General features: G+C 40.2%; 7 protein-coding genes across 8 annotated transcripts; 4 read left to right on the forward strand and 3 right to left on the reverse strand.

Annotated features, from left to right (window-relative positions):
- The first annotated feature begins 7,201 nt into the window (after window positions 1-7,201).
- Window positions 7,202-29,555, forward strand: LOC120630608 (unconventional myosin-Ia). The gene is given in 13 exon segments (XM_039899872.1): window positions 7,202-7,307; window positions 24,335-24,484; window positions 24,487-24,597; window positions 25,003-25,142; window positions 25,209-25,547; window positions 25,617-25,816; window positions 25,881-26,070; window positions 26,124-26,579; window positions 26,643-26,827; window positions 27,160-27,361; window positions 28,406-28,876; window positions 28,992-29,225; window positions 29,286-29,555. Coding segments are annotated over 13 exon segments (3,039 nt in total). The 5' UTR covers window positions 7,202-7,216.
- Window positions 29,556-38,213: 8,658 nt separating this feature from the next.
- On the reverse strand, window positions 38,214-68,958 carry LOC120630242. The gene is made up of 4 exons (XM_039899392.1): window positions 68,639-68,958; window positions 67,383-67,627; window positions 38,767-38,863; window positions 38,214-38,359 (listed from the first exon to the last, which is right to left on the reverse strand). Exons 1-4 carry the CDS (start codon window positions 68,790-68,792, stop codon window positions 38,214-38,216), a joined length of 642 nt encoding a protein of 213 aa, XP_039755326.1. The 5' UTR covers window positions 68,793-68,958.
- Window positions 68,959-69,629: 671 nt separating this feature from the next.
- LOC120630706 (proteasome subunit alpha type-6-like) lies at window positions 69,630-72,671 on the forward strand. Its single transcript, XM_039899993.1, has 5 exons — window positions 69,630-69,819; window positions 69,906-70,082; window positions 70,910-71,065; window positions 71,942-72,215; window positions 72,561-72,671. The coding sequence occupies exons 1-5, from the start codon at window positions 69,744-69,746 to the stop codon at window positions 72,616-72,618; spliced, it is 741 nt and encodes a 246-aa protein (XP_039755927.1). The 5' UTR covers window positions 69,630-69,743; the 3' UTR covers window positions 72,619-72,671.
- A 4,899-nt stretch (window positions 72,672-77,570) lies between these two features.
- LOC120630408 (ras-related protein Rab-10) lies at window positions 77,571-81,328 on the reverse strand. Its single transcript, XM_039899634.1, has 4 exons — window positions 81,202-81,328; window positions 80,640-80,839; window positions 79,850-79,939; window positions 77,571-78,209 (listed from the first exon to the last, which is right to left on the reverse strand). Exons 1-4 carry the CDS (start codon window positions 81,326-81,328, stop codon window positions 78,015-78,017), a joined length of 612 nt encoding a protein of 203 aa, XP_039755568.1. The 3' UTR covers window positions 77,571-78,014.
- Window positions 81,329-82,446: 1,118 nt separating this feature from the next.
- LOC120630407 (cohesin subunit SA-1) lies at window positions 82,447-103,963 on the forward strand. 2 transcript variants are annotated; one of them, XM_039899632.1, is made up of 19 exons: window positions 82,447-83,196; window positions 84,253-84,423; window positions 85,271-85,475; window positions 85,992-86,217; window positions 86,673-86,796; window positions 86,865-87,043; window positions 88,807-89,023; window positions 89,600-89,731; window positions 90,363-90,482; window positions 93,960-94,118; window positions 95,903-96,115; window positions 96,340-96,504; window positions 97,201-97,368; window positions 97,606-97,759; window positions 100,259-100,389; window positions 100,786-100,956; window positions 101,253-101,465; window positions 102,402-102,593; window positions 103,087-103,963. In XM_039899632.1, exons 1-19 carry the CDS (start codon window positions 82,720-82,722, stop codon window positions 103,324-103,326), a joined length of 3,657 nt encoding a protein of 1,218 aa, XP_039755566.1. In that variant the 5' UTR covers window positions 82,447-82,719; the 3' UTR covers window positions 103,327-103,963. The 2 variants fall into 2 exon arrangements, with proteins under 2 accessions (XP_039755566.1, XP_039755567.1); XM_039899633.1 differs by having other exon boundaries at window positions 82,720-83,196; window positions 102,458-102,593; window positions 103,087-103,288.
- Window positions 103,964-113,009: 9,046 nt separating this feature from the next.
- On the reverse strand, window positions 113,010-113,414 carry LOC120630611. The gene has a single exon (XM_039899876.1). The coding sequence runs from the start codon at window positions 113,412-113,414 to the stop codon at window positions 113,010-113,012; it is 405 nt and encodes a 134-aa protein (XP_039755810.1).
- Window positions 113,415-119,959: 6,545 nt separating this feature from the next.
- Window positions 119,960-120,931, forward strand: LOC120630444. The gene is made up of 2 exons (XM_039899680.1): window positions 119,960-120,117; window positions 120,597-120,931. Exons 1-2 carry the CDS (start codon window positions 120,009-120,011, stop codon window positions 120,797-120,799), a joined length of 312 nt encoding a protein of 103 aa, XP_039755614.1. The 5' UTR covers window positions 119,960-120,008; the 3' UTR covers window positions 120,800-120,931.
- Window positions 120,932-144,179: the final 23,248 nt, after the last annotated feature.

The following is a 144,179-nucleotide window of genomic DNA, read 5'->3' on the forward strand; positions in this document are numbered from 1 at the left end:
AGCTGTGACAGTAAACACAGACGTTAAGTAGGTGGTTAACAACTCCACTGATTTCATTTCAACCAGGCACTGGGTGAGTATTTGAGAAATATTATCGAAATAATTTGTGTATCGCCAAAATTAAACACTAAGGTCTAGTGTACTTATTTGTTATTCTGTTCAGTGTCTTTCTAGAATGAGTGCTAGGCTATCTTGTGGTCCGCGGCTGTGTACATTCCAGCGACATTTAATTTCCTAGCAAAAAGCGGGCGAGAATACGGCCCCCACCACCGCGCCCGCGAGTCTTGTCGCCGAATTTCGATAACGAGTTTATCATTCGAAACGTTAACACGTCAATTAAAGTTTTACGGCGTGGCTGAGCGAGTGCGATTGTTAGGCCGAGCCGGACGTCTGCCGTTCCTGCAACTCACTGCACGTAATGAGCGCGCCAGGCCTCGTTAGCTTGAATACTAACTTCGCTTAACCCGCACTTTGCGGAGGCAGCGGCGTTTTCTCGGTGAGGCTTCCGAACCCTCTGCGAAATAGAGCAAACGAATGCGCGTGCCTCAAAATTCAATGTTGGCTTTGAATGAAACCTCGATTAGGGAATAATAAAACCTGGTTAAAAGCTTTTAGTGTTAACGATTAATCTCTTTCTTCATCCTTAATTTCGTACTCTTCCCCTTCTGGAGCTACGACTCAACTTACACAACAACCCAGGTCGCCCCGAGTCTGGCTCATCTCGTCTGGGAGGAAGCACCGCAAATCGTCGCCCCAAATCTCCGCAGACCAGCGTTTATGTACATGGAGCATAAAATATACTGTCTGTGCGCAGGCGCGGCCGGCGCCATGCGCGGCCATGCTGCTGCCGGACCAGACGTACGAGGCGGCGGCCCCGCTGGCCGCGCTGCTGCGCGCGCACCGCGTGCGCCCCGACTTCTTCTGCAGCCAGCGGCCCCGCCACAGGTACGCGTTGCGATACTGCTTCTGTTCCTGTTTGATCAACGCTCTCCATTATATGTAATTGTGGGTATCATTAAGTCGCCACCTACTGTGGCATGTCTGGGGGGTGGCACCCGCTAGTGTACGCCTTGTGTGTAGAAGGATGGTCGGCGGGTCATTCTCCCAAAGGGGAATGTATGTAATGTTTCCTTTGTCCACTTCATGTATCTTATGTTCACAATTGCAATTTATGGTACATAAATAATAAATGACAGGCCTCGCACTGACCCGAAGCCTCGTCGTCCTATTACGCTCCTCCCAGTGCTCGGGAAAATTTTGGAACGCGTAATGTATTACCAGCTCACCTGATGAGGGATTACAGACTTTCAGCATGGATTCTCTCCGGGTAAATCGACCGACACGGCGCTGCAAGGATTCATAGGTAGGTACGGTCAAATCGACGAATTCGAAGTATGTTCAAGCAAGTTCAAGGAACATTCCTTTGCTTGGAGGCAATGATCATCCTAAAATTATAAATTAAAATTTACTTTTCATTTAGCATAAATAGCATCAAGCTATAGTTAAAAAAAAAAAAATTTCGCTGTGCAGCTTAATAGACTTATAATTAGAAAATAAATTATATGTTTTATAAAAATTAAGTGAAAGTTAGCATTGAAAGTTCTTTTAGTTGTCTAATAAATAAATAAATATAATCAAAGACTGTCCCGCAAATATCCACCGTTGTTACTTTTAAACCGCGTAGTCCTGTTTACCGGACATCAGCTTTGGTGGAAAATGTCAACAAGGCTCAGTGTCCCCTGGCCTTGCGAATCCTGTACGGGGAATCAGCAGAGCATTTATGACGACGATGACGTATGCTGCGGCGTGCTAGGCAGGGAGAGCAGCGCTTCACGTCGAGAGGTCAATTCTCATCGGGTTCAGCTGCTTCAGCGGTGCTCATCAATTTGCGTTTGGTGTCGGCAGTACCGACTACAATTGCGGTGTTCGCGAATATTCGTACTAGAAAAAACATTTGTATAGTGGCCACACGTGTTTCGCAGGGCGGCAGCGCCGGCGGCGCGGGCGGCGCCGGGCGCGGCGAAGACGCGCGGCGGGCGTCGAGGTACGCACCACTGTTTATTCCTCACTACTTGTATGTGCTTTGACGTTTTATTAAATGCTTCATGAAACGTCCTCCGTCTCGATTATTTTCATAGTGACACAAAGCTACAGTGAAATTACGAAACTCACAATGACGAGACATTGTGAGTTTCGTAATTTCTTTTAATACTTAGTAGAATAAATCTGTACAAATCTTCTTCGTCTAGATTAGCATCTGTACTCTATAGACTGTAAGATGTGAATATCACCAGGCGAGTCCGTGCCAAAAATGACTTTTCTATCATTACACTCAAATTAATGTTACGTTCTAACTACCTAACGTTGTTATTTTAAATTTTGATTTTAATAATTATCACGTTTCAGGCTTCGGTATTGTACACACAATAAGTAAAACTTTACTTATTGTGTGTTTTATTAATTTTTAAAATCTTTCTTGTAACTCGTTGGAATGATCTTTGTACTGTATTTCGTTCATAAAATATCACCAGTTGGCACCGTCCGAGTCAGGTTAACCGCAAGACTGACAAGGTGGTGTAGTATCAGTTTCATCGTGTGAGTTATAATGTGCTGTGACGAGATGCCGCCTAGTTTATGCCTATGCCAGGGGAAACTTGTTACGCTCAAATCATACGGTGCTATTCCGTCAAAATTGCCAGAGCGTCAGTGCTCGGGCGCGCCGTCTTGATTATTAGTCGTTTTGCGACATCTCGTACTGCGCTCTGCGACAGCCGCTACCGCTCGGTACAACTTGTCGGCGGCGCGGCGACCGCGCGGCTAAAGTTCACGTGGAGGCCGGCCCGAAGTGTGCTGCCGACCTGTATATCGCTACCTATCCGACTAGACGGCCCGGCTCTGCGGCTAAACACAAATTGATCACCTCATAAGGGATTGTAGTTTCAATTCCGAATTCCATGCTTTAACTTTTACTTATATAAAAAAACTGTGGCCTTCTGGTGGCGGCAGATCAGAATACAGCTGTCACCAACCCTCTTCTTCCTGCGCGTGGGTACGAGACGACTAGGAGAATGTAACGACGAACGGGCAGATGCGTCCTCTATAACACTAGTAACATCAACTGTGAACTTTCTGCTCAACGTGGTGACTACATTTCTTATAGATATCCATCAAATTAAGTACTTAGTTATAGAACATCATAAAATGGGGATTTTACCAAGCACTGCTCCGCAACGTAAGGAAAATCTGTAGCACTAGACACATAACAAGCGCAGCTAAAAAAACAACTATTGCGTGTTCTCGAATCTCGACGTCAATTGGAACAATTCGATGTAGTTTTCAATTTGCTCATCCGCTCTCTTTATTCTAAAGCATTTTTCTTTATTGATAAAGCAAATTATCTTAATTTTGTTTATTCGATTTGCGTAAATTATTTTGACTCAGAAGGTACGATACGAAGCAGTTACAGCCTAGTGGTAAGAGCTTCGGTTTCACTTTCGGAGTGCCAAGTTCGAATCCCAGCACGCGTCTAACTTTTTAAGCAATTAAAAACTTTTAATAAAGCAATTAGGTTCTCTGGAACAGCGTGGGACTATAGCCTGAACCCTTCTCCTGGTGGGAGGAGACCCGTGCCCTGTAGTGGTCCGGAAATGGGTTGATATGATGAAGTACGATAGCCTATTTTTACCATTAGATCCGTAGTCTTCAATGACGATGTGATTGAATCTGTTCTGTAGAAGTTTACGATGCAGCTCATAAACCGCAGACCTGTTCCTGTCGTCGCAATATAACCATTACGTAGTTCTCAATTGAGCAGCTGAATCAGGCTTCGTTTCCGCTACTCAAATGAGCCTTGAAAAAGAAAAAAATAAGCTTCATATGATAGAAAAAGTTTTTTTAACAAGTGCCTGAGTACTAATATTTATACGTACATTTTTCTACTTATTAGCATAAGCGCACAAGCACGGCGTTGATGCTTGCGGAAAATTATTTTTGAGTTAGAAAGTCAGTCAGTCAAATACTATCATTTTTTTTAAACACAGGTAAAATTGCGGGATATGTTAATTTTTGTTTAAAATAAGATAAGAAAAAAACCGCTTTGGCTTCTTTCTGTAACATAACGTGTAAAAGCTGAATCTAGTCCTACAGAATGTTTTTTTTGTTTCGTATCAGCGTTTGAGTGACAACCACGCATGTTTGTTTTAATGACTTAATGCGAACAAACGAAATATGTAGCGCGATTGTTGACGGTACAAATCGTATGGATCGTATATTATGTACCATCGCTTATAGTTTGCTATACGACTGTTTCGTATTGTGTTAATCAAGCAGAGCCTATTGAATGAATACCTTAATGGCAAATGAATGAATTTATATCAAGTTTAGCCTTTAGGCTGTTAATGAATACGATTCTTACACAATCGCACCCGTGATGTGCGCTGAGACTACATAATTCGGACCCAAGCCACGACGTTTGCGGCTAGCCCACAGATGACGGCCTATACATGCGATCGAGATAGTGCATAAGATTATATAAATGGAGATGTGTATCGCGCGGCACCAGTTGCGGCTGCGGCTGCGGCGAGGCGAACAAAATGCGATTCATAAATTTCATAAAATTGTAGCAAGTATGAGTACCGTATATAAAATTACTAATAATAAATAAATAATAAATGCAATATGTATTCACATTTAAAACGTTAAATGTGAATACATATTGCATTTATTATTTACATATGACATAATATGTAAATATGTATGCATTAGAAATGTTTATAACGTAGTTAACTACGTCCCACTTCTGGATTATCCACCTTGATCCAATGCGGATTAGTATATATGTATATGTTTATATATATGTATTTTCCTATTAACACAATGAATATATGAATACACTTTTATTGCACACCACATAAAAATACAGGAAAAAATTATAAATAACAAGTTTACACGATGTATACAATATCTACATTATTGATTATTGCTACCCGAAAAATGTAGCCGTTCGATTCAGCTCGAGACTACGTGCCAACTGTGTGCGCGTTGAAGTCTTTAGTTTGTGATTTTGTATTTCAAAAAAGCTGTCCATTGTATGCAATTAAATTCTTAATGACGTTTGAAATTAAATTCCTTTCATACTGATACCTCTTAATTCAAGGAATGCCAATTTTTGCGCCATGTGGTAGCTATGAGAGTAGGAGTAGGTACATAGGTAGTATTCATAGGTGTAAAAGTTGAAGGAAAGAAGGTATATCTTCTTTATACATCCAATATTAGCAATAAAAACGACACATTGGAAAAATATGAATTAAAGATTTTTTAATTACATATATTATTTCTACGTTAAGAAAATTTACATAGATGATAAGGGACTTCATAATATCTAATCAAGATTAAAAATATCAAATTACATTTGTAACTGCCTACGTGGCGCCCTCGCGCGTCGCTGTCGGAACCTTCTCGCAATCTTCAGGAGCGTGGTGGAAAGGCTCATGTTGTCTGCAAGCTCCGTACAATTCTGCATCTAATGATGAAGTCCTTCACGAGATGGCGCTACTATTGCCAATATTTAACGATTTCTAAAAACGACAATTAACGATATTGAACAATTATTGTTTAATAATACATGTAGAAACGAAGATATTATAATATGTGTTTTAATTTTGGAAATGTGTGTGTTGATGTTTTGGAGCCAAGGCGTTTACAGTTAAATATGCAAAAGAATTGGTGGCGGTTGGAAGTTAAAATAGAAATCGAGTGAATTTTACGAGGTCTGTTCGGTGGTCAGGTGAAGTAGGAGTTGGCCGGTGGTAGCCTTCGGAGCCTGGTTGCGCTTACGCGGGTGGTACCACTTTGTAGGCCCGAGTTTTATAACAAGAGAACCCAACAACTGGAAGTACTACCGCCATGATTATTTCTGCTGCCATGTAGCATTGCTTTGTTCCCGTGTGAAGTAAGTGCACAGGCGCATGTGGCTAACCACCTACATCCTACCGATACCTTTCTCTCTGTACAGAAAAAGAGATCGTTGTTGTCTAGCCATTGCCAAACATCGGATCTACATATGTCATGATGGTTTCATTCCAAAAGCTTCTCTGGCGTCTCGTTGGTGTATTGCTATGAAAGTTTGTTAGGTGTTCCTGAAGGTCGTTTCTGGCTTTATTGATTCGATTTTGGGCCGGGCCACAGGAAGTCTCGGCTGCTAGTACTAATGAACCACTTCCCTGTAATAAACGAATTTGAATTAGAAAATTTTTGTTCAAGCTCGTCATCCCGCATAGAAGTGTTGTCTATGACTTAAAACCTTGCCTCATTAGTTTTTCCGAGCATTTTGTCTATTTTCGTAGGTACGACTGTAAAATTTTTGATCCAAAATAAACTTCTAAAACAGCAATGTCAGCAGCTTCAGTCATACTGACGTCTGTTTATTAAATTGCGAGGGCTAATTTTCCCGTTGCTTGTCTGATATTATACAGAGGCTCAGATGTCATTTTTTCCCTTTACCTTCGTAAATATGACTAATGCAGGGAACTTTAGAGCTGGTACTACGTAGAGACACTGATTGCTCATAAATTAATTAGGAGAATAAAATCCAGAATAACATCAATCGTTACTTTCAAATTAAAGATAGGGTATAAAAGTTTTAGTATTTTGAATTAAAACGAAGCTCGATTCAGAGAGCTACAGATCTGCCGGTGTGAGTCGCAGCCGAGCAGCGTGCCGGCTGCTGCTGGTGGCGGCGCTGTCGGACTCACTGAGCGACTCGAGCCGCAGCCTGCCCGTGGGACCCGTGGCCTCAATAGCAGGAGAGGGGCGCGGGGCGGGCGAGCCGCCGAGCTTTCGGCGCAAGAGCTTACAAATAAACAAACCAGTCGCCCGCCCCCCGCCGCCGCCGCGCAGCCTCCACCGAGCCCGTGCGCCCGCGCAGCTTACATTACTTAGCTTGCAGTAAACGAATATCAACGAATCGTAGCCCGAGTCCCAAATCGCCAGGACGAAATTTAGGGCATAGTGTTTTAGGTTCTAAAGTGTGGTTCGTCGTGAGATTTCTGTCGAATACCTATTTCGGGAGGCGTTAGGGAGTTCGGGCTTGCGACGGCTGGAGGCCTACGCGCGTGGAGGGCGCCAGTCCGCCGAGAGACGCGCGCGAGAGTGGTCGCCACTCGCCATGCGCAGAGAGCGGCGCGGCCGCGGCCTGTGATGCGAGCGCGCGCCCGCCATGGCCACGCTCGGCCTGTCCAAGGTGTTCATCCTCGACAAGTACTTCACCGAGCTGCAGAAGTTCTGGGAGACGGAGAAGAAGCTGCAAGGTGAGCGTGAGCTCGTGCTGCTGCGCACGCGGGCCTGCGGTCGTCACTTATGAAAGCCTCCGCCATTCCGGTCCGAGCGCTGGCCGCAGGGCCGATCGGTGCTCGTTTTTTGTGGTGTTCGTTTTTAGATGGAGTTGTGACGTTGAGTCACGAAAGGTTCGGTCGGCTCGGAATGAGTGGAAAGCGCGGGCCGGCGGGCGGCGCAGGTCGTTTTTGTCGTCGCCTCAGGTATTTATTGTCTCCTAATTTTTTTAACTACGTCGCGAAATAGTACTTCAAATAGTTCTGGATGAGAGGTTGTCGTGTGAAGCTCTTATTTACTTGTAGGATTGAATTTAGCTTAAAGACTAATGCTCAAATTTTGTTATACAGTTTTCTGTAAGAGTACCTATCACCTAGATAAGTTTCTTTAACTCCTTATCTGATATGTCAGAGAACATTATCATTTTCTACAATTATAGGCCACCAAAGACACATGTTTAAAACAAAAGATTCGCTTTGGGCCACTTTGGCAAATCGACCAGACTGCAATTTACTACAGTAATATTATATTTGCTTGGTTCTGGAAACGTGTCCAAAGCACAAAGGACACACAAACGGACAAAGTACAGTAGGCTCCGTGCTGCTGAGCTGGCGGCCGCAGCACGGGTGGTAGCAGCGACTGCCCCGCCGCCTGCTCCGCGCCGAGGAGGCTGCGCGGGGGCGCGGCGGGGCGGGCGCGCGACAGGTAGGCTGCCATAGATATAATAGACAACTATCCCCTCGCAGCGCACCTTCTGCTGGCTTGCCGGCTCGGACGCAGATAATAATTTGAAATACCATTACTTGCGGTTCTGAAAGTAACGCAACTTAATGCACTTTTGCGTACTGAAAACGGTCGTGTCCAACTGACGAGGATGACACTTGCATTTTCGAAAGAGTGAAAAATGTGTCATGATCCGTTGCATGACGCATCTTGTGGTTAACGACGGGCTTGCTACTTCAATCGCGAAAAATTTGGGGTTTTTCAAGAGACTGAGATTCTTAATTGGTTTGGGAGTCACATTACTTCATACAATCCTCTTGAGGATGGATTTTCTAAAAAATCTTTGTAATCTTAAAACCGTAAATGAATCATTTTTGTTGATGAAGATTCAAACTTCATCTGTGTGTTTTTTTTTATTATCTGAATTAAAGTTACAATATGCCAAGCTCTATGTTAACCTACAAAGGCAGATTTAATGAAATTCTTAGTTTTTGGATTCCTGCACCATAAAATTCAAATTCAAAATTCATTTATTTCAAGTAGGCCTAATATAAGCACTTTTGAAACGTCAAGTATGTCTGTTTGTAGTGACTCTACCACCGGTTCGGAAGGCAGATTCTACCGAGAAGAAGCCGGCAAGAAACTCAGCAGTTGCTCTGTTCCAACATCGTTTTACAATTTAACAATCTTTGTTCTATCTTGTGTGAGATGAAAGCGGAGCGGCTTGTTTCCAGGCAACCTTGTCATTAAAAAATTCATCAATAATAGTATGTTTTTATACATTCTATAAACTTATGTAATGGCTAACCTAATATTACTTTCGGTATCGTGTTATAAATGCATATACTCAGCTCCACAAAGGTTTTCTGTACTTTCCTAAGACGATATGCTGATAGCACTAATTAATGACCGTTTCTAGTAAGTCCAAGTTTATATCCACTTTTTTTTATATAGATTAATGTTTTGTTTATATATAAATATATTGCGAAGCTACTGTAAGTATACCTATTTCTTTAAATTCTTCACGGACAGATTGATCGATCGTTGTTCGAAGTGATCGAAGTTTGTATATTGATGGGACAACTCTAGGGTAATGGGGTAATAAAAATTAATATAGCATCTATGTCACCTGCTTTGCCCCATAGCAAGATCCCATATGACATAACACTATGAAAATACGCAAAATAGACAAGCCTAGCAGTTTCAACGTCTGAAAACTGTTTAATTTTTCTGACTGCATTGGTAGCTGAGCTAAGTTTACCCGCTAATGTCTCTATATGGGCACCCCACTGAAGCTTACAATCCAAGGTCGCCCCTAGAAAAACTGTGGAATTCTCCGTTTTAATCGTTTATCCGTTAATCATTATAATTTTATCAATCTTCCTCACATTTGGTAAAATAAATTCCAAATACTTTGTTTTTTTAGCATTTTAAAGTAAGTTATTAGCAGTGAACCAGTGAGACACATGCATCATAGCACGGTTTACATCGTCAGAATTGTCTTTACTTTTATCGGTCTTAAAAATGAGTGATGTATCATCAAACAGTACAATTTCACAAGTGTTACCGACATAAAACGTACATAACAAAGAAAGGAACCTACGTTCTCAATTTTAACGTCCTAAAACTTTAAAAAATCTTAATATTTAAATGTATAAGCGGTGATAGCCCAGTGGTTAGGACTTCGGCCCCACTTCCGGGGGACCGCGTTTGAATCCCAGCACGCAACTAACTCACTCGAACTAACTAACTAACTCTTGTAAGTTATGTGCGTTTCAAGCAATTAAAATATCACATCCACTCTGTAATGTTCTCAAGGCCGTGTGGAGTCCACCAATACGCAGCGTGGTGGACTACGGCCTTAACCCTTCGCATAGTGGGAGACCCGTGCCCTGTAGTGGGTCGGCAATTCCTAGTTTAAGTGGCAACAGGAAAATTCCAACGACTGACTGCAGCATCGTTAAATCAGTGAATGAATAAGCAGGCTAGTTTTAATAAAAATAATCTGAATCGATCTATTCGTATCATAATTCATTTTTGTCTACTTTCTCATTTTTATCTTTTATGGTGGCCTAAAATAGCAATTGAGAGATTTTTGTAAAATTTCAATCGAGTCAATAGAAGTTTGAACGCGCCATACCTACTTACTGTATTAAGTTGTGTTTGGTTCTGCCCTTAGTGCAGATTTGTTTCGATTGCAAATAAAATAACTGAATTTCATGCCGGCTTCTAAGTACTCAGTACAATCTCCCTTGCGAACTGGTGGTAGCCACAACAACCTTGACGTTTCAAAAGGGCGTATACTTTGAATCTCCTTGCAATATATAAATTTAGTATTTTCATTTAAAAATAATATTATCTGCGCGCTGTGCGGCTGCAATGACCCGAGCTCGGCCGCACGCGTGCGGGAAGCAAGCAACGACGCGGGAGCCTCGGGAACAGCATTACACCCGCAAGTAACAATCAGAACCACGAGCCACAGTCACTGCGCCGCGGCTAGATAACAGAAGAAAAAACCCGCAGGGAATGGATATCGCATGCCTCATTGCCGTAGCTCCCGCGGCGAACCTCGACGAGTTATTTATTGCCTTACACCGTACATCGGCGACAGACGGACAGCAAAAACTAACGGATACGCGACACTGTTCCCGATATAGACGGTGCAAATGTAGAGCCAAGTGACGCTCCTTTAAAGAAATATTTACATAAAAGCCTACAAGTGACAAGCGTCACTACTTGCTAAGTATTCAAGGTGTTCTTCGAGACCACCGTCAGCAGTAGTTATGTTTGACGTAAATCAGGCATTCGATAACAAATCAATGAAGTTTTTTATTTTTTACACTATCCAAAAGCACAGAAAGCAAAAAAACAAGCACAGCACAGCGTACACAGTTGGCGCCTAACGGCAACGAAGCGATCCTTGCCAGGCAACCAATGACAATTATTATGAAAAGTACACGACGTCCTCATACACACTGTACAAAGTATCCTAGTAATTGCTTCGTCAGCCAGCAATTGCCGCTAAAGTGTAATTTAGTCTTCTGTGAGCGAGACAGATTCCAATAACATTCGGCGGCGCCAGAGAAATCATTCAGCGACGAAATCGCAACTTAACCGACAGCCTGAAGTTTACGCAAAATTCGCATGAATACCGAGTGATAGAATTAAAAAACCGAAACCAACCGTGTTGATTGCTAATTGTAGTGGCAGCACATCTTCACTAGTGCCCTCGTGCTCCGACCTGTTGTGCTGACTACGAGAGATCTGTACTCGGAGCTGTCTCCGTAGCTCGATCACTAAGTACGAAATTAATACGAATACTTAATAGTTCAAATGAAATGGCGCTCCAATATAATATATTAGGGTTGAAAGTAGCCCCGCCAAAAAGAAACAAATAGCGAGTTTCCTAGTTTAAGTTTAAATGTCAAGAAAAATATTATAGTTTAGATTGAGTAGACTTGATATATATCTTAAGGCTTTTGTCATGCAAACCTGTAGTGGTGCTACACGGGCCTGTGCCGCAGTGAGCACTGGCCGCCGCCTGCAGGGCGCGCCTGCGACCGGCTTCCTTTCCCTCGCCCTTTGACCCCATTGCATGAACGAGTGGTGCTGACTGCGAGTACCCTATACGCGGTATTTGCCTATAGTATGCGCTGCCGATTGCCGAATACACCTTTGGGATTGGAAGGAGACTGGCGAACCAGTCTGAGATTAGCGTAGAGAACCGCGGTCACGCGTTTTTGCATTGTTAACATCTTTAGAGGTGTCCAAAGCGTTTCAAACGTAGTCAGTCATACTATCGATATTGTTCTTCAGTTCATAGTGTATGTACACCGAATTTTACTTCTCTCTTAGTCTTTTTCTTCGTTCTTAGTGTGTGTGTGTGTGTTCATTTGTATGAGAGTGTATGTGTGTGTGTGCGTGTGTGTGTGTCTATGCATGTGTGTTATGTGAATGTCTTTAGATTGGGCCTCTTTTCAAATCTGTTGAAGTAGGAAGCATCGTGTTATTATCTTTTCTACATTAATGTAGGATTCCCAAGCCAATCTATAATATTTAAAATAAAGTTAATTTTGTTATACAGGGTACGGGTAGCATTGTAAAATGGTCGTTTAGCAAGCATAGTGCGACGTGGTTTTATCTGACAGACGTTATCAGATCTTCTCATTTCCGTATAGACACTTGGTTTAAAATGCAATTCTTGGTGTTTCCTTAGAATTACATGAAAGATATAAATTTTTCTGACTATATAAAAGTACGTCAGTAATATTTTATCGTTCAACAGATGGGAACCAAACTGGCTCAATCAAACAAATTAATTAGATCGAACATGTGAAACAAATTAATTGGAGTGCGGATTTATCCGATCTTCATCAATTATTGCGTGCAAGTAATATGTGATGCTCCGCGGGAATCTTTATTAATTTTACCGCTTAAGGTTTCAGCGGCCGTTCTCAATTAAAACTGCGTACACCATAACATTTTAACGACTAGTTTTTATAATGTACCAGATGTGCCCTGCGGCTTCGCCCGCGTAAATTATGGGACGCAGCACTCTGCTACATAGTCAACACCTTACCTCAAAGTATGGAGGGTAGAGGTAAGGAGGATCATCTGTGTATATGAAAAAGTGTCGTCAAAATGTATTAAATTAGGATGGCGCCACATTTGCATCAAGGTAACTCTTAAAAGAAGCACCAAACCAAATATTGTTAGAGTAGGCTTGAAAAATAAACAAGGAAGTAAGGTTATATTTACCACAATATTTTGTACAACGTAAGTTGTTGAAATTCTCAATAATTAACTACTTTAGTCGATAATGACATTAAATTTTTTAACTCGGCATACTTCAATTCATCTACGATTGCTACATTCATACCAAACCCTGTGCATCCACCTGCGCCATTGTGGAGGATTTTTGAACTGTTATTTAGCGCATACAACTGGACACTTTTTCAACTTTTCTCCCATGTAAGATGACTCTCCTTACCTCTACCCTCCATACCTCAAAGTAATAAGATACGAAGCGTAAAGTTATTTTAATCGTACCTACTGGAAGTGTCAAATAAACAAACCTGTGATATTCAGTAGGAATAGTATTTCAACATATTTAAACAACGACTGAGATGTGAGATGTGGGCGAATACATCTGTTCTTGCTCTTGGAGCTTTAATATTTAATTTTACTTACTTTTGCAACCTTCACTCACGTAAACATTTCCAACCGTAAATACCTGTTTATAGGAACTACTCCCGTTTTGCCTTATTTAAAATACTGTGATTCCTTACAACAAATGACTGTATTAATGATGTGCGGCAGCTGTAGATGTAGTGCTGCTGTAACCGCAGCACCACATGGTAGTCGTTAGCGCTGGGTTAGGTAATTCAGTAGTTCCAGTGCGATTCGCGGCCCAGTTACAGACAGACGGACACGAATGAAAAAGGAATACAGTTTTCATTATCGGTTATAGAGTGCCCTCACAATTTTTTTTTCAATATCTTAAATGTATGGACAAATTATGGAATTTGACCTAAAACATTGAAATAAAAAAGGAATACAAATTAAACAATTGATTTCCGTGTATATAAAGACTTTCGCGGTATGTTTTGATTTCTTTGATCGCTTTTATTTGAATATTAATAGATCGGTCCTTCCATTCACACACAATTTCTGTTTACCGAGTCTGCATGAAAGCACTAATTTAGTCCGAATAAATAGACCACACAATGTTTAAGACGTGTCTTTCGGTTCTGTTTTATTGAAATCATAATTCATATATTGTCAGTTCTTATGCACGAGCGCATCTGTCGTTACATGCATAGTTGCGCGGAATGCACATTATACGCTCGCGCAACATTCCGCGCGAGGCGAAGACATCAACGCGCACGCGACGCCGCATTCGTTGCGAGTCGCACGGCCGCGGAAGTATTGGTACTACCTCTTGAAGAACCGTTCGAGGAAGTCTAAATCTGCATGTAACGACTGTGACTATTGTTTGTGTTGTCAGCGGCTCAGCTGTGGCCGGCGGTTTCTGACGCGTCCAAAATGCTTTAAGCCTGGAACATTCCTCAGTTAACGATCTTATCAGACTGAGGCGAAAACCCGCGGACCGCAGCCTGTGTTTGGAGCAATACCGTGATGCTATCATCAGCTCCGCGGCGGACGGCGCGAGTGCTATCGACGCGTTTGAGGGCGGCCATGTCGTTCCAATGTTGTTGTTTTCCAGAACTGACTAGATATCATCAGAACTCGGAGCCGCGCGTACAATGGCGACAAATGAAACCGGTTGTTTGTAACTGCTGTAAGTTCACATTTTTGTGCGCACGTTATCAATAAAATAAATCCGGTTTGGAATTCGAAACAAATATTTTGAGGAGAATGTTGTAGTCGTAAACTTTTTATAAATTTAGTTTTGCGTATCCAGTTTTTTGTAAAGCTTGTCAATAAAAACTCCAGCGTTGTTAATATAAAAAAGTTTAAAACATGTTCGTCGAAGTGTACACTTTATCGGTTATCATAAATGGTACTTATTGGTCACTTTATTCCGTATTTTAGCTAATAGAGGAAGGACTTTAGCCGCTCAACACAGAATTCGACGTCCACGGTGTGAGATCAATCTCATCACCATAGCTCCCGTACAGGCTGGGTTTGACTGTTATGATCACCCTCTCCATCACCTCTGATCATAGTATCGTAAACTAGATAAAAAAGCATGTGATAGTCGCTTCAGTCGACAAAACTTACACGTTAGTGACAAAAATCGGCACTGACGGCGTTACTTAATGTTAAAAAAACTTTTATTCCTATGATTTTTTGCTAGTAGTAAATCCGTTAACTAAATATAACAACTTGATTTAAATATGTGGCAAATAGTTTCCTACCTCCGGGCTGGTAGCTGGCGACTAAATATTTCTCTCAGTATCTGAACGACCCGGTATCTCGTGTTCCGTAACTCCGTGTTGGAACACGCTAACAGCTACACCAACGAGGCAAATCCAGGCAACCTACTTCTTCTTGTTTTGCTTTGTGGTTACAGCAGTGCCTGACCGACACACCACACTGGATGAGCCTTCAAGAGGACACACCATATGTGAAAATGTCCACTACTGTTCTTCGAATTCGTCGTTCGAATAATCACTAGCTATATCCAAAAATGTTTATCCATAATTAACGTTCGTAACGTAATCTATTTCGAAATACAGCAAGTATTTCTTCTTTTTTTTGGCGTTTGTGAAAGAAAAATAAGGATTTTGCGTCATTTCAAGGATCCGAACTAAGAACCTAGTGCTTGTCTCATGAGCGCGTCGCGGCCTGCAGCCGCCACTAGACGCGGTCGATGACCTCTCACCCGCTAAACGTGTTTCCATCGAACGTAATGCTCGAATTCAACGATTATCTTGACCCCCAATAATATTGAATAGTAATTAGTTTGATGACTCGTGGTGCAGTGTTACAAGCTCTAAGCTAAGAAGCGAGTTTCTGGGTTAAATCGCTGCCGGGAGTATGCAGAGGCATTCAGTAGGAATGATATTATTATCCGGGAGGCGTCGTGGGCTTACTACCTACCATCGTTCGTTTTTATTTAACCTATTGGAGGGAATACTATAGTCTTTAGTATAATTATAATCTCCTCTCGGGTTTTTAAACCAATGTCAGATGGTTTTCAATATTTCTTTTAATGACGCTCCTTTTATTATTTTCCACTTATATATAATGATTTAGAAAGATCGTAAGATAGCCGTCGCGCAGTGCGCAGGAATCACTGAGTCCTACTAGTTCGTTTAGGGTAATCTAAATCTAGACTTATAATAAAACTGTAACTGGAAGATTTCTGTATATTTAATATATTTAAAACAGATTTTTATTAAAATTTTGTCTGTCTGTCTGTCTGTCCGTCCGGGCATCACGCGAAAATCACTGAACGGATATAAATAAAATTTAGTATGCTGTCAATTTAGTCAGCTACCACTGTATTATATATTATACAGTGGTAGCTGATATTCCGGGTCAACTTATAGGATACCTTTTATCCCTAATTATTCTTTTTTTAATAGAAAGCGTATACTATCAAACATTTAGTGTCTAATTTTAATTAAGATCTGATAAATATTGTCGGAGATAAAGGACATAACTCTTCACAAATAACGGTATCAGTGGTACGACCGTACGGTGGATCCGTGATGAGTACAAAGTTCGGGAACAATACCAATAAAAACTCTCATGAAGATGTTTTCGCCAGTGGTCCTGCGAACTAGCACAACCATCGGTCCCTTTCCCTAGTTGATGTTTCCCGCGCGCCCGTCGCACGGCGCGGCAGCGGACGCGGCGCGTGTAAGTTTTTGTCCGATGCGCGTGCGCGACGCTTGCCGCCATTAACACGCGCTTTTTGCGAGCACATTGTTGCGAACTAGGGATGTGATCAATGAAGCGAGGCGGTTCACCTTGAAATAATAGTTTCTGTTAAAGCAGACACACTTATAGCATTCTGCCACATAATTTGACCATGGTGAACTAAATATGAACGCGTGGATGTTTGTGTAGTCAGGAGCATGTACTAAGTCATAACATACGCGCTCATTGCCGCAGCCACTGGGGTCTAGTTAAAACCTTACAAGATAAATATTGGTGATTTCTTTAGGTCCCCTAGTTTAAGATCAGGTAAATTATATGCTGATTTTACAATGTTTATAACTTCAACATTTTTGTGTGAGCGGATACCTTATACAGTAGTATGTGAGGCCCGGAGGTGGAACTGTGCATAGCCCGGCACAAATATTTCATTCCATCTCAAATGATCGTTAAGTCGGAATGTGTTTATTGCAAAAAGTGAACTTGAGGCGATGATTGCAATATAACCTTCTCAGTGGCAGCCCTGTTGAGTGGAAATCTAGTAGAGACCGTTTTTCATCCCTTCAGATTCCTGCAATACCATAGAAGATAGAATACTTGTTAACATATCCCGAAGGAGTTCTTATTGCTTTTAGATTGTTTTAAAGAAAAAAACAGGTAAGCTTGTAGGCTGTGAAAACTAAATTTACCTACTAGCTCCATTTATCTTACTTTATCTAATGTTTAATACATGCTTACCAAAATGACAGGTACTTATATAAACTGGGGAGTTAATGATATTTTAAAATAATCTAAAAAAATTATTGATATTGCACTGTTGATGGAAGAGATCGCTATGTAGGGACAAGGCTGCGATATTTCATTGCATGCATTGTGTTCGCATGCGTTTATGGTATACAAAGGTCTTTTTTCTTTTCCGAACGATTAATTGATGAAAACTTTTGTAATTTATACCACAAACCGCAGCGCGAGTTGGGCGCAAGAGAATATAAATGAATGGCGAGTGGATTAAAAAAAGAGTGAAGTTTGCACCTGTAAGATCTGTACCACGTAGGTCGCGGTTTTACGTCGGTCGGTGGCTCGGGCTCGCTTACGACCGATTAACTCTACTTTCTCCTGATTAAACACTCTTTATAAACTAGTTGCACAAGGTTGTTTGTGTGCATGCTGTGCATGCATTTGTTGAATTCCGCTGTTAGGAAGGAGTTTACTTACGTATTTATAAGGCTCTACCGACGCCGTAGAGTTCCAAAGCTCGCCTACTAAAATATATTTCATATAAATAAACCATTGATTGCTGTTATTAGAATGTATATGATATAAAAAGTTCCTGCGTTTAACAAAAATAAGTTTTAAAAGTCGCTTAGCGTAGATCTTCTCCGCGGAAATTTTCTAAAAAAGCTAGTTTATATTTATTATTTACCTGCCGTAGGAAATCAAATATAATAAGATAAGAATACGGGTAAATCTGTTACCATTTTACACTGCATCGTCATCTACCACCTGGTGAGACTGCAGTCAATTCCGTAACTCCGGGCTGGTACTGATAATGACTTATAATATATAACATAAAACTCAACACCGAACTAATTTATGACTGGCTCAGGAATCGAACCTTGGAACTCGTGATCTATAGTGAATGAACATGCTCACAACTAGACCAACGAAGTAGTCTAGTGATATGAAATATACATCTCGCTTATTAATTCCAAGATAACAATCGTTGCGAGAAATGTATCGAGTATCGTCAATAGTCATTCATGCTCTTGGCTTCTAATAGTACCAACTAACGGGCAAATAGAAACTTACTCGTATGTAACAATAGCAGTAAGAGCAATATTTCGCATTGTTCGCCGCCGCGCACTGGCGAGCGTTACCTACTGTGGGAAAAGCTCACTAAGTAGGTATTCAGTAATAGTAAAAGTGTGATTAAATATTAAATGCACCTATGGCCTACGTATAATGTTATTTATTTATTTTTTTTTACACTGAATTTGCACAACACAAAGAAAAAAAAAGAAAAAACAAGAGGAAACTTAAAAAGTAGGATACAAAAGGTGGCCTTATCGCTCAGTAGCGATCTCCTCCAGGCAACCTGATCTGGAATCTTGGTAAATCATTCAGGACATTGATTGAAATTTGAAACACAGATTTTAGGCTAGAATACACACGTAAATAATTCTTTTAAGGCTTCTAAAACGGAAGAAGACCCTCAAAGAATATTGTCTATGTGCCCGCGCAAAAACAATGAAAATCCTTAGTAGTATTATAAACCTGAAAGTGTGTTTGCTTGTCCTTCCTTTGTGCCCTAACTAAGGAACCAATAAAATTGATTTTAATTAAATTGTAAGTTAGACTACTTTTTATCCCAGGATTACAACTGGTTCTGGAATTTACGCTTAATTACGATAAACGTGGACAAAGCACGCGGGCTCAGCTAGTTTGGTAATATGTAATTAAAATAACTGTAGAAATTATGTTCGTCTTACTTTTTATTATCACAAAAAAACTTCTTTATTGAAAAATACCTTTATTCGCTAGAGAAGAATAGCTTTAGAACTCATTATCTGTCTTGAATTCCTCTCAAGTCTGCAGCTACGATCAAGCGGCGAAGGCGGCACGCGGTGCCGTGGCATTCCTTCGGAGAGAACACAATCGATCATTCGATATAGATAGTGATTGACTTCAGTATCTGCGTATCGAAAAATTATAGTAATGACTGCCTTAAAATATTGGCACCAATTATATACTAAGTTCATTTTTGATGTCATATGGCGAGATTTAAAATCAGTTGCAGTATGACTGAGTACTAACCTATTTTATATGTCAACTGTAAACTTTCACTTTTAACTAAATCGCAGGCAAACGATTGTTAATGAAAGAGTGTTCATAGATGTCCGCCGCTCATGGACAGTCGCAGCGGCGTACGTTCGTCGGTGCCATTTCCTCCATGATAATCTGTACATCGAGTATTATGGGAACTTGTTTCACGAGTCGGTGAAATTCAAAATTCAAAAAATTCAAAATTCATTTATTTCAAGTAGGCCTAATATAAGCACTTTTGAAACGTCAAGTATGCATGTTTGTGTGACTCTACCACCGGTTCGGAAAGCAGATTCTACCGAGAAGAGCCGGCAAGAAACTCAGTAGTTGCTCTTTTCCAACATCAACATTTACAATCATTTTGCTATCTTGCGGAAGATGAGAGCGAGGCTGGCTGCTTCCATTCTACCTTGTCATTGAGGAATTCATCAAATGTATAGTAACCTCGCTGTACTAGATGCGTTTTTACACATTTTTTAAATGTATGCATTGGTAGGTCAAGAATTTCCTTAGGAATCATGTTGTAAAAGCGTATATTCAACCCCACAAAGGAGTTCTGCACCTTTCGCAGACGATATGCAGATATCACTAATTTATGACCGTTTCTGGTAAGTCGATTGTTAATTTCAGCTTTTGATTTATAAAGAGTAATATTTTGCCTCACAAAGACTATATTATTATAAATGTATTGCGAAGCTACTGTAAGAATACCTATTTCTTTAAATTTTTCACGAAGCGATTCGCGTGATCCAAGTTTATATATTGATCGTACGGCTCTTTTCTGTAGTATAAATATACTTTCAATATCTGCAGCTTTTCCCCACAGCAAGATCCCATAGGACATAATACTGTGAAAGTATGCGAAATAAACAAGCCTAGCTGTTTCAACATCGGTAAGCTGTCTAATTTTCCTGATTGCATATGCAGCTGAGCTGAGTTTACTCGCTAGGCTTTCTATATGGGTACCCCACTGTAGTTTACAATCTAAGGTCACTCCTAGAAAAACAGTGGAGTTTTCTATTTTAAGTGTTTCTCCATTTATTATGATGTTTTTATCAATTTTTTTTACGTTAGGCAAAACAAATTCCAAACACTTGGTTTTTTTTGCATTTAAAAGTAAGTTATTAACAGTAAACCAGTCTGACACATGTGACAAAGCACGGTTTACGTCGTCAAAATTATCTTTGTTTCTATCAGTCTTAAAAATGAGAGATCATCATCATCTGCGAACAGTACAATCTCACAAGTGCCCCTGACATGGTGTGGCAGATCATTTATATACACCAGAAACAATAAGGGACCCAAAATTGAGCCTTGTGGGACACCCATTAAGGCAGATGATCTCTTAGACTTTATGTCTTTTACGCATACCCTTTGAACTCTATCACTTAGATAAGAGGCAATTAAATTGAGTGCAACGTTTTTGATGCCATAGTGGCTTAGTTTTAATAACAACGTTTTGTGTTCAACGCAATCGAATGCTTTGGACAGATCACAGAAAACACCAATGGCATTCTGCGAACGTTCCCAGGCATCGTAAATATGCTTTATGAGTCTTGCGCCTGCATCCGTTGTACTACGACCTTTAGTGAAGCCGTACTGCTCCGGATGAAGTAAGTTATTTACATTAAAATGATTTAAAAGTTGATAAAGTATAATTTTTTCAAAGACCTTACTAAGAGTTGGCAAGATTGAAATAGGCCTGTAATTGTTAAGGTCATTTTTATGACCGGATTTAAAAAGGGGTATTAATTTACTACATTTCATTAGGTTCGGAAAAATACCCATATCAACACATTCAATAAAAATTACAGCTAGATAAGGGGCAATAACGTCAATAATGTTAGAAATGACCATCACCGACATACCCCACAGATCACCGGTTTTTTTCAACTTTAATAACCTGAAATTCTTTACAATATCTATTGCAGATATATGTTTAAAATTAAATAAAACATTGCACTCTTTAACATTATCTCTCAATATACGCTGAGCTGCTATTGGTGAAGAGCTTAGAGAATCTGTTAACAAAATGGGAACATTCTGAAAGAAGTTTTCGAAAGTATTAGCAACCTCCCTGTCAGACGTCAGTTTATTGTTATCAACAATAAGTTCAAAATCCACATCACGAGATTTAGTTTTTCCTGACTCGTAATTAACTATTTTCCAGGTTGTTTGTATTTTGTTATCAGATTTCATTATACTATATTTAATGTGTAGCGATTTCGCATTAGTGCAAACATTCTTAAATATTTTAGAGTATTTTATTACGTGTTCTACGAAAGTTGGAGTATGATTAAATTGTTTTTCATCATACAGCTCATACAACTTCTCCCTACTTTTATATATACCTACAGTAGCCCAGTCACTAAATTTTAATTTATTACTGACATTGATGTGCTTAAAGTTGAATACTCTATTAAATTCGTTGTTTATAGTATTAAATAGTGCACTATAAAGACTGTCCGGATGAAAATGTTCGCACGCAATACCAGGGATTTTCGCAGAAATTTCACGTTTGAATCGCAATAATTTAGTCTTAGTTATTGGCCTACACTTTATAATTTGTCTGCTTTTATTGATAGTATTTAAAACAGTAATAAGTTGACCACAATGATCTGACCTTAAATTATTAATTATTCTTTTATCTAAAATGTCACAATTGAAAAAAATATTATCTAAGCAGGATGCTGAAGTTGCAGTTACTCTAGTAGGTTCACTAAAAGTGTGACACAAATTAAAACATTTAAATAAGTTAAGCAATCTAGCAGTTGTTGCATTTTCTAGTAAAATGTCGACATTGAAATCGCCACATACAATTACTTTTTTAGTAGAAAGACTCAAACGCTTTAGTACATCCTCCATGACATTCTCGAAATCGCTAAAATCACCTGAAGGGGGTCGGTATACACTCACTATTATAAATCGCTCCAGCTCCACACAAGACAGTTCTGCAATGCGTTCAACAGAAAGACCAACTATGTCTTTTCGTTCTTTACAAATTATATTATTACGTACAAAAATTAAAGATCCACCGTGAATTGCAGTCCTTCTGAAGAACGCACTTGACAATATAAAGTTATTGATGTTTACTGCTACTTGTGTACCAGTGAGCCAGTGCTCAGTTATACACAGAATATGTACATTGAGTTTCTCCACAAACAGCTCTATTTCTAATTCTTTGCCGGTAAAGCTCTGTATATTTTGGTGTACAATGTTCATATGGCAGAGCTCCTCCGTTGTCTTATTAACTAGTTTAAATCATTATAAAATTTCTCAATAGTACTAGCGCAAGTACTAGGGTCAGTAATAGAAATAGAAGTACTTGAAGTACAATTTGTAAAAGTGTCAATAGACTTTGTTACAACAGTTGTAACAGTATCATTTAAATTATAAGCTAGTAAAAACGCTATCTGCTGCTTACACTTTTTAGGCAGATACAATTTATCTCTTGTCATTACAAATGATGACGTGAATTTATTAATGTCAAAATAAAAAATTGCGTCGCTATGACTGTATGTCAAATTATAGATTAATAAGTTTAATAAGTTTCCTGCGACGCACTCATTGATGATATTCAGATTAACGTGCTGGAATACCAGCTGATATAAAATGCACGATTGTGTTTCTCTTCTTCTTGATGATTTTTTGGAAGGATTCAAAAATCGCAGTTGATTCTTCATCTTTATCTCTTGCCTCCGCCATACAGAAGGCAGCCTTTGCCTTCGCTTGGTGAAAATTGGCCGAGGTTAGAGTTACTTAATATTTTTAGTGTAAGTATATTGAGATGTGTTTGACCTGTTTAAAAACAAATGTTATTATTATTATTAAAAGCCAACTTTTTTTTATCTCCTGGCGCGCCTATTGCCTTAAATTTTCCCATCGTGATACTGTGAAGGATGAGGAATCCATTCTCTACTTATAGAGGAGCGTCAGGTTTTAATTTCAGGATCAGTCTTTATTTACCGTTATCCTTTCGAGCGTTTCACCTGCACTGTTACTGGTTTCGCTAATGAACACGTGATGCCTACCTTCTTATATCAACTTAGCCTTTGGTAGATGCCTAACTAGTTCGGATGTTCTACTATACCTTCAGCAAGTACGTTTACTAGGGGTTTATAAAGTACAATACAAGCAATTAGCAACGTTCATAGGTTCAACTGATAAATAAGAGCCTTTAAAGCTGGCATAGTGCTTGGAATAGACACCCATAGTATAGGCTCAGCCACTGTTGCGCAAAGCGGAACCTGTTAAATATTTGCGCAACGCTGTGCTAAGCTGGCAGCCCAGCGCTTTCCCGGCAACCGGCGTGCGCCTGCGCTGGCGGCCACGAGCCCGCGCCAATCGCGTCCTTCGGTGCCAATATAAAAGGGTTTTTGACGCGCCGTGTTCCAAATACCAGCTGAAAACGAGATGTAACGCTTTGGCTACAAGGTCGGAAATACCGCGTGCCTTCCGGAACGCAGCGGCCGCGCGCCGGCGACCGGTCGGCCCTCCCCCGCCGGGGAACCCCGCATGCCTGAGATACTCACACTATTCGTATAGTACTAACCACGGTAGTTACAAGAAAGTAGAGACTACACACTTTCAGAAATCAAAATTCTCTATTTATTGTCATTTTAGGGTTCCGGAAACACAATAATACAAATGATAAAACTTTAAGTAGAGGTCACCACCGATGTTGAGAAAAGCTCGTTCTGTACAAAATCGTGTCCACTTACTGAGTCCAGTTTACATTGCTTGTACACAGCGCTATCAACTATTTATTGCTGCTGCAACTGCCACACATCTCTATATAAACAGAATTAAATACAGGAATTTTAAAAATATGTTTCGAATCTCGATCTAACAGTTTTTAGAAATCACTTAACACTTATCTACCAATAAACTTAGGTATGCTATTTGCATTTTTCGAAGTGATCGAATAATTATTAATTTAACCAAATAATTAGGTAGGTACAGAATGTTCCGCGACACTTTAAACTCCTACTGATATAATAATGCTATAATAGCATTGGTTTCAATGCTGTCGTACAAGTCTCTCAATGAAACTGAACCGCAATTCCGCGGTGTGAGCCGCCGGCGCGCACTAACTCACCTGTGTCGGCAGACGCGTCGTCGTCGAACGAGGCGGTGCACCTGCAGCGGCGGCTGCTGAGCCTGAGCTCGGAGCTGGTCACCCTCCGCAACCACCTGCACGTGGGCGGCGCGGCGCCGGGCGGCAGCCAGCCCGCCGTGCCGCCGCGCGCGCCGCTGCCGCCGCCGCCCGCGCCCGCGCCGCCGCCGCACCCGCACCCGCCGCCGCCGCACCCGCACCCGCCGCCGCCGCCAGGTGAAGTAGCGGCACCGCACTGCGCGCAGGCTGCGCCAGCCATGATCACTGAATTATAACAAAATTATTCACTATTTACGAAAAAAGTCTCATTTTAGCGATTCTTTGTTACTGTCATTGTGCCTATTCGATTGCCGTAGATTATTTCAAAACAGGGTATGGATATTTTATTTAACACTATTGGCTGCACTTCATTTCCTCAAATTGTTATGTTAAGAAATTTCTCCGCTTTTTCTGTACTTGCATGTACTTACATTCTATGGCTCATATAATGAGATGTCATGTATTATAATCGTCGTTGTCGTTTATAATCTTCTCATTGAGTGCGATAGTGCTCTGGAAAATGCGTACTGATCAAATGCTCTCTAAGTTGAGTCAACTATTATAATCAGTATTACATTCCATCACCGCCACGGACACCCGGGAGTGATGGCGGCGTTAACAACGGGCTTGTGTCGCAGAATCGCGACGCGCGGGCGCGGCGCCGGCCTGCGACGTGGACGACCTCATCCACCTGCGCGGCCCGCTCACCGAGGACGCCGTGGTGCGCGCGCTGCAGGCGCGCTTCCACCATAACAAGTTCTACGTGAGTGCGCCGCCGCCGCGAGGCCACTGCGCCCCGGCCGCCGCTAACGCCGCGCTTTGTTCGCAGACGTCCGTGGGGCCCATCCTCATCGCGCTGAACGCGTACACGGACACCGGCAACGCGCTGACGCCCAACGCGGCGCGCGCGCAGCGGCCCGAGCTGGCGCGCCTGGTGCAGGACGCCGTGCGCCACCAGGCCGACACGGGCTGCCCGCAGGCCATCGTGCTGTCGGGCGTGTCGGGCTCGGGCAAGACGCACGCGTCCATGGTGCTGCTGCGGCGCCTGTTCGACGTGGCGGGCGGCGGGCCCGAGACGGACGCCTTCAAGCACCTGGCCGCCGCCTTCACCGTGCTTCGCTCGCTGGGCACGGCGGCCACGCACGCCAACTCCAACTCCAGCCGCATCGTGAGTGTACACCGAGGGGAACGACTGCTCGCACTTCCTTGACGAATATATACGGTTGGGTTCCCGCAGGGGCACTTCATCGAGGTGCAGGTGACGGACGGCGCGCTGTACCGCACCAAGATCCATTGCTACTTCCTGGACCAGACGCGCGTGGTGCGGCCGCCGGCGGGCGAGCGCAACTACCACATCTTCTACCAGCTGCTGGCCGGCCTGGCGCCCGAAGAGCGCGCGCAGTTGCACCTGGACGGCTACTCCGCCGCCGACCTGCGGTACGTCCCGCCCGTGCGCTCGCCACGCCTCCCTGCCGCGAGCCTAACGCGCGCCTGGCTGCAGGTACCTGGCCACGAGCTCGCCGCGCCGCGCCGAGGCGGAGGACGCGGCGCGCTTCGCCGCGTGGAAGAGCTGCCTGGGCGTGCTGGGCATCCCCTTCCTCGACGTGCTGCGCGTGCTGGCCGCCGTGCTGCTGCTGGGCAACGTGCACTTCAGCGACTCCGCGGACGGCCAGGCCGAGCCCACCGGGGAGGTAGGTCCGGCGGCGCCGCGGCGCGTGGGCGCCTCTGACCGGCCGGTGCGCAGGCGGAGCTGGCGGCGGCGGGCGCGCTGCTGGGCGTGGGCGCGGCGGCGCTGCTGCGCGGGCTGGGCGCGCGCGGCGGGCGGCGCGGCGTGCGCGCGGCGGCGGGCGCGGCGGCGGCGGGCGCGGCGCGCGACGCGCTGGCCAAGGCGCTGTACTGCCGCACCGTGGCCACCATCGTGCGGCGCGCCAACTCGCTCAAGCGGCCGGGCTCCGCGCCGGGCACGCTGTCGTCGGACTCGGGCGAGTCGGCGGCGCGCGCGGCGGGCGGTGCTCGCGGCCGCGCGGGCGCGCGCTCCATGGCGGCGCTCAACGACGCCGTGCGCCACGCCACGGACGGCTTCGTGGGCATCCTCGACATGTTCGGCTTCGAGGACGCCGCGCCCAGCCGCCTGGAGCACCTGTGCGCCAACCTGTGCGCCGAGACCATGCAGCACTTCTACAACACGCACGTGTTCAAGGTGCGTCGCCGAGCCGCCGCCGCGCGCGCGTTTGTCGTGTGCTATAGTTCCCGTTCTGCGCAGTCGTCGCTGGAGTCGTGCCGCGAGGAGGGCGTGGCGGGCGCGCTGGACGTGGAGTACGTGGACAACGTGCCGTGCATCGACCTGGTGTCGTCGCTGCGCAGCGGGCTGCTGGCGGCGCTGGACGCCGAGTGCGCGGCGCGCGGCTCGCCCGAGCAGTACGTGGCGCGCGTGCGAAGCGCACACAGGTGAGCGCCTGCTTCCCGCGCATTGTCTGACCACTTTATGAGTGTGAATAATTCCTGCAATCGCTTTCTAAAGACTGGTGTGACTAGCTAATTCGCACATCCTCAGTATAGTGAATTTCTCTTCTTTGCATGATAATATAATAGACGGACCAAGTAAATGGCCACCGCCTATAAACGGAGCAGCAGTTCGCAGGACACGCCGGAACACGCTCTACAAGGTGTTAGGCCTTATGTGCCCGTAACATTAGACCGCAACACAGTAATGCTGGATCACAGTACGAAGTGCGACCGCAGAGCTTCCCCACTACTGACCTCTGGCGCGAATGACGCAGGTCGCACCCGCGGCTGGCGGAGCCGCGGCCGCCGCACGCGCGCCGCTTCGCCGTGCGCCACTTCGCGGGCGAGGTGACGTACGACGCGAGCGACTTCCTGGACGCCAACCGCGACGCCGTGCCCGACGAGCTACTGGCCGCCTTCGACGCGCGCTGCTGCGACTTCGGCTTCGCCACGCACCTCTTCGGCGCCGAGCTCAAGGTGACTGCGACTGACTGCGCTAAAAGCGCCGCAAGCATATTCACTTCTAAGATTCAGAAAATGCTTACAAGCGTTTATATTTGGAGTAGGATTCCTTGTTTAATTAAATTCGTCAATCTGTTCGTCTAGATCTTAAAAAGTGCTTTTATCAATAAACTTTATTTGTACGAGGGTCTATATAGCCAGTCCCGTTTCGCGCGAAAAGACTTGTATTTCAAAATAGTCGCACTAGTGCGTCATACGATAATCTATATCTATACTTATAATAAAACTGTAACTGGTAGATTTCTGTATATATAAAATATTTAAAAAAAAATTGACCGGGGGATGCTTTATAATCTATACTGAGTCCAAAACAGATTTTTATTTCATTTTTGTCTGTCTGTCTGTCTGTCCGGGTATCATGCCAAAACTACTGAACGGATTTAAATAAAATTTGGTATAGTGGTAGCTGATATTCCGGTTCAACATATAGTAATACCTTTTATCCAGATAAACAATAAGTTTCCTCCGGGAAACGGGATGAAAAATATTATCAATTTTACTTCTTATATATTTAATATATTTTTTTTTAAATATTTATTACGATTTTAATATATATTTATTTATTTTAAAGTGTATGCTATAAAACATGTAGTGTCTCTTATTTTAATGAAGATCTGATAAATATTGTCGGAGATAAAGGACATAACTCATCACAAATAACAGAAGGAAATAAAAGCAAGGCATATGGGACAACGATCAATTACATTGATGGTGGCATCAAATGGAGCAACGCAAATAGAACGCAGTTCAATGCCAATAAATGTTCGGTTGTAACTTTCAGGCGAGAGAGATGTCCAGGTCTCTAGCTATATGCCTAACATGATCAGAAATCAGATGCCCGAAACACATGATACAAAGACCTAGGGAGTAATATTTGACCATAAAGTAACATTTCACAACCATATAAATAAATAATAAATCATCGTTCTTGTATCTAAAGTCAAAACAATCCGCCGGAGATTACCAACGTAGTATGCACAGAAGTGTCGCTCGTCGCAGGCGCTGGCGGCGGCGGGCGGGCCGGCGGGCGCGCAGTTCCGCGCGTCGCCCACGGCCGGCGGCGTGGCGGGCGCGGGCCCCGCGGGCGCCAGCACGCTGACGCAGGACTTCCACACGCGCCTCGACAACCTGCTGCGCACGCTGGTGCACGCGCGCCCGCACTTCGTGCGCTGCGTGCGCGCCAACGCCGCCGAGACGCCGCTGCTGTTCGAGCGCGCGTGCGTGGCGCGCCAGGTGCGCGCGCTGCAACTGCTGGAGACGGCGCAGCTCATGGCCAGCGGCTACCCGCACCGCATGCGCTTCCGCGCCTTCGCCGCGCGCTACCGCGCCGAGCACGAGTCGGGCGCCGCGTGCGCGCGCGTGCTGCGCGCCGTGGCCGCCGCCGCCGCGCCGCCCGCGCCCGCCTCGCCCGCCGCCGTGCGCTGGGCGCTGGGCAAGCGCCACGTGTTCCTCAGCGAGGGCATGCGCCAGGTGCGTGCAGCGCGATCGACACCATACGGTGACAGAATGATTCGACGCGATATCTGAACTAGGCTTATAGATCTGACCTGCGTGCCAGGATCTTTAGTATTAATCATGAACGCAGGTGCTGGAGCGCATGCGCCGCGCGCGGCGCCAGGCGGCCGCCGAAGTCATCCAGGCGGCGTGGCGAGCGAGCCGTGCGCGCGCGCCGCGCTCGGTCGCCGGCTCGCTGGCGCGGCCCGCGCCGCCGCGCCGCCCCGCGCCGCCGACCGTGCCGCCGGCCGCGCCGCCGCCCGCGCCCGGCAAGTGCGACCCGCAGCTCGTGAAGCGCACGTGCTCGCTGTTCGGCCTGGACCTGGTGAGTGTGCGCGCGCGCGGCCGCGCCGCCGAGCGCGCCGTGACCCCGTGTGCCCCGCAGGAGCGGCCGCCGCCGCTGCCGCCGCCGCGCGCCTACACCGTGGCCGACGGCGTGAAGCTGGGCTACCCGCAGCAGCGCTGCGTGGCGGCCGACTGGGCCGACGGCGCCGTGTCGCTGCGCGCCGGCGACGCCGTGCTGGCGCTGGGCGCGGCGCGGCGCGGGCACGTGACGGTGCAGGTGCGCGGGCGCACGCTGCCGGTGCCGCACGCCGTGCTGGCGCCGCCGCGCGCGCCGCGCCCCGCGCCGCCGCCGCCGCCCGCGCCCGCCTGAGCGCGCCGCCGCACGGATGTGGCTGCCAAAGGGGAAGTGCCGTCGCGCGCGGTGAGCTGGGCCGCGGACGGATTCGTGACGTTTCGATACAGATAATTTTGAGTTCGTCAGCTGTTGCCTCTTCTCATAACAATATATACATATATTATTTACCTAAGGACTAACAAACCGTAATGCAGAGTCAAAGCTACTATACCTATAGATTTGATGTCAACAACATATCACCTACCTTTGTAGTACCTACCAGTTTGTCGAAGTCTTAATCTAAGTGCCCGTGAAATGTCGCTCAGTTTACAATGAAAATTTAAAAACAGCGCCATCGGCTTGCAGCGAGATGGTTAACGGAAAAATTGTGCCAAAATAATGGGATACTAACGTTCGCCTCGTGCCTTTTGCCGGCCCCGGCGCCGCGAGGATGGCGAGCGCCGAGGTGCCTTGTGGAGTTGTGAAACGAGTGTAAATATTAGAGCTAAGTATTTATGACGCCGAGACCGCTCGCCGCGTGTATCGGGATCAGTATTATAATGTATTCGTTTTAGACTTAAGAAATATAACCAGAGACTCAAGAGCTGTTGGAATATTTGAGTGTGAATCCACCAAGACCGGCCAAAAGGTTAGATCGGGTTTCCGGGCTCAAATCTTTACAATTTTATTAAAAAGATATTAGCTTGATAATTATAACACAAAACAAACTGAACCGCGATTTATTATTTATTTAACAAAAAGTATTTAAATCGTAGAATCTGCTATAAGGCTTAATTAATTCTCTCGCTTCATGCCGGAGCACTTCGCCGACTTGAAGTTTCAGCCCAACTAATCCAACTCCTCGGATCTGTCGAACACGCAACATCAACATCGGTCAGGTGTGGCTTCCATAGGTAAGATGTCCAGTAATGTTGCTACTAAGCCGTTCATATCCGGGCAATTCGTTGAACTGGGGTCGCTTGTTCCATGAAGCCTTCCATCCCGAGGGTAAGCAAACACATTTATCATACTGATCACTTAGTAAAGATTTCAGCTTTTATCAAATGGCTAACTCATTAAGTCCGAGCTCTTGGGTCACTCTATGTGTGTCAACCCTCCCACATATAATACTCTTATGCCCGTTTTCACTAACGACGACCAAGGCAATGCCTAAATAAGTAACGTCTGATCTAAGGATATTCCTAGGCATACGACTACCTTTGACCAATAGTTATCACCGAGTTGGTGAGACGCTTTTTTTCTATACCTCGCCTAAATCATTAAGACATTCGATTTAGGCCATTCCCAGGTTTAGTGAAAACGGACATTCCCACGTAATGACGGAGTGCAGTGTGAATACAATTAGTACAGCGTATTAGCGGGCTCGCGCGTAGCCGCCTGGCCCATTCGGTGTTCTGTGAGTGCGAGTGCCGCCGAGGAGAAATTAAAACTGTTACCTTATTACAGACCTACCTATAAATATCAAGCTGCTGATAAAATAAATTATTGTACCTATTGAATAGGTTGTTACTTCGGCCCCTCGTTTGAGCTTTCTGTGTAGGCACATAGCTACGGGTGAGTTTTTGAGACTGATATTGTACGGCAGCCGAACTAGCATGCATCGGTACCTTGGACACACAGCACACTGGATCGTGTGCCCAAGGTATAGATATATACTTGACGATAACTGGATAAATTGGAACATGAGCCAACAGTTGAGAAACTCTAAAGGTCGTTGAGCTTTATGTGAAGGTCTCATTCGGTCTCTGCCATCACGATTATTTACCTCATTTGCGGACCGACTTCGACCGATGTACTCATCGTCGATGTTCTTATTCTGCTTCTACCGCAATATTAATGACGACTTCCAAATTGTGTTTCTAATAAGTAAAATTAGTTTTATTAAGAATTTGTAAGAACAAATAATCCTACCTCTTAATAGGGAAGTTTCCATATGCTCGTCTTAAGAACTCGCCCTGTAATAAGCACTAGGCCGGCTAAATGAGACATTTTCCAAGTATTTTAGAGGTTGTATCATTAATTAGATATAATTTACGTGTATTATATTTGATTAGGTTCTTAGATTTTATAACAAATACAGAGAATTAAGACTCTTAAGGGGATATTGGCCCAGAATTCCGTCAAAATGTTTAACGTAATAAGAATGTATGATATACTCAGTTTTGAAAAAGCTCGCACGGTTTTAAATATTTTTGTAACAGTTTACATAAATTTGTATTTTATGTTTAATTGTAATATCTACTGCAAAGAGAAATATAATAATCAAACCTATTTTAAATGTGGCCATCCCGACGATGAACTGCACGAGCATGGAGCATTAATTTTCAAGAATTTACGTTAGTTTTATTATTTGTATACATCACTGCTAGCAACTACAGCAAACTAAAGAACTATAACCGTTTTACAGAGTTGAAGCGTTCGTATACATTTCTGCACGGTTGTGAGGTGTTAGCGCAACTCCATTCGTTGATCACTAATACTAAAACTGCTATCAGTGGGTGAAGTGCTCGCGCATGCTCGCGCAGGTCGTTTGCCGGTCTGCGCCGATCACTGAAACACAATTGCTGGCCCCCTGCCAACTTGCCAACACGAGTCTGATACCTGGAGTTTTGATATATTCGAGATTGAAATTGAATATGACGTTTATGATGTAAGGAAAAAAATAAAGATTTATTCTTCAAAATATCTTTTATTTATTCTCTATTCGTTATCATCGTTACACAAAATAATTTGGAATGTGAAGAAGCCGCCACACAGCCAGCGCACGCGCACGGCGGATGACGTAACACTCACATACTGGAAAAAGCATCTGTTCTGCTACACCAGCGCTGTAGCCGAGCACGGTGCGGGTGTAGCAGAATACGACTTTTATGCCTTTTCATTTGAATGATCAATTGCGATCGCGTGCACAGGCCGCTTGAATCTCTGAATGCATACAACACTACCTCGTCCTGCCATGCTGCCATGCCATGTTACGGAGCGGAGGGAACGAGCTGTTCGAGTATGGAGTGCAGCTACAGGGCGGGTCACGCAATAGTCCGTGAACCATAAAAATACAAAAGTTTACAAAGTTACACATGTACAATACAGTATGACACAAACATTATTTTAAGAAAACCAGTTACAAAGATTAAATAGAAAATTCATTCGAAGATTAAATACAATATAATTATCTACATTTCTACAACAGTACGCTATTTCTCTCTTAGGGTAGCACAACAGTAGAATAAAAGATTTATATTAAAAATGCAATAGTATTGAGTTTAGAACATTTTACAACATGTAAAAACATCTACAAACATGCAAACACGACAACAAGAGCAACATTGGGTCCCGCCGAATATTCGGCAGCTTCCACGAATATAGTCTTGTAATATATAACAATAATATACTTCGTTGGGTTATCACATCGCGAGTACTAATCGTCACTGACTTACGGCGCAATAAATGGCGAGCAAACAGCACAAAGCTTTGTCACGACTCTCGGCATTGAATGTTGCAGTAGAGCAAGAATTAGGAATAGCCCGCATTCATGACGCGCTGAGTTGTGCTCGAGCGGTGCGGCGTATATCAGTGACGACCTTTAAGCGACTACACACGCGCCGCGCGAGAGCTTGCCGTTGCGACGGCGAGTGTGTAGTGCGCTGTTTTAGTTAGTGCTAATATTTATAATATTAAAAGAGCATTTAAAGATAAAGCGAATTGTTACACAACTAGCGCAGCTACTTAAACATATTTTACAATCACCAAATGCCATTTTTCTCAAATATCAATGGATGTTACCAGTATGTTATAGGAAAAAAGATACGTCACTTTAAGGTAGGCTAACTAGCCAACCTATTTCTTTCGTATTGACAGTTCGTTCGGGTTCAAATAGCGCTCTCGACGAAGACGCGGGAATGCGCGGAAAGCGGCAAAAGCTCCATTGCCAATATGATGCAATCGTCAGTTATTTGGCACTTTCAGCCTCCTTGCCTTCTTCTAACTACTTGCTTGAACTGCCGTCCGTCAATTTACTTTTTTCGTATAACAACATTGGACGAGTCACCCAATTATTTTAAAATATACACATACAAATTGATCTTTTGATTCGAATACTCCATCCACCGGTGAAACCGCCGTGCTAAATCCCACGACGTACTGTTTGCGATGGTGGGTAGTCAGTACATTCGGGTCAGTCCCGAACAGCTAATAAAAATTTGGCCACAAATACACGTTAACTATTAATATACTTAGGTTTAATTACATGGTCTATTTAAAATATAATTTGTTAATGCTCAATTATTATATTTAATTCGTTTATAATTAATGCCATAAATACTGTAATTTGTCTTTTACGTTGCATCCAGAACTGTAAATTAAACGCGACCACAAATACATCACCTAATATCAATACGATCAAAAGTAAATATTCAAAAACATGCGACATTAGTGCTGCTCGAAACAGGAGTCACTAGTACGAGTTAAACGATAAAAAAAGATATATAAACTCGTACTAGGGGTACAGACAACACGTCAAGGACCCATTCACGTTTGGCAGTCAAGAAATAAAGTACACAGATTTTTAATAGAAAGAGAAAACAAAACAGAGTCTGCGTGCGAAGCAGCCCTCGCAGAACGCTACCCCACAGTCAAACACCTCCAGATTTTGAGTATGAAGTTTTGAATAATTTAGGTACATTTAGATTAAACTATTTGAAACCTTATTTTTATGAATAGACAAAAGTTGAGATCTCAGTTATAGTTTGCCAGCGAAATGCGAAACCCCAGCCTGAAAGAACACAGACCTTTTGAAATGGCAAGCGAGGCGACTCGACGGCGTGCAGACTTTTTCGGCACTCTGCGGGTAGAGGACGTTTAGACAGAGCATTAATTAGCCACTAGAAATATTTAACCGCTACGGTCCATGCGCTGTGCTGCCAAGTTTTAATAAAAAATCTTATGCTTGCATTGAAAAGAATCAGTCAGTAGCGATTGTTAGGTGACAATATTCAAACCCGTGTTTGCTATGCCAAAATGGAATAATTCTCACTGACTAAGTGCATAGCGAAATAGCACATCCAACACCCCGGCGGACATAAGACCACGACGACGCCTCGCTCGGCCGTTGCTAGTGAGTTTTTGGCAAGATACCTTATAAGAGGATTTGATTGGACCTCACGCGAAATTCTATTAAAATTACTTATAATTACCAATGATAAGTGTACGTCGCAACTTAGTAGATAAACTGTTGCATGCTAGGTAAACTTAACACTTTGTTATAGTTTGCTGCGTTTTTGCTGGGTTCTATCAGGTACCCTTGTTTATATAAGACTTATCTGTGGAAACCTGTTATTAGTTTTAAGTCAATCAATCTGTTAACTAGTTAATATCTACAACTGTTGGTTTTCCAATTAAAGAAAAAATAAAAAATAAATAAAATATTATACTAGAGTAGCAAACGACAAACGAGTTGTAAACGCATGTAATAAGTCTTCTTAATGTTACAGTATCGGCGGTCAGTTCCACAAGAACAACTCCACTAACAACTAGCAGTTGACAAATGCTGTTAGTAAGAGATTTACACGCAAGCATTCGCTGACTCGTCAAATTTAAATAGTCCTAGCGGTACTTTGTTTCAAAACTGAACATTTGTTAGTATTGATATACCTACAAATGTTCCGCTGGGCTCGCTAGCTTTCCAGAGGACGATCTTGAGCTTTGAACGAAAAAAAATGAAACCCATTATCCTCTAACGTTAGTGTTTCACTCTCTTACTTAAGATCATAATGCGTCGAAACAGTTTTGGTCTTGTATACAACCAAATTTCGACAATTACTACACTAATAACTAAGGGTCTCGCTAGGCCTATAGGTTATACTGTTTATACACTTGCACGCCGGCTCCTTCAGCCAGCGGTTAAGTTGCTGCGCACGTGCGACCACAGACACACACACACACACAGAGAAACAACGAAGGTCCGCACGCATACTCTCAGCTGCAGTACACTTTGAGGCTACCAAATAGCGATCAACATCCATAAAGCGGTCAGCTTGTTACACGGATTAAGCCTAGTGAGACCGCTCTCCACGTATTATTGAATATCGACCCTTTTTTTAGTAAGTCAATACTCAATAGTCATCGCAATACTTTTTATACGGACGATATTTCATTACTCGTGGGAAATAAAAGGTTGCGAGCGAAGACGCTCTTGAAGGCTCACCAGTAGCCACGGTTTGTGCAACCGGTCATAGCGTCGCTCTCGAGTATTGCAAACATTGTATTACAAACTCAAGTAAAATGGATCTTATGTAACACTTATGAGAGCCGCAAGGTCTCTAAGGATTCATATTTGCCAATCGTCCCGCCGCAAGCGGTTGCTTTAGGAATATGGACAAACTTGGCATTGACACGAGCGGAGTAAGGTCCATTTTACTCATGACATTACAGTTTTTTGACACGCTCGAACGAAGTGACGATTGCGAGCGTACAATCATATACAAAAGATACTGACTCACACACACACACACGTTACCGTCCATCATTAGTATATGAACATCAAAGATTAAATATAGAGTTTAACTATAAAGTAGGGGGCAAAAAGTTTACAGTAAGAAATGCATCGTCCCCCGACGACTGAACACGGGAACGTCGATGGCGACGGATTGAACACACGAGTTAAGGCAGTGAAGAAAGTTTGTACTGAGTTACACTCACGGGCACTCAGGGCGTACATAACCTACTCATATTATAAGATTTCATTTAAACAGGGCAGCTACGTCCGAATCTATCTTAATCGAAAATTATAATTAGCGAACATATTAGTGGCGGTACCTGCGCGTCACGAAAGTTTATGTAGTGAGCTGTTATGGCTCGGGCTCAGGAGAGTACCTACCTTAAAATCGACCACTACCTGTTTTGAGGTTCAATTTTCGCGATAACAATCTGATATTTCTGAACTCGCATGTAAATGTATGCGGGACACACGCTCGCAGCCCCGCCCACGCCCCGCCACGCGTGTCGCAAGTGTGCCCCAGAGATTCGCTTTTAATGAAACATGAGCTAACAGCATTATCGCTTAACATTCATGATTATCGACCGTCTATCATGATAATGTAGCTATCGAGTCGCGGCCCACAGCATACCAATTTGCAACTTGCAGATCGATCGAGGCTAGAATCGTTCGGACGAGATACAAATGGACGAAGATAGAGTTTTTTAAATGTAAATTAAAATTTATTTAATTCCAGAGCTCAGCTAGGAAGCCTAATCAGTCGTAATCTGTCAATCTGTCAGTCTGTACAAGACTGTCACGTTGGCAGGGCAATCGCTCGTTTAGCAGCCCTGTCCGGAATGTGAGTTTTGGACTAATACAACAACCCATAGCATAGCTCACATTTCCATTTCATTCGAGTCGGTGCTGAGTCGATATGGTGTGCGAAGGTCATAATTCGTCACTTGAGTTGTGGAAGCCAACCAATACTCGAATCAGCAACTGGGTCGAACTATCGAGAAATCCAAAAACATTATCCCGTTGAACTAAATTTAAGAAATGTTGATTAACCACGAAAATCTGAGAGGTGATTTTCCACACTCCTTTACGCACGTCGACCGACAAGCATCACGCTACAAGATACATCCGCGAAACAACAGGCGTGAGCCAAATCTAGAGCGACCGTGTCGAGCAGGCTGGCGGTGGCGGCACGCTTCGTCGGCCGCTGTCAGCCCGTCGGCAGTGTCCCAGCCCGCTGTGGCGCGACATCCGACACCCTGCACCCGTTGCACGCCGGGTGCCCGCGACAGGAGCACAACGCACAATCGTGTTACCCTACACCTAATCTCCGCTCCGTCTACGAGTGACCTCGCTGAGTTACTTCTTACTTCGACAGGTAGAACTTCGAGTTCACTTTTTGGGGGCAGAGTTCGAATCCCAACACGCACCTCTAACTTTTCAAAGTTATGTGCGTTTGAGTAATCAAATTATAAACGTCTCACTATAGAGCAACTAAAGTATTGTGTGATATCTAGTTGCTTCCATGTAGACGACTACACCTTAGGTAGCGAGTACACTTTAGCGCTCCAGAGATGGGCATTTCACGCGAGTAAAACCTTCAGCTTAGCCGCGCTCCTACCAATATTCCATCAGCGCCTATTAAATTGTACGGTAATAAATAACTATCTTCGTCCATTTGTAAAAATGTTTTGTACAAGTGTTATTTCGGTAGGCACTTGACGTTCAACATTACGTTTCGATTTAAACCACACGCGATCAACTTTCGAATCGAACACGAAACATCGGGAGGAGTATAGACAACTATCGGACGACTAAAACTTTTTGTACAGAGATCGGAAATTAGTTTTTAGTCTTGAAGTCACTTTTCAGACATGAGTAAAATGTGTTAACCGGTGCGCAAGTCTCTAGACTTAAGTCGGTTCAGGTAGGATAAAGAATGTAAAAAACACGTTACATTGACTTGGGACATTTTGTCATTTAGTATTGCAATTCTTAAGCGGGCAATAAAGGGCTATGTGCGTTCAGTAAACCGAATAGCCATTCTATTATTAGTCGCAATCTTTTCGAAATATGAGTAAGTTTAGAGAACTGCGTGCGAGCCAGTGCGGCTAGCGCGGCCCGTCGTAGCGGCAGAGCACGCAGCACAGCGCGGCGAGCGAGGCGCGGCCGCGCGGCGCCGGCTAGTCGCGCGCCAGCGGCGTGCTGCAGGCGGCGGCGCGGCGCGCGGCGGGCGTGTGCGGCGACGCGGCGGGCGCGCCGGCCGCGCCGCACAGCGCCGTGAACACGCCGCTAGACGACACCTCGCGCACGCAGCGCTTCTGCTCCACTGCAACGGCAAACTCACTGTCATGCCGGCCGCTGGCGGGCCACGGGTTGTAGTAACAGTTGACGGACCAAGCAGAGGGCAACGTGCCGCAGCTGTGTCCGATCTCATGTGCCCGGCGACCACGTCCTTCAGACCGGCTTGCAACAATGCAGCGTAGCGGCAGAAATAAGCATGGTGGTAGTACTTAACACTACTGAAATTGGGAAATACACCCGACGAAAACCATCCTTCTATGTAGCTATTAACATCCGATCCAACAGACATTTATTGCGCAGATCATCAGATTTAACAAAGCGACATCCGCAAGAGACAGCTTAATGTTTTTTCTGCATGCGCAGAGCGGCTTCGTGGCGCAATGCACACCGGCGGTGCAAGTTGAGCAGAAACAAAGTGCGCAGCAGACTCACCGACAAGGTTGTGCAGGTTGTCGATGACCACCTCGGTGTTGTAGGTTGCCTCCACGGCGCGCTGTAGGAACGCCGTCCACGTGCTCAGCTCGGCCTCCTGCAACCGACAAGCCATCACACTACTTGTACGAGCACAACAATCACTTCCAAACATTTGCACAATATGCACATACTTATAGCATAAGGGACTTTTGAATGCTGTGCGTTTCTCTTCCGTAAAACCCAACAGTAAATCCACCCTCGAATAACGCTCTCGTATGTTAACAAATTCTTTTGTACTTATTTATTTATATTCTGTTTTTCTTCATATTTCTTTTATTAATAGTCTGCATCTGCGGAACTATGCCGGACATCTGCTTGGACCGTAAATTATTACTAGAAAAAATAATTAAAAAGTCCACAACGAATTTCTGATCTTTGTGCAGACGATGTGACGCTGCAACTAAAGTTAGAGCAGCTTTAAACCTCGTTATCTTCTTGTTATCAATGTCTTGATGTCACGTATAATGGAGAAATCCTCATGAGTACCTCCGCGACACGGGGAGGCGCAAAATTACGACTGACTAAAGCCCCACGGTGTTCCAACTCCACGGCATAACCTAATTATGTTAATATGAACTTAGTTATACAAATAGTAATATGCGGTTTTAAAAAGCGAATAATATTATACTTTTTCTTGCTACGAAAAAAATCAACGACAAACAGTCAGCTGGGCTACCAGACGAAGAGATAGATACGTGTATATACCATTGAATAAAGTAATGCTATTCAATAAATGCACTCCGAGACAGTTCACGCAGCAGTTTTGTTTGTTTTATCAAGGGAGCGGTGCGGGGCATGCGCGCCAGCACTTCCGGCGGTGCTGCCAGAGCGTCTGCCGCTCAGCCGCCGCCATGAGATAACGCGCGTCGAAAACCCCGAGTACAGCACCGAATTAGACACATTAGCACACGCGTGTCTACGTCATATTCATCTCCACAAAATGAATAATAGCGTGTCTGTGATTTACGATTATTCTCTCAAGTTGATTTAAACACATGTTTTTTTATTGTATCTGTTTGTCTCGGTTCATGTTCGGCCAGGCTGAACTTTTTTATATATATATACGAGGATTTTGCAAGTTACGAACACTGTGCTGGTACGCATACGCCTGACCTTGTTTCAAGTTTTACAGCACCTCCACAGATTTTGAGACTCTAAATTTTATCTTAACATCGAAGTCTTGGAAAATATAAAAAACGAAACGTTTAGTGTGTGACGCATCTCGTAATAGACGTTGTTACGTTTTAAAGGTGTCAGTTATTTCTTACAATGTGAACAGCAGACCTACAAAGCCATTCAGACAATTATACATTCTATAACTGACCAAGCCGGGAATCGAACCCCTACTAGTAAGGGCCGCAACGCTGCGCCAGTTGATCGTCAAAGCGTGTGCTCATCATCAGATTCGTAAGTCATGGCATTTGATTATTAAACCTAATGGAGAGGTCACGCCTGAGCGAGGCCACTGTTATTAGTATCAGATATTTTTTAGTTTATTTTGCAATTTGATTTAACTATCACAAAAAATACTACACAACACGCATTAGGCTAACATGTTATGTTGCAGTATAGAGTTAGATCGTAAAGTATCTATCCGTATATTAGTATAGTGCGTATTCTCGGAATAACTTGAGAATGGCTGTAACTCAGACTTGTTTTGTTCACTTCAATAATGATGATTTAGAAAAACCCCAAGAGAACTGAAAATTTGCTGAAAAATTGACAAAAAGTCATAATTTACTTTAATACGGCTGTGTTTAAAATTGCAGCCGTGCTCATGTAAAATATGACTTTTTGGCTTTTTCCTGAAACTTAGCATCTGACCTTTTGCATATGCTGCACAAATTTTAAACTTAGTTTTGGCAAAATGAAGAAAAAAATTCGTCTTCTGTGGCGGTTCCTAGTGCGGCAGAATGGTATTTACAGGCAGATTCATTTCAACAGATAATAAACCACCCAGAAAAGTTACATTGAAATTAACTTTAGGTAGCATGAAGTTCACCGGGTCGCTTGTCTCGGAAGCCCTACCGCGGCTGCGTGCACGCGACGCCGGTGTCGGGTTGCCCCTGCGCCGCCCGCCCTGTACGTGACTCGTAGTGCCGACTCATCGTTTTTTTAATAGTAATAATAGACGAGAACTCAGCAGACGGCCCACCTGATGGTAAGTGAAAAACCACCGTCTAAAAAGGGCAGAACTAAACAGGACCTGGAAGGTGATGTCTCTTAAAAAGTGCAAAGTTTGTATTAAACGTAAGCTTATAGAAAAGTCCTATTATAGTATAAAGGACTACGTAATCGATAAAAAAGCTTGGGTGTAAATTATTGCTCTAACCAGGTTGCTCTTCTGATAATTTAAAATGACATTGTGAGATGGTGATAACAAAACAAAAACACCCGGCTAAGTTTGTTGTGGGCTTCTTCTTAGACCAGGACGCGTTTGGAACCCTCGTAGCTTTAGTTTTAAGTTTACGAATGTGGTTATCGCCATCATCTCACTACCGTGTAATTCTTATGTACGCATCAAAAGTGCCACCTATGGGCCTACTTGAATAAAGGTATTTTTGACTTTGACTTTGACTTTGGAACATATCCTGCAGCGTGCCGACCTGTGGCCATCAACTGCATAGCATGTGGAGAATTACCAGGCGTAGCTGTTAAGCCCCAACATCCCACTACAGGGCACGTGTCTCAAGGGGTTTGGCCCAGTGCAGATTGGTGAACTTCACACGCCTTTGAGGAAATTATGGAGAATCCAGACGAACCGGTTTCCTCACTATGTTTTCCTTTGGCTTTAAAGCAAGTGATATTTAATTGCGAATTTGTAGGTGCGTGCCGAAACTCTAAAAAAGGGAAGCTCTTCCCACTGGGCTGTCACTGCTCTTAAGCCACATGTGCTTGCAATTACACTGGCAACGACGCCTTTCAGATCGAAACACAACATTGCAAGGCTGCTTTGCTACAGAAATAAGCAGTAGTACTTCTCCGGAAGAGCTCTGTCACAAGAAGCGCTACTACTAGTAGTGTCAGTATCACTTCAGACCGGACTTGCTTTAACCTGCACATTCACATGAGACGAACACCCGTTTGATTCGTATGAATGTCACCGGTATGTTCTCTTCTGTAGTGGTTGAGTTACTCGTCGACCGGGGTGTGTATAAACGCAACGTTCTGTAAGTTTACAATCGGGAGCTAAGCTCACCGCAATTAGTTCATTGACATTCGAACTAGCGCCTGTGCGGTGTGCCAGCCGCCAGGTTATTATCCCTTCAAGCTAATCAACTTAACGCAACAAAAAATACAACAGCGTTATTTTCAAGAAACGAGATAATTCAATTAAGTAGTTTCCTTTTAACTAATGTAAAATAGATTAATGGATTATTTAGGTGCTCGGGTGAACGGCAATGACTTGAAAAATATCATTTCTTAATGAACTTTACCCTGGAATGGGGGCGGGGCTTCGGCCGCGGCTAGTAAACATCCATTGTTGCAATGCTGTGTTCCGGTCTGAAGGACGTAGTTGCAGGTGTGTGCAGGCGCATGCGGCTTAACACTTACGCCTCAGGTTGATGGTCGTAAGACGCCATGTAGCAGAATGTGTTCCTTGCATGCCTTACCAAGAGTTTTTCACTTACCTTCACGTGGGCCATCCATCACGTGCTTGTTTCGTCAATTATTACTATAAACAAAACTATTTTGTCTAGTATTTTTATCGCAATATTTACAAGCATATATAAACAACTGTATAAATTAATAAATGAGGAAAAATTGAGCTTAACGATGCCTGCGATAAATATAAGGGTTTTAAAAAAAATAACCATCAGGTGAAATCTCAGTGAATTGCTACTTTGTAATCAAAAACAATATAGTCCAGTGCGGCGATTTGATCGCTGATACAATAGGCGAGATCATTACTCGTGATAGAGACTGATGAACTCACGAGCAGCACTTCCTGAAATCTCGCGCGCGCTCCATGGCCGCAGTACGAAACATCGTAGAATTCATTTCGAATTCGTATCGAAACAGTGCCGAACAACGTTCGACCGTAATGTAAACTTTACTACAAAGTTCGACTTACGATTGCACCCATGACACTATCGTGCGTACAAGCGATCGTGCCTTCCCAAAAGTTCTAATCTACCGCAATACTATATTTCATATCATTATAAATAAAACCAATTATATTTAGTCTTTATTCTTATTAAGTTTTAGATAAAAATTCAAGAATTATGATTGTTACAAAAAATTTTTTTTTTTTCAGTTCTATTGTCGTTTATGTATTATTATATTAAAAGAAAAATTACGGAAATAAACATGTCCACATACTGATTTTACTTCAGTTACACACATTATCAAACTTTTTTCTACAGCCAAAGCACCGAGTAAAACGTTCGTATTATTGAAATCAAGCAGTCCGTAATACCTAAAGGACTAGTTTAATTTTGATAATATTGCATTTTCATACAAGATTACTATGATTTTCATTTACTATTTCTCAGTCCCACGGCGGGGAAAACTACTCTTTCATTGAATATAGTTATTAAAGCTTTGCCCCTCCACGATTATTGCCACATTACAGTGTGATGATAACGATTGCGAGCGTGCAAATCTCATGCTGAGGGTACCCGGCCAGCGCCCCGCCGTTCCGCACTACAATAGCACGGCGCAGGGCTCCGGCGGGCACACATTCCGGAATTATTTTTAGTCAAGACAGCTTTTTACCAATCTCTTATGGTTTTTTCGCTGCCGTTGAAACGGTTCCGTTGATTTTCACCATTCAATGCATAACATTGCATGCGCTAGTTAGGGAGAGGAATAACGTTTTTATTTATGCAAGATATTTTAATAGGATAGACTTTAATATATATAAATAGAATTGAATTTCCCTTTATCTGCCTGTTTCGCTGTAAGCGAGCGAGATTTATAGCCTTAGGCCTCGAAGAGGCTAAGGGAATGTCAGTCAGCCTAAGGACAACTCTTGTGAGACCGAATTTCGGCTTAGGCGACGATTGTAGTGATTGAGGTGCCGAAAATAATTTGTCTCATATCTTTGAATGGACACACACGTCTGGATGACTTAAGAACGTGGAGAACGAGGACCTCTTTTTCGCTAGCAAGGACGCTGTACAGAGCTTGTATGTGTCTTGACAGGAGTAAGGGGGCTGTGTCAGACAGCCTACTTCTAATATGCTGGTGCGGCTGCAGTGAGACGCTCCACCGGCGTGCCGCACTGGCAACCCTGCGCGTGCGCGGGCGCGTGCGTATAAATAGGCGTGACGGTCAGGGTCGGCCGCCGCGGCGGTCGCTGCACTATATTTTCGGGAGCCTGATGTCATCGCGTCATACCTCATCGTTCTAATGCCATTACCGAGTAACAGACTACATCTACTCAGTTGACCTAGCGACGCGAGCTCGAGTATCTTATCGTGAAACTCAGCCAAATAAACTCTACCGTGTTAAAACTTCTTCTGTAGGTTTACTTTGATACTGAACTGGGTTTTCTTGCATTTTGGCATAGGCCGCTAACTAGAGGTGTAAATCTTCGAATATAAGATAATTTAATGATATCGTCGTCCCTTCTCAAATGTTCTGGTGTCTTTTACTGTTGCGGAAAATGCAAAGAGGATTAAGGAAAATGCTAACAGCTAATAAGAATGAAATGACTATTGACAAAATAAAATTTCTTGATTTCTTTATATTCTGCAGGCGTCGTCGATTAACGTTGATGTTTATAGAGGTTGTAGGTACGAGGTCTATTTTAATAACAGTTTTTGCAGCGAGTTTTTAATCGGCTTTGCGACGAATATTCACAGCTGTAACAACTTCAATCACATAAGTATGCTCGATGACCAACAGCGAGATTTCAAATGTTTGACTTTGCGTCTACACGTTCAAACTACATGAATGCTTCTCCAAACTGACATCTTTCGCGAGTTGTAGACTGCTTGATAAACTGGCTGCTTTAATTCTTATCTGCGCTTAGCTAATATCGCACGGGAAACTCTCGGTCAGCACTCTCTCCGCCGGCGACCTTTAGCTTTCTAAGACAATGTAGCATGTCAGCGCATGCGTTTCGGGGTTCATGCGGCGCGGCGGAGCAGTGGGTCAGTGTGCCGCGTGCGTTGCTCGGCCGATATAACGATGACGCCGATCAAATCTACGCTTTTAATGAAGCCACATCGCTTGCGTCCGCCACTCGCGTTACATAATACAGGAAGCATTACGTCCTATTTCAACCATAGAACCAAATAAGTACCCAGGAAACTTCTAGGAATTAAAAAAGCAGTGAATTGGTAAGGGAGGTGAAATATGATTAAGATAGCTTTATCCATACATAATATTAAAGCAAGCATTGGAAACTATATCTTAGACGTAAAGTTATCTTCTGCTTGCCTTTATCCTACATTAAAACGACCTTCAAACTTGTAGACTGACTTGTAGTTTTGGTTTTGGCATATTTTTTACGACAGACTGCTTGTCTGACGTTAATTTTCTATCTTTAGGTTCAAAGAGGTATGGTTACAACCCTCCAAATTTGAGAACGTTTCGGAGATGAGACATAAAATATGATTAGGATTCGTTAAAGTTTCAGTTTTTCATTACGTTTGTCGGAAGTATTTATGAGTTGCGTACTGGAGACCTGAACTTATTTATATTATTATAATCTGATAGTCTCATTGTTTTACAGCCCAAATCCGGTTAAGGATTGATATAAGTATAGCATTATGCAAATGCATCGTAAATGGAGCGGAACCTTCCCGCTAAAACAATGGGCTATGATATAAGTCTCACAATAGAGATCGATGCATATTGGACCCAGCTGGGCTCGCGACCTCCGCCGCAATCGGTAAGTGCAGAACAGCTCATGTGGGAGACAACTAAGCAGATGCTCCAGATGGTCTCGACAGGGACGATTTAATTTCTGCACTTCTCTCGAAACTAAGCAGATGAATTACGTGATGCTTTTTACGTTTTTTCAGCTCTCACAAGATAGAAAAATGAATGTTAAAATGTAAAATGTAAATTGTTGATGTTGGAAAAGAGCAACTGCTGAGTTTTCTGCCGGCTTCTTCTCGGTAGAATCTGCCTTCCGAACCGGTGGTAGAGTCAATACAAACAGACAGACTTGACGTTTCAAAAGTGCTTATATTAGGCCTACTTGAAATAAATGAATTTTGAATTTTGATGACGTCCGAGTTGTAGGTCCAGTCGTTCGTCGATGACGACTTCCACTGCTGGACTTAGGTTTATGTAGGAGTTCCACGGTCACAGTGTATTGCCATGCAAGCTGGCGTACAAAGATGACAAACCATTGATTGCAATTAACACATAGAATAAACTAAATAGCATGCAAGTTTAATAAAAAAAAATTATTAAATGTCAAAATGAAATACAAAAATCATGATAGTTTTTTGTCATATTGGAAAAAATCATTCAAAGGGTAGATTTTATTTTCCTTGCACCCATTTCTTTCATTTTATTTTTTTGCGATTAGCGTATGCTAAATAGTGCGGTTTGATGCACTCTCGTAAAGTACAGCCTTGTGCCGCTTGAATCCAGCGGCGTCTTGCGACTCGTTCGATGGTGTCATATGAGATGTTTGCACCAAAGATATCACATAATTAAAATTGCCTTTTTTTTAATATATTAAAATAGCTGTTGCCACGACTTTGTCCGCGTTTGGTTTGGTTTTTATAACATATTTAAAGCTAGGTATTCTTGTAAAAATCGTAATTTATGATATTAGTATCAACAAGAAGCATTAATTCGTTTCAATTAAAAATAGTTTGAGGTAAGTTTTGTATGTGCTTAGCAACTGTCTACCTACTCAGCACATACAAAACTTACCTACAAAAAGTCGTTGACGACCTGCCTGGCGCAACGGTGATCGCTATGAATTTAAGTATAGATTCCCGGCAGGGACAGTTGGAGAATTTACAATATCAGAATTTTCTCTAAAAGCAACAGTGTACTATTATAAAAAAGAATTGAGAAAGGAAATAAGCAATCCGATTAACGAAAATATTGACAAACTTAGCAAAAACACTCCGTCGGAGAGTGGAGTTTCCGGCTTCGACGTCAAGGTTGTACTTACGTCAAGTACGGACGTGATTTAAAAATGTGATTCGCGATGTTTGCCGAAAACGCCTGCTTTGTCCATTCACAAAGACTATTGAACTTGACTCAGCAGTCTCAGAACACAATCACAGCCAATTCCGTGAATTTAAAGAAGAACGCGTGATTAATCACGAAACCGAATAAACATGCGTGCGGCGAGGTTCCAATTAATGGTCTGCAGGGTAACTGTTCATTTACTTAAAAGGTTAATTTGATACACGGCCAGCTAGCGACAGACTTAATATTGATGCACAATAGCGAATAAAAAGTAATCCTACGGCTTCTTTTGTTGATATCAACGAGACTTCAGAACAGAACTCTTGGAGTTTACATGAAAATTACAATTCTAAGAGAGCGCACCCCCTTAGTGAATTAACATAAGAATTAGACGGAAAATCTCTAAAGCGAAAAAGTAATGAAACTTGGGTGCTAGTTTAAAATCCGGAAAATCATGGCTACGTATGCATGAACACATCTTGCGTTAAGAAGTTTCACTTGAAAAGTAACTCCGGTACGATCCCGCGTAGAATCACACTAGGGGTAAATGAAACTGACTAATTCCAAATTTCCGCTACCATCTTAGACTGCATTATCACGTACCAACAAGTAAGATTGAAGTCAAGTGCTAACTTGTAGTGAAATAAAAAACTATACGCCGGACGGCGCAGGTCGCAGGGCAGCGCGCGTGAAACACGAAGCAACTACGACGGATGTTACGCGAGGGTTGGTGTCCAGGAAGCGCGCGGCTTTTATCGTCATCACATATAAATTGCCAGATCGAATTATATAATAAGTGATACTATTTTATAGAAACTCTAACGACCACTAAGATCTATTTAAGTAGTAGTTAAGATTTTTATTCTAAGTCAACATTTGCATCAAACCAATTTTATGTTTAAAAAGGTTTCAAAGTAAGTTAAATACCCGCCCGTCTGCACAAGTATACCTTATCAAAATACAAAAATGAAGAAGTTTAGAATTTGGATTTCTTTGCGAATAATTTTTAAATTGTTATTGAATGACAGAGAAATATTAATATCATAATTAGTTATAATAATGATTAGGCAAACTCGTTATAAAAATTGAAGTTCGTTGTATTACCAAGAATAAATTTCCACGCGCGGAATTCGTAGCCCGGCTCTACGGAGAAAATTAGGTCACAGCCGGAGCAAGGTTAAGGACCATCGAACTGCGTCACACCGCGCCTCCCCGCCCCGCGCCCCTCACCATATATCCTTTGATTGGACTGCTAATCAATAACAATAATAGTTAATCTCATAGCTTTACATACTGGCGACACTCGTCAGCGGATTTTACGGACGTCTGTAGGTTGTTTTACTTTTATCCACTACTACAGCTATTGCTCTACCGACATATAAAGGAGGAATGTAGGTTTGTTTTTCGACACAGAATCATTGATTGAAATGATAAAGAAAGTGTGCCATTTTGCTATCAGCGCGTAAAGATAACAACAACAAACGTTAAACGATTGTCAAAATAAAATTGCCGTGTTTTATCTACAAGAGCCGAAACTCAAAAAGACTATCGCTCGACTGATTTCCATATAAAAATTATTCGGTTTTGAATGTATGCATGTTCAGGAGATCAACATGTTAATCACCGGATAAGAAATTCATTATTGAGAGCAGTTAAAGCAGCAGCTTGACAAGTTCGTATATAAAATATTCGATTTGTTATTGTATTTTATATGTTGCTGTAACTCAAGGGTGTGGGTGGCGGAATGAAATACGAAAGAATAAATCATGGAGGTGAGTATCGTGCGCATATCTACTAAGTTTCTGGAACTGACCACTTACAATAACTAAAATAAAAAGTAATTACGTAATCGAAAATACACACTGAGCAATGGCTTAACTATTATTGTATGTAGACCTGCAAGTGAACCATAGATAAAGTAAGAAATAAATATATAAATAGAAGCCAGAATTGCGTGTGTCTTTTGATTTCTAAATTGATTCCGCTCTCAATGGCCACGGCCGCTAAGTATCAAAACGGTCAGCTTTAAGGTTAACAAGGATCATTCATCCTAATTTGCAACTCGTCACGGATGCTGTCGGCCGCTTCATTAACCTCTGACACGCGGCCAGAGGTCTTTGATCCTGAAATAGACCTCCGCCTCAGGCGACCTCACACGGCCCGAATACTGCACGACTGCTGCCTACTGCCAATCATACCAGAAATGATACGTAGGTGTAGAAGATTATAATTGAAAATAAAGAGTACTTTCTCCGAGGAAAAAATTTGCAAGAGCATTGATCTCCTTACAATGTCCCAATTTCACACCCTCTCTTATAGGAAAGGGTACAGAGACTTAGGCAATAGGATAGGATAAATACCTTTTAAGTGTTGGTGAGTATGACCGGGATAGGACGTGCTCACCAAGAAATATAAGGAAACTAAAGACAAGATTTGGACCTAATCGAATAACAATCTATCAAATTTACAAATTGATTAAATTGACGGAAAGCCAACGTAAACTGTAAACAGTAGCCTACATCGAATAAAAAGTAAACTTCAGATAACACTACAACCTGACACGGTAATCAAAACAATCGATACGCTAGCAATAGGTATAGAGTAGGTATGCTAGTGTCGTTTATCGCGAGATTGCGAATTTGGAGCTCAGATACGGGCTACGAGGTGCGACAGCCGCCGCGCCGCGGGCGACCCACTTCCCTTTATCTCGGGTTGGCTATTGTCTGCTGATGTAACAGCACAGCAAGAACTAGTGAAACATCACTCGCGACAGCTGTTACAAAATAACTGATTGAATGAACATCACTTCAGCTGTAACACTACGGACAATGCATCCATACAATTTCTTACAAATTACATTCGGTATTAATATCTTCGGCGATAGCATACCTAGGATTAAGATTATGCAAAGTTTGCGCTATTTATACGGTTAAAAATGATGATATCCTGTTACGCTCTTAATTTTTTTTAAATATATATTTTAACATTACTTGGCTTATAAGTGTATGCGATGTCTTTCTGGATGCATCGGTTTTTGAGTAGATTCGGTAAGTAGAGAAATCTAAACTATCTTATTCTGCGGGAAATAAGAGACATCAAATTCTGTTCAGTGCTGTGTCAGGACCATAAAAAACCCAAAAGGTATATGAAAAGTTTTACTCTACCGTAACGAGTGTCTCCCCGGGCTAAATTTTGGGTCTCATTCCATTATTTGGTATAACATTATAAATGATCGCTCGCACCATGTCACCAACACTGCGACACAGTGGTGTAGGAAGATCATAAGCATCTCTAATTTTTAACACTGATGGAAATTAAGATAATGTTCATGATGTAAATTGTGCTATTTCGCACGTGGTACACGGATTTACTGTCAATAATATGGAAAACAAAACTGAGTATACAAAGTTTATTTACCAAATGTGAAATAAAAGGTTACCGTAGACCCATGTCATACTTCGGCGGGGGCATTACATAGGTACAAGTAGGTATACGACATAGCTGCTGTTACGTGTACAAAAGGTTCGGGCGATGTCCTTTTCAGGGCAATGTACGCAAAGACATTTCTATAATAAGTTTATAACAACCATTTACCCGCGACTTCATCACCTTTTTGGTTTTCCTTTTCCTGCGGTAAAAATTGTTTTACACCAAAAACATTTCTAAGATTAGTTTGGTCAAACACAAAGTCAGGCGAGGCAGATAAAAATTGAAACGTGCGTTTGTTTTATGCCATTCTGCTCAGTCATGTCAAAAAATTGTTTATCGATCGAATGCTTGACCACAAACCTGCACAGTGTCATCGAAAATAATTGCGACCTTTTCTAGTCGTGGCTTGATGTGCGTCCATATATGGTGGCAGGAAAACCGCTTTCTAGGAAACTAATTAGGACCTTTCGACGTGTAGGTGGTGGTCGCATCGACAGCGCTTTCACCGCGCGGAACACGCTTCCAACAGATACACAACGACTTCATGAATTGATGCACACCAGTATTATTAATGTGTCTGCACGTACGTTTACTAAACTACATTTAACACTTATGTAACTTTAAAAAGGGCTATTATTTTCCCAATTAGAATTAACCTCGTAAGTTAATCTACTACATATCTATACTATAATATCATACAGAGGAAAGATATTTTTGTTTGTTTGTACCATTATTATTAATATTTTTGTCCGAAAGTACGGGACCGAACCGACAGAATAGGCTATAATTTTTATTTCAAAAACTTGGAGATGTTCAACACAATTGCAATAATGTAACCCAAAGAAGCCAAATTTTGTCTACAAAATTCATTACTTGGCGTGCGCTGAGAAAACTTTGGATGAGACATAAAAAATGTCTCTCGCAGACTTTTTTGTAGGTTATAATGAGTAGGTACTCGACATTATAACCTACAAAAAAGGGAGGGAATGTATTTCGATAAGTCCCAATAGCAGCTTTTGTCTAAAATTTTATAGGATCACCGTTAAGTGGATTTTTCTTGTCTGGTGGACGCTTCGACTCCACCGACTAAGACGTGCCACTAAGCGATTCAGCGTTCCGGTGCGGTGTCGCATAGGAACCGAATAGTTGGTTGGTTGGTTAAAAACCGAAGGTTTAATATAACCCTTACAGGTTATCCAGTTACGGTCTACAACTAACAGGATAACGTTACCATCTTAGACTGCATCACTTACCAGCGCGTGAGATTGTAGCAAAGATGTAACTCGTAATGGAATAAAAAAAAGAGCCATTAGAGGAAGTTATTACTTATTTCTAATGCGGCGGAAGTCAATGTAACGTTGAAGCTTGTTTTGCTAGAGATAAAATGTTCAGTGTTAATCCGTTCAAGTTGGGTATCTATACTTCAAAACAGGTATTTCACTGAAAAACTCCAGAACCTACCTATGGAAGTATAGATGTGACACTACCGTCGCACACCGCCGTGGACGGTTTAGTTTTATTTTATTGTTTACGGGACTTTTATAGGTGACCTTTTTTCCAGCCCCTTCGTTACACACTCCATTGAACTCTGGCTGTGTCTCGCGGTTTCATCTGCGTGAAATAACCTTGCCTGGTAAAAGTATGCGCGGGTGATGTGAATTGTAAACCGTTATAAGATCGCGAGTGTTCTGTGATTGGAAAATCATTACAATTTATTAAGCCCGTTGCAAATTCTCAACCGCATCTGATTGTATTAAACGGCTGAACTTGTAAATTATGCTTTGAGTAGCCGCCCAGTGAGGCTGGCTCGGCAAGAACCTCCATACTGCGGTTTCTCTACAAATAGCAGGTACGACAGACAACCACTAACGCAGTGGGATTCCGTAGTTGGCAGTCACAATATCCGGACTTAAAAGGGAAACTTTTCCTTGTTGCCTACTGAACCCTAAAAATTAGCCGACGTGAACTGCAACGAAGGCACACTACAAAGAAGGCAACTACTGCATACATTTATTGGCCAAAATAGTTACCATTTAAATCGATAAAGATCCGTTTACCCGTTTGAAAATAATATAAAATGGAGTTGAGGAGTTAAGCAACGAGTAGGATTAGCAGATGTTACCGAGAATGACCGGAACAAACGGCTTAATTTTACGAGGCATGGAAGAAAGCCAACGCTTAAATTCAGTCCCACGTCAAGTTCATAATTATCGTTGAATACTAACGGTCACCAGCAGCATATTAAATGAACGCTAACGCTCATTCTGATAAGGATATTTTCCCTCAACGCGTCGCAACGACCGTCTGCGCATTTACTTCGTTTACTCAACCCCATAAGGGCCATGTACAATAGCCTCTAGCCTACCTGCAGAATTGGGCTATGTATAATGTTAAAGATTAGCGCTTTGAAACAAACAAACAATCTATAGATGCACAATTTTACTGCTTACAAAATCTACTGTATTTTCCACTACAAGTTGGCCCTTGACTGCATTGTCAGTCACCTGCTGGTAAGAAATAATGCAGTCTAAGGTGGTAACGGGCTAACCTATAAGGGTAAGGCAATCATACATTGTACGGGATCGCTAAATAGCTAACCAGCACGTCTTTGTCGGTAGAGTGGTAACTAGCCACGGCCGTAGACTTCCACCAGACTAGACAGAAAAATCGGAAATAATAAATTCCCAAATTGCTCCTGCCGGAGATCGAACCCGGTACCTCCCACTTAATTCCTAAGTGATTACAGCTGTGCCAGGGAAGGCCGTCAGAAAGTCTTCTATGATATGTCATCTTAAAAAAGTGTCCGATCCCATCAATGGAGTAATACAAAACTACCAAGTTGGTGAAATGAAAATCGCTTTTAGAATTAGAAAACTAAAAATTCAGGATTGGATTTCAGAATGCTACCTAGAGATTGGGCAGACTGGTCGCAACGACTGGCCACGTCACAACGCATCCGCAACATTATTAGAAAGCGAATCTCCGCTCGTATGCTCATCTCATTCGAGATATTGCTATTGTGTCTCCATATCATTATACCGCTTTGTACTTTTACCACTGCCGCCTCACGAGCGCGCCCGAGCGTGGCCGCCGACTCGAAACTGCACTAACCTTAGTGCAAGATCGCAAGCGAGGATACGTTTTCGTGAATGGAAAAACTTGCACTTCGTAGTAAAATGGGTCTTATTTGCGTTGAATTCCAGCTCAAGTTTGTCTACAATTCTTAAGCTTAGGCTTTTGTCAAAACGTTTGTAAAACAACAGATGTTCAGAATTTGAGCCGCTAAAACGAGGGACATAAGGTAAATTTTAATTTGTCACCGCAGAGTTTGATATGCGAAAACGACTCCTTGAGTGAGCAAATCTTGCTTGGCACTAAGACTACAGATATATACACACGCAGCCCGTTGATTTGAGCACATCAGCTGAGTGACGGCTGAATGAAATCTCGACTGTTCCACAACGCAACGGTAAACTATGATTTAGCTACACATTTAAATAAGAAAGAACTCTAAATGAGCTTAAACTTTATGGCGATAATAATTTGACTGGGCGCGATTGCTAATGTTCTGACTACAAAAGTATTTAAAAGTTGCTTCGAGTCTCTTTAGAAAAAAACTTAATGAATTCTGTTCTTCAACGCACCAAAATTTGTACAAAATATCGACCCTCAAATACAGAAACCTTAAAAGCTCAACGGTTGACATTAAAAACAGAAATATTAAAAAAAAAAAACTAAATTAAATCCAATTTATTTCAAAAAACCTACTTTATAGAAACTTTTGAAACTGCAATCATGAATCTGTGTGAAGACTCTACCGGCGGTTAGGCAGCCGATTTCAGCCGAAAAAAATAGTTCCCAGTCTCTACGTTTCAACAATTAAATATAATAATTTTATCTTAAATCTTGTTTGAGTTGAAAACCTGCTTTCCAGTAAGCTTGTCTTTAGGAACATTCATAATATGTCAACAGTGCATTGGTCACCTCGACTTAATAAATGATAAAGTGTTAACTTATGCATACCACAATTAAGTGACGAATTATTTGACTCAACCCCACAAAGGATTTCTGCATTTTTCAGATGGCACTTATTTAAGTATGTTTTAGTAAGACGATTGTTTACGACTATATTATCACATATTACTCTTATATATCGTAAAGTAATGGATAAACATTTTAACTTTAATTCAACCTACATAGAGCTAACGTGGTAGTACGTACACACGTACGGGTACGGGATTGGGGTAAAGGCAACATAGAAAAAGGCTAATCGACCCCTCCATCGGAAGATTGAGGTGAAATTATTGACTCCCTAAATACAGTTAGGGTTGCAGAAGCGGTTCAACAAACATTCACAAATATTTTTTTATTTGATGTATTAGAACGCACTCATTAGATCGACAGTTATATAGTGGTTAATGAAACATCATCATATCAAAACATAAAAGGCCCACTACAGAGCACGGGTCTCCTCCCACAATGAGAAGGGGTTAAGCCGTAGCCCACCGCCCAGTGCAGATTGGTGGACTCCACACACCTTTGAGAACGTTATGGAGAACTCTCAGGTTTCCTCACGATATTTTCACCTTTGAAACAAGTGATATTTGAATTGTTTAATAATAAATAATTATAATAATAACTCGGCCTTCGGAAAGTGAAGTCAAAGTCCTTCCCACTGAGCTATCACCGCTTCTAATAAGAATTAAACATAATAAATATTAATTGCATATCAATGTCAACTGTACTGTTCTGCTATCTACTAGTCACCTAAATGATGGCTAGTTACCACATTACGGACAAAGACGCGCAAACAAGTGATTTAGCGTTCCGGTACGATTTCGCATAAAAATCAATCAGGTTAACATGCCGTGCGAGGTTGTCTCAACTCGCGGCAGTTTTCGTTTTAAAACGAAGGAATAGATAGGAAATAGTTTTGAAACTGTCCTTTATTTCGGAAACTGAAGAGATCCGAATGTGCATATACCAAGTCATTCTTGTATGACACGCTTAGCATCTTGGTGAGCTCTATAATGTCGGTTTCGCCACCCCTACAGGCTTTGCTATGGATGGCACCACCGGGGTTGCTGACCTGTTGCCTTGCCCGGCACTCGGCGCGACACAACAGATAGCCGTGCACGCCGTGTTTACGTCCTTAATTACTATCAGCTCAATATACACAACTCGACCAGCACAATTCATGTAGGCCGATAAATATCGACGACGCGTTATCAATCAATACTATTGACGGATTAGCTTTCTTTGCCGACTCAATGGCGTAATTGGCGATTAAGATTGGCTACGTGCGTTATCCAAAGAGACAACTCCTTTATGTTACTAATGACGGGCAGACAACGATATGTTTTCACTGATAAAGATGCCTGTTTGTACCCAGTATTTCTTTAGGATTTCAGGGTATTTAAAATATCAATGGGTTTGCCAAAATTCTATTTCTCCTTCTAAGATAATAAAGTGACATAACTTGTCATTGGCGGCGTCGTAAATCTGTCGTCGTAAGTTGACACTTACGTAGGATTTTGTGCAGGGTCGTAGCAAAGGTTCACATTAACTTTTCAAACATTCTGGCCCTTGCGGACGCTCAGAGAAAGGATTCAGCGGTGTTTTTTATACACGATCCAAGTGCGGTTTATTATTATAGTTTCACCGGTAAAACGCCGTACCAAAACTTCGCTTAAATCGTGTCTCTCTACTTTTAAAATATATGCTGCGGCAAGGAAATAGAGCTTTCCAAAAAACATTAGCGGCCTCTTTCTGGCGCAGTCGTGTTTTTTACTCCGATGTGATATAATATTGCTGTTACAAATGAAGGCATCAAATCGCAACAAACACCTTTGTTATGCAAATGGAGCTACAAAAAAGCTGCCAATGTGCAAACGTTATCAAAGCGCGAAACTCCGTTCAAAGAGAAGACATAAGTTGCAAAAAACTTCGTTTGTTGTCGTTCACAAAAACTGTGTCGTTGAAATAGATCCGTTTAAGACACTTTGTATTATTCCTAGTTTAAAAATAATTCATCGAGTTTTATTTTCATCAGTTTGTTTATTCATACAGGCTTTTGCAACAAGTTGGCTTTTGGCTCATTTTAAATAAGTTGGCGCTTAACTGCGATACACCTGATGCGACGAAATCCATCAATATCATGCAATAATACAGAAACGAGTAATGATGAACCCACGCCGCTGATCAGTTCCACCAGTATTACATCTCAGCGCGTCGGCGCGCGGCGGCCGGATACAAGGATCAAAGTTTTTCAATAGCTCCAGCAACTTACTAAGAGTGCCAAACAAACCAAACTATTGGAAAGAAATAACTTTTGATAAAAGCCAGCGTCAGTGTCGGAAAGTTCCACTTACATTTCTAACAAGTAATAACGACTACATAAATATTGAACACGCGTTTGTATAATCTATAAATAGGAATATAGGATATAGAAAACGGTATTTTTATAATTTCCGAATATTTTTACGTCGTAACTTTTGTTCACAAGAACCGAGCGTTAGTTAGATGTTGTTGTCCCTATTGGAAGTAATCTATCCGCATATCTCAATAACCAAACACCATTATCCTTTACTTAAAAAACCCAGGAACAGAAAACAAGGAAATATTTCAGCGAAACGACCGCACTTTTAATGGATTTAGACGTCCGAATACGTCACTGATAGCATGTGGTGACATTGTGCGAACCCTTGAAGAGAAATATTATGAAACTACAAACCCGATACGAAACATCCGCCTACATCACAAAATTTTCGAAGGTAAACACTTTTGCACAGATATGAGCGCTTTCGTTAATAGAACTGACATATTATCATCTACACGATGAATCGTGGCAAGATGAAACTGTAAGCATTAAGTGTCTAGACTCTTAGTATTCCCGCCTACTAAGTCCCAAGATTCACATATTTAAATTCGTTATATCGTAGTTCATAGTAAAACGCCATATAAAATTATGTGAGCATTTTAAAATGGCATCGGCTAGACGTCGAGACTACAGTGTCGCGACGCCGGTTCCGGCGGCGCCGCTGCTCTTGGAGAGCTGCCGAGAGACCTTGTTTAGGAGACGATGTCCCACTCGAGTCAAGAGTTCAAAGATCTAAGATTACGTCTCAATATTTGGTTAAACGCCATAAGCTGCAGACAGCAAATAATATGTTTAACGTTCCGTACCTCGGGGTGAAAGAACTTTATATGATCACTTAGTTATTCGTTTGTGTGTCTGTTATGTCAAAGTGTTTTCACTGGCACGGTATGAGAAACAACGCTGAAATCTATACCTATAATAAAACTGTAACTGGAAGATTTCTGTACATTAAATATATTTTGAAAATATGCTTTATAATCGATACTGAGTCCAAAACAAATTTTTTATTTAATTTTTGTCTGTCTGTCTGTCCGGTGTCCAAAAACTACTGAACGGATTGAAATAAAATTTGGTATAGTGGTAGCTGATATTCCGGGTCAACATATAGGCTACTTTAATATCCCGATAAACAATAAGCTTCTCTCGGGAAATGAGATGAAAATTTTAATCAATTTTACTTCATAGCTCCGTTAAATTTGAACCGATTTTAATATTCAAATAAATGCAGTATCACTGTGTCCATTAGGAGATTCCTGCTGTATATATACACTTTTATATATGAAATAAATAAATAATTATTATTATTATTACAGATAACAGCGAGTCGCACAGCATATGGGACAGCGATCGAATGTATGCGTACCATCCAACTTATATTATGCGAAAGTTTGACATATTTAAAGTAATCATTATTACCTACAAAAAAAGTCTGGGAGGCTAAATGCCTAATTGTTAGGACACAATAACCGCTTTTTGTTATAATTTTTCAATCAAAACACGGATACAATCTTAAGATGGTGACGTTCCTATCAGATCCAAATAAATAATAATTTCTCTTTAAATTATTCAAATTGGACCTATCGTTTAGACGTTACTACGGGTATAGAAATGCTAAAAGATATTAAATCCGATTCCGAGTCCGGGGAAATACTACAGCCATGCTTATTTCTGCTTCTACGCAGCACGCGATCGTTGCATGCCCTGGTAGTGTTTCTGTTTGTGGATGATAGTTTTCCACTTACCATCTAGATGAGCAATCTGCTTTGTCCGTGGATCATTAAGAAATAATTGGGCAATTCTAAAGGAAGGCTACGGGCCATGTAACTTCGCAACCGCAGTTATAGTAAAGGCAGGCCAGTCAACGCGGTAATATACATAGTTTAGAATAGCTGCAAGTCAAAAATGTAAGTCACTGGTTGAAACGTATCAGCAGCCAATGAGTCGGGACGTCTTTTTACGCCTTCGATGCAATCTACACATTGCACCGCAATCCCGCTGGCTGTTTGGCCACACAGACAGACAGGGGGACAAGCTTACTGCGAATTCGATTTACATCCTCATTAAATCACTAACATCAACTCAGGGGGAAGTTATCTTGTCTGTCTGTTAATATAGCAGATTTTACCGAGATGACAATTAACATTAAGTACAGTGCTCTGGACTTAGTTTTCAAAAACTCTGCAACAGCGACTGTGTTTCATAATTAACCCCGCGCAGTATTAGTCAGTCAGTCATTAGTGCAACCCACAGACAATAAATATTCCGAATACAACCAAACTGTGGTAGTATTAACACGATTTATGGATAACACCACCAGTCAACCTCCGCAAGTACAACCGCTTGTCCAATAAGAAACAATTTATATCTACATACAAGTCAAAATATCAACTCCCAATATGGGAAGATTATTCGAGTTTGTTAAAGACAATTTATTCGGTAGCTATTATTCCTTACCGAATAACAAAATCAGGCAAAAGTTCCGTGTAAGAACATACACAGTCGTATATTCTGCCAAGGTACACATTAAAGCTCGAAACCATTGCACTGGTTGCGGATTATACGTCGTTTCTCGGTAGCTATTCTTGTAATGATGTGCGTTTCGCGTCGCAGACAGTTTATAATGTCACAAATTGGACATTAACATTGCATTATTCACTTCGATACAACATTGTACTTTCGACGATAGATCAACGTCTCAAATTGTCATAACAGTTGAAGGAGATGGTCGTGGATATAGCTCTTTACTTTTTACGCATTTATAATTTTTGGCTAAGAAGTCTCAACAGACGCACTTGTCGCTCAAGTTTAGGTTCTCACTTCCCTTCAAGTTTAAAACTTTTCAACCTTGAGAAAGTAAATTATAAATTTTTAGTGGAATCATTATATCTAAAAGAAAGGTAAATTTTTTAAGAGTTTATCCGTTTATTTCAATAAATCATTCATGGTATATATTAGTGCATCAATATACAGTCGGTTCCTTGAGCGAGATTAGTACAAAAAAACCCGAGATACAACATGACCGGACAAAACAAGAAGAAAAAGAATCCTTTAGAATGGAAAGGCGCAAGAGGAAGGCTTTTAAGCAACAATTAAATTTTAACGGAAACGTTGGGATTGACGCAACATCCTGCAAGTGTTCCGGCAATATTTGTAGATCTATTATTATCATATTCGTACATGAAAAGTGGAAAGGTGCATAATTATATGTCACTCACGCTGAAGACGCTAACGCAACGCCCCTCAAGTGTGTTTACGATTTCTGGAGCAGTTGCAAGTCTTTGATTGAGAAACAACGGCAATTGTAAAGTAGTTAGCGGCAACAGTGTGCGCAACGCTCACGTGTGAACTGAGAGATAAACGTGTGCAAACAACGATACATATTATTTAAACGAAAAACAACTAACTGTCTCTTACTAAAGGCGTGTAATCCATACTAATACCATTGATGCAAAAATTTCTTACTGTTTGTTTTTCTGGTAAGAATGGTGGTCGATGAAGTCCAACCAGCCTTAACAAACTTGCAGAAGGAGATTGTACTAGAATGGTACAAGAAGTTTCAATACAGGAAAGTGAGACATGTGTGGCCGAAGGAGTGGCAATAGCACAATCACGATCTATAGAATAAGTCTCCTAAACTGAGACTCCTAACGGTATAAGAGGGAAGCAAGGAGGTGGCAAATATGAAGTTGGCTTCATCAAACTACATACCAGAAGTCGGGTACTCATTAAATACTCTTAAAAGTAAGTGTAGCCCACTAAGCATTGGGCTCCAAGACTTACTGTGTAGAGGCAGTAATCAACTCAAGCATTGATTTTACGGATTTCAACAAAAAAACCGTATCCGATTCATTTGCTTCGCTTGCAGTTATTGTTTCTAGTAAAATTATACGATTTTATACGGGAAAACGATTTTCACAGAGAATTCGAGAGCTGTGTCAAACCGGTCCCTCGTATTCGCGGTAAGAACCCGCAGATCGAGGACGACATGCCTTATTTGCACCGACACACTTCAGGTTTGTCTTGACATCTTGACACCTTTATTTTTTATTCTTCAAGCAACCTTGATACTACTACCACACTGAAAAGCTGGGATGGATCAATGCACCTGGTAGTACCTATAACTTTGCAGCTCACTTTAAAAGTCTTCCGTATAAAATGACAAATTAACATTAAACATCCGTGAACTTCACCAGGAAACGTGTGGTTTTAGCAAATCGAATAATAATTTATCTGTGATATTTATAAATTAATTAAATCATTTATTAAATTGCTGTGAAAAGCAAATTATTTGTTTGTTAAAATATATATTACGATTTCATTCGGAATCATCGTCCGTGTATGCTTTTGTAATGCACAGCTCATCGTGCAGACATGGTAGGTGGCGTAAGAGTCAATGTTTTATGCTAGGCTAAAATGGTACTGTTTAGAACATCAAATAAATATGTGTTCTTCCTTTATTTACACAGTTTTATTTATTGTTTCTGCACACCAATCATGGCAAAAAGTTATCCTTCGCGAATTTAATGCCTTAACAAATAGGAGAGTTGTCGCTTGGCACATTTTAAGTACGTAAGACTAAGCCTAAGAGATTGTGGTCTAACCTCAAAGGAAACAAGACTGCACAAACCTCAAACCTAACAGCAAATATTTCAGCGTGTCTGTTGTCACGACTCGAATGTACACAGCTTGCTCTCTTGATATCTCGCCGTGAGTTGGATCTGTTGGGAATGCCTTTTCATCTTTAGCTCGGGAGCAATCGCACAGCGGATTTCCCGGCATGAATTCGTCAAAGAAAAGTGGATAATCCTATGAACGTGCTACCACTGTGTACACCACTGGGCGCTGGTCATCACGCGTTGGGCAGATCTACTTATTGTAATGCGGGTCGGGTTTCGTTGTTCTTTTAATTCGATGCACGAAAGAAAGATAAAGACCAAGTTCATCAACTATTTAGCAACCGTTAGCAACTAGGGTAAACGTCGCTTAACCAGCCAAATGGTTGCTAACTGAGCCACAACATTCACGCCTTGTTCACGGCCGATAATTCGCAAACCCCACAGTTACCTAGCTAAATGCATTTACACGGCATAGGAACAACCAACCGAGCGAGCCGAACTATTGCGCTGGCAGTTGCATGCTCACTGTAGGTATGCTGCATTATTTCATAAACCATCCATTACTCGCTCTTGTATGAAATAGAAGCCATTAACATTGTAGAAAGCGAGTAATGCAATACGTGTTGTCGGCTTCTGAAATGTATTCGTACCTCTAAAGCTGGTCGTATACCAATCATGGGTTATGCGCAATTATACTTGTTTTTCATCATACATCATCAATACGCGACACCCGCACCAAATACTTTGAATTTCTTCAGCACTTGCATTGTGACTTTTGTAACGTCATTAAAATTATTTATCTGTTGTGAGTGCAGGTTTACGAATTATTACTCACATTAAACCTAAATACGGAAATAGAATGATTGGCACTTTTTACATTCATGTATAAAATAAGTTTTGGAGAATGATGTTTGAATTCGGTGCCTGTACCTTGCGCCTACTCTGGTCCAACTAAGATTTTTCCTAATCGAAAAAGGAACGTTATACGCATTGCGCTTTGGACGCTACATGTGTGATCAGCTTTGGCGAGCACCCGCACACGGCCGGTAAGAAGCTTAGTACTGTGCCTGTGTTACCTGTAAACTAGTTACGCAGCTGACTATCGCAGTGTTGGTGGAGTATTGAACTCTACGTACACAAACAATTAATGATGTTACGCGGTATATTATGAACATTAAGCTTAAGCGATGTTACGCGGCGCGGAGTGTGTATGCAGATATCCCACTATTTTACGGAGTTCAATCACGATCCAATTATTGTATTATTTCAGTGTTATTTGTATCAAGAAAGTATTTACTCACAAGTCCAGTAGACATATAAACAGAATAAGCAGCTAATAACGTGTGTCTTAGCTATGCTACCATTCAAAATGATCATTTTGAATGGTAGCATAGTAAAAATGGAAGATTTGTAATAATCTTGCGTTTTGTAGTTATTTCAAAGGACATAAGATAATTCCTGCTGACACCCATGCAGGCAGTGTATCATGGGAGACCTAAAATTTTATCAAATAACATTGTAAATAAGGATTTCGAAGAAATATCAAGACTCACGACGTCTTCGATTTAAAATGTGTGATTTTTTTCAAAAGTTTAACGTTAAAGATTTCGCTGATAAAAATAATCGTTCTGGGAAAATTGTGTTTGTATAAAATAAACCTACGTCCTTTGTGTGTCACTCGCAACTCATACGACGCGTAACAGCAACCATTATTTTATAGTGATAATTGACGCACCAAGCAGATGGCCCACCTGATGGTACCATCGCCTAAAAAAACAACACTTCGCAGGGCATGCACGTCCTAGTGCCGCCCTGCCTAAGACGTAGGTGTTAAACTTCACGTTCATGTAAACATTTACGCCGGCAACCATGTCCTTCAGACCGGAACATAGCGAAGCTGCTAAGCGGCATGAATACGCCGTAAAAATAATTGGCAATCTAATGCAAAAAATAAGATTCTTTCATTCCGACGGGTAGTTCCAGAGATTACCGCATTTGAACAAAAAACAATAAACAGCTTTTGGGCCTTATTTTAAGTATGCATTCCTTATCGTCTGAGTCTTATAAACAGCGACCAATCGCCAATGCTCCCGTAGGTATATGCGCAAACAGTGCCCACATTACAAGTTACTGTTCCCAAAAGTTTGTTATTCAGCATCTTAATTGAAATAATTATTTTTAAAAAACATTGACACATTATATTATTTTTTATAAAAACTACCACCACATTCGTGTTTAAACTTATATAAATAAAAGGTAGCTAGTACTTTTCTTGGTATCTGAAGACCCTTATTTATTATATTTTATTCAGCGTTCTTTATTCAGGTCAGTAGTCTACGCAGGACCTAAATAGAACTATTACAAAAAGTACGACGTAAAATGCTAACAATAGTTTTCCATCAGTTACCACGCTGTATAAAAAACGTATAAAAAGCGAGCGATATTTGTCAGCCTCAGCGGAGGCAACAACCTTAGCCAATTAATATCACAGCACAATATTGACCTTCCTAGTTTTTTTTAAATGGGAATATTAGAGGAAACTTCCTATTGTTTTTATACTGCAATCAAAAAAGCTAAATGAAAACTATATCTACAGACAAAGGCTGATGCTGCAGCTGACTTGGAAAAAATGTGACAAAAATATCTTCTGTGTCAGGTTTTGGCTTGTTTTTGGCTGGTTTTTAAATGAGCATGGTCTTGATTGTGTATACACTGTTGGGGAGTATATTGATTGAGTTGAGCATAAACATGGTTTCAGACGAGCAAACCTGCGTCCAGTCGCACCTGCCAAGTAGCGCACGTTCGAAAATCCTAACTACTATATTAACTTGGGAGCATGCTTATTTTTAGCAATATATTTCGCATGCAAAAGTTCCAAGTAGTAATAAGCCAATGTAAAGGTTGCCGCTCAATAATAACGCACCCTTTCGAGTTCATGAAGTTGTTGAACAGCACGGGCACGAATAAAATGAACTAGCCGCTCATGCAAAAAACGACGAGGCGTCGGGATTTGTTGGTAGACGAAATGCTTAAAGTTGGCAGAACGTATAACGCTGAAGTGCGCAGCTCGCAAGACGATGTCTAGATCTAGTACTATACACAGTAGAGACATCATCATCAGCCTCAGTCTTCCGACCACGGTTTTGCAGTGCGGGTTGGCATAGAATGGTAGCTGGAATGTATTGTAAGATATAATGCGACGCACAATTTAATTTAAGTGCCGCGTGACGGCACTTTTGTGCTGCATGTTTAGGTGTAGTAGCTTTAAGGTTTCGACGTGGCGGCACCCGATGGTTCCGAGTATTTGCGTAATGTTCAAGGCAATGTCATTGGCGCGACCACCTGTGACCTAGGCGGCCGGCACGCCGCGCCGCAGTCCGGAGCTATTCATTACGCGCGAGTCATTATTAACTACCACTACCAATATTAAATTCGTGTAATCACCGGACTGTCTGTTCGTATATATGTATATATTATATACGTATGCATTCAATTATTAAAAGTAAGTAAGCTACTTTGGAACCTATCCAGGAGAAGCCGGACTAGCTGAGCTGTTCTACTTTAAATTGGGTACATATATAATTGCAATAATCCCATGTTTTTTAACTTGTTATGATTTTTTGAAAACCCTACTCCTTATTGATTTATATTAATGAGACATTGTTGGCTTCAGTATAGTGTCCGCGTGTTACCCGTAACTGCGGTATGTCCTTAAATAACTGAAATATTAAACCAATAAGGAACCAAAAAAGAAATAAACAAACTGTGGGCCTACCGATCGAAAGGAAGATTTAAACTATTTTTAGTGGGTTTTTAAAGAGCAGTACACGTTCAACATACGAGTGTGTTTTTTAAGGATGTGAATACGCAACCTTACAATGAGATGTAATCGTGAGAACACACAACAATAGCTCGTCGTCAAGAGACCACTAAAAAATTAGCAGCGTTCTGTTCCTGCAATGTTGTGACAAGTTTACGAATCGGTTTGTTACCGCACAAGAAGTCTTTAACCGGGTACGTACAAAGTGTAGTAAAAGTTCCATAAACCCAATGAGAGTCTGGATCAGTGTCGTTCGTAGTAGGCTGGCACGAAACTTACTGCGGGGCCATTGGGTAATAAATAAATAAATAAGAAAGGTAGTTGTATTTAGTGATTATCAGCAGGTGCTTACATTGGCAACACGTTTGAACAGCTACGCGTTACCGGCTTAAGGTAGGATTTGCTTATTGAGGTGAAGAAATTTATTTCTTCACCTCACCTTCACGATTAAATATTTTTTTGACAACCAAAACCGCTTAAACATCCAAGCTGTGGCCCTGCTGTTAAATTGAAGTAAGCTGCAGCAGACAGCGAAGCAAAAGGCTCTTCAAATAATGAGCGGTCCAACCTTTTTAAAGACACGCTCTTTTTGAAACGCGTAACTTTACAATGTAACGCCATTATGCAGTGAGCTTAGTGCAAGTCATGAAAATTAAAAAGCTAAGCTCTAATTCAATTTTTGTTCATTGTTTTCTCCTAGTTAACTCGACGGTTTGCGTGATTCTTCATTCATTCGCAAGGGAAATCTCTCGAAAAGATAGATAGTAAAATATAAGTCACTTTGGAAGACTCACTGTTTAAGTGAATAAAGAAAAACTATAAGAAAATAATGTAGTACGAAATCAAGCGTAACTACACGTGTTTTGAACTCGTGCGCTATGATGATTCTTGTTCCGACCCGACTTTAAAATGAAACAAATTTATGTATTATAAATAGAACTGCAGTGTATATTTTAATTAATAGTGACTTTTAAAATCTGTTTTATTAAAATATTTTCGAAATGGCTCATCTTGAACTCGTTTGAAATTGAACGACTTATTAAATGTGTAAGTATTCGTCACAACGACCGTTGCCAGCGTCATTTTTATACGAACGGTTCTTAGTTTAACAAAGCAATGTCGAGACAAAAATGTATAATGTGATATTAATTACTGTAACAATCAGAACGTGAAAAGCCGCCAGCGGATGAGTTGAACCACGCCACTCGAACAATACATGTCACAAACGGATTAATATCTCGACCCGACCGCTTTCTCTCAATAATCGCTCATGTGAATCATGTCTGCTTCCAAATAGTCATCACATTCGGCTCACTCGAACATTTTGTTGGTAACGCAAAATTCTACAGCTTACAGTAGTGACTATAAAACTACCGACGAAAAATCCTGAATTGGCCTTTAATACCTTTAACAACATAATTATATTGTATCTTCATAAATCAATTTTCAATTTATTTCATTGAATAATAAAATAAAATATGTAATCATTGCCTTGATATACGAGTAACTTTGATAATCCACAAGTCCGAAAGTCGAGTCAAAATCATACAGAATAAGCAGTATTTCTGTACTCAGTCTACATATGAAGTTAGATAAAACTAAAGGTTGTGCGAGGAAAACTATTATTAGATGTGAAACTTGCCAAAAACTAGTTTGCTTTAAGTTTATTAACTAATCGAAATCTGCTGAATGTCATGAATATTAACTTAACGAATGAAACAACATGAATACTAATAAGAGCCTCGTAGTTACTCTGCGAAGCGATTTAAAGCCATGTACAGAACGTTTTATTTTTTTACACTTAGCTTTTTCTTCAGATTCGGATGCATGGCATTCCGTTGCATAGTGGGCTTAATTAGTTTCAGTGTGGAAGTAATAAATAACAACTATAAGAAAATGAAAGACCTCGTCGGTAACGAGTAGCTTGTTGAGTTTGAATGGTGAATTTTGACGACCTCTTTGGTGCAGCGGTAAGCGCTGTGATTTCAATTTGGGAGGTCCAGGGTTCGAACTCCGGCAGAGGCAGTTTTAAAATTTATAATTTCAGAACTTTCACTGGTCGGAAGGTTTCGGCAGTGGTTAGTTACCGACAAACACGTATCGCTTATCGATTTAGCGTTGCGGAACGATGTCGAGTAGAAAGAAGCGCTGATAAGTTGATATGAGTTGATGGTATGAGAGCTGCACGACGGCAGTGGGCGGGGAGCGGCGCACTCACCATCTTGGCGAGCATGGCGTCCATCTGCGGGCGGTGCGCCGCGGAGAGCAGCTGGCGGATGCGCGCCGCGTTGGCCACGCACTGCGCCATGCAGCGCTGCAGCGCCGCCGCCTGGCGCAGCAACGCGGCCGCCAGCGGCGCGCCCTCGGCCGCCGCGCCGCGCACCACCGACTCCAGCACGTGCGCGTGCTGCGACACGTAGTCCAGGCAGCGCCGCAGTTCCACCGCCTCGCGCTGCTGCCGCTCTGCGACACAGCACGCCTTACCGCACCGCCCAACTCGGCCCGCACACTATGCGCTCATCTCTCAGACCTCGTCGTGCCTTAATGCCACGATTGCATCGGGTGGAATTTTAATAGAACTCAAATTTAAATTAGGAAATTGGCAGTCTCCATCCCTATGTCTCAAAGAGTGTTTTGTTGGCTCTAATTATTTACAACTAATGTGATATGCATTAAAGCAAAATTTTGGATCCATCCTCTAAAATCAGCAGTGAAATATTAAAGGGCTGATTGATGAAGATGATGATAACAAAATGCAAAGTGCAGAAAAACCAGTTAGGTACGAAATATCTACTATTTTGTACCTAACGGGTACTAGTAAGTAACTTCTAATTAGGGTTAAGCTTTAGGTGGCCAGAATTTGTTTGATATCAATATATAATTGGTATAGCTTAATTAAATAATTAAGAATCATTATTAAAAAATATAAAAAGAAGTAAAATACATAATTGAAATAAAATTTGTACTTAGTCTGAGGCCTATTAAGAACTTCTAAACAAAGGCACACCTTTTCAAAATGAATAAACATTACATAAATTTATAGGCTGAACCACTTAGAATAATTATCTTTGTACAGGGTATAGAAATAATTTATCAACCCAAAAGACAAAAAGTCCACCATGTGTAGGTGTCAAGTTGCAGTCTATAGAATTATTTTGCCTAGGGCTCCATGCAAAAACTACTCTTATTACTAGAAATTGTATATACACTTGACTTCTACTATCAGTAAATCATTAATTAATATTATAGTAAATGTAATTTTTATAAACCTTATGGTTCTAATTTAGTAAATGTTAAAGATTTTCAAAAGAAATGTGTTAGATACTGGCAACTCAAATATATTGATATAATTCTATCTAATTCCAAGTTCATGTATATGAGCTATTAATCAAGTTTTTTTTTTGTATAGTAAATAGGTACTTTAAGGAGACGTTTTAAAACGAAATATGGCTTTGTTTATAGCAATTTGTTTACCATGGAAATCGTAGATTCTTTGAGTTCTTCGTTGATACTTCTCCTCTTGCAGTTCTCTGTCGGCTTGGGCCTGCTTATCCCGCGCCTCCAGCACTTCCAGGAATGCAGAAAACAAAGATTTCCTTTCGTTTGTATTTGTAACGGTTTCTTGCATCTTTGCGCTTAAAAAAATACTAGAAAGCTGACTTGAAATTATTTCAAAACTATGATATTTTATTAAACTTCAAAAGAATTCCCTTTTTTATGCGTGACAAAAAGGATCGAACTAATAAAGGGGCTAAATTTAACAAAAATAAATTTAAAACCGCACACCCTCCACAGCCAACAACTGACAACACACTGACAAGCTGACAAGTGACAACAACTGACCAATTGACAACGGATACATTTTTGAATGTTGACAGTTGACTTGAGGTTTGATTTAGCTTGCTGAGAGAATACAAACACTGCAATTAGCATACTCATTGAGTTATAGGATAACTTGAAAATTAGAATAATTATCTTATTCCTTTTTAGATACTCTTTTGAATTTAAATTAAACTATCATTTTTGAAGAATACTATAAACAACGTTATGCATAACAAAGAAAATTTAATCACTATGTGCTGAATCGAACTATAAGATTAAAGAGCGATAACTTTAGGGATAACTTTATGTTCTTTATCGCATTCCACTAAAAAAATAAAAACCAATAAAATCAAGTTCATATTGGCAATGAATATAAATAAGGCTTTATGCTCTTTGAGTCAAGTTTTCTAAAATTCAAATCTTTTAAAACTGAATTTCGTAGAGAAAATAAACACTAAAACAAATTTTTATATCCATAGAGAGTAGAACCCAAAATGAAGACTTTTATTGGTAGATAATACAAAATTCTCGTTTATTATTGGAGGCGATGCATAAGCTTTATTTTTTGGCAGAGGAAACTCACTCATGCTTTTTGAATTACCTCAGAATAATTTTATATTGTTCCTCGTCAGCTACGAAATTTCAAAAAGTCATTGCTGTCAAATTAGCGGCTGTCACTTGTCAAACTTAAGTACATACCTTCTCCAAACAAGTTCCATTTATTCTGTAAATTTAATATCTCAAGAAAGATAAAACGATGGCTCGCGAAAGTAGTGCTGGATTCGATAGACATATAACTATTTTCTCGCCTGAAGGCCGGCTGTACCAAGTTGGTAAGTGCGGTCAACAAGTCAAGCATACATTTTTAGCAGCGTGACTACGCTATTTTGAACTTTTGTCCGGTACTTTGTGTTTGCAGAATATGCTTTAAAAGCAATAAACCAAGGCGGGTTGACGTCCGTGGCCTTGCGCGGCGCGGACACCGCGGTAGTGGCGGCGCAGCGCAAGGTCCCCGACCGGCTGCTGGACCCATCCTCCGTCACTCATCTCTTCCGACTCACTGATCATATAGGATGCGTGATGACTGGCATGACTGGTAACTCTAAGTTTGATTCCTATTTTTGTGGCTTGTTATTTGAGTTTAGTCAGTGTTGCATGCTGAACTTTTAATTTAATTTAATTTATCAGATTCCTTAAGCACAAATTTCACCTTCCTAAAACTTCGTATGAAATATCATGTTTGTTGTATCATTTATATACATAGAAACATTGCCAATGTTTGCCTCTTACTTAATATTATCAGAGGATAAATGGATAGTCCGGAATATCTTACTAATTTAGATTTTATTGTACTTAGGCATAAAGAGATTCTGCACATACCTTTACCTAAAAACTAAGAACAGATTTAATTATTTTGTAATCTGTTTTTCTCACCTTCTTAATTCTGTTTTTAATGACCCCAAAATTTATTTATTTTATAGTAAAATGAATAGCTGATATTGCATCCTATTAGAAAAACTGTTGCATGTTAGGTAATCTATATTTTTAGGTATAGTTTGCAGTTTTGCTGGGTTCTACTAGGTACCCTTGTTTATATAAAACTTTTGAAACCAGTTATTAGTTTTAAGTCAACAAAGTTTGTTTTCCAATTAAAGAAAAATAAAATAATAACAGGGTAGTCTATAGCTTCTTAATATGTATTGGCCCAAGCAGTCTACTTCCTGTCCTGTGCTGTTAAACAAATCTGCTGGGTTGAATATTGTACCTACTACACTTATTGGTTAAGTAACACAAAAAATCTTTATTTTATCACCATTGGCCTGGTTCTTACTGATTAATTACAAAAAGGGGTTGTTGTGTGTGTTGGGGATAATTAGGCTATTTGCTTACATCTGAAGTTAAAATGAATGTTGCTTTTTGCAGCCGACAGCAGGTCTCAAGTGCAGCGAGCACGTTATGAGGCAGCCAACTGGAGGTACAAGTATGGCTCGGATATCCCAGTGCACATCTTGTGTCGCCGCATTGCTGATGTCTCTCAGGTGTACACACAGAATGCAGAGATGAGACCACTTGGCTGCAGTGAGTATATATTTGTTTGACTTGATATTAAAAAGTACTTTCATTATCAAACTCTCATTAACTCTAAATCAAAAAAGCACTGACCAGACTGTATATCTTTGGAGAAGGGGCATAAATAGAATTGCAAACAGGTATGATATTCAATCCCTGGATTGGTACTTAGACAATATTGTCTTAATAATATGCATTTTATCAAAATCTACTGTGGGGAAGTACATCAAAAGGATATTATGCCTTAATGTTAAAACATTTATGTTATAAGACTTTTAACTTTCATTATTCATGGTGTCTGTCTCACTAACTTTATTGGTATATAATGAATTTAAAAAGCAGATCTATGAAAACATATTAATTATTATGTTATTCTCAAACCCTAGATGGGTCAGAGAACTTGAGTTTTGGGCTTCAAATAGTTGCTTTAGCGGCCTCAGTTTCCTTCTGTTTAACCTGTTTCACTCAGAGCATTAAGTGTTTTTCAGTGTCTGGGTGTTTATATGTATTTTTTAAGTATTTATGTATATATAATTCATAAAAATATTCATCAGTCATCTTAGTACCCATAACACAAGCTACGCTTACTTTGGGGCTAGGTGGCGATGTGTGTATTGTCGTAGTATATTTATTTATTTATTTATTATTATAACATCAATTTTTTTAAAGTAAAATACAATTTATTTCATACATCATTTGTCTAAGCACAAGACTTCTCAACAGACAAAAGCTTAATTACCTTATTCATTGCAATAATACATTTTACTTTATAACCATTAGCAGCACAAAACAGATAAATTGGGTTGGTTTCTTTTAAAACACCTACAAGTATTGACTAATACCACTAACGTAACTAATATTAAGAACAATAACATTTTCTTGAAGCTATGATGCTGATCGCTTATGACGACGAGAATGGTCCCTCTGTGTACAAGACGGATCCGTCGGGCTACTACTGCTCGTACAAGGCGGTGGCCGCGGGCGCCAAGGCCACAGACGCGAACGCCTATCTGGAGAAGAAGCTGAAGAAGCGCTCGGACCTCTCCTCGGACGACGCGGTGCAGATGGCCATTGCTTGTCTCTCACAAGTGCTGTCGGTGGACTTCAAGTCGTCGGAGATCGAGGTGGGGGTGGCTAGCAAGGAAGACTCCAAGTTCAGGTTAGCTTATTTACTTGTTCTATGCAGGATAATTTTTAGAATGGCTTTTTTGTATGACAGGTACCCTTAACGTTATGATTACTTTACTAATAATAAAAAACCAAACTTTGTTTGGTATGTTTGGTTCAACTACTGCACCGATTTTTAATGCAAGGCACATACATATATTGCATCATAGAATATGTTTTATACCGTAAAAGAAGTTTGGTAATATGGACCCGGAATTGTTAAAAATACTCTGCCGCTACTTTCGCAATGCTTAGGTAATTACATTGAAAAAATAAAATCGAATTCAGGCCCAAATACTGTTATGTGGATTTTTAGTAACCAGATTATTTTTTTCAGAGTGCTGACAGAGAGTGAGATCGACAGACATTTAACGGCAATTTCTGAGAAGGATTAAAGGATTGCTATTATTACAAGTGTATAATTTTAATAAAAAAATGTAATCATCCATTGTTTACTCTTTTTAGACTCACCCAATTTCCCCAATCCCAAAATATCTATTTGTTATTCAACAAAGTATAACTCCAATTATTATACAAACACAGGAGGACAGGAGGGGACTCATTATTCTGCTTTACATTTTAATTTTGTACAAGTAAAAATAGCACGATTTAAAATGACGTTTGGCAGCTAATATCGCGAGATTTACGCTTGTCGTGAGATAGGTAATTTTATAATTTCACGACAGGCGGAAAGAGGGATCTGATCTTTCCTCTAAACATCGGGTATCTTTTAGATGTGCCCTCGTTAGCTCTCAGCGGTAGAGTGCGGTCGGCAGTGGGTACATTTTCACAATCCTATTTGTATCTTTGTAATAAAAGGCAAGGTAAGGTAGTACCTGCCTCACTGGATGAAAGATTTTGGCACAAAATAAGACATCGGGTTAACCATAGGTCGTTTATTATGAACGTAATATACAATGCCGATGTTTATTTATAAAAGCGGGTAAAAACCGACGACACATACACCGTACGATAAAATAGTAATTTATTTAAATAACCTCCAACGTACATCACAATAAAGTATAAGTTCACTTAAATTATTACCTAAACATTCTGTATACTTAGTCTAATTTAGTAAATGCCTCTTCGTCTCGCAGTGGATTCAATGGGCCATTTTTACTTTACCTTACGACAACTGTCGCAAAATACACGCTGTATCAGCACCGCTCCAACGAGTGCTGGCTGGACATCAAACGGTGATGTCTGTATGCGTCGCCCGGACATACGCGTGCCGATGCGTCTTCACCGGCGCTAGACGCCCTCGTTTGAGCGGTGTAAACAAGTACAATAGTTAGAATACAAGCGAGATCACATTATTTAATTTACCGCGCATTGCGTTTTACAACATTTAAGTACTTTTACGTCTTATACGTAAGCCAAAACAACTATTAAGACAATACGTAAGCAGAAGAATAGTTTACTAAATTAAACTATGAATAATAATTACATTAAGTATTGCAATGATGTTACAAGTAAAAAGAAGTGAATAATTAGTGCTGAGGAACAGACCGAAGTGACATTCGATGACAATACAAAACGCGCTTCTTGAATGAGCCCGCGTGCTGTAGATTTGATGTTATAATACTACCTATTGCGATTCGGTTTCGCACGACGCTAGTGCCCGATGCGCCGCTGTAAGCTATATACCTAATAATATTTATTGTAGTTTTTGTTAATATACTTCTTTTTACTTGAAAGTCATTGAAGTATAACATCAACCGTGTGTTACGATACTGGCTATATGGTGCCCGGAAGGCTGTAAAGTAAGTGAGTAAGCGTCGCTATTGCTTTCGAGGATATGTCGCAGTTGCGGAGGCTCACGAGAGCAATAGTGCAGTGTGTAGGTACAACTACCTCGGTATCGTAGAGTCGGAGTAAAATAGACTTATTACAAACGCATTCCTCGGAATGCTCTCTACAGGAGTGTAGTCACAAAAGCTTTAAATCAAGGTGAATTAAGTTCATTTTACTCGGACTTAATATAAAACGACTCTCAAAAGGCACAGTTTATTTACATATCGAAAGTAACACTAGAAATCTAGCTCCCTAGATTCAATAAGATAGGTAGATAGAGATAGATTTCAAGTGTTACGTTAAATGTCAATTTGTAACTAAGGCAAAAGTTACAGCGGACAATAATTCTAAAAAGTTTTACATGATCTGAACTATGGAGGGTAGAGGTAAGGAGAGTCATCTGTGTATATGAAAAAGTGTCGTCAAAATGTATTAGATTAGGATGGCGCCACATTTGCATCAGGGTAACTCTTAAAAGAAGCGCCAAATATAAATATTGTTAGAGTAGGCTTGAAAAATAAACAAGGAAGTAAGGTTATATTTACCACAATATTTTGTTCAACGTAAGTTGTTGAAATTCTCAATAATTAACTACTTTAGTCGATAATGACATTAAATTTTTTAACTCGGCATACTTCTATTCATCTACGATTGCTACATTCATACCATACCCTGTGCATCCACCAGCGCCATTGTGGAGGATTTTTGAACTGTTATTTAGCGCAACAACTGGACACTTTTTCAACTTTTCTCCCATATAAGATGACTCTCCTTACCTCTACCCTCCATAATCTGAACTTAATGATCGACGATTAAATATTTGCCAGTTTAAAATGACAAAAGCTGCAACGGTAACTATCAATAGCCAATACTCGGCCGTAGTCGGATTAAAGTAAGTGTCGCAGTGCGTACTCTGTCGCGACTTGTCGTGTCATTAAAAACTGGCAAGCCACTGTGAACGTCACCGCTTTGTCCTAGACTACAAGCGACCCTATTGTTGTAGCACCCGTGTGTTGCTAAAAGAAGTAAGCCCGCCGATTCACCAAACAAATTGACAGACAACGCAGACTTCTGGCAATGGCGCCAATTTTGTTGTACATCAGAACTAAACCAAACTAAATTGATAAGTTTAACTGTTAAACCTGTCCTATTAGTTTGGAGATTTATGAACACAAACAAAACTGACACCACTGTGTTTAAGAAGTCAACACACGACTTACAGTATGTAGAGCCTCCGAGTTTTATATTAGGTATTATTTATACTTATTTATCGATATTCTTACTAAGCTGAATTGGCGTACGTTCCAATGAATATAAATGAACACTAACGGCTGTCACCGATGTTCATCTATGTGACAGTCGTCGCGTGGGGAGATATTGCACGAATTATACTTAATCCTATACTTCAGGACGAATGATATAAGATCATAAAGCTGACCCCACATCGGCTACTATTTGCTACTGTCTTTACTCGATCATTTTTAACTAGCCCCGCCTTTAAAAGTTGCGGTATAGCTCGAGTTATAGTAGGCGATGTGCGAGCAGCCGTAAACAAGGAAAAATACAGTCCTGCTGCAGGCCGCAGCTCGTAGTGACGTGGAAAGCCTAATATATGCGTAATACTAAACAAGAAAACAAATACAAAAATTAGTACGAAAATATTCCAGATTCAAAATTTAAGTAATTGTAGTAAAATGCTAAATTAATATATTTTAACCTTTCCGTCAAAATTTAAGTTAGAAAAAAAACAATTTTGTGAAAGTTGCTACTCGGCCGCTAAATGTCCTCTCTTGGGACAGCGGCGATTGCTTGTCGATAAAATTATGTTTCGTCTAAAAGCAGTAGCGACTTGCAGTTTCCTGTCAACGTGACAGTTTAATATGCGATGTCAGGCAGAGACCGAAACGCAGCTGCGTCAAAAACTACAGCATAAGCCCACGGGGGCTGACATTTAATAATTATTATGCATCCAATTTAGGTAACATTTAAGATTTCAATTTCCGACTAGACAAGCTAATTATTTGGACATACCTAGTATATATGGCGCCCGGCGATAGAGGGTCGGCAGTGCCCTTAGTTAAATTACGATTAAAACACAAAAAGCGACCAACACGCTAGCACTAAGAGCGCATCTGATCCGACGCGAGCCGCTGTGACAAATGACATTTGCCATCGTTCATCTATTGCCGTCCCAACACATGACACAGGCTTCTCTCATTGGAGAGATGGTTTGTGATGGAAATTTGAGTTGTTGGTAAAATTTGTAAAAATTTCTCAAGTTTATTTTAGTGAATAACACGCGTCATCCGTACGCGACTTGAGAGTGTCGGTTTTCGAGGCCAACAAATGTAACAAATTTGCGCAAACACGTAGATTCTACCTTTAAACTTATTATATAATTATTACAATTAAATGAAAAGTTTTAGTATGTAGCTCAAATTTGATTTTCAAGATTGTTTTCAATCTAAAAAGACATTTATAAAAACATGTATCTTAACTTTTTACTCTCACCACTTGATTGCAATCTCGCCTGAGCTAAGTCGAGAAGCATTCTTATCTCGAAAACAGCCAAACTCGAACGGGTTCGGCAACATGTTAGCACAGTTTTGTGATGTCTGTTAACTCAATCAGGTAGATGTACGCAAATTAAAACTTCTATACTTTTTCCACCCGCAAGGGTCATACACACCCAGAAAATACAAATAAACCTAATTGCTTCGCGAGACTATACCTACGTCTAAATGATAAAATAGTTCGGTGATTACAAGCCTACGAAATCCACCTTCCGCTAGTGTCACGTCACAACTAGTATTAAGGTTAATGTGGTCACGACACTCATTGTAAGATTTTCCAACTATTCGATCGCGTGAAAGAACATTATTTGTACGGCATCATAGCGCCACCTAGTGACCTCACTGGAAACAGTATTGTCACTAGATGCGATTACGCCGACGTTTAATTTAGGTAGAACATCTACTACGCTCTGTTGACTGAAAGGGAACTCTTAGGATCAGTTCAGACAAGGGAAAAATGACGATGCCGAGTAATTAAATTATGCATGGGCTACAAGCAATGAACGAAATTACACTTACATTTCGCTTTCCCAGTCGCGTATATCGCTCTCTACTGTAGACTTACCCTAAGATACATCAAATATAACTAGAGATATTTTCACCTTTTCCACATTTTATATAAACCAAGCAACATCAATCTCTTTTAAGTTCTTTTCAACTAAAAAATTACTTGTCAGTCATAACCGATCTTGTTGCTGTATGATAATCAGAAAATAAATGTTGTTTACCTTAAATTTAGCCTCTGAAGTCATAAATTAAGTTTGCAAATATCACAATGGCATATTCGGAATTTAAAGTAGCCTTAATGTACCCATTTTTTGGCTGCAAAGCTAAAGGACTGTTATATATATAATACAAATTCGTATCGCATGATGATAAAAAGGACGATTGCTTACCAAATTACTGATTCGTATTAGATGACAGCTCGCTTTCAATCAAATAGTGGTAAATAATCTTACAACCCAACCCTCCCTTTACTGTGTTTGATATGACAATACGGATTGCGAGAGAGACGCTTTTAAAAAGCACAGCAAAAGCTCGCTTGACATGACATGTAAGATTACTGTAATGGTCCCTCCAATGGTCGTCGTTGGAGTGTAGATGGGGCGAAAATGGTTGGCAAACTAATAAAAATACGTTAGTATAGGAAAGCGCAGTGTTCAGGGTGCTAAGTGGGAGATTTCTTACGAACGTTTACTTATGCGATTGCGTGGAAGTTAACTAAGATTAATATAGTATCGAGGGAGCGCCATCTAGTGACGCTACTGTTTCCCATGGTTGTAACTAGTCAACTAGATGGCGCTTCAATCTAAATAAATCGTAGTAAAGTTCCACGCGATCGGATAAGGAAGCGTAGGTAGCAAATATCACACGAGGCGCTCAGTCGCCGGGCCCGCGCGAGTCGCCACGTGAAGGTGGCGGGCCTAGGAGCAGCACGCACGCGCGGGCGGCGCGCGCGACGGGCGGCGCTCCACGGCGATGCGCGCGTGGTCGGGGTCGGCGTCGCGGCCGGCGGACTTGTCGAGGATGGCCTCGGCCAGCTCGGAGAAGGCGCGGTCGATGTTGATGTTGGACTTGGCCGACGTCTCCATGAAGCGGATGCCGTGCTCGCGCGCGATCTGCGGGCGAATCCTTATTATAGTAAAATTATACGATGGCCCACTTGATGGAGACACCCTCACTATAGATACAGAGCAAGTATTGCCCTGTATATAATATACTAGATATGATATGTGGTATACAACATGGAATTTTTTTTTTTTTTATTTTACTTCAATTACAAAACTTATTTAAATTAAAAACTATTGTAAAATTTTATGATGAGGAATTGGATCTGGTGGATATGACATTATTATCTAAGAATAGCATTAGATGTTTAACTTCAATGGGTCCCACATATAAATTGTTTATCAAACAGACTTAACTCTGCAGCAAAGATTAGTCATAATAATTTGTCAAAATATTTGTCATATACAGATATAGAAACTGCTAGTGTTTTTTGTATTTCATGTCCCACAGTATTTTGTTGTGATAATGAGGCTGTTTGTGCAATACATAGAATGGGCCAAAGAAAGTCATTAATGGACAAATATAGGATAGACATATATTTGAAAATTTAATTTATGTGCATATAAATATAACAAAATTTAAAAAGAAAATGGACTATAACAATATGAATATAAGAAGTAAAAATAAACTCATGGTGCAGTTTACTAGGCTACACAAAATTAGTAAAACATTCAAGGGAAATTTTATATTATTTTAAAACAAATTACCAAGTGTTAGTTAAAGTTCAAAGTTTATTTTAAACATAGGCTTATAGACAAACTTGATGATGATGATGAGTCAGCATAGATTTTTAAAACAATTTATAAAAAATCTTCTTTTGCCAAAATCAAAATACTTTGTTATAAAATTTAAATCTAATTTCAAACTTAAACTAAATAAATAAATGAATAAAATTTATACAAACATCTGTTTTTAAGTTCAAATGCAATGTTCTTCAATAGAAAATGATTGTAAAATCCCAGCAACTAGTTTGACCATGAAGAAGTTACAAACAGATAGTGTTATTGTAATGTGTTATTATAGAGCAGCTAAAAATAACTATTGAATGATAAGTGTGAGTCAGGCCTGTGAGCTTATAAGTGTTAATGTTGCTCATTATAAACTATATTTAGCTTGAAGCTTTGCATTAATTTTCTTGTTCAAGCGCTTAGCTTGAAGAACTGTGACCCTAACCCAAAGTTTAGTCTAAACTAAACTATATTTGTTGCCTCCAGAAATAAAGGCACCTTTTAGCCATAAGGGGTTTTTACATATGTAAAGAACTCTTTTCTCGAGTTCATATATCGAACCTTTTCTGAAAGTCACCAATGTTTTTACAGTGATAAGTGACATAAAGAAAAGGATGTTTAAAAAGAAATTATTTTGATTTTAAAGACCTGAAGTAAGGGCTTTAAATGTTGTTTTCAGGGGAGTATTATAAACATTATTATACATATTTCAGTATGAACTGTTTCCCTAAAATATTGTATACCAGTTTACATGTCTCTTATGGGTATTATTTTGGAAAATTATATGCTGAATACAATATTATTAATTTGATTATATCATTTAATCATTATACGCTTATGAACATGTATTGATGTATTTAGTATATATAAAATCAAAATGAAACAAAATAATTTTTATATTGCTAAATAGACAGGGATAGTAATAGTGTTTTTAGAGTAACTTTTATTCAAATTCTACTCACAGCTTCACCCCTCTCTTTACTGACAACACGTTTCTCCTCCATGTCACATTTGTTTCCCAGAATCATTTTTTCCACATCCTCGTTAGCATGCTGCAACATACAAGATCAAACTGAGATCTTCTTATAAAACATATTCAGAAATTGATTTAAGACATATACATAATTAATATTAACATCATGGAGTTGATACAATTAATATAACTACTTTCACAAAGTTGTTTTTGCTGGATGCATTTTTCAGCAAGCATTATAAATAAAAATGATAGAACTTATTTATAGAAACCTCCTGCTAGAAAGCTGTAGTTTGGTAATTTTCATAAAGCAGCAATACAGTCAGTACAATTATGGTCTGTCAATTTTTGCAATCTATCTGCTTACATTAGCAGAAAGGCATTAGAAAATATGTATTGACCTGGTAAAATAAAACATATCCCCCTGGATATTTAAAAACCATGTAAATTTATTACTCCTCTAATCCTGCATTTTTCTGCTGACATTAGTTAATTATTAAGAAAAATGCAAAACAATTGATGAGCTATATTTTCACAAATGGGATCCACTACTTTGACATTAAATTTCTCAGATCCTACTCATCAACACTGTAAAGAGGGAAAAATTTACATGAAAATGCATATTACAGAATGGAGCAGACAAAATTGTGTCAAGAGCTCAAGACCAATCTTTTTAGACTTCACTAATTATGGTAATATGTGACTCATGATTTAAATGATGAAGAATCTGTGTAGGTCTTCAACAAACATCATATTTTATTTATTATCAATATACAAACCTCATCTATGTTTCTTAACCACTTCACAATGTCATCAAATGTTTTCTCATTTGTGATGTCATAGACCAGCATTATGCCCATAGCTCCACGGTAATATGATGTGGTGATGGTGTGGAACCGCTCCTGCCCAGCAGTATCCCAGATTTGCAGTTTAATTTTCTTACCACGCAGTTCCACTGTTTTAATTTTGAAATCTATACCTGAAAATTAATTGAATTTTGATGTATTTATAAAACACATGTGTTTGAAGTCATTTCAACTCCTTATTTATATAAACATAAATACACTCCAATTTATAATAATATAAACAAGCATCTTAGAGAGAATGTTCGGATTGACTGAATCAATTATACTGCTGCTATCCTTTTAATCCAACAACATTATATATCACGGGGAATGGAAATTCCTGAGGAACCTCGCGGGCGGAAACGAGTGGTCTACCAAAATAAGTAGCATTCCGCTATATTCACGAACCAAACTAGAAATATATAGCACGACACCATAAGCACCTGTAACAATTTCTACAAGGAAACACAAAATTACAAGGATAATAGCTTCATACCGATAGTGGATATAAATGTAGTTGTAAAGTGGTTATCTGAAAACCTAAACAGTATACAAGTTTTGCCAACACCAGAGTCACCAATCAAGAGGAGTTTGAATAATAGATCATAAGTTTTCTTTGCCATTTTAATATTTTATGTGGAAAAAAACTAAGCTATTTTCTAAATAAAATTCTTCAATGAAAAATATGATTGATATGACATTTGACAGCAAGGCTAGCTCAGTCATTCCATGCGAACTCAGACAACATACAAAGTGACTTTTCACTATAACTGTGGAAAAATACAGTACCTCTATGAGGATACAATCCTCGTACAGGTCATGTATTTTTATATTTAAACCTCAGTTAAAATCTTGCCTAAGACTTGCCGCATATGCTCGTCTTCCACACACAGTTTTCCGTATTCGGACATCCAAATACATAGAATCAATATAAAAAATAACAAATTCCTAAGTTACGTTTTGAATGCAAGCCTGTGCTCAAAAATTATAAATCGTCATCCTCCATAGTCGTTCGTTCACAACTCTTGTACTGTCCGTACTGACACGTATACATTCCGAATGAAGAAAAACTAAAGTCTGCGCTAGTCTAACGGAAAACAAAATAGAATTTACTCGTTCCGAAATCAAATACGGAAAACGAGTGTCTGCGGCCAGCCAACAGATTGATAAATTGATAATATTTGCCGTGAGGGCTACTTAGATAAAGAATGTTTTTCACGTAAACATAGGTAAAGCATAAGAAAGACAGAGATGCCCATTATTTCTTTGTCCTTATCTATGTGGCCTGACGAAATGTGACGTATAAGTGACAAACAATAAACTTCTAAAAAGTTTGTTTTATTTATTCGCTATTTAAAAGAATAGTTTTCTGCGATATTTAATTTTGTTTCAGTCGATAAGAGTGCGCCTAAGGTGCTTCCGTTTATCCTGAAATAAAAAAAAAATACAAGATTTACCATACTGTCTTACAGGTTGGCCCGCTACCATCTTAGATTTCATCACTTATGGGTAAGATTAAAGACAATAGCTAACTTACATAATTTAACTTACACATTATAGTATACACAAATAAATGATATACAAAGTCCATACTTCCCTCAGTTTATATTTTAATTTGAGCGCCATTGGCCGCTACCACAGACCAGTAAATACTAAGTAAGCTGCCGCGCCCCGCCATAGACTGATTAGATTTTCCATAATAATATTATTCTCTGTGATTATTCTCTTTGCCCCACGCCAAGTTTTTTCGACCTTCGTAGTATCTTCGTAGGTAATCGCGCTTTTCAACTATTGACTATTCGTGTTCACCATTGTTATTTTTCTGAGTTCGCTATTCGGTAGTTATTGATTTTTAGTAAGAACTAAGAAGAGTACGAACTAAGAACCCCGAAGCACCCGAAGTCTAAACCTCTGATTCCGGAATCCGGACATCTTGTGCATCGTTTTTCTACAGACATGTGAAGTTTTACATTAATTTTTCAAGAGAGAAGAGAAAACAACGAAAGACAGCAAGATGCATCGACGAGGCGGGAAACGAATTCGTATGGATGATCCTCCTCCGGAATACGTAAATCCTATGACTCCTGCAACTCCGATTACTGATTATGGAGTTCCGCCTGATGCCGAGCCGATGCCTCTGATCAGACAGAGTTATGCGAGAATCAGTGCGGTGTCAAGCTATGCGTTGGCGGAAGCACTTCGTGAAGAGCCGGAAGAAGTGGCTGAGGAGGAAGCGCGCTCTCCGTCTCCGGCCCCGACCAAGAGGATTACGCGCAGTCGCGGTCGAGGCGGTGACGGGGGCTACGTGGGGCGCCTGGCCGAGTCTCCGCCACCTCCGCCGCTGCGGCGCCGCGGTCGCGGCGGGCGCGGACGCGGTCGGGGCCGCGGAGCAGCGCCTCCCCCGGCCTACTCGCCGCCGCCCGTGCTGCTGCCGGGCGATGACGAAAACAGTCTCTACAATATACTCCGCTTTAACAAGACTGCTATTAACGTAAGTTCTTTAGAGTTGAAGTATTATCACATTTAGTTCTGCATTTTCCGATACCAACCTCATCTGATTGCGAGTTTTGCATTGATTGGTCATTAAAAATACCGGGAGAGCAGCAGAGTAGTAGCCATTTCTGTTAGTTAGTTACCTTCCATAGCTGGTTATCCTTTAGCCTGGAGGGTCAGCTATTGGTAAAGAGAATGTTAGATACAGTTCAGGTGGTTATCGTAATACTGTAGGCAACACTGCAGATATAGATTTATGAGATTAGGAGTAAGGAATTATGTAGACTTATTTATAATTAGTAGGATTTAGTGCTTTGGGACTCTATATACTATCATGAATAAGTAAGGAACCATTGGATAAAGTAATATGGGTTAGTCAAACAAAACTTATTTAAATTTGACTATTTAACTTCCAAAATTTCAAGTCAGCTCAACATAAAGTTTTAAAAAGAATATAGGAAAACTAACAATTGTTGTGTTAACATCACCTTTTTTAGTAAGAAAAGTAACTTGTAAACTTATAATAGTGTGAGTTATGGCCGTTTTTGTGTGAGCTTACCTATTTCTATTGGTTATTTATAGTGGCTTTGAACGCAAACCACGGATATGTATCATCTGTGTTATATTATGACTTGATACTGTGGGGAAACTCTGTTTATATTATGAGGGCATTTTGACTTCAAAAGTAATGCAAACAGGCTATTTATAAAGCTCTTTTTAGGAAATTAGGTATTCTACCACTGCCTTGTATGTATATAAGAGATATTAGGTATTGGTTAAGCATATTTTTATGCTTTCGTCCACTAATTCAATGACCCGTTGCAAAAATACGAAACTGCAAAATTTAAAAAAATGTATTCCTGTGTTATTTAAATTGGAAATAGAAATTCCCGATGCGCGACCTCTTAATAATAATATTAAGGGCTCTGCTTTTTACAGGCGTCTTTTCACACCTACTCATTGCCGTTTTTTTTTTAATCAGCCTAGTATACATGTTGGCTTCATTATCCACTCTTTAGTTCCAAGACATCAATATTGTAACTTTAACTTACAGCAAGTTGTGGACATGTGGATAGAAGAATACAAATGCAACAAGGAGAGTGCTCTGGTGCAGCTGATGCAGTTCTTCATCAACTCTTCTGGCTGCAGAGGCAAGGTCACCCCGGACATGGCCCAGATGGACCATACACTCATCATTAAGAAGATGACACAGGAGTTTGATGAGGTTTGACTATTCTTATATTACTAAGAAATAGGTTTCATGGGTAAGAGTCAGTACAGATTCATATACTCCACTATTCTATTATAATTAACATACTTTTTGTTGTATAAATATTTAAACTGCATATAATAATTTCGGCACCAACAGGATTTGGACCTGCTACTAGATACATATAAATACTTTTTGTTTTTATTTATGCTTTAATTTAATTGAAATAATTGCTATTATTTTGTAACATTAATATTTCAAAATAAGTACAAAGATAGGTTATTTGTAACAATGGAATAATTTTAATACTTAACTGATTTAGGGAACTAGTTATTTAGGATGGATGCAGGTACAGCACAACTTATATTCAAATCAATGCCAATACTGATGCCTTTTCTTTCTTTCCTTTTCTAGTTATCTTTAAAAACATTAAATAGAAAGCTACAATTTTTATCTTATTTACAATTCTTGTAGTGGCGGTTTTTTACAGTAGGTATATAAATTGCCAAAACTGAAACATTGCTTTATTTTACTAAACATTTAGGCATACTGTTAATTAGAAAATATAGTTGAATAACAGAAAATAACATTTACACCATGTTCCACAATAGAATAGTTTAAAATATTGCAACAATAACTGCCGGTCACGCTTTCACCTTTAGAAACTACATTTTCAGCTACTATATCATTGATATCTTACATTGTGTATGTAATAATGTTATTTATATATTTTATTGCAGTAGTAACTGATGACATGAGTACAGCTTGCCTTTGCACAGTCAATAACCTATCTGGATGTCATTTGCATAAATGACACCTAAACTAAAACTAAATTATTGTTAATCATTATTATTGTTTACAGGAAAGTGGAGAATACCCCCTGATTATGTCAGGGCAAACATGGAAAAAGTTTAGGTCCAACTTCTGTGAGTTCATACAGACGCTGGTGAAGATGTGTCAGTACTCTATCATCTATGACCAGTACCTCATGGACAATATCATTTCACTGCTCACGGGCTTGTCTGACTCGCAAGTGAGGGCCTTCAGACATACTGCAACATTGGCTGGTCAGTATTGGTGGATTAAATGTTGTACTAATATAGCTGCATCATTATTTTAATTAGCAATGTTCTGCCATTATGGCCGTCGGCCCAATCAAGCCTCAAGAACAAGCAAATTTGCTTCATACACTTCCTGTTCATTGTCCCTAAATTTTGTTAGCATGATACATTCTAAAAAAAATGCCTTAGTGTAATTTTATAGCTGCTATAATTAATATCTTGCAAAGCTAAGTCACCTAATAGTTTTCTTGAAAAATTTACCTTTATGTGCCCCTACCAACTACCAATTTATGTTCATATTAGACATTGGCACAATATTTGTCCTAGCAATCCGCCCTGGCTTAGCACGGGTGCAATGTAGATACTGGGCAATTTGAATTTGGAGTAATCCATAATTAAATTCTGTAGTACATTATTTGAATCTATCTTGTAAGGTTTAGCCAGCACTCGGCCCGCTCGGCCGGCAGACCTCGGTCTGGCCGCCGGCCGAGCGGGCCTGGCTGAGCGTGCCGCCGTGCGCAGTGATGAAGCTGATGACGGCGCTGGTGGACGTGGCGCTGCTGACCAGCGTGAACTGCGACAACTGCCTGCGCCAGTACGAGGCGGAGCGGCTCAAGGGCCGCGACAAGCGCGCCAGCGAGCGCCTCGAGGTGCTGGTGGCCAAGCGCCAGGAGCTGGAGGAGAACATGGAGGAGATCAAGAACATGCTGTCCTACATGTTCAAGTCCGTGTTCGTGCACCGCTACAGGTGAGGCGGCGCTTCCTCTCGACCCGACCTATCCGAGCCAGCAGCCGGGGCCCGCCGAACCGATATGTTATCCTGTTCCGTTCTGCCCGCATTCTTTTTAAATAGCGAACTGTTTGTTCTCCTGGGATGAAAGTAGCCTTCAGTTAGGGTGTGAAGGAAGGGCAAACAAATACACTTTCGCATTTATAACGTATATTGGTGAATCCATTATTATTGTGTTTATTTGGGTTGTATTATTGGGGTTTTTAATTTTGTTGTACTTTACAAGTAAGACAAAGTGGACTTTAAATTATTTTAGAGTATAAACATGCGATAATTTAGTTAATTTCAATTTCGAAGTGCAATAACTAGTCGGGCAATCTCGCACGAAATTCACGCGAGTTAAGCCGTCAGTACGGCATCGAAAATGAACTGGATCACCTATAGAAATGCAATTAATAACAAATTTTCCAAAGGGACACTTTGCCGGACATCCGGGCCATCACCATGTCCGAGATCGGCAACTGGATGGAGAAGTTCCCCGCCCACTTCCTGGACGACCTGTACCTGAAGTACATCGGCTGGACCCTTCACGACAAGGTGGGTCGCGCGGGGCGGCGCCCCGGCCGCGCGCAGGAGTAACCCCCCAACCCCCCACCCCCCCGCAGGTGGGCGAGGTGCGGCTGCGCTGCCTGCAGGCGCTGCAGCCGCTGTACGAGTGCGAGGAGCTGAAGGGCAAGCTGGAGCTGTTCACGTCCAAGTTCAAGGACCGCATCGTGTCCATGTCGCTGGACCGCGAGACCGACGTGGCCGTGCACGCCGTGCGCCTCGTCATCGCCATCCTCAAGTGAGCAACATATTAATGTTATATTGTAGAGACTGCCACGACTTGCGATTAGAAAACTAAAATGTCAGTTAGAAAGAGAAAAAACGATTAAGAAGAGAGACATGAGAGTATTAGCTGCAAGATCCATCGAGCTGTGACATGAACTAGCCGAATCTATGCATGCTTATGCTATGTTAATGCACATAGCATTTACAAAGCGTCATGTTAACTTAATTTGACAAAAAACCTTGTTCAGTTATTTATGCAACTGTTGTATAATAAGGGGTGTTAAAACAAGAATGTTCTCTTCAGCAATTAAAAAAAAAACATGCAATAATATATTAGTACAGCTATTGGATAATCGCCTCTCACATTTCTGTATGTATTAATTCAAGTTGTGTTTCTTCCGTTATAGCAATATCAAACGAGTGTTTTAATATCTACTTATAAACATTTGCATACAAAACTTTAGTACCCATAATATGAACTCTATATTAAAGATTTCGAAACAGGTGGCTTCCTGCTAACGTTCAAACTGCTTATTATACATGACTGTACATAATCTAAGTTTTAATGAACGAATAATCCACTTGAATATATATTATTAAGTCCCGATCGCGATGTTAAAAATATCGAAGAATAATGGCAGGGATTTGAATCGCCTACTTCATTTTAACGGGGTGCGGCGTTCTGGTAGTGAAACGCGCGTGAATGACAATGTTCTCTGTTTTAAAATTCATTCAAATATTATGACATAGTGTTGAGAATGTAGCTGTCTGTTGAGGAAACTCTTTGCGCATAAAAAAACAAAGGAATATTATAAAATACAGTACAACGTTACATCATCCGCTTGGATGATATTATAATTGGTTATTAATAAGTTTACTGTTTCAGCATCTGTTATAAAAGATTTAAAGCATTGGAATACATAAATACAAAAATAAGTATATAGACAGAGTATATCTATGTGAACAACCTTAGCTATGCCGATGATAATGTTGGCCAGCTCCCTCAATCAGTGCATTACGTGCTTGCGGCATGTGAGGCACGCCATGGGTTACAGTCAGTGGCGTGCATAGAGGGTATGCAAAGGGTATGCAGAAGTTTATTGTTATTAGGTTCACAAAACAGGTAATAACCAAAAGTAGATCTAAATATAAGTAATAATAAGCTTTGTTCTAAGCTACAACCCAAAGTATGTGTACACAACTTGGAATTAAATTAAAAAAAAAGAAACACTTAAATAATAATATATATATTATTTCCCTAAAGATTATGTGGAATAGTGCTTAATAACTTGATTTTTAAAAATATTTATCCTTTTGTTAAACATGTCAATATTGTGATTACTTTATACTAAATCATTATAAAGGCGGCACATGCGAACGATGGGATTGTAAAAGGAAGTATTGTTCTTGTAGACACTTGGTTCTTGTAGGGCAAATGGTTTAAAATATTTTAATCTGGTATTAACGCGAGTATTTATAGTAATGAGCGAGAGCAAGAGAGAACCGTATAAGAAGATCAAATGAAAGTATATTCGACGAAATTGCAAGCTTTGCATCCCAAAGTGTACAAGCCTGTCATGGTAAGTTGTACGTTTACGGCCGAAGTGATGTCGATATGACAATATTCGTAAAAATTTTTTTTGAACAGCTTCTAAACGATCGCAATGAATGGTATAATACGGTGACCATATTAGTGAGTTGTACTGAGAGAGATAAAATGAAGGCAATCTCCAGTGAGGGAGCCGAGCGCCCACAGTTAGTACCGACGGCATACAGGATGCACCCGGACGTGCTGACGGACAAGGACTGCGAGAACGTGTACGAGCTGGTGTACTCGTCGTGGCGCGGCGTGGCGGCGGCGGCGGGCGAGTTCCTCAACGTGCGCCTGTTCCGCTGCGACGACGCGGCGCCCACGCGCTCGCGCCGCGGCAAACAACGCCTGCCCAACACGCCGCTCGTGCGCGACCTCGTGCAGTTCTTCATCGAGTCCGAGGTCAGTGCGCTGGGTATACTGGGACTACAACACGAATGGCATTTACGTAGTCGATGGCGAAAATTACAAAATTTGAATTAAAACTAAAATAGGAAGGCCAACTTTGATTTTAAAATAGACGACTTTTCGTAGTGAATGGCCTTAAAAACGTCGGAAATGACACCACAAATCATTTGAAACTTGACGCCTTTTTTGTACTTTGGAAACTTAGCTACAAAAATGACACCCGTTGTGATGTATAGAAAGACACCTCATAAAAAGTTGTCGAGTATTTCTGGTAACACGCAAACAACACCGTTTATATAAAGAAACACTCAACTTTACTTGTTAAATAGGGTTAAAAAAAATCTTAGAATATATATGATTAAATTTGGGTTTACGCGTGTATGGTGCGTGAAATAGATGAAGACGCTTCTAAACCTAGACTAGACTTCGGTATGAAAATAGAAACAGCCTCTTATCGTGCGGACGCCCGCGTCTAGCAGTCGAATATTAGACTATAATGGGTCGATGATATTGTGCCAACTTGCCCATGAGTGCATGCTAGAATGTACAACTTTCCGGTTCTCTCCCCAGCTTCATGAGCACGGCGCCTACCTGGTGGATTCCTTGATAGAATCCAACCCAATGATGAAGGACTGGGAGTGCATGACTGATTTGCTGCTGGAAGAAGCCGGCCCGGACGAGGAGGCACTGGATAATAGACAAGTAAGCATGAACGATTAATACGAAAAATTGTTCCAAGCTACACGTATCAACCCCTCGTTGGTCGCCCTGAATATATATTTTTAGTAATGTATTATCTTTATACTATCAATCTACATTTGAATTGAATAATTCAATTACATTACCCGAAATATTTTAACTATAAAATTGGTAATGGCAGTTGTTCAGTCCTGCGTCTGCGAAACGGGACAAGTTTCCAAATGGATGATACTATTTCAATGTGGTTGTTTTCTGTGTGAAAGTTGACATAATTAAAATGGCTCTTAGATATAATTTATGAACTTGTTGTGAACATCAGGACGTGGGACGTGCTGGGGTAGTGTAAAGCCAGCTCTAATCCAATAAGCTCTAAAATGTAGGACCGCTTAGTTTTGTAGTAGGAAAGCTACTGGGTTTCTATAACAATATTATCACAAATATCATTTATTTCAAATAGTTTGTAAGCACTTTTGAAAAGTCAAGTCCACCATTAGTTTGGAAGGCAGATTCTAGAAGAAGCCAGCGAGAAACTCAGCAGATTGCTCTTTTTCAACATTATTTTACAGTACTCCACAAAGGATAAGAAAGCGGTTTTCGTATATAACTGGTAAAATGTCGTGCCACTGTGAATCAGGAGTCGTCGCTGATCGAGCTGATGGTGTGCTGCGTGCGCCAGTCCAGCACGGGCGAGCCGCCGGTGGGGCGCGGCGCCTCGCGCAAGCACCACCAGGTGCTGTCAAAGGAACAGGCCAAGGTGAGCTCCTGCCAATAGACGTCTTATAGCCTCAGAGGGTTAAGCAACTTCTCCAAAAAGCTGTTTCATATTAATGGATGTGTTTTTATGCTGTAAGCTTGCCGACTATCAAGCCTGATGTGTTTTTGCCTTGAAGATACTTATTTTATTTTATGTATTAAGGCCCAAACAGTATACTTAATACTTAAAATTAGTACAAAGAAAATGACACATACACCAATTAAGTAGCCGCTAATAAATCTAACGAAATACATTAAAATTGACAGCAAACTTATAACATAATTATGAAACTTTAGAATATGTATAAACACATATTATTGACAGATAACGTAAATAAGGGAATACCCTTATTAACAATATCCATCCAATCCAAGTGGATATGTGAAAACATAAGTAGAACATTTACGTAGAACAATTAGAAGTTAGAATTTAGAATAAAGATGTTTTTTTAACTGAGCAAGAGTAAGATTAAATAAATCTAAATCCGAGAAATTATTATTATAGCTTTGAGTAGCTCTATAAATGTAACTATTAAGAGCGTATTTTGATCTGACTAAGGGCAAATAAAATGGAGGGGATTTTCGCCTAGATATAATATTCTTTGGACAAACAAAACCAATTCTACTAAGTAGTTTTGGAGTATCAATTTCATTCCTTAAAATTTTAAACAAAAAAACAATATTACGAACCTGTCGACGAGCCTGGAGGGGTTTCAGACAGTCTGAAGTAAATGGATTCTGCCTGGATCCCAAAAACGATACCTCAAGTGCTTAGACAATTTGTTTTGCAAGTTATCTAACATATTAATATAAATATTGTATCTCTGATTCCAAACAACAGAGCAATATTCCAATAATGGTCTAACCAAAGAATTGAAAAGAAGTATAAGAGTATTATAGTTTTCAAATTCTCTTCCAACTCTCATGACAAAACCTAATAGACGGTAAGCCCTTGAAACAATATCCTCAATATGGGTTTTAAATGTTAATTTAGAGTCAAGTGTAACCCCTAAATCTCATATAAAATGTACTCTTTCGACTAATATATTATTAAGATAATAATTCCTTGTGATTAAATTCTTATTTCTACGTGAAAATGAAATAACGTTACATTTTCTTACATTTAGCTGTAAACGATTCAAGTGACAATATGCACACAATTTATCAAGATCATATTGTAGGGCATCACAATCAGCTTCGTTGATAATTATTTTAAAATTTTTATTATCATCAGCGTATAGAAGACAACTAGAATTTGAAAAAGTTTGGGCAACATCATTTATAAAGATATCAAAGAAGAGAGGACCAAGATGTGACCCTTGCGGGACACCTGATGTTATAGGCATGAATGATGAACAGAAATCTTTAACGGCGACTGCTTGGCTCCTATCACGCAAATAGGACTCAACCCAACGGAGTAGGTCACCATGAATACCAAACTTAAATAATTTGACTAAAAGCAACTCATGACTAATTTTGTCAAATGCTTTCGAATAATCAGTATAAATGCAATCCACTTGGTAACCACTATCCATAGCTAAAATAATTTGATCAATAAACTCACACAAGTTAGATTCAGTTGATTTTTTACTAACAAAGCCATGTTGCTCATTAATTATGCGAGGTCGGGCTCTACTATATATGGAGTCATAAATTATTTTCTCAAACAACTTGGGTATTATAGAAAGTTTCGAGATTGGGCGATAATTCTCAATGTTGTGCTTGTCACCAGACTTATAGACTGGTATGATAAATGATTTCTTCCAGATGTGTGGCATTTTGCCCATATTTAATGACAAGTTAAAGAGAACAGACAACGCGACGGATAGGTGGATGCGACATTCTCGTAAAACATTTTGGTGGTATACCATCAGGACCGGTGCCTTTAGTAACGTCTATTTCTTTTAAATATAAAGATACTAATGAAGGTGAAATATTTACAGAGTTCAAATTTACAGTGTTGTTACATTCTGTTTCTTCTGGAGCGCTAGTAGACCCGTCAGATTCAAAAACAGAATGGAAGTATTTATTAAACAAATCACAAATCACACTACCTTGGGATGAAGACTGATTACCAAAATACATCGTATCAGGAAAATAAGAAATATTATTCTTAGACTTAACATAGCTCCAAAAATATTTACTATTAATACGAATTTTTTCTTCAGCACGACGACGGTAAGAGATTAGACATGTTTCTTGCATATTCTTTTGCCGCAATCTTAGGAGGGAAAAGGTGTCATAGTCATCAAAATTACCGTATAGCTTCCATTTACGGTGGAATTTAAGTTTCTCATTAACTATCTTAATAAGAGGCCTACTAAACCACATAGGATACTTATTATTATCGTAAACTTTTTTAGATGGAATATACTTTTGTATAATATCATTTATTATATCATAAAAACATGATACAGCCATATCAATATTCCCCACATTTAAAATATCAATCCAATCGATACCGGCAAGAGCTGAATTAATTTCATTATAATCGGCAGCATGAAATAAGCGTACAACCCGCGGTTGAGAACTAAGTTGTGGCTCCGACCTAACAAGAAACTCTATATCTAGCACCGGATGATGACGATCAATGGCAGCCAAACAAAAATCAGTGGTGGAAACATTACACTTAAAATTAGCAATCACCAAATCTAGAATCCTACCCTTGTCGTTTCTTATTGAGTTAAACTGTTGTAGACTATTAAAGGATAAGAAAGACGAAAGGGACTCAATTAAAGGATTAGATATGTCACAGTAAAGGTTCATTGACTCCTTCGAATCAGTCCACTGGGCCTGACCAATATTGAAATCCCCTATGATTATAAATCTATCATCAGGATGTTCAAGAACAATATTACTCTACTTACTTAGAAAATATAGCAGCGTGGAGGGTGTTCCAAACCGTATTGAACAGAAATGTACGAAACATAACGAAATTTCAAGCGAATGGCTTGGGTGACAGCCAGTTAAGAGTGCCAACGTCGAAGAAAAACATCGTGAGGAAACCTGCATACCTGAGAGGTCTACATAATGTTCTCATGTGTGGAGTCCACTAATCCGCACTGGAGGAGACCCGTGTCCTGTGGTGGGCCGTTAATGGGTGATGTGATGATGATGATTGACGTGAGATGAAAAATCGTTTAAACAGTTGCATGTCTTTGGGACACTGCCACCTTACACATACAAATTCCACATTCAGTTGCTCAGCTCTCCCAATGCTAAGATTTGGAGTTTCATATAAAATCAATTGCACCTAGTGAGGTAGTTATTTTATTACATTACTTATTATATTTCCTAGCCTCGAATGTAAATATAATTCTAATTAATTGAATTCGTTTCTAAGTTTGAATGTAATGAAGTTGACGATGATGAAGTAACTTGTTTATATATAAATAAGGTTATCTTTACCAGCAATTACGTGCCAACTCCGGGACAAATGTAGTTGAGGGGCATTTAGACGTATGTTGTGTTGCCGCAGACGGTGAGCGACGACCGCGCCAAGATGACCACGCACTTCATGGTGACCCTGCCGGCGCTGCTGGACAAGTTCGGCGCGGACCCCGAGAAGCTCACGAACCTGGTGGCCATCCCGCAGTACTTCGACCTGGAGCTCTACACCACACAGCGCCAGGAGGGGGTGAGCAGACACACTGATGTTGCGTCAGTGCCATACACAGTCCTGTGTTTTGGAATTTCTATTCAATTGCTATTTCAATTTATTCAGCACAATACATAACGTCACATGTTACGGTAAATAGTTATAAAGTGGGTAAATAATTAAACTTTTGATAACAATAAATTCATATTTGCCAGATATTTTATTAAACAGTTAATAAATAGTTTTCAAGAAACAATTAAAATTATATTAAATTAACAACCAATTCATTATCGATGCACCACAATCCTACATGGACTCAAACGATGCAAAGATACCTTCCCAGGGGTCTTAGTCGTTATCATACATTTATAATACAATATTTAAAATAAATTTAATTTTATAATGTACCATATGTAACCAAAAAATTTTTTGAATTTCAAAACACGAATAAATCATCGTATAGTAGAGAAACCGATTTTATTGGGGATGCTGAAAATCTAAACTAATATTTACGGAGTAAAAGCATTGCTCTATGAGGGTTTTTTTAAATATTTTATTAAATAAATTCATTTACATTTTCAGTGTTTCTAGTAAAATCTTACAGATGGTTAACTATATTTATAGATATTGCGTATTTTAGTGTAAAAAAGTAAATTATTTTTCATAAATTTGCAGATTTATATGGGACAGAAGAGTTAGGATGTTTAATTTTTTTATATAAGGTTGACACGAGTCTGCTTTATTTCTATTCATATGCATTTTATATTATACGTATGCATTTTTTTGTAATATAATGTGCTATTTTTCAACAAAATAACGCCATCTCTTTAACCTCGTGTATCTGCTGTTTCGTCTGTTCCATTTCGTATGCGGAATAGGATTAAAAGTGAGAAAGTCGTGACAGTTTTGTTTGCGCATAACCACAATTTGTGCTCATATTTATTTTATTTTATAAAACGAACCAGTGAAATTCAAAAACAATAATAAAGTCCTAACTATACACACCGGCGTATTTAGCGGAACACAGAAAACAAATATTTTAAAATCTACTCACTACACTTGTTTTGTTATTTAAAGTTTCATTTGTTTTACTTAAAATGAGACCACGTTAAAAACGGATTTAGCGAGTAAAGGCTATTTGTGAAAAATAGTACATTATGGAAAATTAGCATTAAAAAAAAAACAAAATTGGTTGCCTGTAAAGTCGGTATACGGGCGAAAGTTTTACGTGACAACGACTTTGAGTGGTAAGATAATTTTAATGTGAATATTCATTCGTATAGTAGGAAGAAGGATGAAATAATAGTAACAATTTAAAACATTTATTTATACAAAGAATTATATTTAAAACATTAATTTATACAAAGAATCTCGCACTGAACTTCATATTAACAAAATTTTATTTTTACCTTTACACATACATACGTATTTATATACAAATATACATACAATAACTTGCAATACATTTGCGTACAATGAAACAGCGTTTACTACAAAGGGACGCGTACCTTTTACTTTTTATGTCTGTCTCTCTCGCTCTTAGGCGGGCTAACCATGCCCGAGTGGAAGGGACGCGTGCCTCTCACTCGCTCTCATTGTGAGCGCATAACGTGAGCGGAGCGTAACGCAGTTTCTTGGAGTGTCACCCGGCAAACCAATTTATAAGACGTTGTCACGTCAATAACAATTAATTAAGTTAGAAAAAAAGGTGATTAATATCGTGGAAGTTCCTATCCGTCTACGTTGTTTTCTTGATTTGAAAATAAATCTTTTGAAATGAATTGGCGTATAACCCAGTGGGCTATATGAGCGGCTCGGCGCAGAACCTGTCGCTGCTGCTGGGCAAGCTGCGCGAGGTGGTGAAGGCGCAGACCGAGGCCGAGGTGCTGGAGACGTGCGGCCGCACGCTCGAGCTGCTGTGCGGCGAGCAGCACGCCGTGTACACGCGCTGCAACGTGGCGCGCGCCACCGTCACCGACATGTGCGTCAACCGCTACAAGGAGGCCATGGACGACTACCGCAGCCTCGTCGAGGGGGTGCGGAAACATTTCATGTCTTCGTAACGTCATTTGTGGCATCAAAAATAACATTGCCGTGGGATTTATATCAATTTCTCGTAACTTCAGTATCAGTCGCTTTATATATAATTATGACCTTCGACTCCCTACTTAACTATGCGAGAAGCTTTCGACGGATCGGTTCGAATGAAGTAGGGAGCCGAGCCCCTTCTTGAGTGAGGCGCTCGCGCCATTGGCCGCAGGGCGAGACGCCGGACGCGGACGAGGTGTTCAGCGTGATCAACTCGCTGCGCAAGGTGTCCATCATGTACATGTGCCACAACCTCAACGACACCAACATCTGGGACTCGCTGTTCGAGGACCTGCCCAAGTGCGTCAAGCAGAGCGAGACGCAGATGCCCGCGCAGGTACCTGGCTATCTTGACGAGAACTACTCTTAAACAAATTTGTCAGTTAACGCTGCCCGAAGGCGTTGATTGTTGAAATCCCAATGGAGAATATGACTTTTCGCTTTCAACTCTGAATTATAAATTGTTTGTTCCCACTTACATCACAAACTCCATTGTATGCATTGAGTGTGGATCGGTAACGCTGAATCAGTTCATTGGAAGCTTTCAACTGAACAACTAGCGTGTTTATCGATAAATAAATGTCATCATTTGAGAACTTCGTACGACAGACATTTCAAATTTTGCGTGTTGGCCGAAGCACTTAGAATACTTTCCTCTATATCTCGAGAGAACTGTTTTTTTTATAGTATTAATTGAAGTATTAAGCTGATGGCCCATTTGATGGGTAATGGGAAACCATGCTCTATAGTCAGAATAACACTTTGCAGGGCATGCAAGGCCTGTAACCTGTAACGAGTCGCCGTGTCCATCAATCTGAGCCGTAGGTTTTAATCCTCATGTGACTGACATTACAGCGTCAACATTTTCAGATCGTCACCCAGCATTAAAAGCATAGATTTAATATATAACTATAGATCGGCCGCGGAAAGCATGTGCGAGACCAAAAATGAAGAACCCGTGTGTGTGTATGATATTTTCAATTTCCCTCACAATGATGTAAACATGTATGAAACCCCGGGCCGTGCCGCGCAGGCGCTGGTGTACGTGGTGCGCGCGTGCTTCTACTCCGTGCTGTGGTCGCTGCACGAGCTGGAGGAGCGCGCGGGCGACGCCGCGGCGCTGCGCGAGCGCCTGCTGGCCTACGCGCAGCACTGCCGCGACATCGTGCGCGCCGGCGCCACGCCGGAGCTGCGCGAGGAGGTATATCTCGTTATTGAAGGGGGCCAGTGAGCATGAGACAAAACATTCTAACACTTGCCAACGTCATCCCCGTCGATGCCTTTTCGTCGATCGATCGCCCCACCGCCACCGCGGGTCGCGATCGGTCGACGTTTTCAGTAAAATCAGCCGACTAATACTCTAATAGAATCGTAAAAGTAACAAATTCTACATTGCCCGTGAAGTGTCCCGTCCCCATGGTGCCGCGGCGTGTTGCAGGCCTACACGAGCCTGTGCGACCTGCTGATCTTCTTCGCGGAGGCGCCGGCGGCGGCGGGCGGCGCGCGGCGCCTGGCGCTGGAGGCCGACGCGGCGCTGTGCGACCTGCTCAACGACTTCGTGCAGGAGTTCGTGTTCGTGCACCACAACTACGGTACCGACCGCCCGCGCGCACCGCGACCGACGCACGACGGCCCGGTGCAGGACTCGACACACTTGTTCATCGTGCTCGAACAAAACTAAAAACCTTCCTAAAAACTGATAGGCATACTTACTTCCATCATACATTCCTTAACAATTCAAATGTAATATTATGAAACCTTATTGAGCCGAATATTATATACACTACACACAATATTCACACACCGATATCCTCCCGATATTACGTATCCGCCCTAAATTCCATTTTCTTAAGAGACTATACATAAATGTGATCCTCGATTCCTGTAAATATGTAAAACACGTTGGATTACTGTGGGGTTGGCGGCTGTATGGTTTTGTGAACATTTTTAAAAACCCACTTGTAAATTAGGGAGTGTAAAAACTTACTTATAAAGTGGATTTTACACTTCCGCCGAGAGAAAGGACTGCATCGACGTGCCACCGAAATCTCATAGACATCGGAAGCGCCACACAAATGCGGGTGTATCACCCTTGTTTATTTGGCATTTCCGATGCAGTCGACGGGTGCTGCTGACACCATTATATCAGCATTGTAACCGTACCGTACGTAAAAATGCGTTTTAGCCCGCATTTTGGGGCAATGTACTGTCGACTTAATACACATGTATTTAGATCCCATGCTTCATCAGTGATAATACCTCGTGCGATCGTTATAAGAGTTTATAAAACTCTCCCATTTTCTACGAATCGCTTGCCCCCACCCATCATTAAGAATCATCTTGTTTTTAGCAGTACTAAAGAGATCAAGTCCTGACTGCATTATTCTGTTGAGTCTAGTTTCTACAAGTCTATGTCGAGGGCCCAGTCAATATTAGAGGTGAAATTATCGTACGAAGGGTCGCCCCAGGCGGGTCGACGATGTCGTGCAAGGTTTTAATCAGTTGAATTTTTGGTACGCTTTCATCCGGGTATAATTTCGAGATGCCTCGTCGCCACCGTCGCTCACTCGTGCGCTAGGCAGATGTAACGATGAGAAAAAATATGCATTATTTTCGTTACAACCGAACGCCCAGGAGGTACGGGGGCGCGGTCCGCGTGCCGGCCGATGGGCCGGCGCCGGGCGGCGCGTAACGTGCGTGGTTTGGTTGCATGTCGCGCGCGGCGGCGCCTCGGGACCTCGCCGGTAAGCAGTCGCTCTCGCTCGCACTCGAGCGCGCATTTTGCCTTAGTAATGCCGCGGCCCGCCCCGCCGCGCGCGGCCGGCGGGGCGGGCCGGCCGCGCCGATGATAATGCATATTTTTGTCTCGATCCGAGCGAACGCCGCGCGTCCTCGCCGCCCCGTGCCCCGCCTAACATTACTAAGGGAAAATTGTCGCGCCGCTTCTTCGTATCGATCCGAAGTCGACCGCGGAGCGCCGCGCTCGCCGCCGATTTCGGCTCGCCCTTTTATTTTATTAACACTTGAAGAGTTCGTGGTTTCTGAGCATGCGTCTTAGTGCTATGGCGAGCCCATCGGCACGCGCCGCCCCGCCGCCGGCTGTCGGCGCCCGCGCGGAGCTTTCCCGTAGGCGGTGGAGCGGCGTGTTTCAGATGAGCCATCCTTGCCATCCTTTTTGTTGCAAATTACATCATCGTTCTTGTTTTTCTGCATTTCTTTTTAACATCGGTTGAGGTTTGTCATACTCTGCGACTCGAGACTAAAGCTTGGGAAATAACAACCATCTTGGCATAGGCCCGCCCGCCCGGCCGGCCCGGCCCGGTCGCGGGCCACGTACGCACTAATGCGATGACAAACGGAGACATTTGACGCTTGTTATTCCTGTGAGAGTAGTTTTGACCGTAGTGATGCATGATTCATATAACGTAAACTAGCTGCGTGAGATGTATGGCGTTGAGTCACCGGTGGCGAATCAATTAGACCGATTGACTCGACCACCGGCCTCCGGCTTCTGACTAGCGCGTGTCACTCGACACTCCAACTTCTTAGCTTGTCACTATGACGTACCACGAACTGGCTTCTAGACATCCGTAAACATATTTTGGTTTCGAAGTGCAGTAGAATTCGTTTGTAATGATTAAATATTGTAAATATGAACGGTTAATTCTTCTTAGACAAATTATTTCATTTGTAAGAACTTGTTATTCTTGCCATAGCTACAAAACAAATTCAAGACACCAACGGCGACCCCCAGGGGAAAGGCATCGCATCGCCATCGCTAATTTTTTAGTCGATGTTGCTAAACTGAACAGGCAGTTTAAAACGAACTTACGTATTTTTTGGCAATTTCCGTCGTTGAAAATGATGACATTACTGGTAGATAGATCGCCGATGTAACGACTCGTGTTAAGCCTAATGGCAAAGCTATAGCAATAATATTCCTTAAATTTTGTATTAAAACCGAACGACGCACTACGACTACGTCTTAATAAACGGATTACACTGTACTCGTTTGGAACGCTTCGAACAACGGAAGCACCACGTGTGTCTGGAAGCCAGTGGCGCCCGCCCTCACGCGCCGCGCCTTGCAGACGGTCAAGACGAGAGACGTATCGAGGAGCTGCACAAGCGGCGCAACTTCCTGGCGGCCTACTGCAAGCTCATCGTGTACAACGTGGCGCCCATCCGCCGCGCCGCTGACGTCTTCAAGCACTACATCAAGGTATCGAGGATCCAGCCCCTTTCGGTCATGATCTTACATATTAATCATCTACCGGATTAGCTCTTCTAGTTTTTCTGTTGCTGATCACTGTGAATTCATTAAGATTACTGCACTTTCGTTCCACGATGCACGCATTGAGACTCAGGCCAGGCGCACATGAGCGCCGGCTTATGGTTTCTAAGGATCTTTAGTTATTATAGAAGCCTCGAGGAAACCGTTTCTCTGTTGTTGCCGAGCCGACCCGAACTCATCCTTGAGTTGAATGCACAGTAAATCATCCTCCTCGGCCTTTCCGTGCCTCACTGCTGGCTACAAGCCTTCTGTCTCATAAAAGAGAGAGAGCATTTACCCTTCGGCTTCGGGGTGGAGCGTGCTAACTGACCGAGGCCGTTGCAGTGCTACAACGACTACGGCGACATCATCAAGGCCACGCTGAGCAAGGCGCGCGAGATCAACAAGCTGAACTGCGCCATCACCATGCAGCTGGCCATGCAGGCGCTGTTCTGCGACATGCTGCAGAAGCACCCGGCGCCCACGCGCCAGCTGCCCGACTTCCTGGAGCTCAAGGTACGCGCCCGGTTTATTTTCAGTTAAATCATAATTTCATTTAGACCTTTTAAGTCGAGGTCAAACCAGCGCGTCCAGCTTACGCGGCGACATTTGCGCTCTACGTGCGGCCGACCGCAATGCTCGATGTGGCCATTCTTTATTGTTGCAAACAACGTAGGTGTTAAGCCTCATGCACCTGCAATCACACCGGCTCCCGCGTCCTTCAGACCGGAGCACGGCATTAAACAATTCTGCTTCGCGGCAGGAACAAGCGTGGTAGTGGTACTTCCCCTAAAAATTGGTTAACTGCGCAGGAGCTGGCCAAGCGCTTCTCGGTGATGTTCGGGCTGGACGCCGTGAAGAACCGCGAGGCGCTGACGGCGCTGCACCGCGCGGGCGTGGCCTTCGCGGCGCTGGACGCGACCGCCGCGCCCGCGCTGGCGCCGCCGCCGCACCTGCTGTTCCTGGAGCCGCTGGCCGAGTTCTCGGGCAAGCTGCTGCGCCAGGACAAGCGCACCGTGCTCAAGGTGCGCGCGCGCAGCCGTCGGGCCCGTGCTCCTGCCTCTTATTCAATAGTGGATTGCGATACGAGTGTGCTACATTGCATTTGCAGTCGAATTAAACGCGCAAGCCGTCAGCGAGCTCGATAAGGAAGCCGAGAGTGTAATGATCAATAAAAATGTCTTTCATACGATATTTTTCATCACACTTCCGAGTAAATAAAATAGGCTAAACTTTTTAATGCATTCTCAGAAAATTACTGATGAACATTTTTCTGGTTTTTTACTGAAAGTTTCGTAGACCGCTCTCAAGATTTTGGTGGCGACAGACACTCGCGATTCGTGCCTCAATTATTTCTGGCGGAGTGGAATCTGTTTGGCCTTCCAAATTATTCTTATTTCACACGCCCTTGAGAACATTATAGAGAACTCTCGAGCATGCAAGTTTGCTCTCGATCTTTTCCTTCAACGTTGATATGTAATTCCTTGAAACGCATGGAACTTCGAAAAATTTGGGGCCCGCAGCCGGTTCTCCGGTAAAATGTTTGTTGCGATTAGACCAGTGGGCAGCGACCCAACTTTCTTAGTCCAAGGTGTCGGTTCGATTTGGACCTGGAAAATGTTTGTGTGACGAACATGAATGTATGTTAAACAAAAAAATATTGATTAGTTATCTTAGTACCCATAACAAAAGCTACGCTTACTTTGGGTCTAGATAGCTATATTGTCGTAGTATATTTATTCATTAATTATTTAAAAAAATGTACAGCATACTTAATGACCCATACTTAATAATATAAATGCAAAGGAGTCTTTGTTTCTTTGTTTGTCCTAACTTTAGCAATTTTTTACATAGTATCATCCCGGGAAAACAGACGTTTCGTTCCCAAGGGCTATGTTAAAGACCGTAATAAACTGTACTGATGTACATCAGCATCAGCATTTTACGGTTTTACGGTACAGCGAAGCATACAGAGCGGAGCTGGCATTGACCCGCGGGTACCGCTCGCGTGTTGCAGTACGCGGAGTCGCGCTTCACGGCCGTGCAGTGGGGCGAGGAGTGGGCGCCGCTGCTGGCCTACCGCCACTCGCTGCTCACCGACGCGCCCGACGAGCGCCCGCCGCCCGCGCGCCGCCACTACACGCGCCGCGCCCGTGAGTACTGCTTCCACTCCCCGCGGAGGGCGCTGCTAGATCAAAATGTCAAGCTTATAAATATCATCCAAGCACGCAATACTCAACTCTGTATAGTCCAAATGATCAAAATATTTGAAGCTCCAACCTAATATCACAATGCACTTCCTTGGCGATCTTGGAATTAATAAATGCCAGCTCTGTTTTTTATTTTTATTATATTTGGCTTAAAACAGAGCTGACAATATTGCGCGTCTGGGGGCGCATGTCTGGGATCATAGATCCCAAGTCGCGCTCCGCGCTGCAGTAGCAAACCAGTTTCCCTAACAACTGGAGCCCGAGCTCCTTTAGAATCGCAAATCAAAGTGTCAATCTTTGTATTTTGTTTTTGTGTGTGCAATAAAGAATTCAATAATTATAGTATAACAGAATATCCATAAGATCCATTTTACTCTGATGTTCAAGTGTGAAAACGACGCGAGCGAGCAAATCTTGTACTAACGTACTATTGCAGGCGGCCAGAACGACGAGGAGGAGGGTGATGACAACGCGGACTCCGACCAGGAGCAGCCCGGGTGAGTGCGCCGCAGCGACCGCCTGCGGGCTTCGCGGCGCGCCAAGTTGCGACCAATCGCAAGACGCGCCCGTAAGAGCGAGCGCTGTGATTGGTCGCACGCAGCCCGCTAAGCGCACAGGTCGCACGCCGCGAGTGGCCCTCGCCTCACTGACGCACTGTGCGCCGCGGCGGAGGTAACATGTTTGTATCGATGACATGTTCTTTGTAAATTTGTTACTGGTGCCAATAACAATGCACTTAAATCTACAAACTTAACTATATTGGCATATCTTAACAGGAACACTGAGAAAAGAACACTTTGAAACCTGTCAATATAGTTAAGTTTATAGATTTACTACAACATAATTCGCACCACAGTCCGTTTAAAATAGTACTGAGCGGCGTGTTTGTGCGGTTACCTCTGCCGTCGCATTGAAGTGCCGTTCGTTTGTGAATCGCCCCTGGTGTAACTTAACAAGTTGACAAACTTTCTTTTGGTATAGTAACGTTGTTTAGTCCTCCATATAAAATAACAGATTTGAACTCATTTACGAAATCAGTTTACATGAACACTTACACTGAGCCTACAGAAGCAAATTTTGTGTAATTAAAAATAATTGTATTTGTATTGTATATATGAAGTCCATTTATATCTCAATCGTATTTCAACATTTGTCTCTTGAATTATAAATTATTACATTTATAACACAACACTGACTGTTGCATATTCTGTATAGTTCATAGATTTATAGACTTATTGGAAAATATGTATATAGATGTATTAAAGGTGACTATGAACATGTTGATATGAAATAATATGCCCTAAATACACATATATTTTTAATTCACACATATATTGATGTTTTTGATTATTAAATGATTCTCTTTATCACCAAGGCGTTGAACTAAAATTAGCTAATTTCACTCTCTCAATATTGGACTATATCCTTATTATTAATATAATTTAATATAATCTAGCGCCCTTGCTCCATCAAATTAAAACGAATCAATAAATGTATTTTTGCATCCTTGGTATTTTCCCCTTGTACTAGCTTTCATAAATTTTAATGCCTTCCTCAGATGTATATGTTATGTATCTTTGCTTTGCTGATATTATAATATGTATCAGTTTCGAGAGACATATAAACATGTAACTGCAGGAACACACAGTCCTGTATTTACAAGCATCACTTGAATTTCTTAAAGTTCTTGCTTATCACAGTGCAGGTTAAAACAATGTCATTTGTGGAACGTGCACTGTGCAAACCAAAAAGCACTGTGAGACCTTTAGCTAATGTCTGTGTATACGGGAGACGGGTTATTTACAATGTAATGTTTGTTATCTTGAGTTAAGTAGTAATGTAGTTTGATATAAGAGTAGTATAGGATATTGTAGAACCCGTTTAGAGCGAATCGGGTCAAATCGTTAAGCTTCCTGTTGAAGAAGTAAACTGTTATAACTGCGGATACATGGTCTGTAAGTAGATTATAACAAACGTGTGGACGCAAGGTAGACCCGCAGACGAGGGTTGTCGTCACAAGTTTGTAATATCTTTGTAAGTGTATCGATACATATGCTCATGAACACGATTTGCAATGTTTACAACATTGAAATTGCATATTTAATATTTGTATTAAAAAAAATACGATACGCTACGAAAGTTTACAATGACGAAATCTAAACGGGCTATGTATGTTGTTTGTATTTGTCAAAGTTAAGGTTATATAATTAAGTTTAATATATTTTTTATAATAAAAGGTTTTTGAAAAACTTCTACTTCTTATTTAAAAAACACAATTTTTCTATCACAATCATCTGGAAACAGCTCCCATTGTGTTTCCTATAAATTGTATTGTAATGTTGAATTGTATGTTAAATTCCTTGTTTCCCCCAGTGGTGCCGATCTTCAAGTCTTGCCTGTTAAATATAAACTTTATTTTAAAGATTTTAAAATTTGTAAAAATAAAAGTAAAAAATTCTCGGGTGGATGGATAACGCAATGAATGAAGAATTTAATTTACTTGGATATTTAATTTGTTTTAAATTGATTACTGAGACAAACTGCCTTTAAAATAATAAAATAATAATAACTTGAATATGATACAGGTTTGCCTGGTGTGGGTACCTACGGGAATGGTTTTTATGTTCAAATTGTTACTTGGTTAATAAACGTATTTTCGTTTTCATTTTCATATATTTATTATTTAGGTAGGTACATACGTAGATGGTAGAATTCGAATATGCTTGTAGTTGAACGCATTGAATTTAAAATTGTTCATATTAACTATGGATTAATTATTATTGAAATGATTTACAAGCGTCTGCATTAACTGTAACATTTCCTACACGAATCAAGCTCAACTTCAACACGGTGAAGCATAGACTGTAGATATTGCGCGAGCGACTGCTTTCAGTTGACTACCGCTGTTTATAATTTTTCGACTTTCTAGCAACTTCCAGCGCTGTATGGTAAATGGTGCCAGCAATCTTGCGCGAGCAATCACGGAATGGCTGCACGTAATGGTTTTAATGGGTTTAATTTAGTGTATAACGAACCGTTCAGTATGGTTAGGTTGAATTTCATCACCTCGATTATAAGTCATCAAATACCATCAGGTTTGATTGCAGTATGGCAAGGAACACTAGCTGCATGCAGCGTATCTCCCAGCAAATTTCAAGCATAATATATGTGGTAACCTGTTTAATCTCGCGTTGTCTACAAAATTGTCTTACCAAAGATTGTCAAATTACAGCGGGTGCCGGATTAGACAAAGGCTGGACTAGGGTTCCACTGTAATTGCAAACAACCTAACATTCCATGCAAGCGATGCGTAGAAACCTGCTAGCGCACCTCTTTGTGCAGACAAGAAGTATGCAGTTCCGTTTTTCATGTGTCGTTGCGTGCAGGCGGCTCGCGGCGCGCACGCGGCGCCGTGCCCGCAGCCCCTCCCCCGCGACCTCCGCCACGCCCACCACGCCGTCCAGCGCCTCCCCCACGGCCCGCCCCGCCTCGGCGCGCGGCGCTCCGCCCCGGAAGTCCATCAAGCTACAGTATTTCACGAAAAGCCAACCCAGCTCGTAGGCCGGGGCTCCGCGTCGAAGCAGACCCCACTAACCCACTTCTTGATTTATTCTATCCTGTGAAAGTTAATTCTAATTATATGGTATCGAAAGAGCGCCATCTAGTGACAGTTTGGTTTCACAGCATTGTAACTAGATGGCGCTTCTTCCATACCGTATTAATCGCAGCTAACTTTAACACAAAACTGTTGAAAAATAGGTATACCGAGTTGTTATGTATTGCTGATTTCATGATAACTGTCTGAAAGTTTAATAAATATAATTATTAAAATATAATTATTTTTTATTGGAAAATTACTTTTTACTAATCGCTTAGGTATTGCAACCGGCAGAGTTATTCTGTATCTCAGTTGTCGCCGAATTAAGCTAGCTAGTGTGGAAAATTTCTATCAAATAACCTCCAAATCATTATTATACATTATCTGTATGCGATTCGAATGAACCGATTCATTGCGGAGGCCATTTTTACAAATTTCTACCCGTGCCGGCTAACAAATTATTGTTCATGGCACCTCTATGGCCTCATGCGCCATAGGTTAACTTGAGCGCGTCAGCCATGTACGAACAACATTCCTTTTTGTCGTGTTTCTGAAGTGACATTTGATTTTGTTCAGTCGGCATGTGATATCAGACTTAAGCATCTTGCTTATTCGTTTAGTGTATTGTTGTTGCACGTGCTTACTTAAAATAAGAGTTTTACTTGACATGTAAGTAAATTATTTGAATCAGGTGTTGCAAATATTTTGTAGGTCCTGTTTTTTTATTTTACTATGTACTTACTATAAATAGCTGAAAAATAGTTTTTTTTGCTACGATTCGTTAGTCTAGTGGATTGATTCCCAGGTCGGGCCAATATTTACCAGTATGTACCTATAAAGTAGAACAATTTAAGACCTAATGAGGCTAGAAACGAAACGAAATATCTAGACTCCATTCCTAAGCTATAAAAATAAGCCTGAGGCCTGAGCCTAAAAAACTGTGGCACGATTCCAGCCAAAGATCATATACGGGTAGTTTATGATTTCCCGGAAATTTTTTTGCAAACACAAGTATTCGTTTATTAATGCAAAATGAGCTAGCTGCTCATCATGTGACTGAAGCAAATTTAATGCCTTGTTTTCTTTATACAAATTAAATAGGATGTTAACCTATGAAGTTTTTGTTTTCAATCTGTATCCTGAAACGAACATTATAGGCACAATATAATGCAAAATAATTATATTTTTTTATTAGCTGCAACCCTTAAAAACATTTTAACAAAGTTATAACGGATTGAGAAATGACACCGCTCGGGAGTGTGTGACTCCCACACGGGATAAAAATGTATGTCGCTCCTCAGGTGCCATTCGCAATGAATCGGCTAAGAGACATCCAGCATGTTACTGTTGTTAGTAAAATATTAAATTAATTTCCAGCATCCCTAGAAAATTCAGTTCATTCAAATATTGCCTTCCACAAATGATAGCTGCCCCCTTCTCACTTGCTAAAGCTCGCGACGAGCGAACCATTAGGTTAGACAGGATGAGTAGGTAAGTTCCTATAGATTATTAATAATAAACCCTCGAAACTCATCTCCGAAACTTATCTTATTATGGCAATTATTTGTTTAATTGATATTTACCTAAATCTCGTGTGTCACAAATTCACAAACAACCCATTACCAGTCCACAACATGCCATGGGTCTCCTCTCACAACGGGTACTGCCTGCCCACCACGCTGGAAACGAGCGGATTGGTAGCAAAGCCTTTGAGAACATTATGGAGTAGGTACTCTCTGTCGTGCAGGTTTCCTCGCGATGTTTTCCATTACCGATAATTCAAGTAACATTAAATTTCTTAAAACGCACATTACTCCAAAAAATTAGGAGGTGCGTCAGTGTTCCAACTCGGTCTCTCCGCAAGTGAAGCCGAAGTACTTTCCACGCTATCAGGCTAAGGTTTTTATGAAAAGGGCAAGCAAAGGTCGCTATGGAATTTCTGTATATAGTAAGCCTCCGCAGCGATTAAGCTGAAAACAAATACCTACGTGAAATAATAACCCTACTTTTAGTCTGTGCAATTTACTATGCAGGCTTTCACAGTTGAAGCGCAGCGACTACCAGTTACGAATTTACTAGCTGCGCTCAATGAATAAGCCTACTCGTAGCTATGGCTATCCATACGTGTAGACTTAGGTATAGTCGACGTGAAATTCAGCTATTCGCAAATCGCGCAAGAACAATGGAATGCTTTCAGGAATAATAAGTAGCTTACGTGTGAATCTACAATATAATCCATCTCCATTTCAAAAAGTTCAATCCGTTCAGTGGGTTTTACATGAAAGAGTAACAAACAATCATAATTTCTTACAACCATACACATATAAAGTTAGTGCGGTTACGGGCGGTGGGCTGGAGCTCTCCCATGAGCGTGCACGCCCAGCGCGGCACGCCTACCTCGCAACGGAAATTATTACTATCCACATACTACGGTGTACGCAGTGTCAGCAGGCCTTGTTAGCACCGACGTTGCCGTTGTTGTCATCGTCCGTGGCAGGAAGGAGTTTGTGGTTTCGATCGAAGGGATCGAAATTATTCAGAGGGATTTATTTAGTCAACCTACTGGTCTGTATTCAAATTAGCAGCGCTGCGATCAGATTCTTGGATTTTTTAGTTTTCAGAACAGGAAAATGTTTTGGGTCCACTATAGTAGGTAGTTAACTTTTTTCCATTAATAATTATAACTATCATTTTAAAGTTTTTGATACAATTCATACAATTATTAGATTCATACAATTTTCTTACAACGTATTTACCTATCTAAGTTAGATCTGCCACTAGATCTCGGACATAAAACCCAAAATGCACTCTGTGTCGGTTTACGATTGCAATGTTGTAGGGAATCCGGGGAAGTATCAAAATTATAAATTAAAAAATATAGGCTTTAAAATATTTATTTTTCATTGTGATTCTAACGTAGTTTAATTAATAGACTATTCACTTCTTAATTTACCTAGCCCCTTAAGTATAAATACCCAAAGGGTGTAACCAATCTTAGTTACGATCGCTCTGAAAGTTTGGTACGTCGAAAGCACTTCGATGCTGGAACCTTCGTGGTCCCACTGCTCCGGTGCGTACTCCAGCAGCGGTCATAGGTGCTTCCTCGGTCAGTTGACATTGTGTGACGTGGGGCTGCACTCAGTCTCCTTGACGCGAGCCCGCCGGTTGGCTGTAATCGCTGCGGTGGACGCAGCCGATGTTGATCCACTTCGTGCCCGGAACGCCGCTGAGCGAGAACACAGTCACCTCCTTGGTTACCGTGACGCAGTTCGCTGCCCAGCTCTCGCGGCAGGAGATGCTCTGGATGACTCTCGGTATGCGAGAAGGGTCAAAGTCTCGGGCCACCACGATGGGGCAATATAGACTCATGAGCTGTACGTCCTTCAGCTCCTTGGTGAGGTGTCGGCCGGAGCTCGAGGTGGCGAAGAGCGTTAGGGCCAGTAGTGTGACAAGCATGTTGGAGGCCATGGTCGGCAGTAATTGTGTTTGCTCTCGATAAGGCGCTTTGAGAATGTGGCCCTGCTTTGCAGCCGGCGTACTTATAGCTCTCCAGCGGGTGTTATCTTTTCCTCCGAGATATCGTTACGAATAGCTCCCGCGGTCACAGTAGCGGAGTTGCCGTGCTGCGGTTCGCGCGCCCTCATCAAGGATATTCGCATACCTAACATATTTATTAGGACTTGTTTTAACCAGTTCCGAGTCGGCTGTTAGAGGCTACACGTGTGCAGTGAAGTAAGAGTTTGTGTCGCCAGTGCATATGTTTCTGAAGCTTAAGATGCTCGAGATAAAAAAATTCTAAGTGGAGAAGGAACGCGAACTAATATTCAAATATTAAACAAATTAGTGAGAAAATAGAAAGTTCTCTCATGATTCGTGCTGCAGAGATCCCTAGAAACAGTAACGGTAAGTGGTGACGAGGCGAGGGATGAGGTTAGATATTATATTAGATTCCTATCCGTTAAATAACTAGGAGTTGAATAAATAAATGATTAATATTTGGATTTTTATGTCGTGCCAAAAGACAGCTGATAATCAGCTCTTCTTAGAGCTGATTATCAGGCCGACTGAAATTCTACACGTTTATACAAGCAAGTTTTTGTAGAACTTGTGCGTTTACCGTATGAAATTATTTAAATTATTTATGACAACGTTAAGTCAGAGAGTCAGACATTCGGTAGCCGACTTACCGAATGTCTGACGTGGATTGTCTTAGTAAGAAAAGTTGTTAAGTTTCACGTTTTTGTGACATCAAAAATATTAAACATACACATCTTAATAAGTTTCACTCAAATAATTACGCTCAGGCGTGATGAGTGGTATTAAATATGCGGGGCCGCCTTTCGTGCGGGGACCGTAGCAATTGCTACTCTTGCTACGTGATTAATCCAGCACTGGCCGCGAGTATAACGGTGAACGGGCAGCAGCTTCCTCTGTTCTACTACTACTATCTACTGCGATCACCAACATGCTGTCTGGATGTGTGTCTATTACCCTTGCGTTAGGCGGGAATTGTGTCGACACAAATAGCTGTTCTAGCCATTGAACTTAGATATTTTACGGTAAAGTTGTCTTCAGACTTTAATCTGTCTGCCTCCCAAATAACATCGGTAGGGTGATTACGTACCTATCTCACGACAGGCATGTGACAGGCGTAAATCTTGTAATATTTGCAGTCAAACGTTACTTTTTTGTATGCTATAGTGACGTTTGTCAGAAAAGATCGCGAGATAAACGCCTGCTGCAAGCCCGTTGTGAGATACGTAATTACTCCGCCGGATTGGCTAAGCATCAAACAAACAGATAAATCGACTAGCCGTGCAGCGTATACTTTTTTTTTTAGGTTGGACTAATGAAAAATGCACTTAACATTGACGGAAATCTGAGGACCTTGTATGCAGAACGATCCCTTTATACACACTAGATTATAGTGTTGCGAAGAACTGACCTGGGATTGGAATGGATTGGTTTCTATATATCGTGTGGGTATTTTGCATTAAAGAGAAGATTAAAGACTTACAAGCGTCATCGGGTGTTCTTATTCCAAATCTTCGAACCCTAGCACCGAACAAGTATGACCACGTATCTGAATTTCGTCAAAAGCTCAAGTGGCTCCCTATTCGCCGTCGCCGGGATCTGCACGTACTTTCGCTTCTGTACTGTGTGTTATTTAATCCCAAAACACCTCCTTACTTGAAGGATAAGTTTAACTTTGTAGGAGCGGCATCTGACTTAAGATCTTGTCGTATGCTGACTTTGAGCATGCCATTCCACAAGACGAAGTTTTATAAGCTTTCCTTCGCAGTTCAGGCTATCGAATTGTGGAATGCTCTCCCTACGAACATCGCACGACAGGCAAAATCGCTTGATATGTTTAAAAATGCAGTTAAAGCTTATTATCTTGCGCAATAAGACGACTGGTTTTTATTTTTATATCACTATTAATTAATATAGCTTTTCAGAATATATATTAGTTTATTATTTTTAAATTTATTTATAAATATTTTATTTTATGTTTTTATTTGTGTATATTTTGTTTATGTATTCGTATGTAGTTATTGGTATGTAGGTTTATAATAATTTTAAACCACCTATTTGTTCTCGCTCTTGTTGTCTCCTAATCTTAAGGTTGCCTGGCAGAGATCGCTTTTTAGCGATAAGGCCGCCTTTTGTATTCTACTCCAGTTTTTTTGTGTTTCTCTCTATTCGTCCTTTATTTTCCTAACTGTGTAGTGGTGTACAAATAAAGAGTTTAAATAAATAAAAATAAACAATACAATTTCTGATACAAATAAATATCTGATAGGAATGCCTATAGTTGAGTACGACGGCTTTGACGCACGAAACTATATTTCCACCGAGGAAAGCGCCGGCTCGGCATATATAATAAGCAGCATAAGCAGCTAGCACACGAAGGAGACACAAATTATATCCCCTGACAAGGGTTTTAATTAACGTGTCCACATGCTTAAGCATGGGGACATGGAGTAGGAAAAGTTTATCCCCGTTTTATTAGTACACATATATTATTTGGATATTTACTTGAACGAATCTGCCAACTATTAAGTAAATACATATGGTTATTTACACTCCATAGGGTATTTTATTCCAATGCGTCGTTTTATGCAATGTCATAATTATTTATTATTAATTTCAGATTTAAACATCGGCTTATTCGTCCATGTTTTGGTAAAAGCTTGTTACCCTTACTTATCCTTGTGGTTGACCATCTACCGACGGATGGGATTTCATTATAATATAGGTAATAATATCGATATAAGTTGATCAAACGAAAATGCTCTTTTGTACAAAGTAATAAATTAGCTAAATTTAAAAAAAAAAACGCGCATTTCACTCGGTGATGTCTTCGAGAGGGAACTAATGAATCTTCATCAAAGTTTTACGTTTGTTTAATTCGTTTCAAATACAGCTCAATGATTTGGGCGAACAGGTACCTATATTATATAGGATTTAAAAATAGTTATGTAAAACTATTTCAACTATGTACTTAATTACTTTAAAATTAAGTATTATTAAAAAGGAAAAGGGGTTATTAAAAATATTAGATAATTTTAAAAAATAATTTATTCAGTATGTACAGTTTAAAGCTTTTACCTTCACTAACTTAAACTTATTCTAAATGAACGGGCAATAAATACTTAAATAAGAAACAGTCTTCATATCGCGGGCGCCGGCGGCTCGGGGCGCCGGCGGCTCGCGGCTCACAACCATCGGATCACGCTTCTCGTAGCAGCGGGCGCGGCTCACGTGGGCCCCTCGGGCACGCCGGGCGCGGCGGCGCTGCGCACCACCATGCAGCTGCAGCCCACGGCCACGGCGTAGGTGGCGGTGCGCTGGCTGCTCTTGTAGTACACCAGCACCGTGTCGTGCACCTCCGCGCACTCCAGCACGTGCGCGCCGTGGTGCCGCTGGCAGCACTCGCGCGGCGGCAGGTGGCGGCACCAGTGGCTGGGCTCGGCGGCGCAGCGCATCATCTTGATGCGGCGCGGCACGCGGTCGGGGTTGTCGTCCAGCTCCACGCGGATGGGGCACACGGTGCGGTTGATGGCGTCGGCCAGCTCCACGCGGCGCACGTGGCGCGGCGCGGCGCGCGCGGCCAGCGCCAGCGCGCCCAGCGCCAGCACCAACACGATCTTGTGGGAGGACATGGCGGTGGCAGGTGGCGTGCGCTTGCGATAAGGCTAAGTTGCGAATAGCAGGTGAGGCCCGCCCGAGAGTGCTTAAATAGAGCCATCCTGCCCAAAAGCGAGCGCGGAGCGCCGGGCGGCGGCGGCGGGCGGCCAAGGCGGCGCGCTCACACGGCCGCCGACCGCGCGCGCCGCGGGTCGTTCGCTCGCGGCGTGTGCCACTGCATAGTTTAAAACGTGTTCGCGTTCGCGTTCTGCGTGTCGGAACTCGTTCGATAGATTCATTCCACTTCTTTGGATGGGTCCTATATATGTGATTAGGAGCTTCGATAAAAATTTCGGCTCGAGATGGAGAGTGTTTCGGTTTCTCATTGTGCGCGAAGTGGTGTACTTTTGTGGAGTGGTGATACAAATGTACCTAGACCAACCTGTGCAGCATCGGAGGCATCCTTGTTTATGTACCCTGTGACACCGCGTGTGTCGCCGGGCCAGAGTTCGCACCGCCACGACTGGCGCAGCCTCCGCCGGGAGTCTTGCAAGTGTTCGAGGGACACATTGCTCTGCAACTGTAGTTCTAAGGTGGCATCGAATTCGTCGGATCGGGCAACGATATACCTACTGTTATAATATTATTGTTGTACTTGTTTGCACTTTATTCGTTACGAGAACCGCATGATATTATATTGATTTGAGTTTCTGCAATATGGTAGAACCTCATAAATAAAAAAGAAGAACCCTAAGCGTTAAACATGTATAGCCAAAATGTAGAGTAAGGACTCTTGTATTTGGTGGACTGATGGGATGTTTCATGATCAATTCACTTGATATAGGAGAATAAGATGCATTGATTTAATATGTTAAAGATGTAGCATTACAATTATTAAGATACATAGGTACTTCAAAACTAGTTTTAATGGGTTTTAATGCGTGTGTAGATAAACAATGTAAGCATAGGTACCTACTATAAAATCTGAAAAGTAAGGTGATGTAGGTTTTAATTTACAATTTCTATTATCTTAATTATAATACCGGCTTTAATTTTATGTATAAGTAATTTAACGCTTCAGCTTCAAAACGAGGTTCCCTAAAATCTTATGGTTGGTTGATTGAAAAATCTTACATTGATGTTATTAGTGAAAATAATTATAGAACGATGCTAAAGATATAGATAGTAGATAGAGTTAGTTGGGTCCTCCATGCGCGGGTCACACACTCGATGCGGCAATATCATGATACAGGAACTAGTTTTCCTTGAAGTTGCGGTAGGTCAGCGCATATCAATCAGCTGTAGCCGATGTCTGTACACCCAACGACACGGATACTCTCCGACACGACATAATGTAGATATACTAGATTGGAAGCACGAAAGGGTATATATAACATCTTCGTTTGGGCAAATGAGTTTTAATCATAAATATGTAATTACTATATAGGGGAGAAACAACTTTAGGCTATTCATAACGTGACCATTATTTGGTCTGCCGAATTATGTAAAAAAAAATTGGTTTGGTATTTTAAAGATTCGTTAGGTTAAATTCAAAGAACGCAGAACTCTGTATGGCATGCTAAATAACCTACTAAGCCCTGTGACTTTAAAGGTCTAAGAATCAGCTCGTGACAAAATTGTTGTTGTTAGTATTTATAATCGAAATGGAGTTCAATGTTGTGTTTTAACTGCTTTGTCAATATATTAGCAATTGTAGGTCACGTACGGTTTAAAAGGCTAGTATAAAAACACACCAAATAGGTGTTAACTCAAACTGCCAACTTTCTTGAATTTTCTCTTCTCGGTAGAATTTGGCTTCCGAACCATTGTAGAGACTACAGAATCTAGCTTTTAAGAATGAATAAGTTACTACAGACCGACTGACGTTTAACATTTTGAAAGTGATTATAATCACTGGCCTCTATTATACTAGGTATAGTGGTACAGTGTTATAATCACAAACCATAGGTTTTACTTGAACAAATGATTAAATTAAATTAAAAAATAATATAATTGTCCTCGCGTCGCGTCGTGTAAAGGATTGAGCTGTGGTATATGTAGGTAGGTATATGTAATGGCTATGTTTGTAAACAATCCCATGTGGTTATCAATCAATGAGTGCGGTTGATGGCACCGCGCGGTACAATTCAACTTTATATTACATATACGCTTTATATACATACAATTCAGCTTAGATTAGATGTAGCCATCTAATCTAAGCTGAATTGTATGTATATACGGTTTTAATCTAACGTGTAAAAGCACTCACAAAACTTGTTGGCAACCCCGATGACGTAAGCGGCGCCACGGCGGCGGCGCTGGAGTCAAGAGGGCGCGGGCGCGAAGAAAAAGATTATTGTGGGGTAGATTCCGGCGCAAGCGCAGTGTTTTAAGTTGTATCGATAGTTTTGTTACATATTGAATTTGTTTAACTGTATTTGTTTCGTTTAAATGAGTGATTAAGTATTTCAAACGTTGTCTCATTTAACTGCCTAATTAATTCATATTGAGGTTGCGTGCTGTGGTCTTACGACATAATAAGTTAACATCAGAAGTGGCATACGTTTCTCGCATCCTAGTGTAATAGTTAGCCTACAAAATGGGCAAGAAACGCAAAAATAAGCGCAAACGCCAGTCAAAACGCACACGATCTTCGTCAAGTAGTAGCAGTTCGACGGAGAGCAACTCAAGTAGTGGTACAAAGACTCCGCCGATGACACCACGAGTGCGAAAAAGGGTAAAACTACACAATGCTGGAACCGCAAGTACAAATATGAATGCTTTACATAACATGATACCTGACTTTGATCCGTTAACCGATAACGTTACTGCCTGGCTAAATATAATAGAATCTTATGCATCGACGTTTAGGTGGTCCGATAGTATTGTACGTTATCAAGCTCTTAACAAGCTCAAGGGTTCCGCTAAAACCTGGTACGAGTCTATTTTACGGAATGATCACCTGTGGACGGCTTGGTTGTGGAAAGACTGGAAAAATAGAATTCTAAATACTTTCAAAGTCAAAAGAAATATGTTTGAATTATTACGCGATATTATTGATCGGAAACCCATCGAAAATCAGTCTTTATATGATTTTTTCTTCGAACAAAAAGCTAAAATTGATAATTTATGCTTAAAATTTTCAGAAAGTGACATTATCTCTATCATATTAGGTAACATAGGTGATAGTAATATAACGGCGTCTGTCGAAGCTAGCGAATTAAAATCGTGTGATAGTTTAGCTGGGTTTTTGCATAGCCGCATTTATAAACCAAAACAGAGTAGACAGACGGTCAATCATAATAATGTAGGTAGTCGTGAGGTGAACAATAAGGTAATAACACCTCTTCAAAGTCAAATACCTCCCGCCGTAATTTCCGCTTTGGTAACTCCGAATATATCTAACAAAACTAACGCGAACCCAATACGTAAGGCGTTAGAATGCTACAATTGCGGTGGCAATCATAAAAGAGTACAGTGCAATGTAAAATGTGAATTTTGCGGGAAAAGAGGGCACTCAGAATCCGTATGTTTTCATAAGAAAAATTCAAAGGGTGAAAAATCTGACCGTTCAATAGAGAATCCGGAAACCAAACTTGTCCAACAAACAAACATGAAAAATAAATTCTGTAAGCAGATTTGCATTAATAATTCTACTCATGAAGCGTTTATTGACACCGGCAGTAGTTGTTCCTTAATGACATCTGACTTTGCCAAGAAATGCAATTTCAAAATTTATGAATTGAACGTACCGGTAACATTGCAAGGGTTTTCAAATGATAGTATCAAGACAGTGTCAGAGACAGTTCGAGTGAACATCAAGTTAGATTCTGTTTGTGTCAGTGACGTTGAAGTCTATATCCTTAACGAATTATCTGGATGCGACATATTGATTGGTCGTAACGTAACAGAACGATCTGATTTGATGTACACACGAATAGGTGACACGTTGACTTTTCAAAACGTTACTAATTTTAATCAATTTTGCAATATGGTGAACGATGCGCCTTTATGCTTCAACACTGACTCGCATCGAGACGAATTAACATCGCTCCTTAATAAATATAAACAATGTATAGCCTCAAATATAGAACAGTTAGGTAAAGTCGAGGGTCATGAGATGGTTATCCATTTGAACAGTGATAAGCCAGTACATTTAAGACCGTACAGAACTTGCAATGCTGATAGAATAATTGTTAGGCAAATGGTTAACGAACTTTTAGAAGCTCAGATAATCCAAGAAAGTAAATCGGCATATGCGAGTCCGGCTCTGCTTGTAAATAAAAAAAATGGAGAAAAGAGACTTTGCATTGATTATCGGGCACTTAATAAACTAACGATTAAAGATAAGTACCCAATGCCACGAATTGAAGACCTAATTGATCGGCTTCATGGGTGTACGTTTTTTACGAACCTCGATTTAAAAAGCGGATACTACCAAATTAAAATGTCTGAAGAATCTATTCATAAGACCGCGTTTATAACCGAAGATGGGCATTACGAATTCTTACGTTTACCGTTTGGGTTGGCTAATGCTCCGTCATGTTTCCAACAAATGATGGATAAGGTCGTAGGTAACATGAGATTTGGTAACATAATTAATTATTTAGATGATATACTGATTGTAAGTGAAACCGCCGAGGAAAACTTAGTTCTCCTCGAAAAGGTGTTGTACATTTTCAAAGAAAATGGACTGACACTTAATCTAAAAAAGTGTAATTTTCTCAAAAAAGAAATAGAATTTTTGGGCTATAGAGTGAATTCCGAAGGCGTAAAACCTAGTGAAACTAAAGTTAGGGCAGTAAACGAATTCCCAACCCCAAAGACTGTGCATCAACTACGCCAGTTCCTTGGTCTTATCAGCTATTTCCGGAAATTTATCAAAAATTGCGCCGTGGTCTGTAGTCCACTCACTAAATTATTAAAAAAGGATACTGCATGGCGGTGGACCTCCGAGCATGATAGTGTTTTTTCAACCTTAAAAATGACTTTGACCTCTGAAGGAATACTAGTACTATTTGACCCCAATAAAGAGAACGTCTTGTACACTGACGCAAGCAGAGACGGGATCGCCGGTATATTAATGCAAGTTACAGAACAAGGCGAAAAACCCGTTCATTATTACAGCCGGCAAACTACCGAGGATGAAAAGAAATATCATTCGTTCGAACTAGAATTACTAGCTATTGTACAATCTCTACAAAAGTTTAGACATTACTTACTTGGTACGCATTTCCGTATTGTAACTGACTGTAACGCGGTACGCTACGCATTAACAAAGAAAGATATTATCCCCCGGATATCTCGCTGGGTTTTATCAACTCAAGAGTATACGTTTGATGTCATTCATAGAGAGGGTAGCAGAATGCAACATGTCGATGCTCTTAGCAGAAATCCGTTAGAATCTGGTCAGAAATCAGAAAGTGAGGTAGTTATGTCGATTACAGAAGCCGATTGGTTGCTTTCCGTCCAATTACAAGACCCTCAATTGGTGATTATAAGGGGAGCTTTAGTATCGGGGGAAGGGAACAAACACAGGGAAATATTTGATAAATATGAACTTCTTGGGAATAAAGTTTATCGACGCACTACTCGAGGTCGACGATGGGTGGTTCCCAAGAAGTGCATATGGCAAATAATCAGATGCAACCACGACGATCTTGGTCATTTTTCGGTTGACAAGACGGTTGAAAGAATAGCGTCTAGGTATTGGTTTGCACGGATGCGTCACATAGTCAAAAAGTACATTAAAAATTGTATTAATTGCGTTTACTATAAAACCAAGGGTGGATCGAAGGAAGGAGAGTTACATTCAATTCCAAAATATGCCCAACCGTTCCATACCTTGCATTTGGATCATTTAGGGCCCTTTATCGTTACTAAAAACAATCACAAGTATTTGTTGGTTATGGTAGACGCGTTCACCAAATTTGTGTTTATTTCAGCAGTACCTAATACTGAGTGCAGTAGTGTATTAAACGAATTAGAAAATGTTTCAAAAATATTCGGAAATCCTCGGAGGCTTATTACGGATGCTGGATCGGCCTTCACGTCCAAAATGTTTCTAGATTACTGCTTATCTAAGAATATTAGGCTTCACACGATTGCCACGGGCATGCCACGTTCAAACGGGCAAGCTGAAAGGTTTAATAAGACTATATTGGAGGCCATGAAAACTATGGGGGCTAATTTAGACGAAGATTGCTGGGATGAGTGCATAACTCAGTTACAGCAAGGAATTAATAGTAGTTATCAAAAAACAATAAAAGCAGTTCCTTGTGAGGTGTTATTGGGGTATAGGCTACGTACTGATGGGGATAGTTTAGGACCCGGACTTGAGAGTGGTAATGAACATACTATAGACGTGACCAAATTACGAAAAGATGCGGCTGAGAATATAAATATTAATGCCATATCTCAGAAACAAAGATTCGATCGAAACCGCATAAAAGCCAAAACATATAATGAGGGAGACTTAGTATTGGTAAAAATACAAAGCCAAACCAATGATGGACGGAGTAGGAAGTTACTACCAGCATTCAAGGGTCCGTTCCAAATAGGAAAGTGGTTGGGGCGAGATAGGTATCAAATCAGTGACATGAGAGGCAGTGAGAGATGCAATAAGAAATATGATGGAGTGGCCGCTGCGGAAAATATTAAACCGTGGATCAGAATTGATGATTGGTGCATTGATTAAAATGGATCCTAAACAAGTAACATGCGTGTTGGCAAAATTGAGTAAGGCATTTTATTAAATTCATTGCAAATTACTTAACCATTAAATAAAGTTTGATCTCTTGAATAGTCTAATGAGTCGCTATTTATATTTTTTATATACTTATACCATAGAGTGTGCTGATCTGTCTTAATGCATGTTTATACAGGTTCAGTTCATTTTCCAAGGTAGGAGTAGTGAGCTGAAGCAGTCACTCCCTAAGTATAAAGGGATAAACTGGAACAGGCACTGCTCCGGACTAAAGGAGTGAACGGTATCTGTACAGCTTGTCTAAGCATAAAGACAATGATTCTGAGTCAGGCAGTTCAGTGCATAAGAAAACAGCGGATTTCATAAAGTTACTTAAGCATAAAAGAGCTTTGAAAAGGATGCTGTTATAGGATGCAAAGAATAGAGCAAATATTCCTAAGACTAAAGGAATATGAATAGGTGTAAAATGTAATTGTTATACTGATATGTAATATTCAATGTTTAATTGCAGATACGTCCTTCATAGTACAAATAAGTGATGGGAACCTACTGGACTTTACTACGTGCCTGGGGACATGCACGGTGCAGGAGGGCCGTGTTGGCAACCCCGATGACGTAAGCGGCGCCACGGCGGCGGCGCTGGAGTCAAGAGGGCGCGGGCGCGAAGAAAAAGATTATTGTGGGGTAGATTCCGGCGCAAGCGCAGTGTTTTAAGTTGTATCGATAGTTTTGTTACATATTGAATTTGTTTAACTGTATTTGTTTCGTTTAAATGAGTGATTAAGTATTTCAAACGTTGTCTCATTTAACTGCCTAATTAATTCATATTGAGGTTGCGTGCTGTGGTCTTACGACATAATAAGTTAACAAACTAAAATTTAAATTTCAAATTGGATCAGTGTCTTAAATTTACTTGTTACTGTTAGACCTTTTGCTTGAATAGCTACTGTAAACGCGCCTTCCTGAATAATATATGCATAAACCCACAGCTATCTAGAACAATTAATAGACAAGCTTTTTGATCGTTTATGTAATACTTTGTGATATAATAGTTTCTTGTTTATTGATTTGTGTATGGCTGAATAAGCATCGTTAGGCAAGTAACTAAGGGTTGTGGCACGTTTGTTAATAAGGTATGTGTCTCGTATATCGTCTGCTGAGATATCTGTATCTGTTCTTATTTCTGATACCTATTAACTGTCATTTATCAGAAAACTGTAAAACTTAACTTATTGCCTTCCTGAATGGACCTTCGAATTGGAATATGAAATACTTAAAAGATTCTTCAAATCTGACTTGTAATATACGCGGACAAGGAAAACTTAATAAATCTAGATAAATCGGCTTTTCTTTGAGTTTTTCAGCTTTTTTGTAAATAATACATAGATTTATTTAGATTATTAGTAATTAGGGTGTGTTGTATGCGTGCGTTTTTAACGTAATTGCGTATCGCGGGATTAGTCACAGGTAGGAGAAGTAACGGCCTGCGCCTTTGATCTTAGCGAAGATCTCTGAAAGCTTTTTATTAGTTCATATAAACCGCTGGACCACCACATGTCTTTAATAGGGATTTCCAAATTCCTCAGTTTTGTGCCGCTTGATTCTAGCCAGTCCACCTAATGTTTACCAGACAGCGGTTGCCATTCCATCAATTTGGTAAACTGGCGTGCCAAGCTTAGCTTATGTGCCCCGCCTCGTAGCGCTTTGACGATACTTTTGGGATACGGATATTCTCATACGGATTTGATCACGTAGAGATAATACGAGCATAGCTGTTTTCAGTGATTGTCCGCTAGTGACTCTGATCTGAATTTTTTTATTTTTTTTTGTTTTTATGTTAATGTTATGTAATAAATGTTATCTTCTAATTAAAAAACAGGTCTTCCCTTAACATAACAGAATACCAGCGTTGTGGTTACATTAGTAAGTATCTACAATATTCGGCTGAGTCGGAATCTTTTTACTGGCGCGACACATAATTAACTGAAAACTATTATTATTAAGAACCCACCTATTATATAAAATGTCACTCTGTATAAATGACTTTGTGTTGTTCTGATAAAATGCCAATGTTATTTTATTACATTATTTTAATTCTATTCTGAAAACCACTCAAAACAATATCTTAGTGACATTTCTTTCCATTATTCTTACCATTTTGTTGACCGAGCCACTGGAGCCACTGGGTAAACTAAATGTCAAGAACCTTCAATGCATTACATAAAACAATCAACACAAACACAAATATATTTTATTGAAAATGAAGCATATTTCATATTACAATTCTAGGAAAATTATTTTGCTCAGTAAGTAAAAAACTAAGTAGCTTTCATATAATATCTCTTAGATCAAATTGTATTTTTAGTATGATAGATAGGATATAGGTAGGAACGTCATGACGAATGTAAACTAATTCTTTTTACTCAGTGCTGAGTCAAGTAAATATTGTCTGTACGTGTGCAGCTCGAGTAATTGTGTCCAACCATCTACAACTCAAACTTTATGAAATTTTTCATATTATTTATTCTTGTTAATAGTCTATGTGTTATTTTAATTCACAAAGCTTTGTAAAGTTGGTAACAGTAAATAATTAGGTATGTACCTAATTATTTACTCATAATTTCAATCTATTATCTTTTTACACTCTTTTCACACACACTTATTTTTAGTGCAATATTGAAACAATAATATTAATGTGTCATACTAACTACCAACCGATTTCGAAAACATGAATCTTAATATGTTTAAGAATAAATTAAGTAAAATGCTTCTCGAAAAATGTTATTATGATGTAAAAGAATATTTATTATAAACTAAATAATTTTAAATATAATTTATGGATCATTTATTTTGATTTGGTTATTTATTTATTTATTTACTGTCATTTTTAATTTTATCATGTGTTTGTAGTGTTTATTTTAATTTAATTTGACATTTAATTAAGGTTGATCTTTTTAATATCCAATGAACCAAATTTGCACACTATTAATTTAGAAGAATGTTATGCACTCTAAAATAACTATATTGTTTACCAAAATCTTTATATTGTACAAACGTTCTTGAAAATAAATGATTATTATTATTTTTTATTTTTTTTATATATACTACGACAATACACACATCGCCACTTAGCCCCAAAGTAAGCGTAGCTTGTGTTATGGGTACTAAAGATGACTGTTGAATATTTTTATGAATTATATATACATAAATACTTAGAAAATACATATAAACACCCAGACACTGAAAAACACTTATGCTCATCACACAAACATTTTCCAGTTGTGGGAATCGAACCCACGGCCTTGAACTCAGAAAGCAGGGTCGCTGCCCACTGCGCCAGTCGGCCGTCTTTTTTTATTATTAATTCTATCATTTATTATTTTTCTTTTTTTTTTTTTTATTATTAACAATGCTTAAGAATAAATTAAAAAAAACACTATTAAAAATTTATAAAAGAAAAACTTCCACCCTCCGCTTGCGGGGCTTTTGAATGCCCAAGCAACCGGTGGTCAGGGCTCCAGAGTGAGAAACCATTTTATTATTATTATCAATAGGTGAATTGAACTGATTTATACAATAATTAACTTTATAAATAGATATTAATATTTATGAATACCTATTGTCTTGGCCATTCCTAGCACAAGCTTTACTTTTAAATATTATTTTATTTTAATACATGTAAACATAATGGTTTTGTGCAAAAAATATAAATTGGATCGAATTTTTTCTGGTTTTATTTCAATCGCATTTGTTTTATATTAATTTGAATAGCTATAAACGGCAAGTAATAATGTATTATATATTCTATGTAACAGACGTTGACGTTGTGGTTGCAAATGACATTGTTACTGTAAGTTTTATTCCGAAACCCGAGATACGTCTACTCCGAAAAAAAAAATATTCCTGTCTATCGCCCTGTGTTCCAACGATTTGCACGATACGCACATTGCTGATACACTTTAGCGCTGGCTGTAAAGAGATAATCAGCAGCTGTAGAGTGACTTCACCACACTATGCCGGAGATCCTGTCTACAGTTAGTGTGTGCTAAATACAATTCATTGACTGTTAAACGTAGGTACATCTACTTCAGGATGAGGCTGAACATTTACTATGAATGAAGTCGTTTTAAGCTGAGCCAATGAATGTTATTAATAATAATGTAAAATTCAGATAAAAATCCATAGCTACAACAATAACAATTATCTTATTTAATATATTATAAACTAAAATTGGCCAAACCTATGAATAATAAAAAAATTAGGAAACTCCTAAGAAGTAAGTACCCTCTTGAGCACATGGTGTGTGAGTGTGTACCAACCCAGTGGTCCATAAAGGGATTTTCCCATTTATTGGTTAATATTAATATCAAAGAAACAACAATACTTTAAAGGGAAAGTTAGGGACGATTCTTACTTTAAGAGATTGAAATAATATTTCGTGTAAATGTTTGTGCCATAAAATTTGCCGACATTTGGGTTTTATATTTCAAAATCAACAAATGACTTACTTATAACTACACTTATATCACGCTGTTTTGAATTGCCCGCATTCTAGTAACAGTCATCATCATCGTCATTACTAGCCTATCACAGTGGACCACATTAGGCACAGGTTCTCTTAGACAAGAGAGAGAGTTTCAGCTCAGACCAAGCCCCAACACTGCTCTAATGCAGGTCGCTGGACTATTCATGAGGCTTATGATGAAAAGAGGTAGGTTACCTACCTACCCTTCTACGACAAAATTCCTTTTTATTTCTTCATCATCATCACTGTCATCCTGTATTACCGGGCACGGGTCTGCCCCCTATAGTGAGAACGGTTTAGACCGTAGTCCACCACGTTGGCGCAGTGCAGATTGGTGGACTTAACCTTTGGAAGCAAGTGATATTTTAATTGCTTAAAACAAACATAACTTAGAAATGATGGGGGCGAATGCTGGAATTCGAATTTGGCTCCCGAAAGAGAAGCCGAAGTCTTAACCACTAGCTCGCTGTATTTACATCGATGTAATCGCAATTATCCATTATTAATTTCTTCTTTCACATAGATCAGTGCATTAGCTTATTTAAAAGTCAAGCTACGAAGGTTAAGAACGCTAAGGTTGTCAGATTATATTACTTCGCACTTAAACTAAGTCATAGCATCCATTCATATTTGATGTGAACACTAACAATAACATTTGAATACAACTGAGGTTGATATAAATATAGAATTTGTTTAGAATTACATACTAAATTAGCCACAACGTACGTGTTATCATACAATTCAAAGGACAGGAGTAAGAAGTTTCACTTATGCAAACTGAAGGTCAAAGTAATAAACCTAATTGATGCGGCCGCAGATTCCATCTTATATCCTAGCTATTTATAGCTCACGGACTGCTGCAGTGAATGAACTAATCAATTCAACGAGTTCTCGGTTTCACAATGTCAATGTTCTGCGAGCGAGCAACCTTACCCGATTTCGTAAGTGATAGGCAGTTAACTTGAAACTCTTACACTACTGAGTGGCTGGCCCCGAGGGAAGACCGCACGCTAGCGCGAGATGTTTAGGAACCTGTTCAACACACTCGTGCGTCTTTTTTTTTAATTGTAGCAACTGAAGGACCAAGTAGATGGGTAAGTGGTAAACCATCGACTATAAACAGAGTAATATTTCAGCTGGCGGCACGTTGCAGTACGTGTTTCGTGCAGGGCATGCACGAAACACGTACTGCAACGTGCAAGCTGTGTCCAGCAACCTGAGGCGTAGGAGTTAAGCCTCATGTGCCTGTAATTACACGGAGCACAGCGGCAGAAATAGGCATGACGGCCGAACTTCCCCGGACGAGCTCTGTCACAAAAAGCTCTACTAAGCATTGATTAAATGTACTTATATGAGAGCCTCCCTTTATTTATTGAATTGAATTACAAATTAAATAAAACCGAAAAAGAAAAAATCGTAAAGTGGAATTGGATATCCACTGGTTTAGTCGACGGACGATGATGACGCTATGTCAATTAATCAAACAGACTAGTTAACCGTTGGGTTTCACAATGCGGCTGGCACGTGACGAGATACACAGGTACGTCATACCGATACGATGGCGCGTGGATAAACTGTGAGAAACCTTGCAACACCGTTATGGTCTTATACACAATTAATAAGACTTTGACTCAAAAATTACTTAATTTTATGGCGTGGCTGACTAAAGCTCTAATGGAATGGGGTTCAACTAAGCTTTTATACAGGCTGTCGTTAAAGCTCGTATCTACAAATACGCGTTCGAGTTGTGGTAGTCAAACTAGGATTCCAAATGATTGTCATCATCCTCAAACTACTAGTGTCCCACAAGATGCTTAAGGCTTCGAACTTAGACCCTTTAGGGTCCTCTCTAAGCAAACCAGTATTACAAATGGTTTGATTTTTATTACCATACATTTGAGGTATTAACAAAGCCGTTCGCACGAAATGGTTTAACTTTCTTTCCGAGAAACAATGGTTTAAATTCTCAAATTTTTCACGCAACTACTGGACTGGTGCTTTTTTATGTAAATATTTTTTTGGAGTTTGACCCGACATATTGAGCATATCGCGATCACCAACATAAGATCAACATAGATCGTGTCAATTGTTTCAGAAATATTTGTCGTGTAGGTTTGAGTAAAGATATTCGGTGAGGAAAAGAAGGTTATGTGCTCAAGTTTTTATATGAACTAGGCTGGTTTTCACAGCGGCAGTGGTCTTGCCCGCCGCGTCATGGGGGCGCGAACGACCTCGGAGGCGCGACGTAACGTGAGCTGCTCGTTACTCCGACGCCGCTCGCGTCGTGTTGTGTTACGTGTAGTGACGAAACAATGTTACAATATGAGGTGTTTCTTGGCCCAAACACCGCACTTACTTTCTATAACAAAATAGACTGTGCGCTAAAGTTCTGCCTTGCTGGTCTAGTGGTTAGCACACTCTACTACGGACGAGGGTTCGCTTCCCAGATTCGGCCAAGAATTGTAGAAAATATTGGGTTATTTCTGTTAAAAAATCTTAATATCAGCCTTAAGTTACTAACTAACGCTAACTAAGGCTAACTTAAGGCTGCTGATGATGATTTAGTTGTCAAAGCCTAAAAGATATACCATTTACTCCACGCGTTCCTATTCTTATTAGCATAAAGTAACTTTATGGGTACTCTATTAAAAATACCAGTCAAGTTTAAGGCTAGATTTTTTGTGAAAAAAATAATTTAACAAACAACCTACAATACAAGAGTAATAACTACAGAGACGGGAAACGTGAAAAAATCTAACGTAGCTTTTATTATTATGTGTGTTACGATGGGTAAAAAATATTATATGAGGAAGAAATATACAGATCCTACCTACGTCATCGCCAGATCAGAACACCGAGCCCAGACTTGTTGACGATGGAAATGGGTTTTCTGACGCGAAGCTTACCCGCAGAGCCTTACCCAGCTACCGCTGTACCTCCTACCTGCATATACTCATACAATATTGTAATGATGTTGTTATTTACATTACGAGAAACCCCACTGTTACATCACAATACGTAATTATTATAAGGCTTACGTATAGATAATTAGTTATAATACCACTTATTGTTATTTACAATGTACCTTAGTAAGGTAATTTTTTTTTAAATTACAGTACAGTACAGCGTTACAGTTCAGTTCAGATTCTCTACTATCCAGACTATGAATGCGAAAGTAACGGTTTGTTTGTGACCATTAAACGACTAGTTTTTAACTTTTTGTAGTTATATTTTTGTGAGGAATAAAGTGATGTAAATTTTTATGAAAGGCCGTTATTTATCAAGTACCTAACATACTATCGATAATGTTTCGTCTTTCACAATTCGTGCGAGTCGACGCGGTAGTTTGGGGTATATTTTGCAAACAGTACAAGTGTGTATAAAAATTTACCAGAGGTCTTAGGTAAACTCCTGTGGGACCGCCAGTACAACTATAGTTCGTAGTAATGCGTCGGTGCGTAAGTCTGTCCGTTTGTCCTTATTTCTTAAATTATAGAGCATCGATATAGTTGATTTCTTATTTCTTATTTTTATAAAATTTGATCAGCGATCTAAACGGTCTTCAGGATATAGGAAGTCCGAGTTGCGGAGGCTGAATAGGACACCAGATCTTAACCAGACTGAACAAAGGATTGCGTTGGGGTTTTTAAGAAACCAAAGTCCAAGCGTTGGAAATCGCAGACAAAAGCGTGCTCCCTATCGTTAATAGGTAAACGATAGCTTTAATTAAATACTTCCTATATCCGTAATGTAGTGTCAATTCCATTGTCTTTAGTGGGAAACCGCAAGTATCGTAGTGGCAGTGTGCCACCGCTCCGCATTGCCTGGTGGAGGTCAGTGTACAACGTTACAATCACAGTTGCCTGTAACACACACAAACAAGTGTTCATGAATGGCGCGAAATGGAATGTATTATTATCGCTGGTTATGGACTACTGTTCATTTAACATTTAAACGTGTAGACAAAGGCTAATTTCGGGTCTATATTTTGTAGCCGATTTATAAGCCTAAATCGTAACTTGTACCTCCTATAACATGTGTAATAAATATAACCCTACTCTAGGATTAGAGGAACAGTTTTATAGGTATTTAATAATATGAGAAAAGATTTTAACTTTTAATCTGAGTAAGTGTGTACACTACAGTTTGTTTCATAATATTAATTAAGTAACTTTGTTTTATTCTAAGAAGTAAATACTTCATCTAATCGTTTGATGAAAATCCAGCTACCTACGTTAGTAATATTTTATTTCAACAAAAGGTAAATGGTTAAAATTGAGGATAAAATCATTATATTACTTAACTCATAAAACCCCAGACAATCGCGCGTAAGCGAGCGTGCCCCAGAGTAGATGCAAGCCAAACTAGCTTCTATCGCGGCCTTCGACTTGCCGTGTGCCTTCCACGTCAGGCGCGGGGATCCCAGCCGGCGCGTGCGGAAAATCGCCATTTTGCAGTGAAATTAGAGCCAATCTGCGGACGACAACGCAGTGATTCAACACGTTTTTTCTTTCCAGTTGAACAAAACATGACTAATATTATGAAATAATATCTACCTGTGCTGTTACATTTGAACTTCCTCAATCGAAAAAACCCGACGCGCGCCACGCTAACCCTGCGTGCCGCTACTGTTGTGACGAAAAAGGCTTCTATGTGTTATAGACACCAAACGAATGTTATATTGACTTCGATCTGTGTATTTTGACGACTTCATGGTGAGCGCGGTGGTTATTGAAAGTGCCGGACCCCCGAGATGCACAATTTAGGTGGGGGCTCTTAGGCCATTACCACCCAAAGACGTGCCGCCAAACGATTCAGCATTTCAGTACGATGGCGTGTAAAAACCGATGGCGTAAACAGGTTAGCCCGCTACCATCTTAAGGATCAAAAATAACTTATGAACTTACTTAGAACATTAAATTGTCATTATTAGAATAGTGGTATCCTTTTCAAGAGGTCAAAGCTTTAGACTTACGAATTTAATTTAGGTTAGACATTTGTGGTCAACTGATTCGATAATAATTAGATAAAAAGATCATCATGACCGAGCACGCGACTCGCGCCTCGCCGGAAGTGGACGGGCCGAGGCGAGACGCACGCGACGTGGCGGATTACGTCTGAGAACGTGACGAGATTTATTCATTACCACCTACCTGTTATTTTTAATTTTCACTTTTAATTTCAATATGTATACCGTAATATTTAGAAAATATAGTACATAATCATAAAATTTAATAGCATTCAGATCTATAGAATTAGGAGCTAGCACTACTTTTAGCCCTGTTATTTTAGATTAGCTGAGAGATGTTAACCGCATCTAGGTTAAAGATCTTCAGTGATCCGTATACTTAATTAAGGAAGCCTGCTAGATATGTAGTGACTCTATCACCACGGATTGGAAAACAGGTTCTTCTGAGATAAGACAGAAAGACTGCAAAATGACTATTTTTATTTTTTTTTAAATTTCAAGTCACCTACCATTAGTCTACCTAGGAATCCTGTTGAAAGCAAATCCGATAGAGCACGGAACTCCTCAAGGGATACAAGAAGGCAGTTAACGCACGCCATCAGTGCAATAAAGAACTAAATTGAACAAAATAATACCACACAAGGACAAGGAATATTTGGAAATTTCTAGTCAGATTAATTTCACAAATACGTCAAGTACGTCATTCGAGATAGAGCCTAGATTTAAATTATTACTGATAATTAGTTTCCCCTAAATGTAATAACTATAAGAAATAGTCGGAGCCACTAAAAGTCCAATTTTTGATAACCAGTGACCATTTAGATAATCATAGCTGTAATCATAGATGTACCAAAATTAGAGGTCAACCAATAGACGTTTACTTTCTACGGATCTTCTAAAATGTTATTTGATTCGTAGATCTACTCCAAATCCAAGCATATTTCTTCGCCGCCTGCCGAGTGACTCGGACTAGGCGCAGTGGGCACTTAGCAACCACTTTTCGGCTACGAAATACTAGTTATTATCATTTTATAAAGTGAGGACCCGGGCGCCACCACCCGCCGCCGATAGCGGCCGGCACGCGCCGGAAATACCCGTTCGTTACTGGGAACTTGGAAGCCGGTCGCACAACTTACTATTAATGCAGTCAGCACAATGAAGAATAAAGCCCCTCTTTTTAAATCATCTTTTGCTCTCAATGCTGTAATACTTGCACATATACAGATTCAAATGGTTCGGAAAATAGGTCTATCATATTTGTCTGTACCTACATAGGTGAAACCCCGTCGTTTGACCTTTAAAACTAATTCTAAGATTTCCTTAACTTAGAAGAAGTTTTAAAGGATGAAACCTAAAAATTTACGCTGTTCATTTCAATCTTTTTATCTTTTTTGTCTACCGTATTATATTATCATAGATACAAAGCCTAATGCGTACATATGCAACTCTTTGAAGAAGACGAATTCATTGAAATCCCTTCATTTAGATTCGGTAGTTAGGTATTCTTTTAGGTAGGTTACTACTAGCAACCCTCAGGTTGTAGCGATTAACTTATATGATCAATACACGATAAGGTGGTTATAACGCGTAGGCGAAACTTTTAGGCTCTATATACGAAGGACGCATTTCGCAGATGGTCCTTGTGAAATTGATCGGGGGCAGAGTTCGAAACCTCTAGCTTTTCTAAGTTATGTGCGTTTTAACTAATTAATATATATCTTAATATGCTATGATACTATAACAGTATTGGCATATTATTTAAACCGACAAATACGTTTTTCTGCTCGTTGTAAACTGTGGTGACAAGTTAAGAGCTCTCCTAAGGACAGTTTTGTACAGAATTGACAAGTTGTGTGGTCACTGGTAATAATACCCTTGTTTGGTTTCTACTTGACATCGCACCGGAACATTAAATCGCTTAGCGGCACGTGGGCACCAGAGAAAATTCTGAATTTATATATTCATATATTCCCAAATTGCCCCTGCTGGGAATCGAACCCGGGACCTCCGTGTTGAATTCACAGCGCTCAGCGCTAGGGAGCTCGGCAAATATATATAAGTTTGGTTTCAAGTAAGCATCATAATTACAACCCCCATCGTACATATCGTGATATAATTCCCGGACTGAAACAGGCCTCCGTTCTAATAACAGAGAGGAATATAGAGTAAGGATAACAGTGGGTCTGATGGACACAGCCAACGCCGCCATCTCCTACGCTACTACTGGGTGACCATTATTATCAATTCTTTATAGACCGGGCCTAGAGTCGCAAATGACATAATATAAGTGGGTATTCTTAAAACTCAAAATTTTTCAATAGAAAATGACTAAGAGGTTTACCTACCTTCTTATTTGTTTAATGCAACTTAAGAATACGCTAGCCGGTAGCTCGACGTATTTCTTGAATCGTTAGCGCGGCTATAAAGCAAGCTCGAGGGCGGAAAATGGTGACGCTATGACTAAACTTATCAAAACATTAATTTGAACGAAATGTTACTATCATATTACAGATACTATACTAAAGATATGATTTATATTAATCACATTTATCTTATTTTAATTTCTTTTGTATTTTATTCCTGCTCTCAAATATTACTTTAAAAAGCTACATGAGTAAACTTTGTTAAGTGGTACATAAAGATAGTGATAAATTTATATGAATTTAAGTTTATTATATTAGTTCGTTTTGTTAGTAAGTATTGAATAGTGTAACGTGGACTGAATTCAACTTTAGGATATGTTAGATTCTGGAGTGAAACGTTCTTAGGGTTCGGTATTTGGAAGATCTGCGTGATGTTGCATGACAGCGATGTGTTTAGTTTGATTCTCTCGCACGTAAGGGCGGGATATCCGATAGGGCATATTGAATAACTACACAGATAAGTCTTGGCGGGTAAAAAGGCGCTTGGCGCTATTAAGCTTAATAAATCATAATATCTAAAGTTACGCCATCATCTATCTGATATTTCACAGAAATTAAATTTAAGAATATTGCCCTGTATTACTTCACTGGAATGCACAAGTTCTACTGCTATAGAACGAAGCAGTACAAACGCTTACGATTATTGCGATAGTCTAGAGATCAGTGCGGGTAGCGCAATCTTAAGGCTTTCTTCTCGGAATGGCACGAGCGGGTGGTCATTTCCACTTGGATTTTACAATCGGTGGGCATTGATTCATCTCGGCATCATGGCCATCGATGCCGCCAGCGCCATCGTCGCTCTTCTGACGTAAACGTATTTTTGCGAGTCATTGTTTTTTTGTCACCAATGTAATCATGTAATAAACATTGCTATATTGATGAGTGTTAAATTTAGTCATACAAACCACATGAGAGTCATAGGCTGCCGCCATTGCGCAACTCTATCTTTCAGTGAAAGGTAATAAACTAGTTTCCTTTCATTCAAGGAATGACGTATTAGGTGCAAGTGATTAATCCGTCGGCATAGTAATGGCTGATTCCTACAGCTTGCAGTGATTATAACATGAACATACGATGAACTAACTCAACCAATTGTGGCAAGATTACGCTTAAGGCAGTCGAATTAATAATTAATAAAGGCTCATAAAATGCATTCATTCCAGGCACTGATTCCAGGATAATCAATTTAAATTATTAACACACGCACACGCGCAGGCATACCGTTTAACTTTTCCCACACCTTCGTTTTTGCGTCGGGTGTAACTAAAACAAACCAATATTTACATATTCTTGATTTATTTACCAGTTATTTAGTAATGTACTAAATAATATGTTACTTTTTCTCTCAACGTTTACACCATCATCATCATATCGAAAAACGCACGTCCATTTCTGGTTCTTGATATTTCCTTACAGACTAAAAATTAAATAGTTGTCAATTTACATTAATCACTGAGCTTAACTTAATTTCACGTCTAAAAATAGTGGTGTACTTTTCCAGGGAATATAGTGTACCGACCAATAGCCACTTGCCAATTTTGTTTAATTTAGAGAGTTGGTAATGTACAAGAGATTCAGCTTCGTTATATTTATTTGTATGGATCCATCATCGTCATCAAACAAAAACTGCCGACGCGTTCAAAGACGCCATAAAAGCTATTTCACAATGAGGCATTGACGAAACAGTTACCTTCCTGCCGTGAATTATGAGCGCAGGTCGGTTCCACAAGTTTGAAGGCATGCGGCGTCATTGGGCTACCCCGGCGCGTGACTCACGCACTGCCACGACGGAGCGGAGTGATACACTCTTGTGTAATATTGAAATTGTGATCAAGTGCCGTGTGCGCGATAACCTTTAATTAGGAGGTACCGGGCCCAGTCTCCGTGTGTAATTTCGAAATTGACTCAGATCTGGCAAGCTACTGCTTAGTTAGCTTTTCTATACATCGTTTTTTCATTTTAGTCTAGTTAACTCAAAGTCTTGGCGCACCAACGACAAAAAGCGAGTTGTAGCCCCTAAAAATATGTACCTATAGCGGTGGACCTCAGGTGAGGATATACGGTATATTGCTTCTATCTTGTTTCTGTTGAAAAACGTTTTCTAAGTGGGTGCCGCTTTCCTCACAGGTTAGTGATGGTGATCATCTGTAATGACAATAGGCTTCTTCTCAGAGTACGGATGGAGGTCAAAATTATCAAACGAAATCAACTAATTTGAGATATCATCCTATGGCGGCTTTTGTTAAATTATGTTAACTATTTCTTTATATAATTAAAGAATCTAATCTAAATTTTAAATAATCTAACATAAAATTTACAAAAAATAGAAGCCGTCTAACTGGGGCCTTAAGGGCCTGGTACCCACAATACTGGCGCTATTGCACCTTTATTTTGTTTTATAATTATAATCCCTATTTTAGGGACGTCTTATTATAAAACCGATATATAACCTCAATAAAACGCCCATAATACGCAATAGAACGCTCATATAGTACCAAATTTTTCGTAATCTTGAATTATCAATAAGAATCAATGTAAAATACCTATGCCTTTAGAATGCAAATATTTTATCGAACAACCTCTTTAAAACGAATTTTCATCAAAAAAAAGTGTAAATTAACGAACTTTATCAACCCAAAACCCTTGACAACTGTCCAAAACAATGTTGAGGCGAATAAAACTTTTTTTTCACCTCATTGTTCTACAAAATTTGATATAACGGATATTAACTTATTTCCTTCCGATTTGTTATGTCAAGGTTGCACTATATTACTTACTGCTTTAAGCGATGGTTGTAAGCACACGGTTTCTTCTGGTATGAGACGAACACTATGGGTATCGCATAAATGTTCCGCTCATTGGGGCAGAGACGACTGACGGCTTCTTTTACTGGCGCGGCGCGTGCGCAGGACACGGACATTCCCGGGCCAGAGCAGCGCATTGCCGCCCCATCGAATTTTTCGCCCTTGACTGCAATGGTCTTACCGTTATCACGCGTCTGCATACCATATGCTGAGCATTTGCATTTCAGTATTCTAGCCTGGTTTTTCGTAGGAACCAGTACATTAAAAATAATTGCCTTTCTCCTATGACGTTAATGGGCTGAGTCAATAAATTTGTCGATGGTCGAATGTTACAGTATATTTATAAAGTGGGTAAATAATAAAACTTTGTTTAACAACCAATATTCATGACATTGAGTTGGTGAGTATTTTGATATAAATAAGACTGCATTATCGATACACCTCAGTTCTATATGGACTCAAACGATGCAAAGATACCTCCCGGTGTCTTAGTCGGGTATCATAAGATATTAAGTCACTTTTATTTTTCAACACACACATTGGCTTTTCCACTGGCAGACTAATGAAGATTTCGCGAGTAACGTGTGATATAGAGCGAAATCGTGCGCGCTATGTGTAGTTTTCAATAACTATCAAGAATACGAAATATTGAATATCATTGATTAAAGTAGAAGCGGGTATGTAGTGTAAAAAATAAATGAAATATTTAAGTTTCATTGAAAATTAAGACAAAAATATTGTGTGTAGGACATTAAGCTCTATTAGACGTACGAATTGTTGACAACTGCTGACGTCCAATAGCACTTAATTCAAAAATTCTGAATTCTAAATTTATATGTTTGAATTAGCGCTTATATATAAGCATTCTTGAAACGTCAAGTCGGTCGATCGGTCTATTTGTAGCGCCTCTACCACCGATTCCAAAAACAGATATTACCGAGTAGAAGCTGTCAAGAAAGCAGCAGTTGCTTCTGCAAGCTCCAAAAAAAACTTACAGCAAGAAATGACTTGAATGAAAAGAAACTGAGCAGCTACTTAGTTTCTTGCTGGCTTCTTCTTCTTTCGAACCGGAGGTAGAGTGACATACAGACTAACACACTTAATGAGGATGCAGTTTAAGATTAAGTACGAGCAGGTAACTTCATGCTATTATAAAGGCCGTTATAAAGGTCAGTAATCCTAATATTATCCATATTGTTATTACACTCGTAAAATAATTTATATTCGAGTGTAACACTGTATTTAAAGTAGGTAGTGGAATTTTTGTTTTGAAGTAAATTATTAATCAATACCTACATACCAATTAACTAGATGTAACAATGAGCAATTTCATAAAAGTGAATAATATTATGAAACACGCGTCAGTTAGCGGATCACGCGGTAACGGAATGTGATCCATAATGCGTCACGCGCTGACTAACGCTTTCTCCAGCATCCTGGGGTAACCTTGACCCTCCCTTCCAACAAGCTCCAGTTAGAAGGAAAATTAAATACCAGAAATACACTTACGTTATGTGTTTTAATGCAAAAGCTCTGAAGTTGTGATAAATAATAAATAAATATACTACGACAATACACACATCGCCATCTAGCCCCAAAGTAAGCATAGCTGGTGTTATGGGTACTAAGATGACTGATGAATAATTAGATGAATAATTATATGAATAATATACATAAATACTTATAATATATATAGATAAACACCCAGACACTGAAAAACATTCATGTTCATCACACAAACATTGTCCAGTTGTGGGAATCGAACCCACGGCCTTGGCTCAGAATGCAGGGTCGCTGCCCACTGCGCCACTCGGCCGAAGTTGTGATAGCCTAGGGGGTATGGCTTTTCTTTCGGGAGACCGAGTTCGAGCCCCGGCAAGCACCCCTTACTTTTTTGAGTTATGAGCGTTGTATAATTTAAGCAATTAAATATCACTTACGGTAACGGTAAAGAAAAACACAAAACCTACTGCATGTCTGAGAGTTCTCCGTAATGTTCTCGGGGTGTGCGAAGTTCACCAATCCGCACTTTGCCAGCGTGGTGGACTACGGTCAGGGGCGATCCTTGGGTCCAGAATTTGAGCAAGCCTAATGTAACTTTTAATGATCTCCAAAAGTCAGCATTCTTGTTGTGCTAAATCTAATAATATCTAGTTATCTTTGAAAAACACTACGAATAAGGACAACACGCGAATTATAATTGGAAATTTCGATTGATAATTGGTTGGATAAAGAAGTTCCTAAGCCTAAAAGTAATAACAGAAACAATTTACACACAATTTGAGCTCATAAATAACAAAATTTACGTTATTTTATAAAAAAGCCAAAACAGGGAAATGCACTTTTCAATTCAAAAAAACAATAATAAACTCCTTACTAGTGACTAATCAATGACCATTAATCTGTGAACTAGTTTTAACGCAAATCATAACACGCGTGAAGTTGTTTAAATTCTCCCGCTGGTCATCTTCACTAACTTCAACTCACAATCTGGCATTTGATCTCCACACTAAATTATTAAATAATCTAGATTGTCTCTGCTAAATACATTAAAACTCTATGAGTGAAAGCAGTAAAATAATAGCTCTAAATAAGCCAATCGTGATACTTCTACGTGAAAAAGGCAAAGGTATATAACCATCTCATCATCAGTTATCTTATTTGATTGTAAGACATAAAGCCATGTCTTCAGTAAAGTAATATTTTGATGTAATATATTCTTATGTAATTTTGTAAGCTTCTGTATTGTTTAATGCTCTTGAATAGTGTGCGGGATAATCTTTGGGCTATAGGAAAAAGGCGGGAACCCTCGAAGCGATTTAAAACCAAAACTTCTTGAGATTAGAGTCTTATTTACTTAGTACTAACATGGCCGATGCAAAGAAAAATTTACCCGTTACACGATTTAAAAAGTACTAGTTACTTATTATTTCATTTTCTCGTAAATAGACTTTATTATGTATTGAATGATTATCTCAAAGAAAAATTTAATCTCTCATCACTGCGACAGGGGTCAACAATTTCAACCGTTTTAGCTTTTTGAGCCTCCACTACCTTTATTTGAGAAACACGCATAATATTGGATGTATATATGTTTTAATCGTTAATTTCATACTTAGACTTTAAATCTACCAGTATAAACACATAGACTATTCGGAAATGGTCTATTTGTAGAAAAACAAAACTAAGTAGTTACTTATTTTGATTTAAAAAAACAAACGGCTAAAGTGGGAATTATTCTTTTACATTTCACTAGTTGTTGCCCGCGTACCGTAGTAAACGCGGACGAAGAGTGTTAATTACGGTTTTTTACAAATCCCGTGGGAACCTTTCATTTTCTTGGGATAAAAAGTAGCCTATTTTACTGTTCGCCCTTTCAAATAACTCTATAAAAAAAATCAAGTAGATTGGTTGCTTCGTCAGGGTGCTAAGCAAAGACAAACAAACGAACACACTTTCGCACTTTTATAATATTTGTAAGGACTAGCTTTATTTCTATGATTTCTTAAAAATCTATGTTTTACACAATGAATGCGATACGTAGTTATCTAACGGTAATTAAATTGTTTTAATTGTTTGTTGTATTGTAAAAATTGTTTGTCTAGTAATTAAATTGTTTTCTGACCACCGGATGGAAATCAAAAACTTGCGGTTGGTTTTATGAAGACGTTGTGTTCTCTAATCAGAATAATTGACCGCAAGGCTGCGAGAAAGTTTCGATCGTACATATTGTAGACATAGTATAAGAGCCTGTGACAATGATAAGTGGAAGTGATAGGTTTTCTTGAACTGCCTCGTTGATCGATTCCCAGGTTGGTTCACACAGCCCGGATTTAGGAAATGAGGGGAGAGAGTGGGAATTTAATAAACTAAATGTGAGGATTTATTGATAGTAATTAGGGTTCTCCTGTTTAAGAACTACAGTACTATCAATTTGATAATTATTGAATGAGGATGTATGAGTGGTGTAAGTGTCAATGATTTTTTTGTAGTTACTGGCGAAAAATAAAATTTTCAAAAATATTCACCGTGAGTCGACCAACTCTCAATTAAGACCTTAACATTCACCATTGCGTTAAAAATGTCATAGATATTTTTTTTGCCAAAGCTATCAACGTCTGCAACACGAGCTAAATCCTTCCACCAACTCCTCAGCTATAAATGTTTCGTGTACTTTGTGTATTGCCATGGACACTGAGCTTGCTCCGCGTACATGTTCGACGTTTCGAAGCTCATCAATGAATCGCGAGCTTTATACCTACTTGAAGCGTGTTCGCCAAGAATATACCTACGAATCTGCAAGTTTATTATGTCCTATAAAAAGCTACAGTACCTTAATTGATGGGTACCTCAATACTTGTCTATCTGTTCAAAACAATCGAAAAATATATGAAGATGCGCTGTGACCTTTTGGAAGAAGCTCTTTGGCCGACCTCTCGCAGTGGTATTTACCTAACGAGAGCTTGATAATGGACTTCATTAAGTTGCGGTTTTGAACATTAGTCTGCGGTTTAGTGTGCATAATTTTCAAAAGTATCCAGTAATTTACTTTCAAATCTTTTGTTTGTTTGTTTGATTTAAGTCTTTATTGCACACACACATTTTATATAAATTAAACACAAATACAGAAGAAACTTAAAAAATAAATAAAATAGAGCGTGCAAAGGCGGTCTTATCACTAAAGCGATCTCTTCCAGACAACCTTTGACTTTAGGAAAAAAAAACGAAGGAACGGGTTGATGCAGCAATTTCAGTTTAGAAAATATTTATTCTTTTATACATATTGTCTGATAAGCTTCCTAATCTTGTAATTTCGTGTGGTGACGGCATGTCAGGATACAGTTATCGCCATTCTCTGGAGCGGGCAGCAGCGTCCTGTGTGCTACTACTACAATCTGCCCAGCATGGTGATTAAGGGTGTCCCGTTGGTAGATGCCTTTAGTCCAGCAATGGACTGTTATATGCTGTTGATGATGAGTCTATTTGCATTCCACAAAGTCGAAAATGTTTCGGCATGGAATATTGCCTTTTATTAAAAAAAAAAAGGTCCTTTTGTTTGTATAAAATCTCCTCGATACTTCGTCCGCGTGCAACTTCCTATTTCTTTCAACCTCAGTTTCACATACAAACTTTCTCCCGCTATTCTACGTAATACTCACCACGTCTCGTTCACTTGTCTTCAGCGGTTGTTTATCAAATGCAAAAAATATTTTTCAAATCTGACTTTTAGACCTTCTTGACATTTCAAACGCTACTGGCTGAGACTGAATTCCTACGTTATGCCACGTCTATTTTTAAGGGTATACCTTAAGCTTGTAATATGAAGTAGGTATGATCTTTATTGCATCATCATTAAGTAAGCACGTCATTCAGTGATGCCATATAATTTTCATCTGGGTAATTTTTTAAACATTTTAACTGAATTCAAATTCAAATTCATTTATTTCAAGTAGGCCTACTTTATAAGCACTTTTGAAACGTCAAGTATGTATGTTTGTGTGACTCTACCACCGGTTTAGAAAGCAGATTCTACCGAGAAGAGCCGGCAAGAAACTCAGTAATTGCTCTTTTCCAACATCGACATTTACAATCATTTTGCTATCTTGCGGGAGATGAGAGCGAGGCTGGCTGCTTCCATTCTACCTTGTCATTGTGGAACTGGACAAGCACATAAGGTTACGACGATTTTGATTGTGTCATTTCTGATAACAATTTAACCTACAAAACTAGAATTTTCCTTCCATTTGTCCATTTTTAGTTTTCTCTTACTCTAGAACAGACTTGTTACTTATACGACGCAGGCCTATAACATTTCGTCTCTTTTCATTTAAGTACCAAATCATTTACTAGCGGTATCGTGATCAGCGTAAAATATCCTGTGAAATTATGAAATTTATGTTTTATAAATAGAAAGTACATAATAGGATATATTTATAGGAACCATGACACCTATGGTTTGTATAAATATATTTGTTTTTTTGATTATGAAAATAACATGTTTTTCGGTTATTTTAATTAATAGAAACCTCAAACCACTTGCACTGACGTTGTTTCAGTTTTACTAACAATATCTAATTGGTTTAATTACTTAACAATTTACCTGTTTTGTATAAATAAAAGTGCTGTTTTGTTTTCGTTTGTTAGTTAGGTATTATTGCTCAACAGGGGCTCGAACGTGCCGTCGTCGTTGCGTGTAAGTGCACGTAAGAGCAAACCACCCGAGCACACTTAGAGGCAAATAGGCGCATCCTCGCCATTATGAATGATGTAATGACGCCATTCGCGTAGCACAACAATTGCATCATGCAAAAAAGGATCCCAGCTGCCATAGTATCGCTATTTCCTACCTATTAGTGATTAGTAATCGTGCGTAAATATCTCTGAAAACATTATTTATAACAACCGTTGAGAATTTAGAAAGGGAGAACAAACGTTGAATGGAAAACGTATTAAGAGTAGCACGCGGACAAAGTTGCGGTCAACCGTAATATTTAAATAAGACCACAGTTTGTGGTTCTATATTTTTGGGCAGTTCGTGAAGCGCTTATCCGGAGTATATACCCTACCGTTTAGAAGTTACGACAGGTACAGAAATGTTAAAAGCTGGAAAAATACACAGCATACAAAAGCAAGCAAAAGGGAAAGTAAAAAAAAATTACTTTCTTACAGTAAATTAATATTAAGCTATGAAGTGAAGTTAGAGCAATTCCTACCAAAGCTTTTTTATCCTTAACATTGTAATAGGATTTTTCTGTAAGCTTACTTTTTATATAAACTTTGAACTTATTGAGATACCTCTAAAAGATTCCGAATAATAAACAATTGCCCTTGAATGAATTAGCAATTTTATGTAGCTTCATGCACTTTTCGGAAGGAAAAATTCGTGAAGAAACCTTCATTCTGTATTACAACGTTATATATTCGTAACCACATGCTGTGACGTGATGTTTACATTCCTCGTGAGAGTTAAAACTTACGACCGAAAGTCATTGTTGTCGTGATTTCAAATATCTTAAAATACACTTTGTGGTCATTCATTAATTATTAATATAAGTTACGGAAGGGTTCAAATTCACCAATTCATATAGATAATATCCTGTCGGGTACTTTCCTATCGAATTTAAGAAATTATCCGAATAATTGGAATTGAATCTATTCAAGTTTATAGTTCATTGTTTATTGTTTATTTTTATTAGCTACACAAATCAGGTCATAACTAAAGGTAGATCGAAATATAAGTAATAACAAGTTTTGTTCTAAGCTACAACCCTAATTATGTGTACACAACTTGAAATTAAATTAAACAAAAAGTATCTAAAGATAACATTAAATTTCAAACAAAAGATATGTATATAAAATATAATATGTATATAAAATTACCCCTAAGTTATGTGGAATAGTGCTTGTGCTATGTCAATATTATTGCTTGATACTATTTCTGTGTACTTGTACCGCGCCCTAAGACAAATACCTTTTACCTTCCACCTATATCGGTGAAACTTTATCAATGTGCTATATCACAAATAATTAACCGAATTTATAACCACAAAGCAAAAATATTAAGAAAATAGTTGTTACGGGAAATGGCGTGCGTTTTTTCTTTCGCGCGCCAAGGAAATGACGCGCAACCAGGCCGCGGACCAAAAATATTATAAAAGGAAAATTTTCGTATTCAAAGTTCAGTGACTTGAAAAAATATACGAATGTAAAACTGAAAACAGATAAAATTACTGATTAAACACGTAGAATACTCAGCCTACGCAGTGCTCTACTCTGCGCACCGTCTTTGAGCTTTCTTATGATGCCATATCGAGTACCGTCTACCGACCGTATTGTGTCGAAGCCATAAATAATTATTGAGACTTAATACTTAACTCGTCGCTGGCGAAATCAATTATTGGTATCGTATGTTGACTGTTGTCGATCTTGGCCGCGTTCCGCGTGACTTGACGAACTAATTAGATCGTCCGATGCTTTCTAGCATCGTACGATTTGATGCTTCATGGACACTCGGCTCACCTGATAGTGACCGCGTACTCATCAGTCTATCTCAATATTTATGATAAAACTTAGAAATTTGTAGTTTTGCTTGAACGCGTAATCTCGGAACTTCAAGTGGCATTTGAATTTTCTCTTTTACATTTGAGAGCAATTCTTGAGGTAACGAATAGGCTATTAACTAACATCCCTGTCCAAAGTCGTAGAATAAAAGCTTCTTAGAGAATCAAAAGTTGTACGCGGACGGCGCTAGTACACACTCGTTCTAGCCTGCTTTGCAACTTTAGCTTTGTAACTTGTGACGTCTTGTAGTTCTTCTAGGGATTTTACGAAAGAACTAAACGAGATAAAGTACTAAGTGGCTTTGGTCTCCAGGCACTATACAGTTTTGGTTTTCTGGCAAGATAGAGTTTCCGTCAGCGTTCCGGTACCCCGCAGAAATTAAACGACCATAATATAATAAACTGTAAAAAGGTTTTTAATAATTGAAACTTTACTGTGATCGCACCTGATTGTATATGTCGATTCACTTGTAAATCTGCATTGTATTGTACAATAAACTGTAACAATACTCTTCGCAGGTTTACAAGAGAATCAACATATAAAATTAGGTGCGATCACAGTAAAGTTTCAACTATTAAATATTTTTATGACGATGTTCAGGCGTGTGGGGCTGCCGTACCTACTAAGTACTATGAAAGTAGTTTGGTTACTTTAGTCGAATTAAAAGATGTCAACGAAAGTCCACTATGAGCATAATTTAAAAAAAAGGACACTTATTTATAGAATCCTAGACGAGTCGATATTTGCGATAACGATGAGGCCGGAATTGCCTTGTATGGCAAGACGGCGCGTGCGTGACACCACGCACAGCTGCGATACCTCGACGCCCGCGCGTGACGTCACGTTCACGCCCCCGGAGACTAGCGAGTTGCAGCTTTCGTCTTAAACCGGAATAGCTAATAAGTCACGCATGTGCTCTGAGCTTGTGACCTGGACCAACTAGCCGCATGACGTACGCGCCGCAAATTTCGTCGGCCCAGTTAGCGGATACTTATGATTCAGCAGGTCGTAGGACGCAGATAGCGGCTAGGTAAACACAAGCTGCAGATTTGTTGACATAACTCTCTGATGACGTACATGGGAAATTAATCGGTGCAGCTTTTCCTTTGTAACTAGATATTATGACGTCTTTTTATTTTTAACAACTCGTTAGGTAATTAATGTTATTGTGTAATAGGATTTGCCAGTTGTCATTGCATAACATGTGGTATATTTACCTGCTTAGTGCTTGTGGACAAATAACATGAAACCTTCTGTATCCACTCATACTTATTTGTTTTAATATAAGATTTAAAATAAGTGGTAAGGTGGA

This window comes from Pararge aegeria, chromosome 16 (assembly GCF_905163445.1).
Source record: "Pararge aegeria chromosome 16, ilParAegt1.1, whole genome shotgun sequence".
Lineage (NCBI taxonomy): Eukaryota > Metazoa > Arthropoda > Insecta > Lepidoptera > Nymphalidae > Pararge > Pararge aegeria.

Bases quoted from the DNA above. Each gene is read 5' to 3' on its own strand.
- LOC120630611 (XM_039899876.1), bottom strand. From the start codon at position 113,414: ATGTCCTCCCACAAGATCGTGTTGGTGCTGGCGCTGGGCGCGCTGGCG.
- LOC120630407 (XM_039899632.1), top strand. From the start codon at position 82,720: ATGCATCGACGAGGCGGGAAACGAATTCGTATGGATGATCCTCCTCCG. The intron at 89,732-90,362 runs GTAAGCATGAAC...ACTGTGAATCAG, and splicing joins AGGCACTGGATAATAGACAA to GAGTCGTCGCTGATCGAGCT. The intron at 94,119-95,902 runs GTGAGCAGACAC...GGCTCGGCGCAG, and splicing joins CCACACAGCGCCAGGAGGGG to AACCTGTCGCTGCTGCTGGG.
- LOC120630444 (XM_039899680.1), top strand. From the start codon at position 120,009: ATGATGGAGTGGCCGCTGCGGAAAATATTAAACCGTGGATCAGAATTG. The intron at 120,118-120,596 runs GTAAGGCATTTT...GTTTAATTGCAG, and splicing joins ATGCGTGTTGGCAAAATTGA to ATACGTCCTTCATAGTACAA.
- LOC120630706 (XM_039899993.1), top strand. From the start codon at position 69,744: ATGGCTCGCGAAAGTAGTGCTGGATTCGATAGACATATAACTATTTTC. The intron at 69,820-69,905 runs GTAAGTGCGGTC...TTGTGTTTGCAG, and splicing joins AGGCCGGCTGTACCAAGTTG to AATATGCTTTAAAAGCAATA. The intron at 72,216-72,560 runs GTTAGCTTATTT...TATTTTTTTCAG, and splicing joins AAGGAAGACTCCAAGTTCAG to AGTGCTGACAGAGAGTGAGA.
- LOC120630408 (XM_039899634.1), bottom strand. From the start codon at position 81,328: ATGGCAAAGAAAACTTATGATCTATTATTCAAACTCCTCTTGATTGGT. The intron at 80,840-81,201 runs GTATGAAGCTAT...ATTAATTTTCAG, and splicing joins TACATTTATATCCACTATCG to GTATAGATTTCAAAATTAAA. The intron at 78,210-79,849 runs GTGAGTAGAATT...ATTCGCCCGCAG, and splicing joins GTAAAGAGAGGGGTGAAGCT to ATCGCGCGCGAGCACGGCAT.
- LOC120630242 (XM_039899392.1), bottom strand. From the start codon at position 68,792: ATGCAAGAAACCGTTACAAATACAAACGAAAGGAAATCTTTGTTTTCT. The intron at 67,628-68,638 runs GTAAACAAATTG...GCTGTGTCGCAG, and splicing joins AAGAATCTACGATTTCCATG to AGCGGCAGCAGCGCGAGGCG. The intron at 38,864-67,382 runs GTGAGTGCGCCG...TGTCGGTTGCAG, and splicing joins ACGCCATGCTCGCCAAGATG to GAGGCCGAGCTGAGCACGTG.